This window comes from Mytilus edulis, chromosome 10 (assembly GCF_963676685.1).
Source record: "Mytilus edulis chromosome 10, xbMytEdul2.2, whole genome shotgun sequence".
Taxonomy (NCBI): domain Eukaryota; kingdom Metazoa; phylum Mollusca; class Bivalvia; order Mytilida; family Mytilidae; genus Mytilus; species Mytilus edulis.
In genome coordinates, this window is record NC_092353.1 from 10982003 (window position 1) to 11126181 (window position 144179).

General features: G+C 32.0%; 7 protein-coding genes across 22 annotated transcripts; 3 read left to right on the forward strand and 4 right to left on the reverse strand.

Moving 5' to 3' along the window:
* Positions 1 to 1353: 1353 nt before the first annotated feature.
* On the reverse strand, positions 1354 to 7443 carry LOC139493369 (uncharacterized). Its single transcript, XM_071281723.1, has 5 exons — positions 7329 to 7443; positions 4887 to 4947; positions 3650 to 4057; positions 2719 to 2809; positions 1354 to 1765 (listed from the first exon to the last, which is right to left on the reverse strand). The coding sequence occupies exons 1-5, from the start codon at positions 7362 to 7364 to the stop codon at positions 1627 to 1629; spliced, it is 735 nt and encodes a 244-aa protein (XP_071137824.1). The 5' UTR covers positions 7365 to 7443; the 3' UTR covers positions 1354 to 1626.
* Positions 7444 to 9997: 2554 nt separating this feature from the next.
* Positions 9998 to 43002, reverse strand: LOC139493371 (DENN domain-containing protein 5A-like). 14 transcript variants are annotated; one of them, XM_071281724.1, is made up of 26 exons: positions 42773 to 43002; positions 39829 to 39938; positions 38334 to 38871; positions 36459 to 36479; positions 34693 to 34818; positions 33288 to 33472; positions 32082 to 32856; positions 31415 to 31562; positions 30530 to 30620; positions 29270 to 29299; positions 26610 to 26735; positions 25451 to 25603; positions 23784 to 23880; positions 22998 to 23057; positions 22166 to 22201; positions 20802 to 20937; positions 19376 to 19504; positions 18928 to 19049; positions 18347 to 18492; positions 17646 to 17764; positions 17090 to 17187; positions 16448 to 16525; positions 15972 to 16054; positions 15540 to 15666; positions 14264 to 14426; positions 9998 to 13744 (listed from the first exon to the last, which is right to left on the reverse strand). In XM_071281724.1, exons 1-26 carry the CDS (start codon positions 42864 to 42866, stop codon positions 13561 to 13563), a joined length of 3975 nt encoding a protein of 1324 aa, XP_071137825.1. In that variant the 5' UTR covers positions 42867 to 43002; the 3' UTR covers positions 9998 to 13560. The 14 variants fall into 14 exon arrangements, with proteins under 14 accessions (XP_071137825.1, XP_071137826.1, XP_071137827.1 ...); XM_071281725.1 differs by lacking the exon at positions 36459 to 36479; XM_071281726.1 differs by lacking the exon at positions 29270 to 29299.
* On the forward strand, positions 42980 to 50758 carry LOC139493373 (uncharacterized HIT-like protein Synpcc7942_1390). 2 transcript variants are annotated; one of them, XM_071281739.1, is made up of 6 exons: positions 42980 to 43040; positions 44343 to 44461; positions 45630 to 45767; positions 46658 to 46762; positions 47810 to 47882; positions 50532 to 50758. In XM_071281739.1, exons 2-6 carry the CDS (start codon positions 44351 to 44353, stop codon positions 50621 to 50623), a joined length of 519 nt encoding a protein of 172 aa, XP_071137840.1. In that variant the 5' UTR covers positions 42980 to 43040; positions 44343 to 44350; the 3' UTR covers positions 50624 to 50758. The 2 variants fall into 2 exon arrangements, with proteins under 2 accessions (XP_071137840.1, XP_071137841.1); XM_071281740.1 differs by having other exon boundaries at positions 43011 to 43029.
* A 4667-nt stretch (positions 50759 to 55425) lies between these two features.
* Positions 55426 to 67588, reverse strand: LOC139493375 (V-type proton ATPase subunit E-like). The gene is made up of 9 exons (XM_071281744.1): positions 67445 to 67588; positions 66549 to 66614; positions 65211 to 65320; positions 64560 to 64626; positions 63811 to 63900; positions 58665 to 58733; positions 57848 to 57942; positions 57178 to 57265; positions 55426 to 56365 (listed from the first exon to the last, which is right to left on the reverse strand). The coding sequence occupies exons 1-9, from the start codon at positions 67475 to 67477 to the stop codon at positions 56303 to 56305; spliced, it is 681 nt and encodes a 226-aa protein (XP_071137845.1). The 5' UTR covers positions 67478 to 67588; the 3' UTR covers positions 55426 to 56302.
* Positions 67568 to 80220, forward strand: LOC139493374 (uncharacterized). Of its 2 annotated transcripts, none has more exons than XM_071281741.1 (5): positions 67568 to 67682; positions 72974 to 74159; positions 74753 to 74991; positions 78100 to 78243; positions 79020 to 80220. In XM_071281741.1, exons 2-5 carry the CDS (start codon positions 72995 to 72997, stop codon positions 80010 to 80012), a joined length of 2541 nt encoding a protein of 846 aa, XP_071137842.1. In that variant the 5' UTR covers positions 67568 to 67682; positions 72974 to 72994; the 3' UTR covers positions 80013 to 80220. The 2 variants fall into 2 exon arrangements, with proteins under 2 accessions (XP_071137842.1, XP_071137843.1); XM_071281742.1 differs by having other exon boundaries at positions 67582 to 67706.
* Positions 80221 to 88684: 8464 nt separating this feature from the next.
* Positions 88685 to 102165, reverse strand: LOC139493376 (3-oxoacyl-[acyl-carrier-protein] reductase FabG-like). Its single transcript, XM_071281745.1, has 9 exons — positions 101994 to 102165; positions 99805 to 99938; positions 98893 to 98985; positions 95002 to 95087; positions 93482 to 93572; positions 91548 to 91617; positions 90461 to 90497; positions 90178 to 90241; positions 88685 to 89226 (listed from the first exon to the last, which is right to left on the reverse strand). Exons 1-9 carry the CDS (start codon positions 102037 to 102039, stop codon positions 89065 to 89067), a joined length of 783 nt encoding a protein of 260 aa, XP_071137846.1. The 5' UTR covers positions 102040 to 102165; the 3' UTR covers positions 88685 to 89064.
* Positions 102166 to 113636: 11471 nt separating this feature from the next.
* Positions 113637 to 121789, forward strand: LOC139492340 (ras-related and estrogen-regulated growth inhibitor-like). Its single transcript, XM_071280550.1, has 5 exons — positions 113637 to 113986; positions 118459 to 118515; positions 119091 to 119164; positions 120706 to 120913; positions 121389 to 121789. The coding sequence occupies exons 1-5, from the start codon at positions 113851 to 113853 to the stop codon at positions 121562 to 121564; spliced, it is 651 nt and encodes a 216-aa protein (XP_071136651.1). The 5' UTR covers positions 113637 to 113850; the 3' UTR covers positions 121565 to 121789.
* The last annotated feature ends 22390 nt before the right edge of the window (positions 121790 to 144179 follow it).

The window sequence follows — 144179 nt, forward strand, 5'->3', positions numbered from 1 at the left end:
GTTCTAAAACAGATTCTTGAGTTACACCCGTTTGTTTGGTTTTGTACGTCGGAAAATGTATTTGAAATAGATACCATCTAGTATATGTCAGCCAAATATGATGTAAACCAACATAGCAAAATTTGTATTTGTTTAATATTTTGATAAGCAGTTTATATGATAGAGAAGATCAAAGGCTTTTGCTAGATCCATGGCTATGGATTTTTTTGGAAAAAAAAGTTTGTTTCAGTTTTTGGAGAAAAAAATAATTTCTTTTTGACCCTGAGATAAAAATATGTTTGTTTCAGCCTCAGCTGCATATAGATGTGATGCTTAAATTGAAAGAAAAAAATTGTTTTCGACTTGTCGCCAAAATAATAGATTGTCTTTCGCCGAATGGTTGCTGCCTAATTAAAAACATCCTGTTTTGAACCTGTGTTTTTATAAACTGGTATGACGTTTGCCAATTTAAATGAAGATGAAAAAATACATTTTTTAAAAGTATGACAAAGTGGTAGTGAGTGAAATAGCACGAGAAGACATCTTTAACAACTTTGCACTCATGGTATCAAAACATGTTGCTTTTGATTCATGTAGTACATTTAGTTGTAAAAACACATATAGGTATAGAAAAAAAAACACATTATCTGGTTCATGACACGAAACAAAATCATCAAGTTTGTTACATCAACTATTGTTTGTGCCCAGGACTACTCTATGTGATAACCTTAAGCTTGGCACTATCATAATATATTTTATAACAGAATGTATTATGAATGTGGGGCTATAATATAAAGGAGGTAATATTTTCAAATTTGAAAAAAACAGGGGGAACAGTAATTTATATGGCATTGTGGGTTTATGACTTATGGATAAAAGTATAGTACTCTAGTGTGAAGCTTGTGAAATATGTGAACATCTGTTAATCTTTAGCAGACTGCGATGCTCTCATTCAAATGAATTATGCACTATTATGAGTGTTATGTCAACAGAATAGATATAGTATTCATATGATACCATGGGATAAAACTCTGTTTAAAAATATCAAACTTTTCAAAAGAATGTTATAAATGATGGGATATAAATAATGAAGCTTAAAAAGAAGAAAAAAGTCCGTGTCCTTTTTTTCCTTTTTTAAAATTCTGTTAATATAGGCACCTATTTGCTTTGAAAAACTAAGAGAGAGTGACAAAGATTTTATAAGATTTTCGTAAATCGCTTTTTATACTATATGTGAATAAATTATGAAAACGAAAAGTCAGCATCATTGGTCAAATATCTTATTTGCACAACATAAATAAAACTAGAGGAATCTCAATTTCTGACAAAAAAAGGTAGCGAACATTTTTTTTATTTGTATATTTTGTATCGATACACAAGTCAAAATAATGAAGATTAAGGGTATTTTTACTTGCAATAATAGTTTGCTCCGCTCTCTTCGTCTTTTTTTTTTATTATACAATCTTACGATCTAATCATATGTTTTTTGTTGAAGCGTAATTATTTTCAGGCAGTGGTTATGCAGCAGCTGCTTATCACAAACTATTGCAAAATTAAACTGTAATTGTATGAATATATATATTGATTTTAAAATTAGAAATATTTGAAATAATATGTTAATTACATCTACAAGTATATTGAGTGTTTTCATGTTTTTAAATTGATATCCTCATAGTTTTCGTTGGTAGCTTGAATATCGATGGTGCTGTAGTTTGTAAGTTCTCTCGCTCCACTCAAGTCGGAATAAATGGCATTTAACGCGTTACTTTTCTTTTTAAGCAGTTTTCTGAAATGTAACAACAAAGTATGAATCACTATTACCTCACCACCAGTGAGAATGAATGTTATATTAAACAAGCAATGATAAACAAAACTTAAAGTTATGCAAAATCTTGTGAATAGAAACTTAATTTCGGTGTAAAATAATGTTTTCAATAATTATTTAATTTTACGACCATAAATTTATCGGACGCCATCACGAGTTGGTTGACCGTTATGGAATAACCGTTTCACAAATGATATCGGATATGTTCCTTACGTCGTAACTACAATTTCATTCCCTTTCATGAATGTGACCTACCGAATTAGACTATTTACCGGATTAAAATTTTGTAATCACATAAGCAACACGACGGGTGCCACATCTGGAGCAGCATCTGCTTACCCTTCCGGAGCACCTGAGATCACCCCTGGTTTTTGGTGGGGTTCGTTGTGTTTATTCTTTAGTTTTCTATGTTGTGTCATGTTTACTTTTGTTTTTCTGTTTGTCTTTTTCATTTTTAGCCATGGCGTTGTCAGTTTGTTTTAGATTTATGAGTTTGACTTTCCCTTTGGTATCTTTCGTCCCTCTTTTATCCCCAAAAAATGACCGTGTTAATGATGTGATTGATTTTTTGGGTGTTTTAATGCAACTTTAAAGAACCGCATTTAGGCTATGGGGGGCGGCCAATTTTTACTGGTGGAGGAAGCCGCACTGCCCGGAGAAAACACCGACCTTCGATAGGAATACTGACAATCCTAGTCAATTAAGATTGGAATCGAGTGCACCAGCACGAGCGCGGTTCGAACTCACAACCTCAGTGTTGACTGGCCAGTGATTACAGTAGTAACTACTAAGTCCACTCAGCCCCCGATGCTCCTTGTACATGTGTTAGTGATGTGTAAGGCTATCCTATACTATGTTAAAACTATCATCTGAGCCGAAACGAAAACCAGTCTTTTCCACGGTGGACAAAATACCTTTTGTAAAATACAGTTGTAGCAGCTAATACGACGGCTAGGGTCCATCCGATAACAGCAAAAACCAATGGTACCAATTGAGTACATGTCTCTGACAAAAATGTATGAAATAAAAAGAACAATTAGGCCAAATTTACATAAAAAATGTTACCTGATGAGAGCGTTTCTTTGTTTACATTGAAAACGACGTAATGACAAAAATGACGTCACATCTCAAATTCCTAACACGACCAACATCGGAAACGTTACAGTATTTCCCTTTTCTTTTTAACATAAAATTATGTTAGAATTAAAAATAAAATTGATACGGACTTCGACCTCTTTCACAGGTTACGCCTGCCTAATATTAAAATTGACAAAAACGATCAATTCTGCCAAGATATGACATGAACATTACATTCCATAAAAACACCCATATATGAAAAATTACAAACACAGCGAGGTAACTGACTCTTTGTTGACTGAACTATATCATCAAAACATGGCAAAGACTCAACAAGAGAATGAATTATCAACACTATAATATCAAAAATCATCGTTTTAGCCATTTCCAATTGAACTCAAAGTTTGTTCTTACATTGTGCTGATATACCACTGTCCTGTAGATTAGGGGTGGATTGAGCGCTCACATACACGTTAAACCTACTATAATTTTTATGTGGTCGTCCCAACTCAGGAACCTGTAAAGCAGTTGTCGTTGTTGATTGCTGTTTGAAATATTTGTTTTTTGTTTATTGTTTTGTCATTAATCATGCCGTCTGAATTTGTTTTCTCAATTTCTTCATGTTTGGTACCACTGTTTTTTTTTTCTAATTATTGAAGGCCATTCGCTGGACTAAAATGTCCTAAAGGGACCCTATAGGATAATTACCTCATTGCATGTCAATCATACCAAAATTCCCTTATTTTTTAAAGACATGTCTCTTTATACCTGAATCAATAGTTGTTTGCAGTTTCAATACTGTTGTCGATATTGTCTTCCGATCGGATAAATGTGTGTGTACTTCTTCAGAACCACTTGATTCTACTGTTGTCGATATTGTCTTCCGATCTGATAAATGTGTGTGTACTTCTTCAGAACCACTTGATTCTACTGTTGTTGATATTTTCTTCCTATCTAATAAATTTATGTGTACTTCTTCAGAACCATTTGATTCTATTGTTGTTGATATGAATTTCCAATCTGAGAAGTCTGTTTGTACTTCTCCCGAACCATCTGATTCTACTGTTTTTGATATTATCTTCCTATCTGCTAAATCATTTTGTCCTTCTCCAGAACCATCTAATTCTACATCTTCATCGTCACTGACAGTATTGGTGGTAATAGATAATTTAGCACCTACAGGGAAAGCAGTCGGAGTTGATAATGAGCGGTTGAGTAGAGAGTAGTATTTTTTTGGTTTAAATGAATGTAAATGCCGCTATAACTTGATACTGTTATCTAGACTTGTCCTAATTTATTAAAGGCACATGTGTTATACCCAGTGGATTTGATAGTCTACTTTAATTCATATTACAGGCTTGTCAATTCTTCAGTACACACTTCTAACAGCAACTGTCGTAAAATATTTGACACTCCAAATATGTATGCATCGTCTCGTTTAACAAATAACTATTGTTTTTTTTTACAAAAATAGGAATCGTTCAGATCCGCGATGATTCCAACAACATATGCATCCAAGACGTTATCGGTATACTTGCGTTATCTATAATTTTACAAGCACAGTTACGTTTTTACTAAAGTGACAATTCTCCCTGTGAGCTACTTCATTTTCCTCTTGCAACCCGTTTGTTTATCAAACATCTTTTATGCAGACAACTATTCGAGGTGCTTGCTTTGCTGTATTCGTACATTATTGCCTGATAATTTTATCTAGATGTGTCCCATGGTATTTGATTTAATTATATTGCAGTATTTTGCTGTGGCAATGTCGGTCATTTTATTTACAGACGTTTTTATACTTATGTGATGATGATGTTCTGTTTTAAAATACGTGTATACACGATGGAGTATATTTACTACTTTTATATGTTTAAACTAAACTTTTCATCATGTCTAGGGAAAAATTACTTATTCACAGTTCGTACCAAGCAAGCTTGCTTAATTTCAAAATCAAACAGCCCCTTTGGTATACAAATATATGCTTCCTTATTCTATAATACCTCACCTCGGTTCCAGGAAGTTTGTGTTGTAACGGTACTCTTACTCAAGATACCCGATATATAAAACTGAAAAACAAAATTTACAGCTATATTAAATTTATGAAGCATCAAGGCAGTTAAATGTTCTTAAAAGAATTGGAAAACATCTATCTAAATTGGGAAGGTTAACTATTTATCATTCATATATTATGTCTAATTTCAATTATTGTCCTGTGGTTTGGCATTTTTGTGGGGAGGGACCAGGGTAATACTAAAAAGATGGAAAAAATACAAGAACGTGCCTTGAGGTTCATATATGAAGATTTTGATAGTGATTATGAAACTCTGTTGTTAAAATCTGGTTTACCTTCTTTAAAAATAAGACGCCTAAGAATGATGGCAATAGAAACTTTTAAAATATTACATAAAGAATCACCGGTGTATCTCCATGATATCATTAATTTTAAAAATGTATCTTATACTTTTAGAAAACAACAAACTGTTGAAATTCCACAGGTGAGAACCACACATTTTGGCCTTCATTCATTAAGATATGCCGGAGCTACACTATGGAATGAGTTGCCTGACACGATCCGTGCACAGACAAACCTAAACCAGTTTAAAAGTATGATCAACAACTGGAATGGCAACTCATGCAGGTGTGGCTCCTGCAGATCTTAATACCTTTATTTTATTTTGTGTTAAATGTTTGTTCCATGTAGCTTATAGAAATTAGTTTGCTTTATTTATTTCATTCTGCTTTGCATGTGCTTATGTTTCAGTTTTAGTGCTTTGCTTGCATGTGCTATGCTTTTTATTTATGAACTTTTTACTTGCAATATAGCTATCATAATTTGTATGTCTCATATGTGTGTTTTATGTATCTTAATATGTGTGTTGTTATTGTTATTAATGTCGGCAAAAAGCTCTACAGAGCTTATGTTTGTATTTAATGTAACCCGACTTGAAATAAAATTTCTTATCTTATCTTATCTTATCTTATCTCACATTGAGAATAATGATATCCCTAAAAATTAATTACATCTGAATCAAGATCTGTATAATACATACAAGGTATTATTAACAATGTTTTAATGTGTAACAGGTTTACTGTTATACTGAGCTATATGAATTGTATGCTATAAATAATTTGATGAAATCTGTTTTATCAGCAATCAAAACTGGGCTTCGTAGTTACCGATTATTTTTATTTATTACCTCCATTATACTCAAGATTTACATTTTTAAACACAATTATATACAAGAAAAGAGCAACATATAATTACAAACTACAATTAAAGCACAAAAAACCCACACATTTTACATAAAATATGTATATCAAATATTTTAGTGTTTAAAATTAAATCCATGCTGAAATATTCACCTTTAAACTTTCCATACAGATGAAATATATATTCGATCTGCCAAACAGCACATCATATTTCTCTGGTTGTCAGAATTCACAGATTTTATAACATTTCTAATACCATCGCCATCATCTGGCAGATTCTGAACTGAAACTACATATGTCAAGGGCGATTTAGCGGCGGAACCGTCGCTTTTATGGTCATTGAAAGAGAACAAAAGATACCAATGGAATAACCGAAGTCATCAGCCGAAGACAAAAGGATATACCATGACCAGAAACGATAAATGATTGTCGTATGTGATATGTTTTAGTTTAAAACAAATCTTGTTAACTATTTTTTTAACTATTGAGCTGCATGGTGAAATACTATGTAAAGACTTTAAAATAAAAAAAAATGTAATAAACATATGGCAGTGGTAATTTGTCGACTCTGATTAAAATATCTTAATTCAAACCGGTAAAATAGCCTTTTTTCTATTGAAATTGCTTTTTGCCGGCACCAGTAAAATAGTGAATGTGTTGCCATAACTGGAAAATAGAAAGTATGTTATTTTGTTGGCGGCTCTAGGTAAACAGAAGCCATGCTGAAAATTATTTTGTTTTAACAGATACAATTTAAAGAATTATCATTTCAAAAGCAAAAAAGTTAAAAATAATGTTATTTTTATGCATACATGTAGCATTAGACTGACTGATTTTAGAAATTATTCGAACTACATGTTTTGGTATGATAATACTGCTACAAATTAATGCTCGATATTTTTGTTCTTGTTATAAATTCTTATTTACACTTTGACTCATAAATGTTTTAAAACGATTATAGGTATCTCAGATAGGTAAGCTGTTTTCTTATTTAACTACTGGTATATCTGTAATTATTTGATTCTTTTATGTTGACAGTGCACATTTTCAAATTACTTTTCAAAAGTAAATATTAAATTTCACTCCTCACAAAGAACCGGCTAGATAACAAATTCACTATATAGCTGGTACCGGTAGAATATACGTTTTCAAAAGAAATGTGCGATTTTGCCGGCTTGAATTAAGATATTTTGATCAGAGCCGGCAATATAGCCACAGCCTAAACATATATACTTACACATAAGCAATATAGTCCGATGAAATATTTCAACATTTTTAATTAAAAACCTACTATAAGATATTGGTAATTTAGTTCAAATGTATCATTTAAATATGAATATACAACATCAAAAGTGAACAAGGAAGAATTACAGAAGAGCAGGAGCTAATTTAGAAAAACTCGATTGTATTTAAGTGATGGGTTTCCTATATGATAATGTAGTACCAGGAACATATATATATATTTATACTGTTCCTAGGAATTATTAAGCCCTCTTATACGATTTAAAATGTATTCCTGTAAACGTTTCCGTTTTATAAAAAGTAATTTGATTTTTTCATTAGAAATAACCTTGTTAGATATACTATCCTAGTGATGGGTTTTTGAAACTTTACATTTTAGACCCTTTTAACAAACTTCCCATTTATGGAACCTCAAGTATTAAGATGATACATAATCTCATAAAAAAAAATGTCCAGTTATGAGTAACAACCCCAAAAAACGAATCTTTTTTAGTTTTAAAAGATTTACAGTAGTCCTAAAAAGAAACAGTAATTCAAAAAACTCTAATCGCAGGGATATGTCTCGCCTTTTTGTAATTTTGATTATGCAAATGTTGAAATCAAAAACAGCACTATTTTAACATGTTACATAAGTTTTGCAAATATTAAAAGTCAATGAACCATGACTGAGGTACATGGTTAAACAAAAGATGTGCCAATGCTAATACAACTGCACACCACATATGCCATTAACTTATTATAAAAATCTAAACACAAACATTAATTTTTTAACTATGTAAAAGTTTCAAGGTAAATAAACCATGAAGGTTGCAGTCTTGTAATTGACTGCTCAATAGGTTTACATGCAAAACAGCTGATTTTTGAAAATAAAAAAATGCTACGTAGAATTTTTTGTTCATGTTCATATTATGTATGTACTAAATGTGAATTGTGATTTAATCGGAAAAAAAGTGGGTCATACCACGAAGAATAAAAAGTTATGTAACCCTTAAGTCAAACCTTTTTTTTCCTACTTTCTGTTTGCTGTTTTTATTAAGCCGCACCACTTCCAATAAACACGATATCCTTCCCCTTTCCTGAATATATATCCCCAAAAAGATGCAAGATTTTTTTTCAATTTATATATATGTTTCAATTCAGCATAAACCTATAATCAAACAGAAAAAATTGAGTCCAGAAAAAAAAATCAGAAAAAATAGACTATTTTGTTTCCCTTCATGTTTTGACCCAAAACTGAAGTTGTAATAAAAGACTGGTACCTGAAAAGGGGGTGGGGCTACATCAATCACCATTTAAACAGTACTCGCAAGTGCCAATAAATTTTCATACCAGATACTGATCTAATCACAAACTAATACATTTAAATTAAGCAAAAGTGTCAAAGTCTATTGACCATGACTGAGGGGACTGGGCCAAATATTCTTCATGGAAACGAGATGTACTAATGTTTATACAAAAGAATGCCAATAAACATTGGCCTACCACTAATGGTTCCCATCACAAACTAATACATGTTAACTCAGCAAAATGTTTAGTCAATAGACCATGACTAAGGAGGTAGAGTCCAATAATCTTCATAGAAACCGAGACATATATGTGTATATATGTCTCTGATGGAAATGAGATATGAGGATGCTTATACAACTGCTCATCAAATATCATTTACCTATCACAAGCGGTTCCCCATAAACTGATCTAATCACAAACTAATACACGTTAAAATCAGCAAAGTTTCTAAGTCAATAGATCATGACTGAGGGGCAGGGCCAAACAATCTCCATGGATATGAGATGTGCGAATACTAAAACAACTGCATACCTAATATCTTTAACTTACCACTAGTGGTTCACCTTAAACTTGACCTTATCACAAACAACTACTAGTTACCAAACATTAACACTCTTTCATGATCCATCCCTAGTAAAAAGTCCAACAAATGACTGTCACAAGAATATTACTATAATTAGTACATATGTATCATCTATGTATTACTATGCCAAAAACAGTATTATATCAACACTTTCATTTTTATAAATTTCTTTGTCCTTGTACCATGGTATATCTGGTAAACCTCTTATGATGAAGGGTTATACAACAGTAAGTCTAAAACCTTTTTATGTGTTGCACAAAAGTGTTCAGTGAAAGAGTATAAAATGATCCATTAGTGGATGCTTAAACACAAACTAGAGGATTGTGATGAGGGCCCCACAGCATGTAAATAAGGAAATTGTGTTTCAATCAGGGTTATTCACGTACATGTATATACACACACTTAGTTTTATCCATGAACTAACAAAGTAAGAGATCAAAAATGATTTGTAATGGACAGACAATTACTATAGACCAACCACTTATTAATTGGCAGGGCCCTTATGATAGGATGAAAGTGTATACATTGTATATTATGTAAAGTAACGTACCACAGAACTGCAAAATCAGCATCATATACAGACGTATTATTTTGATTGTACAAGATGACAAGTCTATATATGGTCCTGCTAAACAAATCAGTGAGCTTGATAGAGAAGTATCAAATACTAGTTTTAAAGTCTTTAATCTTACTCAGGTGAGGATAAAACCATCAATTTTCAACACTTAAAGCGACATATTACAATAAGACCATTGAGATTATATCAAGATTAGTAGATAAACAAAACAAAGATATTGGTATCTACATTTTTATTTTAAATGTTCTAAGAACTAAGGAGATCAAAATAAACAAATTTTGATTTTAAATCAACCAGGAAGGTATACATTGTCATTCATGTGTGTCCTGTAAACAAATCCAACAAATTGTAGAATTGAAAGCAAAGATACCTAGATTTCAAGAAACTGTATCATAGGGTCTTATTGTTATTTTACTTTAAACAACCTCATTTCTTTAAAATAATAAGCAAAAACATTTCTAGGGATTTATTGATCAATTACCGTCTAAAAAAGATGTAAAAATATTGCATCTGTGTGGATGTGCATATTTTAAAGCAAAGCCAATTAAATTATGGGATGTTTTTAAATTGTTTGCTTACAGGCATTATGGTTTAACAAAACTGAACAATTATAACTAGAATATGAAAATCTAAATAATCTGTTTATAAAATACAACAAAAGTATAAACAAACAATCAACAAAATTGAGCAGTTATGAAAATGTCATGTAAAAGAACAAAATAAAGTAAAATATTCAGGAAATATATTCTTGGAAAAAAGAACTGTTATCCTCGTATCAGTATGAATTTCCTTCCTTTTGTCCATACAACTACAAGTGAATTTTTACTACAGATTTTACTACATTGATGAAGGATTGATTTTATTTCTGGGTAAAGGAGGATAGGTTACACAGTTATAGGAGTTTAGTTTCCTCTTACAAATGCAAATATTTGACAGTACATAAGTATAAACGCCATAACATAAAAAATCTTGTATAGTTAATTTATATTTCTTGAACTAATGCAATTCAGTACATTATATCCAAATTTGAAAAGTTCTCAACATCTTCATTTTCTTGGACCAAAACCAGATCTTTTGAAAATACCCCCTAATACATTAATAATTCACAGTAATTTGGTTAAGTTCCAGTAACTGTTAGTGTCATAATACAGAAAGTGTCTTTTTTTCCTAACTGTTGTGGAAATGTAGTTATATACCATTATATCATTGTATATATTTATGGACATAAAAAATGAAGTACAATATTAAAATTAACAATGTCAAATTTGGCACAAACAATTTTCTATACTGATAAAAATAACAATAACATCATTGACAGGAAAAATGTGATATTCTCATACACAAATGTTTAAATTAATACTTAATTAAACAAAAAATGATGCATATACTTTTAAGCGTTCATTCACAACTATGAAGATGTTACTATATGTGAAGACTTTATATTCCATTTGGGGTTAAATTAAATTTACCATAATATATTCAAACTGAATCTGTCAATTTTTATTTTATTCATTCTGCATCATTTTTTTTATTGAAATGTTCATGTAGTGTATTGGATTAACTTTTGTTATTAATCTATTTTACTTTGTGTGAATAAAACATCACTCATTTAACATGCCATTAAAAGATAACTACATTGAGATTTAAATTTGTCACATTCATACACACTGATAATATATATGTGAATTATTTTGAAATTTTTATGTAAGAGTATAGTAACAATTTTAATAAAGATGGTCAGTTCTACTTTTGAAGACAGCAAATCTACATTGTTTTCTTCAGCAGAATATGAGTGGAAATTATTGCACTTAAAGAACACAATAAAGTATAGTACTAATTGAACTTCGAATATTAACAGATAAACTTTCAGACAACTGACAATGTATTATACAAGTTTTAAACATCTTCAATCATATCATAAAATTGACAAAATGTATTGCAATAAAAATATGTGCTAACTTGTCAAAAAATGTTTTTAAAAAAGTTGGAAATTATCCGTACCAGAACTAGAAGAAAAAGATAAAAAAAAAAGTCAGTAGAACTTGCAAATTCAAACCTCCTTTTTTCCCAGTTGAACACACACAATTGAGTTTATATTTTACTAAGAGGAAACCCCAAAATTGATCAGAATAAAATTAAAAATGGAAATGTTAAAAAGCCATAACTATGTAGGGAATATTTTCTAAAAGGTTTATTTAAACCAGTTACTTGTTTTGTGAGAATTGTGGATATATATTGACCATCAACACTTCGTATGTACAAATGACAAAAAGTTATATATAGTATGAAATTTCAGTATGAAACTTTAGTACAAAGGGTAAAAGTTGACAGGCACTCAGGCTGTCTTAAAATTCATTGAAATTCAATCCATGATATTGAAAGATTTGCTCGTATAAATGACTGACAGATAAAGGAATGAACAAATTGATCATAATACTTGTTCCTTCGTTACTCAGTGGGGGATGCAATATTGTAGAAATGTTACAACGGAAAATCAAATCCAACAAACTAATATTGCTTATGTTAAAAAAAATCAATTAAATAAAAAAAGAAAGCTGAATACATACCAAGCTAAATTGGCTAAAATTATATAAAGCATTGGCATGAAGCAAAAGTATGGTAAAGCTAATGTAATTGAATTTCAAGGTTCATTGAAAGGTGACATTAAGCTAGAAAATGAATGGCACAATTACTAACAAAGAAGCACTCCATCTTAATTTTTTATGTGCAAGTGACAGACTCAAAATTAATATATTTCATTAAAGCTTGAAGACTCTGCAACATAAATTTGTGGTGAGAAAAATAATACGAGTCTAAAGATAAATTATGTCTTAAAACAACTTGTGATAAGAGCTATCGTATATGACTAAAATATCAACTAATTCATATTAGCTTCGACCAGACTCAACAACAATTTTGAAACAGTGGGATGTTGATAAGCACAACATATTAAACTGCTACATGGAAACAATATTAAAACAGTTTGATAATTATCAAGCACAATATTTTCACTATGCACCAAAACTAAAGTCACAACACATAAAAAATATACATAACATACATACATTGAATATACTCATCTTTAATTTCTACCCTGTGTTAATAACTCACAATTTAATACTTTTAAAAACTTTTTGTGATCAATTTTTTATTTTGTCTTTATCTCATATGTAGTAATACAACCAAAAAGATAACATTTTAACATTTGCAGTGTAGAAAGATTATCCACAGCACTAATTATCATTAAATAATAACTCCACCAAGATGGGCTATAATTAACTGGTGGTATCACCCAATATACTCATTTACTCTAAAAACATTGGAAGACCTAGAAGAGTTATCATACCGTAACATACAACCAATCAGATTACTTATCAACCAGGATCTCATTTATCCAAATATTATGCATTAATCACACACTTTGGCCTTTAGATGACAAAGGTATATCATAAAACCAACATGTCCAGCACATTGTAGCATATCTTTTAAAAAAACATAAGTTATCACAGTACTATAAATAAAATTTAAGAATTGTAAAATATCTAGTTTTTCTTGTTTAAAAGGGCATTGAAGGTAAAAATGAAAATCAGTCTTGATTATGCGATACTTTATCTCCAATGGCAAGCAATAAGTATCCAGGTGTTCAATAAACACCTAGAATCATTTGAATATATTAAGTATTTTACATAAAAAAGTCACAAATATTTGATTTTTAGATATTTACATTCACAAACACAATTCTTATCACAACATTTTTAACAAATTAACAATGTTTTAATATCAGATATTTATCCCTCGCAGTAATGAGGATTCTAAAGTGATTGTAAACTCGTCCAATGTGCTGAGTATATGGACTAGATAGTTTATATGACTAGAACTACGTAGGAATGATGACTCCTCGTACAACTGTGCCGTGATTGGAGTGTTGGCAATAATTGGCATCAGTTTCTGTAATGTATGGTCTCTGAAAAAGATTTTTTTATTGAATTAGTACTACAAAAATGTAATTTCTTTCAAATTTACAGTGTCAATCTAAACCAACTATTCCAAACAAATGCCCTATTGTCATTTAGTTTTCTATAACTACAAATTAAAAAAAAAGATCAATGTATAACGAGTCCTTAATAAAATATTAAAACTAATTATGATAACAAAAATTTGATGCAATGCTATTTGGTATTTGAAAAAATCATGAAACTCAGTGTTTTAAGATTTACAAAAAATATCCTTATGACATCAACCTTTAAGTATCCATGTCCTATCTGCAGTTCTGTATCTATTTTTTATTTGTTTGGTCGATAGCTGTCTCATTCTTTTGTTTCATGTGTATCAGATAACATTATTTTTTGAAACTCTTGATGGAATTGTACAATCCTAGAGTATAAATTACACTAAAATTGAATTATCATGCAACTTTTTTTCTTGAAATTTTCTTCCAAGGCAATGATTGTCATGTGTAAATACTGCATACTATAATACATACCTTATCCCTACACATACAAACACTTGAAACTTTCCATCCTTCCCGATAGTCTCTGCGGAGGCATTGATTGTATCAATTAGATCACAGAATTTAAATAAATTGTTGTTAGCCACCTTCCTCACTTGTCCAGACATTACACATTCTACATGAGATTTCACTTTCTCTAAAATCAAATAATTTACAATGATAATAATAAATGAGTAGTGTGTTCAAGTGCAGTTATCATGAAAACTGTCTAGTACTATTCCAACTTTCAACACATGCCCTTCTTTGTCCTTAAAAATGTAAGTTTTCATTATGAGTCAGATACTGTTTATTCATTTATTTTGGTAGGTACATGCTATAATTTATTTTGGTAGGTACATGCTATAATTTATTTTGGTAGGTACATGCTATAATTTATTTTGGTAGGTACATGCTATAATTTATTTTGGTAGGTACATGCTATAATTTATTTTGGTAGGTACATGCTATAATTTTCCTGGATTGTGTTAAACATGTATTCTAATGGATACTTGATTTTATGGGGTTAAATACAGAAATTTGTATTTAGTTAAATGCTTAAATTCAATGGTGAACCTTTTCACATGAAATCTACAAAAAAATAATCCGAACCGAATGAAGTATAATAAATCTGTAGTATATGCCACTTTAAAGTTCTGTGATGCATGAGAACTTTAATTAATGTTGATTCATTAACTTTCATGGATTGTTGAAAACTTGTATATTTGAAGATATTTGATTTCTTGGTTGTGCCAATCTTTATATACAAAACCAATTGAAAATATGATATTCGTCCAACATTTAAATTCATGGTTCACCTGTAACAGACGAAACCAACGAAAACTGTTATCAACGAATAATAATGAATCCACAGTATTTCCAGTATAAAATTGCAACTTCTCCTCAACAATAAAACATATATTGATGAAAGTTTACATATTTTTAGAACATTTCCTGAGGATGTGTCCTTCTGAAGTTCCTCCACATTTCTAGTTTTAAACCAAGTCACAAACAATTTCATTCAATGTACAATGCATATACATCTAATCGTCTTCTTATATATTACATAAATAACAGTGTTTGTCACAACTTTTTGAAATTTTGGATCCTCAATGCTCTTTAACTTTTTACTTATATTATAAATATTTTGATATGAGCGTCACTGATGAGTCTTATGTCTTATGTCGTATGCGTCTGGCGTACTAAATAATAATCCTGGTACCTTTGATAACTATTTGAAGGTTACTTTTTATTTGCAAAACAATATACTTACCAAGGAAATCCCAGACAAACATTTTATTACGGAACAACCTTGATGACCTAAAGCCGTAATTAAATACAAGTTCTAAACAGTTAACCAGTCCACGTTCTCCACACAGCAAAAATGTCAAACTTCCTCTCTGCAAAACACATGGATAATCTTATCATGAGTGCATAGGGATATACAAAAACATTACAATTCTGTGAAAATGAGGTAATTTTGAGATGACCCATGTCAACAGCAAGGATCCAGACTTTTTTTTATATAATTCGGTCATTTTGAGATGACTTGAAAGTTTTGGTCCCACAAAATATTAGAAGACATCTATAGAAGTCAACATCAGGTCTTCAATATAATATTATCAATGCAGTATATATGTCATAATAAAAAATTTTGAAGTCTACAAGTTTTAGTTTAACAAGATTATAAAGTTTGTGCACTAACCTCCTTTTCTGGTTTATAATAATGTTTAACAAGATTATTAACTGCATGGCCCAGTGCCTCTTGAATTTGTGGAATTTTCAAACCTTGAATGGAAAAGACAACTTTTAAATCATTATAATGCTGAAGTTATGTGTATCTGGCAAGTTGGTATATTTTATTATTCATTTAAAATTTTATTTTTTTTAATTAACTAGCACTCAATTTATTTTATTTTTCAGCTTTCTTGTGGATATTAAATACTCTTGAAATCTGTGTGGATTTAATTAAATAAAAGGTTTCCTTAATTCTATTTTGAAAACACAAATACTGTATCTGTTTGTCAAAAGCAAATTTTTCTGAAGTGAGGTAAATTTAAGTAAAGAACAAATTGGAAAAGTAATTACAGCAAATCTTTCCTTTACATTATTACAACTTTAGGAATGCTCTTATTTAAATTTAAATATGTTTCATATGCAATGTACATATAAAAACTTTACTTTGTTCTGTGTTCCTCTTTGGTGACTTTGGTGAACCCAATCTAGGTGGCGATGAGTAATGCACAGCCAGATCTAAATCTAAAATAAATATTGATAGAAATAAATGTGTAAGATACAACAGTTTGACAACTTACAATATAATATAAATCTAAAACAGAGTTTTATCTATTTCTGAATCACAACCCCTGAACAAATATTTCTTCACACCTCAATTAATCAAAATATATTTAATAAATGTTTTATCATTAATGAAATATCCTAATATAGCCTAATTATGACTTCATATGTTATTTTTCATAAGGACATTTTAATCACTTTACATGCACACATGAAAAAGTGTGTAACCACCATTTCATTTTGTGCCTGTACCATATTGGGATATCTGATCCATGTGTTGTATGTTGTTGTTTGTATATTTATTTCCTCAGAGGAGTAAGGTGTTGATCGTTGTAGTCTATGGAAATGTCTAATGTTTTGGTAACTCATGCTATCCTTCTATGAATTATTTAATGAAACATTTTATCTTACTGTTTTATAAAGAGTTGTTAATATATTCATGGGTAAATTATATTTAAACTCAGACCAATACTTCACCAGACTATCACATCACATGCTCTTATGTTCTCATACTACAATACCTACCATATATATCCATATTCCGTGACAATAACTCAGCCACCAGTAATCTTTCTGTACTTCCATCGTCTACCCCTTTACCTAACCATCTACCACAGTTAAACCTGCAATCAACATATCAAATATTAATGTACTGACTACATCAGGTATATACATGTAATTGAAAGCATATATTTGTGAAGAGATTTATTTGTCTTAAACCTAAAACATAGAATTCTAATAAAAATAAAGTTAATTCTTTGTATTTCAACGGAGACCACATTTGATCTAGCAATAACTTATAAATCATGGAAACTGTAAAAAACTAAAAGTTTGATGTAATTCAGATTTATACTATTTGTTAAGTACTCTTAAAGCTGACTTAGTATCAAAGGCATATACTATCTTTAATCTACAACCATGTAAAACATGCAAACATTAAAAGTCAATTAACCAAAATTGTGAGGTAAATATTGATTAACAATAACCCCCCTCCACTTTCCTTTGGTAACACCCCCTTGAATATTACATGTAAATCCACCCTATATCCCTGACTATATGTTGACTTGAATATAGCACTAACCTGTATGTATGACCCGTCAGTTCATTCCTTACAAGAACATATTCTACTAGCCATCTTGGTGTAATCCCACTGTTGTCATGGCCTATCCTTAGTGTTGTTAATACACCCAAGTTTTTATGCTGAAATATATATAATCAAATTATTAATTTCTTTTCTATATATTATCAATTGCATAACTTCCTGTGACAAATATTTCATGCATATTCAGGATATTTTGTTTTTAAATAGACAGAGAGGAAATCTTTAGAATATAAAATAGTTGTAGAATAATTCCTGTGGAGAAGAACAAAGAATTAAAAGTACTTTGATAATTGCCTTCTTAATTTTACCTAGGCAAACTATTGAACAAGTGGTTCTGTATTGCACTCTTGGTATCCATATTGATTTTTCTTTATATAAAAAGTCACAGAAGTTCATTAGCAGTTGGACCAATATGGGATTTTTAATACTATTTGCAGAAATTTGTACCTTAACATTTGCAGTGGTTGAAAAGCATTCTCAAAAGTCAAATTAATTTATTAAGTGGAGACCTCTTCATGTCAATGCTAACAAAATCTGGTTCATGTAATCCCATTTATAATAGGAAATACTTAATAGGATGACAGACACAAACACTACATGATAGCAATAACTCATGATGTCTCTTTGGCCCAGTAGATATCTAGAAATCATATAAATACTTTTCTCTTTACAATTCTCACCTCCACATTAAACTCTAGAAATCCTTTAGGCGTCTCTATTGGTCCAGTCTCTCCTAACTGTCCAGCTATACACACCCAGGGATTAGCACTTGTTGTAGAACAACCAAACTTTGGACTAGGATAAATCATTACTTTATATGGTACAACTGCAATATAACAGGAGATGCATATCAATGACTTCTGTATAATAGGCTAAAACTTATTTTTTACTTTGAGGAAACAACAGCCTCATTTTCAATAAAAAAAATATCATCATTCCAACTATTTTTTAAGCTTATCTATTGATCTATAGTTCAATAATATATGAATGAATCAAATTTTTACCTTTGAAAATTATAAAAAGAATTCTAATGTCACTAATTTTAGGATAAGACTAGTTTATCCATGTTATTTATTTTAGGATAAAACTTACATACTAAATTTACCAGTTTTAATTAGTAAGAATTGGTATAACAGTTATTTTTACCAGTTTTAAGTAAGAATTGGTATAACAGTTATTTTTACCAGTTTTAGGATAAGAATTGGTATAACAGTTATTTTTACCAGTTTTAAATAAGAATTGGTATAACAGTTATTTTTACCAGTTTTAGGATAAGAATTGGTATAACAGAAATAGTCTACAGCATTCAATGATAGAAGATGGTATATAAACTGTTCTCTTTCATCTTCACATCTCAGGAAGGCATATCTCTTGTATAAAGTTCTGTAAAATAATAATAAGTATACAATAAGCAGTAAAAGCCGAAGTCACAATCTTAATTATCATCTGCAATTATACAGGGGAAATTAATACTTATTTTCTGTTTGTTTCGGAGATAAATATTTGTAGATTTATTTCACTTAGTAGAAATGTGTAAAGTGCTTTCCAGTCGATTTCCTTTTGATGATCTCTAGTTTTATTTCAGAAACAGGGGTAATTGTCTTGTTTACTCCCTCAATTACTAAAACCCAACATATGTTTTAATAATTAATTCTGAGTTAGACTATTACAAAACACTTAATATATTAATTGCACAACATTTTCCATACCTGAGTAGGTCAGCATCAGACAGTAGAGTCTTTAAATGAGTAGCTAGGACCTTCTTCTCTAGAGACAGTCGTACAAAAGCTCTGGCTTGTCCTACATCTGTACGAATATCTGACATCTGGATTACCTTCCTGCAAAATAGTTATACTCATATAGAATTAGGATAAAATCTTTTTTCAAGTATAAATAATTACATTAGATGTATGTTTCATTATAATACGTTATTCTGATTGGCAAACTGCACAGCACGTGCTATTCCTGAAACAATTGTATTAGACAATAACATTTATCATTCATGATGACACGAGGTCCCACAATAAAGTGCACAGGTAAATTAAATGAAAACTTGATAAAAATCGTATTTTCATGATTCTAGCTAAAAAAATGTAATTATAAGTATTGAATGCTTCTTTTTGTAACTTTATAGGGTTGTAAAAGCGTTGACCGTGCGCACATTTTAAGTATGAAGCGCTTCTGCGCTTCATACAAAATGTACTTCGGTCAACGCTTTTACACCCCAATAAATTTACAAAAAGCAGCATTCAATTCTTAAGAAGAATAACCTTTGATTTACTTGCAACTTTTTGCTTAAAAAAAAAAAAAGATCATTTCTTGGATTTGTGTGGAGGGTAAATCTTTGCATTGGTACTCTATGTTTTTTTTTTTACATAAGTTTCCTAGGCAAATGACAACTTTAAAATTTAGAGCCATCATTTGTCTGAATTTGCTCCAAATGACCCCAGATCTGATTAGAATAACCTTCTAATGTCCAGGCCATTCATTAGGAGGCGGTACCCGGTACTTTTACCCTCCTATGCTATTGACAAGTACCGCCTAAATGTAGGAATTTTTATACAAGATATTCATGGAATAAATTGAAAAGTACCACCTAGAAACGGGGAAAGTACCAGTCAACATGAAAGATAATGAAACCCCTGAATGTCATGCAGCAATCACTCAAAAAAGTCAAGTTTTTGTGTTTAATAACATTTCATTATGAATTATATAAGTAGGAAGTGATCAAAGGGTAGGTAACTCTATAATGCCAGAACTTTCTTTCTTGGAGTGTAGAGCCAAGTTCACTTGGACCTCCTGAGTTAACTTTACTTACTCGGGTTCCAACAATCAGAGTTTTCTTGAACCCCTCTTACCCTGATTCCAACCCTCATCGAGCCAGGGTTATACTCTTGAAACTCTTAAGTCAACTCTAGAGTTTCAAGTGAACTTTGCCAAGATGTACTAACCTTAAATCATGTTTTATAGAAGTAGGAAGAGGTGAAAGGGTAGGTAACTCTATCCTGCCAGAACTTCCGTTCTTAGAGTGTATATTACAAACCTTAAGTCATGAGTAATGGAAGTAGGTAGTGGCGTAAGGGTAGGTAACTCTATTCTGCCAGAACTTCCTTTCTTAGAGTCTATATTACAAACCTTAAGTCATGAGTAATGGAAGTAGGTAGTGGTGTAAGGGTAGGTAACTCTATTCTGCCAGAACTGCCTTTTCTTTTATGACCTTTCTTTTCAGTTGGTTTAAGATGAAAATCATCCAAGGCCAAATTTGCTACATCTGAAAAGATCAGAACTTTTTATTGTGTTACAGCATTCTTCCTTAAGACAGACATTTATTTTTATTAAATCAATTTACTAGCATGCAAAAAATTAGATGATTCAATATCTCAAAATGATTATCTGTTAATTCTGATTATATAACTTGTAAGTAATTGTTATTCTTGAAACAATCTGATTGAAAGAAAAATTATGTGTCCATGCTTTGCTTTCATGGATCTGACAACAGTTTGCTCTACTTTCGGTATTAGCAATTCTGACACCAGACATCAAATTCTTAAAGATGTGTATCACTACAACCAAACCAGAGGATCTCGAAAAAGTTTTTAAAACAGAAAGTAGAACAGATAGTTGTCAGAACCTTGCAAGCAAAGCATGGATACAGGATCTGTATTTAAAACAAACTGTTTTCACAGCAACAAAATGTTAACTTTGTGTTATCAAAGGCAAAGTTCATATTATCTATGTATTCTATAAAATTAGAAAAAAAGTTTCATTTGTATATTCACTATATTGCTTTAACAACCCATTACAAAAAATAATAAAAGTTTACACCTGTACTGTGTATATTCAAGCATGGGAGAATAATATCCACATTCAAGTTGGAATAAGCTTAAAATACATGTAAAGCTTAAGAAAGACCATCAATAAAAATCCTTAAAAAATAAAAAATGAAATTCCCAAAAGTATTATTCAGTCATATACGAAACCAAGTATACACCGATAAGGAAAATTAAAACTTCAGACCATTATTCAAAAATATAATAAAAGACACCTTTGAACATGCAAGTAGCTTTACAAAAATCCCCAACAAAGTATTTTTGTTTAAGGAAATAATTCTGTATGTACCAACATGCATACAGATATGACCATGCCATTATTCTCACTCATACAAACTCACACTTGCTAAGGGATAAAATTTACTATTCAAAATGTGAGAATCATTTTCTCTACATGTTAATTTGATATTTTCAAGAGAGTTGGTCCTTAAAATGCTATGTCAAACAGAAAGTTTCAAATCTGAAATAAGTGTAATATACATTGTTTATGGAAATATTTAAGTAATTTTTTATATCATTACACATCAAACCAAACTTTTTTCACATAATCCAAACAGAAAATTCTAATTTTGGCTTTTAATTAATTTTGTTCCCTAGCTGTGTAAGTTTGTATAAATGAGACCCTAATACTACATATGACAATTGTAAGCATGGACAAGGAAGACATACTCTCGTTCTGTTTTCTCAGTACACACCAAGCCATAGCTAATAATAAAATAGCAGAAATAGAAGCATAAATATCTTGTCAATTACTGTTAGTCAACTATGTTACACTGTTAATACAGACATACTTCTCAATTATAAAATAAAATTCTATGTTAAATCTCAGTACTTATCATTGGAATAATGTTTTTCTTTTTCAAATGTAAAAGAAGGAATACAGTGTATTATTTCATGACAAAATTCCCTACATTCATTTAACAAAACCAAAAGCAAGGGACCATCAACTATTGTAGTTTCGAATCTTTGAACAATATGTTGAACTGCTATGTTATCTAAAGCATATTTGAGGATCAAGGTAAAGGGGGATAATAAATCACTTAATTAAGACATTTCCCTCTGAACTAATGTAAAAAAAAAATTAGCTTTTTAAGAACAGACTGTATCTTGTATTTAAATTGTCCCCTTGGAATTTTCTGCCTCTTTTGTATTGAGTGTATTATAATCTAATTCAACCAATTCTATAAAGTGGTTAAGGAATACACCAAATTCTTACATTAAATACTTAAAGTATTAAAAAGTAAGTCAAAATTGAACTGCTATTCTGACAAACTTCAAAGTTTAACTGTACTGTCATACATTTTACATTTAATTAGAAATTTTCAACTTATATACCAATTTGTAAGTTGTTGATTCTCAATGAACTCAATAATGTTTTATACTCCACTAAATGTGGCCATCATATATGTAACTATAATAATATAGATATAGGATACAGAACTATGAAATATTTGCATACTGTAATAAAAATAAATACATGGCACATGCATATACTACTTACTACAAATTGACATATATAAATCCATGACAGAGGTCGATAGGTCATTCTTAGGTTTTATCTCTGTTATAAATAATCATACACATACACAATACATATACGTTGACTAGTTTACATATCAAAACTGCTTAGGGAGTCTTTATTTCTAAGAGTAAGTGCATGAGATTTTCCAAAATGAAAAAAATAATTGACTCAAAATAAGTTTTTGGATAAATACTTTTGGGAAACAATTAACAGAAGAGTCTTTTTATCATTTTGATTAAACATACATGTATATAAATCTACTTCAACATAATTTTGTTTGAAAAAGTCATGCTTCATCAAAAATAAAGAATAATGGTTTTATGGTACAATTCTTATATAAAAGTGAGATAACAGCTACTATGAAAGATAAGAAATATGATATTGCTTAAGAATTGCCCCTGAAGCATAAATATCAAATACAGTCCTTTACATTGTGAAACTTCTCAAAAACAGTCAAATAGATGCCTAATACTCATCTAGATTGCAAGAAATATTCCAAAAGTGTATAGATCAATAGATAGAAAGAATAACAGGCATGCCTTTATTTTTAGAAGGATGGATAAAGTTTACTATAAACAAGGCATATTCAAAATCCGAAGGATCACAGATACAGTAAGATTAACTTTCATGTTATACCATTTTCGTCAGAATTTTTGTTTAATAGAGTCTACCATATTCAACCCTCGTACCTTTTCTCAATATAGTCTAAAATTTCCATTCCACTATTTTATAGCTTATCTTTATAGTTTGTACTAGCTAACTTACCAGGAGACAATAAATTAGGATCCAAGTATCTATTGCCTTGTTTACATTCTTCTAATTCTAGGAAACTTGTTAGATGGGACCATAAAGCGGACTTCCCCTGAAACAAAATTATAGTACAATTGCAATACTAAATTTAGACATAGAAAATTTATGTTATCTCATCCATACCTTTTTTACATTTATTTGTGATTCAATATTACACATTACAATAGTTGAAGAACCATTTTTGGTTGGTTAATCAATATCAGTAGTTCAAGCAAATCCCAAATCCCTTTATAAATTTATCTCATGATCTGCTGTCAACAAATTCTCTTACCCACCAAAGCATAGAGAGATTTTATAAATGTCTCTCTTGATTGTCACATCAAAAATCAGTTTGGCATATATAAAAGTGTCTAGAATGTGTATATATTTAATAAACCTTCACACTATACAAACTGTAACAAGAGTGCACACACTGAAATGTCTCGCCTTCTTTACTAATCATTGATATTATGTTGATAGTCCTAAGTATAAAGCTTAATTACAACTGTCACATAAACTTAACATTAACCAAGATAGCTAAACAAAGACCAATGAACCATGAAAATGAGGTCAAGGTCAGATGAACCATGCCAGGCAGACATGTACAGCTAACAAAGCTTCCATACAACAAATATAGTTGACCTACTACTTAGTTTAAGAAAAATAGACCAAAACACAAAAACTTAACACTGTTCAATGAACCGTGCAATTGAGGTCATGGTCATATAAAACTTGCGGGACTGACATATAGATCATAATATATTTCCATACACCAAATATAGTTGACCTTTGGCATATAATATTAGATAAAAAGACCAAAACTTAAAAACTTAATTTTGACCACTGAACCATGAAAATGAGGTCAAGGTCAGATGACATCTGCCCCCTAGACATGTACACCTTACAATCATTTCATACAACAAATATAGTAGACCTATTGCATAAAGTATGAGAAAAACAGACCAAAACACAAAAACTTAACTATAACCACTGAACCATGAAAATGAGGTCAAGGTCAGATGACACCTGCCAGTTGGACATGTACACCTTCCAGTCCTTCCATACACCAACTATACTAGCCCTATTGCTTATAGTATCTGAGATATGGACTTGACCACCAAAACTTGACCTTGTTCACTGATCCATGAAATGAGGTTGAGGTCAAGTGAAAACTGTCTGACAGGCATGAGGACCTTGCAAGGTACGCACATACCAAATATAGTTATCCTTTTACTTATAATAAGAGAGAATTCAACATTACAAAAATTCTGAACTTTTTTTTCAAGTGGTCACTGAACCATGAAAATGAGGTCAAGGACATTGGACATGTGACTGACGGAAACTTCGTAACATGAGGCATCTATATACAAAGTATGAAGCATCCAGGTCTTTCACCTTCTAAAATATAAACCTTTAAGTAGTAAGCTAACGCCTCCGCCGGATCACTATCCCTATGTCGAGCTTTCTGGAACAAAAGTTGCAGGCTCGACAATAAAACTAGAATTTAAATCATTCCTTAATTAACAAGCCAGCAAGGAATAATGTTATTTGTATGATTGTTTCATTTTTTGGTAGCATATCTATCATGTCTATAAATAGTGAAATAACACTTTTGTCTACGATTTACATTTCAAAATTTTCACCTTTTTAGACTGTAATCCATGTGACCAGATTCTCTCTAACATATCACATAGACTGGCTATCAGTGTGTTTTCCTCCACACCAGTGATGTTGACCTCTCCATGACCTAATTCTATAGCTTCATGTCCCATCTTATCTACCAACATTCTCTTTGTCTGAAATAATTAAACATTGTCAGTGAATAGTGATATAATGGAGGTCACAGTGACCTAATTCTATAGCTTCATGGCCCATCTTATCTACCAACATTCTCTTTGTCTGAAATAATTAAACATTGTCAGTGAATAGTGATATAATGGAGGTCACAGTGACCTAATTCTATAGCTTCATATCCCATCTTATCTACCAACATTCTCTGTATGAATAAGTAAACATTGTCAGTGAATAGTGACCTAATGGAAGTCACAGTGACCTAATTTTATAGCTTCATGTCCCATCTTATCTACCAACATTCTCTGTATGAAATAATTAAACATTGTCAGTGAAAAGTGATATAATGGAGGTCACAGTGACCTAATTCTATAGCTTCATGTCCATTTTATCTAACATTCTTTTTGTATAAAATAAATGAATATTTTTAGTGTATAAAGAGTGATAAGATGGAGATCATAGTGACCTAGTTCTAAAACTTCATGTAAAATATTATCTACCAGCATTTTCTAAGTCTGGAATAGTTGAATATTATCACAGTGAATTGTGATCTGATATAGGTTACAGTGACCTAATTTTATAGTTTTATGTTTACTTACTTTCTCTTGACCTAAAAATGACTAGTGTATCATCACTGAACATACCATGATATTGCACCTTATTTCAATCACTTTGAATCAAATCATGTAAAAACAATATGAGGTTTATTGTTGTTTTTAATGTGAAGGGAAAATATTTCATGTATATTCAGGACTACCATGGAATATTTGAATAATTTCCACATGACAGTGAATAATTTTGATATCATTCATTGATACCTTATTAACTTATTTTACACAAAATTATGTTTATTTTTTTGCCAATTATAAACCTTTGCTAATCTTGATGTTAAGGTAAACAGAACGTCTCATCATTAAGATAAATCAAAAATGGGATTATGGGACATCCTCCTTTTATGGCTTTTGTGTCTGGATTTTCCAAATGATTAATTGAATAAACACTTGTATGTACCTTAGTTTTCCCCTCTTGCAGTAAAGTTTCTACAAATTTCCAGTTGGTCTGTATCATTGCTGAAGCTGACATATCAGATAACTTTGGTTGTCTCATGCTTTTACTTCGTGCTTCCTGGAGATATTTCTATAAATAGATAACAAGTGTTTAAATAAGAGCTTTACTAGAATCTATAGTCTTTAATATATATCAAATAAAACAATCTCTAAAAATCTACATCTGCACATATAAGTTGGGACAGACATTTGGCCCCAAATTAAAGTATGGTGCAGTCCGATTTATCCACACACCTAAGACTTATGACTTCACTTCATTCAACTGATAAAACCAATAATGGGATAATGTTGTGTGAAGACATTCATAACATATTTTTTATTTCATAAAATATTATGTTTGTATAGTTTCACGCTCAAGATTTTGTGAAATGTGAGTCCAAAATTGGGAAATAAACCTGTTTTGAGAGTTCCTCTAACGTACGGTGATTTCGCGTATGCCTTCCGAAAATAGCTTATTATGAATAAGGGAAAGATTTTATACAACGGAATATAGTTAAATTTAAACCAAACACACTGCCAAGGACGCAAAGCAAAATTTATTTCTATCTGATAAAATTTTGACCTAAATAAAACAAATTTATCTGATGATGTATTTTTTTTTTAATGGAAATTGGCTAAATATGGTAAATCAAAGGATTGAAGGCTTAAACAATTATAAGAAAGATTTTATTTGTGTTACTGTGTGGATATGACAAAATCAGCTGATGCATGACATCACTTGCAGTGTGGACACTGTGACTCCACTGTAACCATAAATGATCTAGTCCTTTACATTATTTTGGTTCATATATTTCCCTATATTATGAACAAATAAGAAGTAATTTTCAAAAACTCCATTTACTTGGGTCAAAAATGGACGTCAATGCACCTTATCCTTTCACCCTACATTCAAAGTGTGTAAGTATGGTTTCTGGGTTAATTCAGCCACCAAATTAATGGATTTGAGTGTTATTCATCCGTTTTTATTTCAAATCACAAAAATTTTAACATAATTAACTACAGAACATGTTTTCGACCACAAAGTAACATACTTTTTTGTTTGCTTTCCAACATTATTTTTGAGAATATGAAATATGTCACAAATAACTATGGAGTATGGATATGCTATCTATTTCCATCTTACAAAACATATGGTTGAAACATATAGTTCAATCAATTTGAAAAAAGAAGGAAAGTAAGAAAGTTTTAAAGAAACAACGTCATTGAATTTTCATAATCCATTAATGTTATTATGTAAGCCAAGCAAGTCAATACTTATATATATATCTTCTCATGCATAGCAACTGTTCTTTATGTAGTAGGCAGTAAAGCATTACACCATTTTTTTATGATGTCTTTTTTGGGAATAAGTCTAAGGTTTCCATTAACCATTTCACATGATTAAAAATCCTGTCTTTACTGAATAATGAATCAATATCAGAATACACAGCAACTTTACATGAACACAATTCTTATATTGAAACAACATAATCATTCCTGAAACATGAAAAATAATTGCTAATACAGCATTTATACAACAGAGTTCCTTTCCTCATCTCTATAGAATAAAAGGGAAATATTTACACACTGAGACAACAGTATTCTATATCTAACAATGATACAAATAGTGAACTTACCGATGATATATAAAATGGTGAAATGATTGGGAAAAGATAAGAAAGAAATAATTCAAAGAGGAAAAGAGTGGAAAATATAACATTATGTTCATGAAGATCCCTGTTTTATGGTTGAATGTGTTTGCATATTCATACATGTATAATGATTACTTAAAATTATAGGAATGTGTGTTACGTCCAGTCTTCCAGAGAGCTGATGATATATTGGGTAAGGTTTGACCAGCTATTAGACTTTACACTGTAATATAATGTATCTTTTGAATAAAATAAAATGATTTGATTTTGTTAAGTTATGTTTTCTTCTTTTTACAGTCCATCTTTGTCAACATCATAAGCAGTGCTGAAAGTAAAAAAGCTGGTTTTACCTGAAGACCCAAGACCTGACTCAGAGGCTTTTTACATGATATAACAGATAGGACTCAAACATGATTATCTCTCCTCCAGAATCATATGAGAAAAATTGGACAATGATCATAAATAACCTCGCCAATCAGCTGTGCGTTTTTGAATGTTTCTTTTGAAGTGAGTATATATGGCTTGAGATAGGAAGCATAGTTGATCACAAAGAAATTTGCTCTGCCTAAGATGAATGAATTCAGTACATTGTGCATATCAAAGATGTAAGCACATGACATCAAGTAAAAGTGTTGATGAAACTCCAGATTGGTTCTTCTATTGTGCAATTTAAAAAAAAAAGTGATTTAAAGTAAATGATAAGAAATAAGTATCAAAGCTGTTTCCCTAATGTTTTAAAATAAGCAATAATAAATACAAAATGTAAAAGTGTGCCTTTAGAGAATTTATAAAGAGATAAGTGAATATCATCACATACTTGAAAATTTCATGAAAATTCTATGTACCGGTACTTCAAGTTTAAAATGAGAGTAAATGATGTAAGAAACATAAAGGACATTCCTTTACCAAATCCTGTGTTTGTAAGAAAGACTAGATGAACCATTCTGGAGTTAAATAATCAAAATCTACTTACTAGCCAGAGCTTAGCATGTTTTTCAACAACCTATGGTGGATATTTGTAGATGTTTGACACATTTAAAATAAATATATGACTTTTACATTTTTAAAATATGAAAATATTAGACAAAGGGTATATAACTACAAAACACATTTACATGTATTTCTTACGCATACCTTCACAATATTTTTATATAGCTTCATATACATGGTACCAAAACAATGCTAAAATTCAGTTTAACATTTTTCTCAAATTAGAATTCACTTAATAATTTGATTCAATTATTTAAATTTTATGATTTATTTAAATTTATAGTTTTTGTGGATCTTTCAAACATAAGAAAAGAATTTCGAAGCACTTCGAAAATAGCTTAAGTTAAGAAATCAGCATTATGGTTAATTTAAAGCTGGTGTAATTAAGAAACAATTTACCACAAGTGAAACAAATCTTTTCAATATAATCTGCACATAAAAACCTAAAATGTTTTTTTTAAATATTAGCTAGGTACCCTTTATACAAGCAAAATCATGTATAATCATCATCAAATTTGTTTTGAAGAAATGTATGATACTATCTTTTTTTAAATCGGCCTGCATTTCTTTTCTTTTTATTATTGGTGTCGGTTAATATGAGGCAGGCATTACCTGTGAATGGGGACGAAGTTTGTTTAAATTATTTTTTTTGTATTTTAAATATTTGTTAAAAAAAGATACGGAAATACCGTAAAGTTTCCGATTTTGGTTCTGTTGTTAGGGATTTTACTTGTGACGTTATTTAAGTTATGACGTCATGTTCAATGTAAACAAAGAAACGCAATGCATCAGGTAGGCCTAACGTTTATTCATACCAAAGACAAAGAATGATTAAAAATGAAATATTGGTATTGTGTTCCTTGAGTTCCTATATTTTACTAGACTAATCAAAGTCTCACGACAACAAGACCGGAAGAAGGAAGTAGAGTTATGTGTTCTGCGCAGATCCGGAAACTAAAAAACATGACCAAAAAAAAATTGAACTATTTTGAGTTCATTAGTACAATGAAAAATTCTGGAAATTTTCCTGATTTTTTTTTTTTTTTTTTATTGAATTTTCTACTGTAATAGGGGACTTCGTCATTAATTTTGAAAATTTTCATGTCATCACAATCCTTGAGTGGGCAATATCTTTTGCTTTTCAAAGTTGGGAAAACCCTGTAAATTTTTTTCCTTGTGAATTTAACAATGTTTAAAGTACTGTTTCTTCTTTATTCTTACAGCAAAAATGTATTTTGATTACCTCTCTCTGTTCAGGATTCATTTTAAGATGTTCAGAGTGTTGAAGTTGTCTGTCCCTCTTTCTCCATTTTGCACCCTCTCTAGATTTGGTCCTACATAGAATAAAACACCCATCTCAGTAAAAACAAAAATAGAAGCTAAAGATTTAATCACTGAATATCACAAGACACTAATGTTATGTTGTTTTAGAATGCTTAATACATTGTATATCAACATTTTAAGGTCAGTTAAAAAATCAAGTATGATAAGTTAATACTACTGCCAACATTAAACAGTGTAAGGGAATGTATACTAATATTGTTAGTCTTGTATTATTTTAATTTTAGTTTCTTGTGTACAATTTGGAAATTAGTATGGCGTTCATTATCACTGGACTAGTATATATTTGTTTAGGGGCCAGCTGAAGGACGCCTCCGGGTGCGGGAATTTCTCGCTACATTGAATACCTGTTGGTGACCCTCTGCTGTTGTTTTTTATTTGGTCGGGTTGTTGTCTCTTTGACACATTCCCCATTTTCATTCTCAATTTTATAAATTAAACATGGAGTATTATAATATAAATAAAGATAAATTTTCTTACACATATTAAATAAATTGGTGTGTGTTTAAATTTTTAAAACAGATTTGAGCTTAAGGAATTTTCCAGGCAAACCTGTATCATCATTAGACTCTGATTTTGTACTGAGGCCTTGGCTTTGCTGTTTGATATGGACTTTATGTTATACGAAAATGAAATGTATTTTTTTTATCTTTACTTCAAATCAGGAGAAATGTCATCATATGTGAACCACACTATAAAGTTGTCAACCATATTGAAGTGAAATAAAAAAAAATCCCCATTGAACAAGCTTAAGATGAGCATATATACATGATATAATAATTCTTACTTGAAAACTGGTTCTGTGTTGAGAACTTTTTCATTTAACTGTGGAAAATTTCCCGGTTCTATAGTTGTAGATACAGTTAATCCCTCCAGAGTGTGAGGTTTGGGGGAAACATGATCAACATAGATCACTCTCTTCTTCAAAAGATTCTCTGAAATAAAAACATCATTTGAATTATTGTAAAGAACAGTGGATGTCGTTTGTTTGCTGTGTTATGTTCATTTTTTTAACACAAATCAGGCTATTTGTTTTTCTGTTGGAATTGTTTTACATTTTACAGCTGATTATGTGGTATGTGTTTGTCTCATTGTAGATCTAGAAAGTCGTACTATGACCAACAGTTGTTAATTTCTATATTGTTTGGTCTCTTGTGAAGAGTTGCCTCCTTGGCAATAAAACCACATCTTCTCTTTTAAAGATAACATTGCCTGTAGAATATATATATATCATTTAGTAAGGATTCCTTGATATTGAATAGGATATATGGAAACTGCTTTCCATTCTTTTTTTCAGTAAGTTCTGCTACATCGAAGGAACATAATTATTATTATTCACAGCTCACAATTTATGAATGATTTTAATGACTTTAGGATGATACCTTTGTGAATAAATATCCAAGCATTGAATTGTATTTTAGCTATTTCTATAACATTGAATGTTTAATAATTACCTGTATCTTCAATAGTATTACATGGTGCATATGTATGTCTGACATGTTCTCCAACTTGTTCCTTTAACAATTTTAATCTTCCATCAAAGATCCGTAAACAGGGTTCTGGGTCTTCCCATAGTGATAAAATTTTATTGTCAATGAATGTGGCAAACATCTGTGTCTCAGTAAAATATGATAAAAAGGGGAGGTAAGCCTCGGGCTGATCACTTAGAAAAGATGCTTTATCAAAGTTCTGCATGGACTCCCGATTTGTTAACCATGATTCCATGTCCTGATTAGGGGGGATAACAAATGTGTCATATGAACTAAATATGTGTAAGAAATGATTCAGAAAGATTTCTCTAACAGTGTTGTTATAGTTAAGTTGTGTAATTTCTTGTTCACTCATAGAACTTGGATCATTGTCATCATTTTGAGTAGAAACGTCTTTTGTTTTATCAGAGAATTCATCAATAGTGTTCCAGACCCCTGTTTTCTTGGCAATCTCAGAGATTCTATTGAAGGCTTCACTTTGATGTAAAATGTCTAGCTTATTTTGAAGATCTGGACAACTCTGGTTACTTAATCTAGAGTCTTTCAATGAACTGTCAAAATTGTCTAGGGTTGAGAAAGACTTTCGCGTGGTTATGTTTACAGATTTTTCGTTGGCATGGCGGAATTTGTTTTTGACTTTGATAAGTTCACCAATCAATTCCTGTGAGTGTGGGAAGTTTGGTAAATCTTCTGGAACTTCAACTGTCCTAGCATCAATATCAACAAAACACATATTGGCCTGAAACAGAAATAAACAATATCAACAAAAACACATATTGGCCTGAAACAAATTTTAACAATAGTACCAAAATACATTTGGCCATTGAGTTATTGACTTATTTAACTCATTTTTGAAGGAAAGCAGAATATCCTTTTTTTTTTAAATTAACTCAACAGATACCATGCATAAATCAACGAACTTTTTTCAGTGCAATTACACTTGCCAAAATTGAGAGATTTGACCAAAGTCTATTTTCAAATAATATCATGTGATAGCATAAGGCTGGCTGACTAAGGAAAATGTTAATACTGCTAGACATACTTGCACACAATGAATAACCACTTGTATATAATCAAGATGTCTTATTGTTATTTTCATTGTTGGATGGCTGATGCATTGACAGCTACCCCACAACTCCTTTTATTGATCATTATAGTTATATCACTTACTTCACTAGGTAATTGGAGTTCTGATCTGCTCTCTTTACCATGATGTAATCCCATTACAAACGGTACAGGGGCATCTAAGAAATGGGTGAGTGATGCTGGCAGTATAGGTACATAAACATGCTGCCATTGGTATGGGAATATCAAGGTCATCATACATTCTGCTACTAACATTAATTTCTGGTAATCTATGAAGAAAAGAGAAAAAATATATATAAAATATAAATTAACACAATAATCAGTATTATAAAAGAATATCTTTGTTTTAGCAGGATAACCCCTGCAGTAATCAAAAGTAAATCATCAAAAAAATCGTGCATTGTTAAAACTGAATCTTGCCTTATCTTATATGTTATAGCTGTCTTTTATTCTAAATTGTTACATTGAAATCTAAAATTTTACCCACATGTCATTATATTCATGAATCAAAGTGCAGATTCATATAGATAAATGAATAAGGAGTTAAATGATGTATGATTTCTTTACTTGAAAACAGTTCTAAAATGATTTCCAGACTAAAACTTGCTGCTTAAGGGCATACGATACAGTTTTGATCCCGTATTTAAAAATTGATGAAAATTTCCATATAGGCTATTTTTTGCCTGATTAAATCAAATATGTAATAAAAAATACACCTTCATGTGCTACTTTTTGAGTTAAATGAGGACGAAATTTTGTATATTTGCTCAAAATTCAGATTTGTGGTCGTATTTTCCCTTTCAAAGAAAGACACAACTTTTTTTGTTTAAAAAGATAAACACAAATTGTTTTTTTGTTAACTTAATTTGTAATTTCTGTATTTTATAAGTATCCTAAAATTTTATGCATTTTTTATTCAGAAATAACTCATATTTATCAAATGGTCATGAATTGAGAAAAAAACGTCATTTTTTGCTGTATATTTATCAAAATTAAAAAAATTGTACTACATGTATTTACAAAATTTGGTCTACATAATCTCCCTGGAAAATGAAACTAAATGCCATTTTAAAAAATAGGGGTCCATGCATTTCGTTTTCAAATTAAATCAGTTTGAATGATAAAAATACTTTGGAAATGTATCCTTTCCCGATATGTCACAGTTTGAAGTCGCGAAAATAACATTTTATGTTAGCAACGTCATTACCTCCGCTGTAACTGTATCGTATGCCCTTAAAGTCTGGGTCTGCAATATCCATATTTTTCATATGGGCTGATCTCTGAGTTCATAAAAAGGCTGTTAGCGCTCCTCAGATTTGAATTGGTTTGAAGTCTGCTTCTTAAAATTATAGCCTATTTATTAAGAGATCGAGCTATATACACTGTATATGTATTATTATAAAATTTTTGTATATACCCAACTTTCAATAAATGTTATTAGTTTTAATTCAAATCAATATATTTATGAAACATTTCTTTTGTCTCTTACCAGAAGAATACAATAAGACTTGGTGTTCTAACAGTAATGTTGTAAACAGTTGGACAATATCTCTTATGTCAAGGTAATCAAATAACTGTGACAGACAGAAGTCAAACAATGGCAGCTCACTTACACCTGAAATACATATAACATACACTGTAGTTATTAAAATATGCTTGTTAAGCTTAATCTTACAGGAATTCAATAGTAAAGTTATTGTTCATTTATTTGTTTATCATACAGTCAAAATATTGACAGAAAAAAAGTAGAAGCATAAGTGATAGAGAAGTTATATATTACCAAGAGAAGTAATATAAATGAATGATACATATTTAAGTAAAGATTTATCTTCTCATATCTTACTTATACAGTAGACTATAAGAAACATGAGTAATACTTGAACTTCTTTTGCATTTCAACAAGATGTAATAATCATAGAATAACTAATCCAGTAAAATTGAAAAAAAAATATTCAACCAGTCACTGAACAACACATTATTTCCCTAATGTGAGATAATTTAATTTCTTAGGATTTTCTAAGATATTGAGCTAACATGTAAATTAAGAAGATATTACAAGAAAATATATCATTTCTCAACCATCTCCTTTCATTTTGATGCAACTTTGTTGACAACATCTTGACAATACCTAGCATGACATCAAGGGGACTAAAATTATGGGATTTATTTAATGGGAGTTACTTGTTTTATTTGAATGGGAAATTTCTATTACAATAATCATATATTTACATAGTACATGTAGATGATCATCTATATGTAAAACATTAAAATAAATGTAGCAAGATATGTTTTAAGCTTTAGAAGAATTAATCTTTTTATGGGTGCAAAACTGTATCTAAATAAACCTGGTCAACTTGTACATGATCAGTGGATTTAATTCATAGAGAACTATAATTTATCAAAAAAAGAAAACTTGTGAGAGGCATTGCTGCAATGAAAAACCAACACCATTACTAATATGAGGGTCAAGGGTTCATAGCTAGATACCTTTGACATGTTTGAACATATCACTCTCTACAAAGGTTTTTAAAGAGGCTTCATTACCTGCTAACATTTGACAAGTACAGTAATTGTCTTAACATCTGAATCTATTTCCCCTAGATTCCACTCTGTGCTTATTCTTGCCAGAATTGTGGAACATATTTATATAACTAATAAAATATATGTAATATGCACTAACATTTTGTGTTACTATCGTGACTATCTAAGACACATCTGCTTAGTGTTTCTAATCTCAGTCAGATATAAGGGAGATTGAAAACAGCAATAGTAAACATGGGAAATAAAGTCATAAACCAATAAATGTATGCTGTCTCTTCTCAGTTTTACTGCACAGAGATTAGAAGTCTTACTTATTTTTTATTTTTTTTATTTTCATGGGTGAATGAAGTTTAGCTTAAATGCTTAATTAATTTTATCATGTTTGAACAAATGGTGGAGGGGAAATACACATTTTTAAATAGTTCTTTAAAAAAAAAGACAGGACAAAAAAAGAAGTATAAGTATGTTGAGTAACATTAATATTAATGTAATAACTAATTGTACTTTTGACCAGTTTTAATAAAGGTAATAAAAAGTTGTACATAAAAAAAAAGTTGTACACAAAAAAACTCTATCAGAAAACTTATAACTTTTGATTAACTAGCATTAATCTGATTAATTTTTGCCCACTAAATTAAGTATCATTATTTCTATATCTTTTGACAAAGCTTGCAACAACATCCAAAGCACAAACACCCAAGTGTACAAACAAACCTTTAACTTCTCGCCAGTCCACTGTAAACATGCAATGAAATATCTCAATATAAAATCTACTTCATACAGCATTCCAAAGTTTATAATTGTAATTCATAATTAATACTTATATGTACATGCTAGTCTATAGCTTCTGTGAGATTTTTAATATTTAGTCAGCCAACAGGTAAGGCTATATATATGCTCTGATATGTCATCATCTAGTAATGTTCACATATCTTTGTATCCTATGTGACTTGAAAAGTGTTACAGATACATGTAATAAGAAGTGTGCATGTGTGGACATGATATTCTTGTAGCTGCATTAATATTTATGTAATGTCATCCAAAGCAGGGTATTTAATATACAGCCTTTACTGTATTATTTCAATACATCAAAGATGTTGCATATTTATCAATCTTAATAAACAAGAGTGCACACACTGAAATGTCTCGCCTTCTATACTAATCATTGATATTATGTTGATAGTCCTAAGTATAAAGCTGAGCTTTATAACAACTGTACCATAAACTTAACATTAACCAAGATAACTAAACAAAGACCAATGAACCTTGAAAATGAGGTCAAGGTCAGATGAACCATGCCAGGTAGACATGTACAGCTAACAATCCTTCTATACAACACATATAGTTGACCTATTACTTATAGTTTAAGAAAAATTGACCAAAACACAAAAACTTAACACTGTGCAATGAACTGTGAAAATGTTGTCACGGTCAAATAAAACCTGCGCGACTGACATAAAGATCATAAAATATTTCCATACACCAAATATAGTTGACCTGTGGTATTAGATAAAAAGACCAAAACTCAAAAACTTAACTTTGACCACTGAACCATGAAAATGAGGTCAAGGTCACATGACATCTGCCCACTAGACATGTACACCTTACAATCATTCCATACAACAAATATAGTAGACCTATTGCATATAGTATGAGAACAACAGACCAAAACACAAAAATTTAACTATAACCACTGAACCATGAAAATGAGGTCAAGGTCAGATGACACCTGCCAGTTGGACATGTACACCTTACAGTCCTTCCATACACTGAATATACTAGCCCTATTGCTTATAGTATCTGAGATATGGACTTGACCACCAAAACTTAACCTTGTTCACTGATCCATGAAATGAGGTTGAGGTCAAGTGAAAACTGTCTGACAGACATGAGGACCTTGCAAGGTACGCACATATCAAATATAGTTATCCTATTACTTATAATAAGAGAGAATTCAACATTACAAAAAATCTGAACTTTTTTTTCAAGTGGTCACTGAACCATGAAAATGAGGTCAAGGACATTGGACATGTGACTGACGGAAACTTCATAACATTAGGCATCTATATACAAAGTATGAAGCATCCAGGTCTTCCAACTTCTAAAATACAAAGCTTTTAAGAAGTTAGCTAACGCCGCCGCCGTAGCCGCCACCGCCGGATCACTATCCCTATGTCGAGCTTTCTGCAACAAAAGTTGCAGGCTCAACAAAAATGAAAAATAAAACAAATAACTGAACATGAACGCATATTTATTCTTGATATAAATCTTTCCATTCATAAATTTTAGATAAACATGCAAACCATGCACTTTTCCTAGAAATAAACAATGTTATGTATTTATACAACTTATGTACATTACATACATTGAAAAAGATGATATAAAAACAATTTAAGGGCCCAACTTGATTTAATTCTAAGGAACATATATATACATGAAAGTTGTTTGTTTTTTTGTGTGAACATGTACTTGAAAGAAAAATATATTGTACATCCTGATTCCGTATTGTAATGTTATATCATAATTTTTTTTTATCCATATAATGTAAACATAACATTATTTTTGTTTGTATTTTATTTATATACTTACTTGGACGCTGACAAAATATTGGTGACTTTATACCATAAAACCTCATACTGCGCCCTGGAGGAGGTAATGGTACTTCATATAAAACATTATAAATATACGATTCTAATGAGAACTCTATTTCTGTTGGATTTAATACAGCACTATGTAACTGTTGTAAAAACTGCTGAGTTGGTTGAACAAATGGTTGCTGGGTAATTAAACATAAACATTTTGTCACATACAGTCTGTCCTTGTTGGATTTGTAAATTTTCAAATCGTCAATTGTCCTTTTCTTTGTAGTACCAGGACTAAATCTAAGATTTCCTCCTACTTGTTCAATATGTAGAGTGTCTGACACATCTGTTTCAACCTCTGCTAGGAACATGTGTTGTAATGTCTGCATGGCAGCCAAGATTTTGTCATCTGTAACTTCCTCATAATAAATAAATGCAGACCCATATGTTCTGGTGCCATCTTCCCTAGTGATGATAAATGAATGAAAGTCTGGCTGTCTGTCGGCTTTCTGTATACAAAAGGATAAACCTCTTGGAAAACTGAGCTAAAAATTAAACAGACAAAAAATAAACTACCGGTATATTGAACATGTTGAAGCAACTTAATTACTTAAAATGAAACAAAAGTGAATCAAAGGAATTTCAAAAGAATTTATTAAAGAAATCTTCACAAATTTCCTCAAGTCATTTTACATTTTGATGTGTTCTTAGTGTGTGATATCTTTATGAAGATATTTGCTGAGACACACTGTTTGTCTGACTTAGTTAAATGTATTTTGTTTACAGGATTATATTACCATTTTACAGACAAGTTCGTCACCAACGGGTATCTATCCTTTCAAACTATATTTTAAATAAACCTTATAACATGTATAAAAAATTATAATCATACTAAATAACTATTGATGAATCTTTCCCTCTTACTTTACAAGTATGATTAAAAAGATTGCTTATTACATTCAAAGACGACATGTACAAATGCATAATGGCTTAAAATTTCAATTACTGCCCTTCAAATTATTCAAAACTAATTTAAAATAAAAAAGAGATTTTCATTATTGAACATAGACTTGTAGTTTTAAAGATTTTATTTCCAAAGTAATATAATTCCAAGTCAATATAATATGATCAGGAACATATAGATATACAGTTCCCAGATATGATGTTTAATTTAGTTGAATACCAGTACACATTACCAAGTATCTAATTTCAGATGGTAAAGTTACTATATATATATATACATGTATATTGGATTTATGCTGTCTCTTTATGGAGATTATAAAATACCAGCTTGGCAGTTTGTTAAGTAAATATTATGATCACCATGATCACAGGACTGAAGTTTAAATAACACTGGTTTCAGCCAAACCCCTTAGCAATTAAACTACTTTTCTACAAAGCGATAATTTTCAAAAAATTATCTACAAGTAGTATTGCAAACTGTATGATTTAATTTTGTGTCATGAACAGCAGTGTTTAATTGTATATACAAATGTAATTACCATCCCAACAGCTACTTTGTCGAATGCATTCCATGGCACTGATTCAGGATAATGATCCAATACCTTGGACTTAAAAGGACGATCTAAAGGAGGACACTGCAAATGTTCACCTAAAAATATATTAAAACAATTATTTTAAATTCCTTCCTTCATACATGTATATGTCTATATCAAAACAAACCTTGAATGCAATATTCCTTCCTACATATACATGATATATTATCACTCAATAAGTGTAAAATATGACAGTTGTCATTTCCTGGCCTGTATATCAGAGGTTAAGGCAAATGACTGTCAGGGGTACTACATGTACTTGTACAAATATTTCTTCATTTGGATTTGTACTGATTGATAATTTAGTCTTAGATGCATGATTTTTTTTTATTAGTTGTGAACTAGCTGTTAGTAACTGTGAGTACTCTCTGATCAGTACTAAGTGTCTTTTTAATGTTGGGATATAAAAGTACAAGGCCATGTTCACTCTGTGCTTTTGTTAGATGTATTTCTATTTGTATCCATCTGATGCATTAACCCTTTTTCAGTTGTTTTTTTTTAGTAATAGTTTGTTCTTATGTTGTACTGTTATACCACTGTACCAGGTTAGGGGGAAGGTTGGGATCCCGCTTACATGTTTAACCCTGCAACATTCTGTATGTATGTGCCTGTCCCAAGACAGCAGTCTCTAATTCAGCAATTGTCTTTTGTTGATGTGTTACATACATTTGATGTATTTGTTTTTTCATTCGTTTTTTTTGTGCATAAATTAGGCTGTTTAATAGTTTCCTCGTTTGAATTGTTATACATTTGTCATTTCATTTCCTTTTGAAGCTGACTATGCAGTATTGGCTTTGCTCAGTGGCCATACAGTGACCTATAGTTGTAAATTTTTGTGTTATTTGGTCTCTTGTGAATAGTTGTCATTGACAATCATATACCATATCTTTGTTTTTATATATATAGAAGGTTCAAGTTTCATAAATTTAACACATTTCAAGTACTAATAATTTAACTTAACCATAGATCCTTTTATTATATATTGCATAGGCCGATCCAGGGGAGTGACACCACTGCCCTTCCAAATTTGTGGGAAAAATCTAGTTGATTATAAAGGGAATCGCTGAAGCATGACTGAAGCAGGCCCATTCTTATTGCAGTCTGCATACCTGTCAACTGACCCGGATTCTGCGGGTGTGACCCGAGATTTTCACAATTCTGAGTGATCACCCGGATCACCCGCCGGGTCATTGAAATAACCCGGAAATTCCGAAAATGACCCGATTTCACCCGTATTTCTTAGCCTTGAGATTGATTTTCATGACATAAGCAATATTCCTTTGAAATACTGGCAAATTCGTAATTCTTCCATGAACATGCAGTTCATCTAGCTATGTGAACTGTCAAATTAAGTGACCCATTAAGTGCATGGCTTCACTTGACAGCTTTGGTGTCAAACACACTATTGATTAACACCAATTACCTTAGGTTTAGGTCGTAAATAAATTGCCCTGTTGTTTTACAAAGATATTTCAACTAAGAGTTACTTCCCCTTATTTGTCACCATTCAAAATTATTCCTTATATTTACGTTTTATGGGTGAAAAAGATTAAATCATAATAATATAAAATTCAAATACATATTGAAAAATAACTTTTCATTATTTTTATACCTTTATACAATTTTTAAAAAAAATGTGAAAATTATTTTTACATTTATACTTCCTTTAACTGTATTACTATATTTTATCATAGTCTAATTTCCTTATCATATCAGAGAAGGGCTGTATAGCCAGTGAACACCACCACATATTCAGAGATGAATGTTCATTCATGTAATACCTCTACATGGTATGTTTAAAGGCTAGTAGACTCATTTTAAAAATACAATTGAAAAATAAATTTTAGATGATGACAAAAATAAAGGACATAAGACTGTGATACACAAGTTAATAAACATCTTTAAAAGTGTAATGAAATAATAATAAATAAGATTTAAAATGACTTATATATAATAACCAAGTGAACATGCATTGATGTTTTGGTATCTTTGATATACATTATAAGAAAATGTACCATAAATACTGAAATTCAGCTCGAAAAAGTTCGTACGCGTTATGACCTGAGATTTGATTCTTCAATGCAGGTCATGACCTGCATTTTCATCGTCACAGGTTGACAGGTATGCGTCTGGAGAAATTGTACTTGATTTTTATATAACGAAAACATAATCTTCCAAATCACAGTTTAATTAACATAATTAAGGTCTGATGCTGGCATGTCAGTAACTACTAACCATGCTAACAGGCCTTTGTTAATTTCTGTATCTTTGTCAATTTTTTAGTTTCTTTTATTACCTATTCTGACATTAGACTTCTTTTAAACTGAGTTTTACTGTGCATATTGCTATGTGTTTCTTTATTCTACATTGGCTAGAGGTATGGCATGTATACATGGTGGTATAGCATGTATAGGGGAGGGGTTGAGGTCTCACAAAACATGTTCAACCCCGCCACATTTTGGTGCCTGGATCTTCTGGCCTTTGTTTGTCTTGTATGTTTTATAATTTGAGTTCATTTAAAATGTATCATTGTTCATGTTGTTAACTCATATGTTTTGGAGCTTAGTGTGGCATCCATTTTCACTGAACTAGTACACATTTTATTAAGGGACCAACTGAGGACCACCTCTGGGTGTGGTGTTTTCTCACTGCGTTATTAACACCCATTGGTGGACTTCGGCTGTTGTCTGCTCTTTGCCTTAGGCCAGGTTGTTGTCTCTTTGACATATAATTTCCCCATTTCCATTCTCAATTTTAGTGAATGCCTATATCACACTTTAACTGTTACAAGGGACAAAAGTGGGGACCTTAGACTCATTTAGTTTTACTTATTGCTTTTTTTCTTATTTCCCAAAGAAAGTGCTTTTAAAAGTAGACAAAATTATCTAACCAGACAGTTGATCTGGTTCCAAACCAGACTTCACATCCAAGCCACATACGACGAAATAGTCCGCAAATCGGGTTGACTGAGACTGAAATGTCATTGCTTGGCATTATTTCACCCAGATCTCTGTTAAGTAATCGTCATATAATAAATATAGTGTCATATTGCGATGGGTAAGGTTTTAGGACAATGATCTGTGTTGTTGATCTGACCACTTCCGGTGTAAATCTACTTCCGGTAGGTGTCAAATTATCTCCCTTGAGGTAAACAAAGTGTAAGTGGGCCTACAATTAAAACCGTTTGTTATATTCCATGGTTAATTTGGCTATTCTTAAATATGCACACGTAACTATCTTACGCGTTACATCCTTATGTGAATGTTTATTTGGGTTGTCATTGTGCATTATGCTTTAGAAAATTAGGGTTTTTTATCAGCCCTTTCCTCTAGTCCAAATAATTATGACATCTTGAAAGGCTATCATATTTAAAGCAAACATTCAAAATAGCCTTCCAAGACGTCATAATTATTTGAACTACCCTTTCCTCATGCTATGACCTAGTCCAAATAATTATGACGTCCGGTGTCTCAGAAATAAAATAAAATAGCCTTGCCAGATGTCATAATTATTTGTATGAGCTATGACCATAATTATTAATTTCATAAGGACATCAAGTTTGAGTATGTAATTAACCAACCAAAACACAAACAACACAATTTATTAAATCCTTTAGGTAAACTGACCACATACCTAAAACTTTCTAGTTTATCTAAGGACGAAGTCAAGCAGTGTTCCTAGACAACAATTCTGTATTTTGGTAATTCAGTCAGATATCTATTATGCCACAACCACCACAAGTATATATAGGCTATCCATCAAACCTTCATTATTTATTTATGTATAACTTAATGTAAAACAGTGACTGTAGATATGAAAAGTTATGTTTGAGATGTTGTTCAGGGCCGGAATGGAATCTCCTTGGAAGTACAGCAGCTGATATGCAGAATTGTGGAATGCCCTGGTTGGTGCATTTTTCCATAACACTCAATTTCATCCAGGCATACCAAAACCATCTTCTCTCTTTTAATAATTGTTTAATCCCATTTGCACAGCAATTAATTTTCCCTGTATGTTTAAATGCTGCATCACATTTTTTTGGACAATGATTTAATAGGATGTCACTGTTGAAGTTGATCTATATTATAAACCAAAAAAAAACCAAAAACATGGAAATCAGTCATGTCAGTGACAATTAACACTAATATATATATAATATACTTATTACATTTTATATTTTTTTATATTGATAAAACTTACATTGTAGTAAATAAAAAGTAAGATAATCCAATGGTACTGCAAAGTTGTATTATAATTCAAGTACTGTCATTAATATTTATAAAAAACTGTATAGTCTAAACTGGACCAATAAGATGCAGTGTGTGGTTTTTATGTCATAAGTCAAGTTCTCTTCAATTTTCTAGGAAAAATGGAAAACTAAGTTGCATATTTTCAAATCAACTCTTTTATTTAGAATTTAGTGAATTTACATCTTATTTTATGAATAGATATTTTTGTAGAATACAGTATGTTGATGACTGTAACAAGAGCTGCATCTAGAATCAACATAATTCCAGTAGCTATTAAGTACCTACTGACAGCAAGTACAACTTCAAGACTTTTAGTGGCTGGATCACAGGTATCTCTTTTCTTATTTAATTGTACTGTGTATATATTTTTTTAAATATTTTAAACAAGTCTTAATGAAGCCATAGATGTGTCAACTTTTTCTTGTTAGTCAATTCTATTTTTATTTTATTAACATTGAGTCATTTCTTTGCAAGAAGTTGCAAATGTTGAACAGATTTTGAATGTGTAAATTCAATTCCTATCATCCTATTATTACACACTGTTTAAACAAATTACTTCCCTTTGTCAATCGTAGACTGGTTCTATACCGGACAAAATTGGCATTTGCCAATGCAAAGCATGATGAATTGAAAGTGATGTATCTGCGGTTTAACTAATTTTTCATGAAAAACATTTTCTGATATCAAAAGTATTAAGCTAAACAACAAATTAATGTAATTAAAAGATTTTTAAACCTTACAGATTACTTACATTACGCTCAGGTAAATTTACTCTTTTTGCTAGCTCTCGATTGTAAATAAAAATTAATGTCCCTCATAAGGGAGACAACTAAAACAGGGATCTCTAATTACAGGGTCAATTACGGGAATTGGCAAATAGCCTATTGATTTACTGTAGACACAGACAGACACATATTTTTTTCTTCAGTTTAGAAATTGTTAAATATTCTGTAAAGGCTAAGTAAGCATAGTTAGATAGTTTTAATTAAAATTTTATTAAATTTTATATTTATTTCCAATATTTATCTGAATATCAATTTTTTATTTTCACTTTTTGTAAATGTAGCTTAATCAGCTTGATTAAGTGCATGACATTAAATCTCCCTTAAAAAATTTTACTGGTTCAAATTCTGAAAAATCACAAGCAATTTTTAAAAAAGTCATCAAAGGGACAAAAATGTATTTTATAATCTGTCAAGCAATTTATGACAGATTTAGTTATTTTTTTGCCAGATCTAATGATGAATTCATGGTAACACTCAGTAGCTAGCAAAATAAAATACATCTAAACCAGAGCTATAGCTAGATGTCTTGAACTTGCAATGAGGTGTGAGCTTTTGCACCATGATGGGCTTAGCTCTCATTGTGATTTTGAGATGAAGATGAGCTTCAAAAAACACTACCTTTTGCATTTAGTATTTTCAATTGCATATAGTCATTGAGATTTATAAAGTGATACACTACATTCTTTCTTTTTCATTATGTTACTTTTTTCAGAATGTGTGTACAAGTCCTGTCAGTTGTAATGATGAAGTGAAAAAGGCTCAGGCTGCCACTAAATCAAGGGAACCTACAATCTTCAGTAAAATCATAGACAAATCTATTCCTGCTGACATTATTTATGAAGATAATGAGGTATACTTTTTTATAATTTTTTTGTATTGCTAATAGTGTATATCATTGTAGGGTATATCATTTTGATTTGAATTTAAGAATCAAAGGTATAACAAAATGGATTTAAAAAAATCTTGATAAATTATGTTGGTACATAAATCAAAGAGACTGCATTCTTACTTCACAGATGAAAAAACAACAATAAAAACCTAGACAATGTAGAGATAAGCATTCACTTGTGCAAAATTTTAATTGTGAATGGGAAGTATAACTCATGAAACTTTTTATTTTTTTAATTTGAAAATGGGAGATAACTTTGGAAATTTATAATTTTTAATTTGAAAATGGGAGATAACTCTATGAATCTTAGGAAAATACACCACTAATTCATGGTCTCATTGCTTTCTATGTTAAATTTCTCCGTTTCAAGCAGGCACACCTCTTTTGTTTTAAGTTAAAAAAAAGTGTCAATCATTGCATTTCAAAGCAACACTTTATGGTGTTGTACTGAAAAAATCAACATACCTTTAATGGCATATAAGAAAGAACTGGCTCCCGGAACTTCGGATGTACCAAAACAGGTACATCAGATCTGACAAACAGACAAAATGTACCCTCTTTTTAAAATTTGGTGCAGTTTTTTTAATATTCAAAATTAAAAGTCCAAAAGTGTTCTACAATGATCAACAGTCCTTCAGCTTTCATTTGATACCAAAAGTACCTAAATATTCTACATATTTTGAAAGTTACACTCATGCGTAGGAACTAGTTTGTGTTAAATATGTACTGCTTTCTGGTATGTGCTTTCTGGCCGGGCCTGAATAAGTTGTGTTACACCTTAGTTATAATTTATTATTAATGTAACATGTATTAGTCTGAATTTTGATACCAGTTTTCTGATGTCATTACAGTGTTTAGCTTTCAGAGATGTCAGTCCACAAGCACCTGTCCATTTCTTAGTGATTCCTAGGAAACCATTAACTGGTATAGATGATGCTGAAGACAACGATGAGAAGGTATCAATACAATTAGATCAATTACTCACTTTAGAATTACATTTCAACGCAAGCAAATAAATCTCACAAGTAAGAGGAAACCAGAATTCATCCATACATAAAATACAAACTTTATGGCAATTAAGGGAGACAACTGTTGATAAAATTCATCTCACTTTTTATAACTTAATAGCAATTTTTTTTCAATAGCTGCTAAAGTTCAAATAACAGTCAATGGGCTAAGTCATAGAAATTGATAAAATTTTGCTTACAACTCAAAACAAAAGAAAACAAGAGTGTGTCCCAAGTACACGGATGCCCCATCCGCACTATCATTTTCTATGTTCAGTTGACCGTGAAAATGGGATAGAATCTTTAATTTGGCATTAAAATTAGAAAGGTCATATCATAGGGAACATGTTTACTAAGTTTGAAGTTGATCGGACTTCAACTTCATCAAAAACTACCTCGATCAAAAACTTTAACCAAAACTTTAACCTGAAACAGGACGGACAGATGAACGAACAGACGAATTAAAGAACGGATGCACAGACCAGAAAACATAATGCCCATAAATGGGGCATAATAAAATGCATTTAGATTTAAGTAATTTGATCCAAGCATACTTGAGTTACAGTGTATAATATTTGAAAGATTGCCTTAAATCTGTAAATGGATTTTTTTTAAAAGTGCTTCCTTGACAAATAAAAAACAGGCCACCACAATATAGCAGTGTTAAACACCAACAATCAGTTAATCAATCTATGTTAAATATACAGTAAAGAATTACAAACAATCTTAAAACATCAATCAATCTTAAGTTATACTGAAATGTTCATGACTTTTTTTTGTAAAATGAGTTGCTTCTTTTTTTTTATTTGTACTATAATTTTAAGTAACAATATTTTTGATGCAGTACAAACAATCCGTTTTAGAAAAAGACAGGTGTACAGTAATCGTTGTAGAAATATAAATATTATTGTTGTGTTTTGTTTTGATAAGTGATTGAATACTTTAGATTTGTTTGTTAATTGAATACTTACAAATGATATTAAATGACTTTTACAGCTTTTAGGCCACTTACTTTTGGTAGCAAAGAAAGTTTCAGAACAAGAAAAATTGGAGAAAGGATATAGAATAGGTATAATATCACAAATATTTCTGTGTTTTATCAATTTCTTGAGCAAAGGACATCAAAATGATAAAATTCCTAATGTGTGTATTAAATTTTGAACAATATTTAGATACAGGACGAGGTGTTATGAGTGCAAATGAGACAAATCACCATCCAAGTAACAATTTATACAAGTAAACCATTACAGGTCAAGGTACATCCTTCAACACAGAGCTTTGGCTCACACCAAACAACAAACTATAAAGGGCCCCACAATTTACTAGTGTAAAACCATTCAGACTGGAAAAACAACGGTCTAATCTATATAAAAACGAGAAACACTTATGAACCACATAAACAGATGACAACCACTGAACATCAGATTCATGATGGATTTGGGTTAATCTTATCTACCTTGATTTTGTAATATAAGTGGCCAATTCATATGGATGGATTAATTAAAAATAGTTCAAACAAATTTGACATTATATATGATATCTAACTTAAAGATTATCCAGGTGATACAGGTGTGAGAAATTGATAATTTGTGTTTTATAGCAAAACTAAGAGGCAATAAAAAAAAATTGTAAGGGTTCCACTATCTTTTGATTGTAAGAAGCTTCTGTTCAAGTTTGGTAAAAATCGAGGATAGTTTATGAATCTAATAAATGTTTTAAAAACTTTAAATGCAGTAATGTTAACTGGAAGAAAAACTAATTTCATTTAAAAGTCAAATACAGATACACAGGTACAAAAAAGTTTAAGAAAGTTATTAAAACTTTAAAAACTAACCACAGGGGGAATGTAAAGTTGCCTGACAAAAAGTCCATTTATAAGTATAATTACACCTTATGTAAGAATCCTATGGTTTTGATTGGATGATAGCCAGTGTATTTTTCACCAATTTACTGTTATCAAATGAATATTGTTTATTTTTTAACGCCGCCGGGGTATATGCAAAAAGGATATGCCTTTTTTACCCTCTCTGTTGTGGTATTTGCCAAAAAATACTCTATCCAACTGGATGCTTGTAACGTCACGATCATCAATGCGTTTTTGAACTTTAACATTCGGTGTAATTAAACAGATATAGCATGTTCTTGAGGGGTATTTGCGAAAAATACCAGCCTTGTGAATGAATTTCCCTCGCCTAACGGCTTGCAAAATTTAACATTCTCTCGACTGGTATTTTTCGCAAATAACCCTCCTTTTATTAACATGATATATCTGTTCAAAGTAGCTGTTCAAAATACAGAAAAATGACTTTAATTTTTAACCGGATTTTTGTGACAAAAATGTCGGTTATTGATTTGGGGATGTACGGCGGGCGGGCGGTCGGTCGGTCGGTCGGGCGGGCGGGCAGGAATCAAATGTTGTCAGTGCATTTACTCATGAACCGTTCAACCAAAGCTTTTAAAATTTTAATATGTTGTTACTGACAACTAAATGAAGGTCAAGTTCAATAATGGCTATTTTGACTTTTACCGTTCAGGAGTTATGGTTCTTGAAAGATTGAAAAATGGAGTTTCCAGTCGTGCCCGTGCATTTACGCATGAACTGTTCTACCTAAGCTTCCCAAATTTTTATATGTTGTTACTGATGACAAAATGGTGGTCAAGTTCATTAATGGCGATTTTGACTTTTACCGTTCAGGAGTTATGGTTCTTGAAAGATTGAAAAATGGAGTTTCCAGTCGTGTCCGTGCATTTACGCATGAACTGTTCTACCTAAGCTTCCCAAATTTTTATATATTGTTACTGATGACAAAATGGAGGTCAAGTTCATTAATGGCGATTTTGACTTTTACTGTTCAGGAGTTATGGTTCTTGAAAGATTGAAAAATGGAGTTTCCAGTCGTGTCCGTGCATTTACGCATGAACTGTTCTACCTAAGCTTCCCAAATTTTTATATATTGTTACTGATGACAAAATGGAGGTCAAGTTCATTAATGGCGATTTTGACTTTTACTGTTCAGGAGTTATGGTTCTTGAAAGATTGAAAAATGGAGTTTCCAGTCGTGTCCGTGCATTTACGCATGAACTGTTCTACCTAAGCTTCCCAAATTTTAAGATGTTGTTACTGATGACGAAATGGAGGTCAAGTTCAATAATGACGATTTTGACTTTTACCGTTCAGGAGTTATGGTTCTTGAAAGATTGTGAAATGGTGTTTCTATTCACGTTGTTGCATTTACTCATTAACCATTCAATCTAAGCTTTTCAAATTTTAAGATGTTGATACTGATGACAAAATGGAGGTCAAATTTGATATTGACGATTTTCACTTTCACCATTCATCAGTAATGGTTCTTGTGATATTGCCAGGACACAAATAGATATTAATAAATCCGGTTTGCTGTCGTTGTGACAGCCTCTTGTTACAAAATTAACTTCTGGATACTATCTTATGATCCTAAACAAGCTTCTGCCCAAGTTTGGTAGAAATCCAGTATAGTTTAAGAAAGCTATTAAAATTTCAAAAACTTTAACCACAGAGTGAATATTTGTGGATGCTGCTGCTGCCACCGCTGACAGAATGTAGGATTGCTATGTCTTGCTTTTTTGACTAAAGTCGAAGGCTCGCCAAAAGCTCTTTACTTTTACACAATTCAATAAAACAACAGAGCTTGTATTCTTAATATTATATTGATTTAAGTTGATTTAATTATTTTTTCAGTAATTAACAATGGACCAGATGGCTCTCAGTCAGTTTACCATCTACATCTCCATATAATGGGAGGACGGCAAATGGAATGGCCACCAGGATAATGTTTCCATTGATTGACTATTATATCATTGTGGTGCTAAATATTTAACACTAAAAGTGTTTGTGCTTTTTATATTACATTTACAACAATGTCTTAATACATGAATTTAAACAGATAAAAGTGATATTTTAATATATGTTGTCTTATAGATATCTCCTTTTGAATGAATTAGATATTGTGAGATTCTATCTTGATACAGGATGATTTTTTTTTTTAGCTTTTTAATGAGGAGCTTGTAATGAGCATTAGAGAAAAAGAGTGATAAATACTGGCACTGGTTGGTGTGTGTGCTATTGTTAAGAAGGAAGTTGTGATCATTTTAAGATCTTGGTCCCTCCTCTCTGAAGAATACTGAATCTGTTTGCACTCAAACAAGAATTGCACTAAAGAATTATATCAAGGTTAAATTTATAATACCTTTCAGCACTTGTATTCAAATATATGAAAACACATAACATCTATTCATCTGAGTGATCTGACTTATGTAATTACGGACAAAAGCACTTTTACTTGATCTTTAACTTCTCAAAGAGGTCTGCTTAGTGGAGAGGCAAAAACTCCTTCTTTACAAGTCTTTGGTATTTGTTTTTTTCTGGGATTGAACACACCACATCCCACACTAAAGCCAAGAGACCAACAAGATGGTTGCCAATGCTTTATCTTTCGTTTGTGGAACTGAGGCTACATATAAAAACAAGGAGAATTGGTAGGAATGCTATTGAGACAACAATCCACCAAAGTTCAAGTGAAGTGGATGTAAACAATTAGTCTCTTTACTGGGTGCTGTGAACTATAAAAGGTGGTAATAACCCTTGAAAACTATAGATATCAAGTCATTACCATAAGAGTTATGATCATATTTCTTGCAATCTATACACCAAAGATCCATACCTTACAGCTGGTTATTAGAGACCAAGACATGACAAATATGAAACAATTCAATTGAGAAAATTAAGTCTAATTTGAACAAAACAATAAGACCAAAATGAACCAAAAACCACTGAACTACAGTCTCCTGACTTGTTCAATAGAAATCAACTAAAACAGCAAACGATTAAAGTTTGTTTACATGCATGCAATGTAAAAACCAGGTGCTCCGCAGGGCACAGCTTTATACGACCGCAGAGGTCGAACCCTGAACAGTTGGGGCAAGTATGGACAAAACATTCAAGCGTGATACAGCTCTGAATTTGGATTGTGATCAAATTTTTGACATTACATGTTTTTTTTTACACAAAACAAATGTCAAGATTTTACAAATCAATTAAAGATTTCTTCTTCAAACTTATTTAAATCTAAAATTAAATAGTTGACACAGCATAGGTTTCTGACACAGAATGAATGTGGTCTAATGAACTTAAAAATTTTTTTTTGCCTTTGAGCAATTCACTATGCTGTTGAATATTAATCCTCCCAAAAAAATGTTTGAAGAAATTTTCTTTTTATTTATGAAATCTGAAATGAGAAAAATTTAACCCCCCCCCCCCCCCCCCCCCCCCATTTTTTTTTTCACATCCCCGTTTCCCTTTTTCCAAAACTGATATCATTTCAAATTTCTAATGGAGTTTGCAACAATAACTACTCTTTTAAATACATCATAAAATATTAAAATGTAAAATAAAGTGCTTGTTATCACTGAATGGTAAAGATTGGTTGGTAGTAAAAGTGAATATATATTGTTTATTGTATAAAACAATAAAAAAAAATTCATCAGCAACATTTAATATTGGCAAATTTCAAATGAAGTTATTTACATAAAGTTATTGGCAAATAAAAATAGAAAATGACATCATAGTCATGTCTGGCAAATTTCCAACATATATTATCAACTACTATTCTATACAAAGAAAGATAACTGCAATTGAAAATTAATTGCTATTGCACAATATTGTGCAATTAGATATTTCTTGCTATTGTGCAATACTGTGCAATTGAAAATTTCTTGCTATTGAACAATACTTGATATGGAATCCTGATTTGGACCAACTTGAAAACTGGGCCCATAATCAAAAATCAAAGTACATGTTTAGATAAAGCATATCAAATAAGCCCAAGAATTTAATTTTTGTTAAAATCAAACTTAGTTTAATTTTGGACCCTTTGGACCTTAATGTAGACCAATTTGAAAAGTGGACCAAAAATTAAGAATCTACATACACAGTTAGATTTGGCATATCAAAGAACCCATTTATTCAATGTTTGATGAAATCAAACAAAGTTTAATTTTGGACCCCCATTTGGACCAACTTGAAAACTAGGCCAATAATTAAAAATCTAAGTACATTTTTAAATTCAGCATATCAAAGAACCCCAAAGATTCAATTTTTGTTAAATCAAACTAAGTTTAATTTTGGACCCTTTGGACCTTAATGTAGACCAATTTGAAAACGGGACCAAAAATTAAGAATATACATACATAGTTAGATTCGGCATATCAAAGAACCCCAATTATTCAATTTTTGATGAAATCACACAAAGTTCAATTTTGGACCCCTTATTCCTAAACTGTTGGGACCAAAACTCCCAAAATCAATCCCAACCTTCCTTTTATGGTCATAAACCTTGTGTCAAAATTTCATAGATTTCTATTCACTTAAACTAAAGTTATAGTGCGAAAACCAAGAAAATGCTTATTTGGGCCCCTTTTTGGACCCTAATTCATAAACTGTTGTGACCTCAACTCCAAAAATCAATCCCAACCTTCCTTTTGTGGTCATAAACCTTGTGTTTAAATTTCATTGATTTCTATTTACTTATACTAAAGTTATTGTGCGAAAACCAAGAATAATGCTTATTTGGGCCCTTTTTTGGCCCTTAATTCCTAAACTGTTAGAACCAAAACTCCCAAAATCAATCCCAACCGTCCTTTTGTGGTCATTAACCTTGTGTCAAAATTTCATAGATTTCTATTCACTTAAACTAAAGTTATAGTGCGAAAACCAAGAAAATGCTTATTTGGGCCCTTTTTGGCCCCTAATTCCTAAAATATTGGGACAAAAACTCCCAAAATCAATCCCAACCTTCCTTTTGTGGTCATAAACCTTGTGTTAAAATTTCATTGATTTCTATTCACTTTTGCTAAAGTTAGAGTGCGAAAACTAAAAGTATTGGGACGACGACGACGACGCCAACGTGATAGCAATATACGACCAAAAAATTAAAATTTTTGCGGTCGTATAAAAACTGAAAAAAAACAGTGTACTTGCGCTTGAAAAGAATTTCATGACCAGTTTAATACTAGCAATGTTCTTTGAATTAGCCTTCAGTAACTTTTGAGTACTCTTTACTGTTAGGCTGGTACTTGGAAGAACTAAACTGACAAGTCTAGTTGTATCATATTTAAATTTAAAGTTTGTTCTATTGTTGGTACATTACACCACCTTTAATGGTTAGGAGAAGGTGGAGTGCTCACAAACATGTTAAACATGGCCACGTTCTATATGTACCTGTTCCAAGTCAAAAGCCTGTAGGCTAGCAGTTGTCAAACTCTTGTGGTCTGTCCCAATTGTTTTTTTCCAATAATTCATTGTTTAAAGCAGATTTTCTCTTATGAAATGTTTCTCAATTTATCAATGTGTGGCCTTCTTTTGCTCATTGTATAGAGAGGCTTTTGCTCTTAGTTAAAAGCCTTACTTTGAAGTTCTATATGATGTTTGAACTGTATTGTCCACATCCTTGTCTTTGGGTCCTTTGCAGATAATATTCTCTTGGAAAATTTATCAAATCTATTTTTTCTACACAAACTTCTTACACATACTAAATGTGCATGTTTTCCTGTCCTGTGTAATATCATAGGAACAATCACAAATCTTTAAACTGAACTTCGATCCTCAAGTGTGAAAGTGAGGTTAAGGCCATGTAATTGTCACATACTGTCTAAAAAAGGTCTAAACATGAAAAATAAATTTTTTTTTACCTACAGGAAAGAGAGAATAAGATATGAAGGTAACATTTTTTTGTTTGTGCCATTGCTAGAAAAGTAATACTCGTACCTCCTCTGTAACTTTATCAAATGAAACACAAAAACTGAAATAGATGCACCACTTGATTTCTAGAAGAATAGGATACTTCTGTTAATCATGAATAAGTTAATTTAATGACAATGTATAATAAAATTGAGAATGGAAATGGAGAATGTGTCAAACAGACAACAACCCAACCAAAGAGCAGAACACAGCCAAAGGCCACCAATGGGTCTTCAATTCAGGAAGAAACTCTCGCACCCAGAGGCATGCTTCAGCTGGCCCCTAAACAAATGTATATGTTGTGTACAAGTTGTAATGTTGTACAAATTTGTTTTGTACAAGTTATCAGTGTTTTATGAACTGCTGAACACAAATGGATGATGCAAGCACACAGTCTTTTGTTTTGCATATTTCTGTCTTATTTTGACAACTACATGATACAGTCTAATACTGAGCATTGCCGCATTGGTACAAAAAAATTACAAGACCACAAAAAGACTTGATATAGATATGAATATGGTATAAGGAAAAAAATAAAATTAGAATTTAAACCATTCACATATCCTCATTTCCAGTTTGAGGACAAGGAGAATAGCATTAAATGTTAGGTTGAAGTATATAAATTTGAATTTAAAATATTAAACTGGTACATTTTAGAAGATAAAACTGTATCACCTGGTGCAATAAGGTATGTGTCAAAAAACTTATAACTTGTACAAAAACCCTGTACAAATTATAATTTGTACAAACTTACATATTGTACACAAAATATACAAGTTCAGTGATAATGAACGTCATACTAATCCTCATGTGTAATGTTGCAAAAATAATAAGTCTGTTTACTTTTTTATATTTATTTTACATACAGACAATAAACAATTAATTTTTTCTTCCAGAGAAATGATCACATGATTAAAATGAAAATATCTATATAAACTTGATTACATATAACTTAACATACTTCACTATACATCTTAAACAGTGTCTTAAATCATTCAGTCACTACAATTTACCTACTTCATAATTTGAGACTTTATCCATAGGAATAGTTTCATTAAACTTTGTGTGTATTTTATCCATTACATAATAAATGTTCAATTGCCCATCTTTAAAGTTACATTTTCCTGTCATACACAAACTTATTTATTTATTTTACGCAAATGCAAACATGTTACTTTTATAGTGGTTGTATGTTTGTTAAAACTATTACAGATTTTTTAATATCAACAAAATATTACATTCCAATGATATAGAAGTTACTTTAAAGGCTCTAATCCTACGTTTCTATTGCAATTTGACTAGAATAATGATTGCAATGACAATAAATTCTGAATAAAATGTTTTGAGTAATTGACATTAGATTTCTTTTAAACCTCTACACAATTTTGTCTTGCACTCTTGTTACAACATACCTACCAACATTTAAACTTGTAATATGTTTTTCATTTGTACTCAATGTTATGTGTAATAGATTTCAGGAGACATAATTTAACGTCCCATCAATTACCAGACAACAACTTAGATATTATCTATTAGGTTTCAAGAAAAACACAATTAAGTTAAAGACAGTAACTACTATAAATACAAGTTAATAAGTTTCAGTATATTAACCTAATTGTACAATGGAAATTTACTGTAGAAGTGTTCATACTAATATTCATTACTCAATCTAGCCTAAGATAACAGTCATGGAATGTTGAATAAGATCTGCATCCTTAATCCATAAATCTCCTGTTGGGATTCTTTCCAAAGAGAATGTTCCTTAATTCTGGTACCATCTGAAAATACAAACACAGATTAGAAACATTTATTCATTAAACTCAAAGGTCAATGAAAACGTCAGTAGAAACCTAATAAGGATTTGATCTCCAGCATTCGTAATGTGAATTTGCACAAGTTTTGAACATTGTTATAAAAGAGCAGAGTCAAATTATTCCCTGCAGTGTACATATTTTATATGAGAATTATACACATTAGAGCTCAAACAATGCAATTTTCCATATCATTTATATTTTCTAGGGGCATTACTCTTTAAAGAATACTAATCTGCACTGATTTATGTGCTTGTCCTGAGATATTTCTGATGTAGACCTATGCAATAAGTTTCATAAAAATCTGACATACATTTTCCATATTATTGTTCCAAGGAGCATTACTCTTTTAAAAATAATTGATCAGCACTGACTTTTTAACTTGTCTCGAGACATTGCTGATATTACCTTTGATATTAGCTGCATAAAAAATTGAACATGTGAGAGCGCAAACAATGCAATTTTTTGTATAATTAATACTTACAAGAGACATAACTCTTTAAAAATAATTCATCAGAGCTGATTTTTATACTTTTAAACCTGTGATATAAGTTTCATAAAAATTTGGCAAGAATTGTATGAGTTAGAGTGATAACAAGATTGGACAGACTGACAGTAGCCCAGTATTTCCATGTCCATCTCAACACGTTGAGAAGGGGTCAAAATAGCATATCAATGGATTCGACACAAGACAACATTAAAAAAGTCCTCACCAAATACTAAATCATTTCAAATCAGAAACTTTCACAAGATGAAATTTTAACAGTTTTACTATTTACCTGTTGACTAATTAAATCCAATCTGGTTTCTAATGTATTCTCTACTCTCAATTTGTTGTTAACTGCTAGTAATACAACACCTCCAGATCTGTAAATAGATGGAATTACATTATTGACTGGGAAAAAAAGGAGGAATACACTGTTTATTCAATAACTACAGTAGGTATTGCTACTGTTATAGCAGATGTAAATCTCTTATAGATTGAAGTTAAATATAATTCTAAGAGATTCTAAAATGATAATAAATCAAAGTTTATTCCACAAGTAGTTCTGTGATAGGTCTTTTTAAAACTCTGATGATAGACAAAGTGGCTATATAGTTGTAATGATTTTAAAGGATGTGTCCTATGCTTAAAAATTTATTATTTCTGGTAAATTCATTCTTATGTTTTGTTGGTGTATTTGTGGTCCTCAATAAAATCATGTACGGTACAATTAATAAATTTGAGCTGCAGGTGACAATTACATGCAACATGCAAATTTGATATTGTCAAAGCAACCAATAAACTTGATCATTGAACTTTGTGCACAGCATGGTGTTGTTTATTCTTATGGCTGTAATTTACATACAGAAACAACATGTCCCTCTGTCTGTTTTCTTCTATTCTCACCAACAAATTCTGAATACATGTTTTTAATGATGGAACATTTGTCCGTCAATGATACTTACATATCTGGCCCTAGTCTATTTTCCTGGTCAATTGTTACTATAACATTTTTCTTTGTAGCATCTTTGTATTTCTTAATTACTGATGGCAGTAATTCCTACAAGATAGTAATTTTAACAATTACATATGTGGCATAAATCAAAATTACACGAATTGTTTATGTTAATTACAGATATTTGTACCTGGCTTGCTTATACCTATATAGTGTAGAATCATTAATTTTAGTTGGGTTAAAATTTCATGGTTTTGTCTCCATACAAGATTTCATGTGGATTTAATTACATGGTTGCCAGTAAATGGAAGTGATAATATATGAAGGTTTAATTTTCATGCCGGTTTTAATTTCGTGGATATATATTTTCCACTAACACTGTTTAATAGACAAAATTAAATCCTGCACGAACAGAAAGTAAGTTCAAGCATTTAAATAGTTAGTATTGTTACATGATTTGTTTAAATAAAATAATCAATAAAAGACTTCAGTATAAATCATCTCACTGTTGTCAGTAAATGAATTCATAATTCATCTTCTGATGAACCTAATCTGACAAAATCCATCTGTATGAGACCACTTTGATTGAATAAGGTATGTATTTGAGACTTTACAGTGGAAAATGTTACATAAGAATGATTAAAAGTTTTAAGCAATGCTAAGAATATCCTCACAGCCAATATACTAAGATTCAGTTTCCTGTTGCATTGACAAAAATACTTCTCTCATCATATATATGTTTAAATAAATTTTTAAGTAATTGGAGGATCAATAAATCTAAATAAAAACAGCAAGTTATCACAAAATCTATGGTTGAGATGACAAACCTGTACAGCACTGGTATCTTCTGGTTTACACATAACTTGTACTTTTCCCTCTAACAGCTGGAAAAGACCCTGGAAAAATAACAATAAATCCTGAATATACAGTTTGATATAGATATACCAGATGCACCGCATGGTGCAGCTTTATACGACGACAGAGTTCGAACCCTGAACAGCTGGGGCAAGTATGGACACAACATTCAAGCTTGATACAGCTCTGAATTTGGATTGTGATTAAATAGTTGACACAACATAGGTTTCTAACACAGAATGAATGTGGTCTTAACACTTTCACTACTGATTTTATTTTTTCCGCGGGTTTCTGTGGCCGAGGCAAATTTGCACGCTCAGATTCCCCAGCCTGAATTAATTTCGTGACCGGTGCTTCAAGAAAAGTTACAAATTGAAAAACGTGCTGTAACTCGAGAACGCAGTCTCAAATCGCCTAAACAACTGATACAGAAGTTCAAAAGGTTGCTCTGTAAAAGATTTTCCTAGTGAATTAAAATTAAAACAAAAAATAATGTCTTTACAATGCTTGAAAGATCGAATTTTGTTACCTTTTTAGCTCAATGTTGCCGACATTCGGATGTACTTTTTTACGTTAAAAATGTGTTTAAACGGATATAATTCAGCAAATCATTATAACCGAGTCTTCTTATTTATCTTATCACTCGTGTTTGTCATTTAAACATCGTTTATAGCAAAACCGAAGCTTTTTATCTCTCCTAAATAAACCGTTTGACTTTTCGTTTCCGACCGCCATTTGTATTGATGAAAAGAAATGAAAAGACAACTCTGTTAATCGACGAACGACTACTCGTTTTCAAAGTGATAGATCATGATATGATCATATACTCATATACGGATACGTTGTTGATATTGTAAACACTGGTATTAAAGAGTTTTATTAAACAAACAAGATATGTTTGTTGTTTCATTTTCCCTGGTAAACATAACAATACTTTATAAAAAAATAAAAAAAAATCTGCTAAAAAAAAATATTTTTGATTCAATCAGACATATATATATATACGTCTCTGGTTCAATTAGTCTGTGCTGCCTATTTTAGAAGAATAAAAAAGCAGAATATAGTTGGTCATGATTATCTTTTATAAGTAGATAAACAAAATGGATTAATTATTTACCAGGGTCAACCATTATATATATAAAATATACAAGTATTTTTGTAGTTGGTCTTTTTTTCAAAGGTTTGGTGTTTTTTCAACTTCCTCTATTACCATGATTACCAATATGCAACAGCTTTGTTCTAGATTTTCTGATTATGTAATTTGAAAAACTTTTAATCACTGAGTATATAAAATATATTAAATTACTATTTTAATTATGATAGATACTTTAGTTATCATATATATGCATGTACATTGTAATCATGTGAAGAATAATCACTTACACAATGAATTTCTACTCTCATTACATATGTACACATATCTGTCATATTTTTCATCCTTTCTTGATAATTCAGTGCAGTTTCATTTTTCCCATATCAAGTCACAAAACTTTAGATTTTGATAAAAAATTAAGCAATATTTTCCCATTTATATAATCAGTATTACAATTAACTAAGAGAATTTGATAACTAAATTATGAACTTTCAACAATAAAATTTTAAAGAACAAATTGAATACAGAAAACTTGACTTCTCTCTTTATTGTTCCAGTTTGAAGGCATGTGTGTGAACTTATGTCTAGTAATGGCCTTACCCTGCTTACCCCAGCACAAAATATTTATTTATCAATCCTTTTTACCAGCAAACAAGAAAACTGAAGAAATTTTAGGTTGGATGAATGGTAAATAATATGTAGGCATTACAAATTTAACTATCCCAAGTAAAATGAAATATACTTTTTTGAGCCATTGCAAGGTTTTTTGATAATATCAATAATACTAGATGTATTGGTCAGCCACCCCTGTTTGAAGGGTAGTCAACAATGGCAAAGGGGTAGTTTAACCTCTTATCTTGCTAACTGGCCAACATTTATTACACATTTAACTTGACCAATATATATATATTATATTAACAAGATTGAGACATTTGTTTTGTTCTTCAGAGTTTCAACTAATGAAACAACAGGTTTAATATTACAGAAAGGATCAACATTTTGTTCACGTAATCAAGTTTCATTTACTATGATGGTCAGAGAAATGAAGGTACCATAAAATATGGGTATACCTGTCCCTAATCATTGTACAAGAAAATATTGAGGTGACCATTATTGGATCTGTTAACCAATACAACTTAGTAAATGGTATGCAAGACCAAGAAATGCTTTCATTTCTGATTTGTAGCTCCAAGGCATTTTGTTGTCATTTGGCCTTTGCCTTTGTAGTGAATATGAAAATAGGGAGATGAGGTATGATTGCCAATAAGACCACTATCCACCAAAGTTCAAATACAGTGGATGTAAGCAATTATAGGCAACCATATGGCCTTCATCAATGAGAAAATCCCATAATGTAAAGTCAGCTATAAAAGGCCCACCAGACATGAGAAATATTAAACAATTCGACTGAGAAAACTAACTGTCTATATATATAGCTACATGTACTTGATTACAAAACAATTAATCTAAAATGAAAATGACAGACATGAACCAACAACAACCAGTGAACTACATGTTCCTGACTTGGGACAGGCACATAATGAGTGTGGCAGGGTTAAACATGTTTGTGAGCGCTCAACCTTTCCCCCTTATCTGGGATAGTGACATAACAGCACCTTTAAAAATCAGTGGAAAGCTTAAAGTTATCAGTTTTGTTGATTTAGAATGCATTCAAGAAAAGGATTGTCCATATAAAGTTGCCCTAAATCTGACACCTCCTTTCCAGTACCCATGATATGACCTAGCCCAGTATTCCCACAAGGGGCAAATATATGTGTAGACTTTTTCAACACTACTAATCTCATTGTTTGTGCCACCAATCACCACCATCTCCTCACCAATTAATATTAACCTCCTGTTCCCCTTTGGCTTCCTCATTATTTGACTCATTATAGCCCTCACTGTCATCTTTCCCCTGCCCATTCTGACCAATTCTTAACCTTTCCTCATTAAGTAAGACCTCTTTTCCGGCATCAGTTTCACTGAACCTGCAAATTCTACATCAGTTTCGTCTGACAACATTTTCACACTGAAATACTAGCAGACAAAGTTGCACTTCCTAAACTGCTTTCAATTTCGTGCATTGTTCTCCCGTACATTCACAGACCTATCCACTTATTTCACCCGATAATCAATCAAAGTATATGTGTCACCCGAGTACCAGCTTTTCAAAGCCATGTCTCTGTTCCCTCGAAATCGAGAATTGTTTTTGTAGCAAAGCCATGAACGCGAAAAAAAACTTACTTGTCTAGTTCCGATTTGTGGGGGGAATAAAAAGATCGCTATCATATTTATTTAAGATATATTGAACCATTTATTTTTATTATATAGTTAAAACTACCTAAGAATAATAAAGGGCTTCATCAAAACACAGAAAACAGCTGTACTTCCACTCCTCGTTATCGAGAGGAGCCATTATGACCTCAAAACATGTTTCCGGTTCTAATTTTAGAAAATAAAATTTTCCGATTTGATTTATTTACCTTTCAAGATGTTTTAAATGCTGTTGAAGAACTGAAATAATACCCTCAGATATCGTAGATTTTAATTGAAACATTGATTTCAACTGTTAAGAACGGCAAATAGCGTAAAATTGCGGCTTTTATTGGGACAATATTTATGTATCCTGAAGGATACACTCGCCCTGCGCATCGTGTCTCCTCAAGGATACATCCGCCCTGCGCATTGTGTATCCTCAAGGATACACTCGCCGCGAAAGGGTTAAACTTAAAAACTTAAAAATTTTAAATTGGACATTTACCTATTATGGTCCAATATCCAAAATCTAAATACATGGTTAGATTCAGCATATCAATGAACCCAAAGAATTCAATTTTTGATGAAATCAAATAAAGTTCAATTTTGGACCCTTTAGACCTCAATGTGAACCAATTTGATAACCGGGCCCAAATATTAAAAATCTAAATACATGGTAAGACTCAGCATATTGAAGAACCCCATATATTCAATTTTTGTTGAAATCAAACAAAGTTTAATTTTGGACCTCGATTTGGACCAACTTGAAAACTGGGCCCATAATCAAAAATCTAAGTACATGTTCAGATTAAGCATATCAAAGAACCCCAAGAATTCAATTTTTGTTAAAATCAAACTAAGTTTAATTTTGGACCCTTTGGACCTTAATGTAGAAAACAGGACCAAAAATTAAGAACCTAAATACACGGTTAGATTTGGCATATCAAAGACCCCCAATAATTCAATTTTTGTTAAAATCAAACAAAGTTTAATATTGGACCCTTTTGGCCCTAATTCCTAAACTGTTGGGACCAAAACTCCCCAAATCAATCCCAACCTTCCTATTGTGGTCATAAACCTTGTGTTTAAATTTCATAGATTTCTATTTACTTATACTAAAGTTATGGTGCAAAATCCAAGAAAAATGCTTATTTGGGCCCCTTTTTGGCCCCTAATTCCTAAACTGTTAGGACCAAAACTCCCAAAATCAATCCCAACCTTCCTTTTGTGGTCATAAACCTTGTGTTTAAATTTCTTGAATTTCTATTTACCTAAACTAAAGTTATAGTGTGAAAACCAATGTGTCTTCGGACGACAACGCCAACGTCATACCAATATAAAAAAAATCTTTTTGCGGATGTATAAAAAGCAAGATATACATGCCATGCTAAAAATAATGTTGCTATACTATAAATTTTAGACATTTCTGTAAATTTATTATTAGAAAATTGTAAGAAATGTTGTCACAAATAAAATATATAAATAGTGATTTCCTGAAATGGCAATGACTATCTTACATTTTTATCCATTGTGTATTATGTACAATGACAATAACCGATGAACTAACAATTTCTGTAACCAAATCAGTAAAATGGATATTAGTAACCTTCAAATCCAAAACTGATGGTGGAAACTTTTCAAATAAAGAACTGTTATTCCTTTAATCATGTTAATAATGCAGTAATCATAAAATATTCAAAATTTAGCATTTTAAAATGTTCATCCCTTTATACAATAAAGTCTTAAACTCTTTGCATATGTAAATTTACCTGAGTGATCAGACCTTCCAATAATTTCCTGTATCTAGCTTTATCCTTTGTGATATTGTGTAGTTTAGTTCTGGCTTCTTCTAAAAGTTCCTGAAAGAGAATTAGAGAATATCATGTTATTGTTCTATGCCTGTAACATTCTGTTGTTAATTGAATATTATAGTCCTTCAAGAAATTTACGAGTTAACATGATTTATGAGTTTAACTACCCAATATACGTAAACCTACAATTTGAAAGAATATGCAGATAAGCAAATGCATTTAAGAATGAAACGAAAAGGACAAGATGCACAGTATAAGTCAATGACATGAAATTACTACATGCACTAGTCCACAAGCAAAGCACTTGTTCCTTTGTTTTCTTTTCTTGAATAGTTGTAATGAGGTGTTAAAACTCTGAGCAAAATCCCAAATCTTACTGCAAATTCAGGTTGACTATTTATGTATGCAGTTATGTAATTATGATTAATACAATGTGCTTCTTCAGTTACTAAAAAAGAGAAGTTGTATAAAGTCTAAGCAATTTGTTATTACTCATTTGTATCATGAACATGTTGAAAACCAAATTATGCAGTATTTACATTTTACAGATTATCATCCAGAGTAATGCTGGTCAAATAGAACCAAAGACACTGCACAATCTTCTTCTACATGCATGTTTTAAGGAGTTAAGAACTTTTAAAAATATTTCATGCCACATATGATTTTCCAAATAATTTGAGATTAATACAGGTTCACTGAATATTTACCTTTAATTGATCTTCTCTTGCCTTCAGAATCTTTAATCTTGACTGATTCAGCATGTTGGAGTTTTGGCTGAAAATAAACCATTGTACAATTCTATACTGATATTTTTTTGTTATCTAATCATTTCTCTGGGTAAAAAAACGAATTCTGCAGCATTCTGTTTCCTATAAATAAAGTCACATGTACATGCAATCCATAAATACAAGGTGATTTATATTTGTATTTTTTATATAAGTTTCAGTCTGAATTTTGCTAGTATTTTCATTTCTTTAATGATGCTCTACATGTAAGTAATTTTAATATTAAGTTTAAAGCCAAATTATGATGTGGTAAGCTTGCTCAATCATCAATGATGTTCATGTGTAGATGTTAGTTAGTATACTTATAATTGTTTGTGCATATGTTTACACTCACATCAAATTTGTATAGTAGCTTACATCTATATCATGTTCATTGTATGTTTGTTTATACATATATACAATTCATTCCCTAATGTTTGGTGTGATCCAAGACTCTGTATGAAGGCCATACTTTGATCTATAATGGTTTAGTTTTATAAATTGTGACTTGGATGGAGAGTTGTCTCATTGGCACTCATACTAAATCTTCTTATATCTAATTAAAGGATGATCTGTTGTCAAAAGTCCACCTACATTTTCTTTTGTAGTTCTACTTGTTTTTCTTTCTTTTCATAATATTCCATGATCTTTACTCTGTGTTGCTGTACAAGTCTTCCCTTTTCTATATTAAATTCTTCCTCGGCCTGTAAATACATCATAAAATTAAAGTTATTGGGTACAACTCTTTTTTAGCAACTTTCTACTTTTTGTGAATCTAAGTTAAAATGTAATGTTAAGCTTGTGTGTAATTTGGTCATCTTTGTCAAAAGAAATCATAACTGTCACTTAATCTTTGATAACAACCATGTATTCATTTTTATTCAAGGATTTGCTAGGTATAGTACAGTGTACACCAGGAATTGAAATCATTAACAAAGTAAAGGTTTTATACAGGCTAGCATGCATATATGGGGTAGTATACAAACTTTAACAAAACCACAAATTTAAATCAAATATCATGAATATTCATCATGGATTACGATTTCCCCCATTGAACCAAAATTGGTACTTTTTAAAATGAATGAATCCACAGTATACATGGTATTATCTTAATTTGCCTGAATATATATGAGGCCAAAACAAATATTTGTCTGTTTAAGGTTACATACTTTAAAAAAACAGGGTAAGTAGGTCTGTATTTCCATTTTAATTTATTCTTTCATTTTATTTTTTGTGACATGATTTTGAGTCATGCCATTACGTCTTGTTGTGGTCCTAGTTGATCATGGACCAAGTTTACCCGTATTTTTAATGATTGGATTATTTCCTTTTGTTCATGGTTGTAAAAAAATGGCGGCAAAGTGTTTATTTCATCACATGAGTCGTGAATTTCCATAAAACAGCTATCATATTCAAGATTGTGAGCATTTGGATGTATCAGGCAATTGATTTATATTATTGGCAACACTAACTTCAATTTTGACACAAGTTCAGTTTATTTTTCACTTTACGACGGAATTAAATGACTTGGAGACAGCGCTCAAAAGTAAGGTCGGTCAGGTAACCGTAAACAGACATACATGACATATATATTTTTTTGGGGCCCGACGTGTATGAATTAAATCAAACCAGTGACTATTTTTATCAAATGTCTTACGATCAAAATCAACTTAAGTTCAACAGAAAAATTCATGACTTTTTTGGGGGGTGAAAAAGTGTCAACCTGTTGACTATCAAAGTTCAAAGTTGAACTATCAATTATGATCATGATGAAACAAAGGTACAATGTACATGTATATAATAGGCATTTTAGGTCTAACAAAGGATGGTTGTACATAATGTACATGTGTATGTCTCTTATTCATCTTAAATTACATTGTGCATAGATAGTATGGATGAATGACAGTAATCATGATTAAGAGAACACTTTACCTTGGCATCAATTTCTTCAGCTTTTTCATTTGCTTCTTGTTCTATAAAAGCAACCATGTGCTTTATCTGAAATTAACATAAAAGATAGAAAATGAACAAATAGCATTTCATGGTAATGATTCAGGTATCCTAGAACTAGTCTTTTTTAATAACTACTACATTTAAAGGGGCATTAGCTGTCAAATAGGACTCTTCACCGTTAGGTCAGCCATGTTGGACAGGGGGCAGATTTTCATAATGGAGGTAAAAATGGTGTGAAAAATATGGGAAAACATCATTACAATAGAGCAGTTGCTTGGAAACAGGCATAGGATTTCCCACACCTTGATACTATTTTCACCTCTTTCAAAAAAGTCTGCCCCTATCAAATATGTCTGAACCAGAGTTCCGTCTGAGTTCGTGAAATCTTTTATTCCCTGGTGGTCCTTGAAGAAAATCTACTGGTCCTCACTATTATTTCTTTTGAAAAATGCTAAATTTGTGTCAGTCCTTTGCAAAATTTTGGTGGTAAAATCCTGAGGACTAACTGTGAAGAGCCCTATTACATGTATTACAATTAGTCTGAAATAAACAGTAAACAATGCATGTAATTGATAAAATAAATCAGAATTTTAAGTCTAGACACCATCCAAATAACTATCTAGATGACCACAGAAGACTGCCGGCAGTCACATAACTTGATATATACATGTAGTAAACTACATAGTAAATTCAAAATACTAGTATATTCAATGATTGTCTCACAATATTGTTTTATCCAGGCAGGGTTTGAAAACAATTTAATAAAATTATGATTTTTAGCAGTACCCCTTTTCGCTTATCAAACTTAATAATCGAGGTCGACGACAAATAGAAACGAACACTTGAAATTAACTCAACAAAGTAACAGTACATACCTGTTTCTGGACGTCTGCATCACTGAGAGCCATTTTACCAGCGATAAACCAAGAAATTCAGTTCCTTTTCGGTTAATGTGTCGTCTAAAATCTCGTGATTGCAGTCGACCTCAAAAACTATGACGTATTTCACATTTTGGAACTTCCGCTTTAGAACAGACGAAAGTTTTTGTCGAAAGAGAAGTATTCTGCTTGAAATGACGATGAGAATGGAGACTGTTACAAACTAAAATCACCGGTAAAGACAATAAATCAAATACCGGTTGATTTTTTACCGCAAATTTGCACATTAAAAAAAAGTTTCTAAATGGGTAGCACACACTGTTGATACTGCTTGGAATCAACCCAGTAACACTATATAAATTTTGCTGGTAAAACTTGTTTCCGGTTGACAAACATACATGATTATAACTTTATAGTATCTAGAAGATTATAAGATATATTGGTGGTATAAAAATATTAAAAACAAAATGTGTGGTTATTTTGATAATGTGTAAATTAAACTTCTGATACTTTTAGTTTTAAAAAGAAATAATTCATCTTATCTATTTGTCCGCCAATACACCTTATCGCTAATCCCGGCTGAACAAGCCGCTTGAACTTTTGATGCATACAACAATCATTTTTCCATTGTGGCGTCAGATGTTTTGTTTTGTGACGTCAAAATTTTATATATATATATATGTAACACTCCCAAACGTGTCCTTCCCACCAAACGTGTCCGATTCTCCCAAACGTGTCTTTTCTCCCTAAACGTGTCCGAAATGTACACTATTTCCCAAACGTGTCCGATTTCATAACCCCCAAACGTGTCCGATAATTGTTGTTCGCCAAAACGTGTCCAATATTTAACGCCAAAACGTTACACGTCTTTTAGCGCTTTTACATGTATCTCTTAAATAAAATCGCTGATAATGTTTACGACAATTCTATGATGGGTGACACACGTGATGAAGATGTCATTTATCAGATTAAGTTAGTTTGATGTAGGTTTTTAATGATTATAATAATTGCAAAATTAATCTGTTATTATTAAGTAACTTTGACTGCAGTTTTTTATTGTCCAGTTGCAAGTATTTCATATTTGTTTAGAGCGAACATACACATAGTTTTGGAGTTGAATTAATCGTTAACTTTGTTAATTATTTTGTACTTATAAACTCCGATGATGCCTTTTATATTTATCCGAATATTGCATGGCAGGGTTTTAACAGTATTTTTTTAACTTTTGTCAATAGTTTGTGTGTATTTCAAAAGCCCATCAAATTATAAACTTGTTATCCGGGTTTTTAATAAATTTTAGGTTTCCACCATCACTAAAGGCACACGATAAGAAACATAACGTCCAGTGCCAAATATTTCATGCATAAGTTTTATAGATTCTTTTTTTATGAATATTACTGTTATGTGATCAACGCCGGTTTTAAATGCAAATTTATTTTGTAGTGTATAAATAAACTTTAGAATGTTGATAACGTATTGTCCAGTTGCAAGTACTTTATGCATATTTAGAGCGCACAATAATTTTGCAAGTTTTAATGTTTTTACAGTTGTACTGTACACATTAACTTTAAACTAAACTTTAAACTGATGATCGTGTATTGTCCAGTTGCAAGTATGTCATGCATATTTAGAGAGAACATACAAGTTTTAATGTTTTTGCAGTTCTATTTAGAGAGAACATAGGCTACCTGTTTTTTTTTTTTTTTTACATTTCAACATACATGTTTTAATGTTTTTACTGTTCTTTTGTTAAGATTAACTCTAGACAGTTGTCAGTATTTCATGCATAATTAGAGAGAACATTAAAGTTTAAAGCGCAGAGAAAGGGACACTTTGACCCGTTAACTGTACTGTTTAACTCAACATGTTTGCTTACAATTTACAAACGAAATAGCCGAAATGACGCCCCCACTTTAAGCCAGTTTAATTCTTCCGTTTTGAAAAAGTACATTTGCTTTTTCAACCTGCCCACCGTGGGCAGCCCACCCGTGCACACTCTAGCTATAATCTCTTTTTGTGTAGAAATAGTGATTACAAATGCTTTTCTGCTTATTTCAAGTGATTGTAGTCATTGGACTTGCAAGTCTTTAGATTAAACAAAAGAAATTGCATGCCCACTCCTATGGGTTAGCAGATTGGACAAGGTAGAAATTTTGCCCACCCGGTGCCCACTCCCATGTCGGGCCGGTGGACAAAGCAAAATCCACCCGAGCTGTAGTGTACTAACGTGCTTATGTATATTTTTAATGAAATGGTAAAATTAGTATACGTTAATGAAATTGCAATAACCAAATAACGCTTGATATGGACACGTTTTGGGGATTGGACACGTTTGGGGGTTAGTTGAGAAATGGACACGTTTGGGCGTTTATACAAATGACACGCTTTGGCGCAGTTTTCAACTAGACATGTTTGGGGGAATCAGACACGTTTCTGAGTGTTACATATATATATGTGCTGTCTGTCTATGTTTGTGTTGTATGTGGAATTATAGTTATCCCGTACCATTGTAAACTCCTACCAACGTCAACTCGGACCACTAAAAAAAAACCTCGTATCAATGCAAACTAGTACCAACTTATTTAAATGCATTTGATTGGTGTTTAATGATGAATGTATACTGTTATTTCACTCAATACAATGTACCTCTTAAGGCCAACTAAAATTAATAAGTAGATTTTCATCCAAATTTTTGAAAAAAATGGGGCGGGTGGGAGGATTTTATTTATTAAATTTTATTTCATATGAAACCCTCGTCATGAGTTTTTCAGACCGCGGGGTATATGCTAGTGGGAAACAAGCTTGTATAATGTATATACATGCTGTATAAGGAATCCTACACTATTTTTCAAACACTTGAATAAAAATCCCTGATTGGCAACCACTGTTATACATGCAATTGCCGCTTTAGAAACCTATTTATAGTAGACATCAAAAAGAAGAGAAATGCTCTCTTCAGTCTTCAGTAAGACTACTAGTATACCTACACCACATTTATTTTGCTTGATTTATAAGCAATGGTTTGTAGTTGTCATAAAATCAATTAAATGTTTTGGTACAATCGTATGCAACACAAGTATTACGAGTACAGAATAAAATGTAAACTCAGTGTTGAAAGAAATTATGATGTAAAACATGAACTTAACCAAAAAATTAGTTGTGGCTTAATGACTAAATTGATGGTAGGGACAGTGACAGAGGGTGTTTGCTGTTTGTCAACAAAAACAAAAGCCATGGGTGAATAGAAGGGCTTGTTTAATTAAAATGCGTGTTTGTCGACATTTTTTTTCCAATATATGGTCGTTCAAACAAGTTCGTGCTTGTATCAATTTCTTTAATGCCTTCTTTAATCCAGTCATGTTTTTGTACCAATTAGTTCTACGATTCTTGCGCTTTGGATATCATTCACAGTCCAAATTTCCTGACACAAAGTCATTGTAAAAAATGAAGAAAAAAACATGATTTTCGATTCACTTGTGACTACCGGTGACTACCACAATTTGCGTTCAAGGACAAGGCGTTTTACTCGTAACTCGAATATTTCATGCCCTTCTCGTTATCAATCTCTATTCTTGGTAGATGATGTTGTCATCATAGAATGCATAGAGCAGCAGAATATTTCGACTTAATCATTTTCGATGGGATTACTCCGGCGAAGAAATACAAAAAAGAAATTTGAAACAGGAAGTTTTGAATGAAACGAAATTATTGATGGTTCCTGGTAATGGACATGACCAAAATCCGGAAATCGTATTTTTGTTAAATAAAAAAAATCGGGGCGGGACGATTTGAGAGGGGCGGGCGGGGATGAAAATCTAGCAATTAATTTTAATTGGCCTAAGTCTGTAAAATGTATATATAATTTGAAAGTACAATGACCAATTTGTAGCTAATGTTCCTTGCGTATTGGATAATTAAGAAATTACATTTATATTAGTGTCTATGTTATAAAATACAACATATTTTTGTCTAAGTTTTCATTAAAATCCAGTATAAATTCAAGTAATTCAACTTTTTTTTTACTAAAGTTTACAAAGAAAAAACACCATTAAATAAACATTCGTATTTTTATGCCCCACCTACGATAGTAGAGGGGCATTATGTTTTCTGGTCTGTGCGTCCATTCGTCCGTCTGTCAGTCCGTCCGTTCGTTCGTTCGTTCGTCCGTCTGTCCCGCTTCAGGTTAAAGTTTTTGGTCAAGGTAGTTTTTGATGAAGTTGAAGTCCAATCAACTTGAAACTTAGTATACATGTTCCCTTTGATAAGATTATTCTAATTTTAATGCCAAATTAGAGAATTTATTCCAATTTCACGGTCCACTAAACAGAAAATGATAGTGCGAGTGGGGAATCCGTGTACTGTGGACACATTCTTGTTTAATATATTTTTAATGGTACGAGTCGACTTCCCAGGGTACGACTTTACGTTTGTAAGAGTTAACTTTTTTGGTACGAGTTAACATGGTACGAGTTTTCGGTGGTACGAGTTAACTTGCTTCCTTGTATGTGTATCTGATGTTATTACATGTATGTTTTGTTTATTTTCTGTTCCTGCAGACAGTGTAAAAATAAACTAATTTACAATACAAGGTTTATGCATTAGGGCTTGAAATTATATTGAATTTACCACGATTTGGCTGTTAATAGTTATGCTTTATATTTTGTCCTGAACAATATAGCTATTGGTTTTCGTTTAGTATCAGCTTTTTGAAAAATACCATAGTCCTATTTTATTCAGTATCATAGTATTTGGGAATCGTTGAAACTTCAAGTCTTGAATTATTGACGTCATATATAACAATCTCTTTTCCTTTGTGGCGTCACACATTCTCTATCATGTCTATTGCAACATTTAAATTATTAGGTATTGTAACCTTTGTAATGTCCACTAATTAAACAATCAAATAGTGATAAGGTTGCCTTCAACAATAGACATTATCACTATTTGGAAATCTGCTATGGTTGACCGAGAATGTGCACCTCTTGAACTATTGATGTCATACAGTGGTGGTGTCAGATGTTTTTGATTGTCAAAATTTTAGGGAAATCTTTATCATTGTTTATGATGTCCAGTAATGGCGAACAAATAGCAATAAGGTGTATTAGAAAAGGCGTAAGTTAATTAAAGCCAGCTTTTTAAGGCCCTGACATTAAAAATGTGAGGCAGTTCCAAACAAGAAAACCATGAAAACAAATGATTTGATATATAGCAATTCAATTTAAGAAAATAAGTATGACAGACATGAACCAAAGACAACCAGGACAACCACTCAATTACAGGTTGCAATATATATATAATTGCTTTTGGGGTACAAAATAGCATATTTTTCAGGATCTAGATAAAAGATTAATGGCCCTTTAGCATTTCAAAAGATAATTGATCCATCATGGAAAAAAATCATGAGATTAGCAATGATGAATGTTATTAAAGGCCCATCTTCATGATCTTAGTAACGTTACCAAAATACATTTTTTTTTATCATGTTTATACAAATGGTTTTCAATATATGTATGTCTATTTTTACAGGATTAGAATGATGATAAGACCATGGCATGCAAGGAACTACATCATTCCAACAAATCATTCAGTCCATCAACTGATACCTCCAGTCCTTCACCTGAAAGTTTTGCATTTGAAACCAAATTTATTGTCCTGAATTTTATTGGTCAGAATCCACACGAAAGGCATCCTGGCTGTGTTTATTCATCTACCACATCAAGTGCTGCATCAGACTCCAATCCATTTCCTTTTCATTCTAAGAATGGTCATCAGTCCTTTCCAACATCACCACGGAAACTAGTTAAAACACATAAACTAGGTCATTTAGATTCATCATTTCATGCCTCAGAGGACAATGTAAACTATAAATATAAGAAGGAACACAAGAAGTTAAATGAGCCATCCGTAGAACCATTTGAAGGACATTTAGGTGACAGCCAACCTACCAAATCATCATCTGCTGATAAAATTCATGATAAAAGACATTTTAAATCTGTCTCCCTTGATCATGGTCTAAACCAGGGCCGATATTTTCAGGAATCTGATAGCTCCCCAGTTACTGATGTTGATAAGCCATTTGTTTCTGGAAGTACTCCCTTCTTGAACTACAGACGATCTAGAGTAGAGAGCGAGTTGAGTAGTGAAGTAGGTAATCTGAGTTACACTAGTGATGCTGATGATGAGTATGAGTCTACTACATCCAGTTTATTTAGCAGTTTTACTGAGCCAGGTGGGCGTGGGAGCAGAGATCAAAGGTTGTCTATTGTGAAGAGTGAGAGTGAATTGGAAACAGATGTTAGCACAGTGGCTGGTGACATTTCTACTGATGGAGTTGGTCTGGAAGATGATATCTTTCAGGAAGAACAACCTATGTTTAGACAAGAACAATATTGCATAGCACAGATTGGAAATGAGGGAAAATTATCTACGCATTCCAATGATCAAGCACCAGAAAATTTACAGTCACCTACAGAAAATCTTCCATCAAGTAGTGAAAAGTTAGGAGTAACTGAATCAGAGAGTGTATCCTTAGGTATTGGTAGCAGTAGTGGTACCACAGATCGATCAGCTGATCGTAGCAAGTTACGTTTAATTATCAGAGACCAGCAGGAATGGGAAGAAGAACAGAGAACAGAGATTCGTCAAGTCCTTTCCACTGTACAAGATGAAGTCAATACACAGATGCTATTTTTGGAATCAGAAGTAGATGAGGGTAAATAGTCTAAGCAAACCCTTTATTTTAAGTTTATGATGATATAAGATAAAACTTGATGAATAAAATTGAGAATGGAAATGGGGAATGTGTCAAAGAGACAACAACCCAACCATAGAACAGACAACAGCAGAAGGTCACCAACAGGTCTTCAATGCAGCCAGAAATTCCTGCACCCAGAGGTGGCCCCTACAGAATACAGGATACACAAAAATATATTCACCAATATATCATTTGTATATGTTCCAGTCCAAATTGAGAATGAATTTTTCAATTCATCGAAATAAGATTAAACAAGATAAAATAGATCTTAAAAGCATGTATTTCTATTTATTTTTCATTTCTTAATTTCTTCAGGAAATAAAACTAGTTTTATATCACTATTGACTGTTGAAATTAAACTTTGATCAACAATTTGTACATAACATGGCATAATATTTTGACTAGAAATGATATCATACATGACTTTATTTAATTGGTATGAATTCCAAATATGATTGAATTATTAAACAATGACCAGTTATTTTTTGTCATACTTAACTCTTTCACTGTTTCTCTCTGATATTTAACCAACCATAACTGATATTTTTCAGCTATCAGAAGACATTTAATTACCCCTGGAGAATCCCCTTTTATTGCCCCATTGTCTCCTCATACTGAAGCAGCCCTGACCTTAGCCAGAATTGGTGATGAGATTAAGGATTTCTATGGTGACCGTTTGACTACAGCAGTGGCAGGGCTGTGTACAGAAGAACAAACTGTTGTCTCGTATGAAAATTTCAGATGTGTAGCTTGTTCTGTGATTGACCAAGAAGTTCCAGGCTGGAGACAAGTATGTATAACTATGTCAAACAACAACACAAACACTATCAATAGAAATTTCTGTATACTATAAGCATGCATGTAAAAAGTAAAATAACAAAAATACTGAACTCTGAGGAAAATTAAAAACAGAAAGTCCCTAATCAAATATTAATGGCAAAATCAAATGATAAAACACATCAAACGAATGGACAACAACTGACATATTCCTGACTTGGTACAGGCATTCTCAAATGTAGGAAATGGTGGACCTGAACCTGGTTTTATAGCACTGAACCTCTCACTTGTATGACAGTTGCATCAAATTCTATTATGCTTGGACAAAACAGACATAATAGGTAAAATTGTCAAAATAGGGATACAGCCATCATCACAGTGTCGCAATCTCAATAGAACAAAAACAAACAAATACATAACAAAGAAGCACAAAGAAGGAAATATAAAATTCAACAACTACATGCATTGCTACTAATAGATGTATTCAAAATCAACCCAAATTACTGCATGGCCAGGTTCACATCAACTGGAGTAGAGAGTTGCGTGTTTGACGTTACTGAACGTTACATCACACAGGAAGAGATACAAAAATAATTTTTGTCATTCAAAGTATTTTCAATATTATAATAGAACAATAACATAATGTCATTATTATAGAACAATATTCAATAACATATCTTGTGGGATGTTAAAAGTACAAAACTACGTCATATGTACCAAAGAAACACAAAAAGTGGCACATACAAAGCCCACCAGCAAAAATGATAGATATTACAAACAACACATTGATATAAAATAATTTTGTAGTTCAAAGTATTTTAAAAATCATAATAGAACATTAAGATAATGACATTTTAATAGAACAAAAACATACTGACGGGATGTTTAAAAGTACAGAGCCACATCATATGTACAAAACACATTGATGGGATGTATAAGTAGCGAGCCACATCAAATGGGTATTACCGAAATATAGACCAAACAGTAAAAGTAATATTAATAACAGTCTTCATGCTTAACCATAAGTCCTAAGGCCCAGGCTTGTAAAATTGCTTTCGGGCTTGTAAAATTGCTTTAAGGCTTGTAAAATTGCGTACAGCATGTAAAATTCTTCTTTACAAGCCAACAGAATCGAACTAAAATTTTCAAAAAATTGAGCTTAGGGCTTGTGGACTCAAAAGATAATCGTGAAGGCTGTAATAATAGAACAAAGACAAATAAAAGAACAGTAACACATTATTAAGATGATAAACAACATCAGTACACAGAATCTATACACCTAGACCATCATGTATTATTTGAGAAGTTGATGCGGAATATATATCAGCAAGGTCTTGGTACCTTCTGATGAACTTTTTTTTTGACGTTCTTTAACATAACCCTGGTTCATCAACTTTCTGCTCAGACACTGGTGTGTAAACACATTGTTAGTTAGTCTCTTCAAAGTTTTGGTAGTTTAAGTATCTTATATACAGGTATAGTAGTTTGTTTAATTTACTTTAAAGGGGCACTAGCTACGATATATATAAAAAAATAAAGTATGATTTTTTTTAGATCAATCATTAATCAAATTGGAATAATGGAATAATAATTTGCTTTTAGCAATCAATTTCCTTTAATTTTGTTGAAATAAGCGATTAAACATAATTTTTGACTGATTCACTTGCAAGTGAAAACGTCATCATCATTCTAACCGGTATTCATGTGAACTTCAAGTTAACCCCTAGCTAGAGATTGACAACGCATGCATTGTACGTGTACTGGTTATTTAAAGAAAAAGAATGTCAACAATGAAAGTGAAACTACGGTAAATCATTTGATTACTAATTCGATGAACATAAAATCATTCTTATATGGTTAAAAACAATGAGAAACATCTATTTTTAATCTATAAAATAAAATCAAACAGACCTATAAAAATGCAATTGCACGTGTTGGTTTAATCTATTCGTATCTTTATTTTTGTTTACATCGCTTATATGGTCATCTGAGGTCAAATCGATAGTTAATTAGATGGCGTCTGGACTAAAATACACACGAAACGAACCTATATATTATCTACCCCATGCTCTGTAAACTGTCTATTTTAGACTTTTGATAGTTTGGATAAATCTTTTACATTGTTATAAACCAAATATGAGAATTTGAGTCTAACCGGTTACAATGAATTTGACAGCTAGTGCCCCTTTAATATTCAAAAGCTTGTCCATTGTTTCACTCAATTTTTTTACCCGTTCGCCTTTTCTCTCATTTATTTAGTTTTACTTGATATTTAATTTAAAGTCCTATGTCAGAAGAAAAAATTAGTTTGAAATAACAAATAAAGAAAAAGTTGGCGCAGATTAAGTAATTACAATCATGACAATAGGGACTGCATATATATATGCCTTCCAAATAAATAGTATTTTTAAAAGAAATCAAACAATGTTTTTATTTTATATTTAATTAAAATTGCTTTATATTTAAAAAGGTCAGATATATGAATAGCTATAGTTATATTGTGACATCTGTCTTGCAGCAAAATTTTATTGAGAAGTTGTCTTTTTGGCTTTGTTGGATGTTGAACTATGTTTCTAATAAATAAGTACTTGCCAATTAAGTTTATTTTTACAACAGGTAGAAATAGCATGTTTACTGTCAACAATTTCCACTTAGTTATTAAAAACCTAGAGGACTAACATGACTAACTGCAATTGCTGGAATGGTTTTTATGCCTCGTGTAGGTATGGTACAATGCTCTCGACACATAGAACATCCCTTTCAAAATATATAAACAACCCATATTGCATATATGGCCTGTTCCATGTCAGATTTGATGCCACTAACCAACATATCCTCTCATTCTACCTGTTGCATCGCTGTTTCCCTGCCCTGCACCTCTGTTTGCCCATTTTGCAAAACCTTCCTATTGAATTTATTATTTGTACACGTATGTTCTCTTAAACACTAAATAACTCATGTAAAGCAGACATACAGCAATTACATAATAACTTTTTGAAATTATTAATATATTCATGATAATGGACAAAGACATTTGTAAAGAATTGAATGTTTATTGTTCAACTGACACACAAAAATGCCTGTTTTGTCCTTATAACAATACAAACTTTTTCATTTTTAGGTAGCTTTATTGTTGGTGTATGGACAAAGTATAGCCTGGAGAGTAGCAGAGTTTGGGTACACAGAGTTTGGACACCTGGTAAACAACACAGTCCGATTGATCTCAGAGTTATACTCAGACTTTATCACATCACAAGGAGGATGGGTAAGTGGGAATAACTATCCTTGCCCTTAGGGATTTCAGATTTTTTTGCATGGAGTATGAAATATGAATTTATGAAAAACAAATTTAGCAGACATGGGAAAATATCAAATACAACCACTGAATTACATGTTCATGTTCCTGACTTGGAAGAAACTGGCAGGGTTAAACATGTTTGTGAGTACTCAACCCTCCCCATGACCTGGGACAATAGTATTAAAGCACAACATAAGAACAAACTATACAAGTCAGTAAAAAAAGTGCTTAACTCAACAGATCGATACAAATCAGAAAAACATCTAACAACAACACAGACCACATGGACCAGACGTGGGAGGGTATTTATACATCCCCAAAAAATCAAACAGTACTGCCAGTTAGTTTATAGCCTGTGACAAGTAAAACAATCCTGTTTCTAAGATTAATACATCAATCTGAACACATCCAACATCCATGGATTTGATGTAGAGATTTCATTGACAATCAGTGAAAAACATGACGGGCAATGCCAAAATACAGGTATCAACATATTGTAGTGGCATAGCAGTGCATGTGTAAACAATAATATTTAGCATTGTTTTAATTTATTGGTAATAAAATCAATATTTATACCAATAAAAACAATATTTAAATATCTAATTACAGTATTGAATTCAAAACCTTTTAGAATGTTTATTCAAGGGATTTACATGTTTACCTGGATCATTCATATGTCAATGTACATGTATGTTATGAGAATTCTAGATGGTACGATGATTTTAATGCTTAATCTTCTTCAGGGAGCTGTAATGCAGTATGATTCCAGCCTGTCATCCTCTCTCAGTCCACATAATAGTTCTTCAGAAAACACTTCACCTCGGGAAGAGCCTGATCAAACGACAGAAGAGGTTAAACTTGTTATTTTTGGAAAAGACAAAGTGTCTGTAAATCAAAAGATTTCTGTGCAGGATAAATCTTCTGGAGATCATATGACTTTTGTTCCGCCACCAGATGAGTCTGCATGTGATCAAATCATTAATGAAAATCATCATTCTCACGATGAGCACAAAACAATATCATTGGCCGATATACTTATGACCTTTTCATCTTCTGATCATATAGAAAATAATCAAATAACTGGTGAAACATCAGATAGATCAGCTGACTGTCATGCGACCTTTAAACCACCCATGGACGAGTGTGCTCAATTCAGAATCACTGATGATACAGAAAACAATAATTCATTAAAACCATTAGTAGACAAAGATAATCATACAGTTTCTAGTCCTGATGTAAGCCAAGGGAACAAATCAGACCACAATATTAATCAAAGTACTTGTTTACCTCCAAAAAATGATCAATGTTTGTCTCAGCATCATGGCAATTGTTCTTCTAGTGATCTCCCGTCCAGCAGCAATCATAATGATGCCAGTAACATTAATAGTATTTCTGACAATGATTCTCATATTTATGATGCATCAGAGAGAGAAGACTCTGATAGTACTGTCTTATTTGTTCAAAGAAATAGTTCTTCTAACAATAACACATCTCACCAGGAGACTGTAGAAAGTCAAACTCAGCATGGGGATATACCTCCAGAACAGATGATAGAATATGATGAAACTTCAGACATATCACTCAATGGTGACCATCATGCACACTATCATTATGAGACACAGTCTAGTGATGAGAGTTCTGACATGTTTGCAAGATTTTTTAGCATCAGAACTCTTGCTACTTTAGGAGTGTGTGCTGTTGGTATCATTGTTACTATTGCTACTTCTCGAAGATAGCTATTATACATTCCATATTTAAATTTGTTCAAAAGTTTGATTATTTTTTCAAATATATTTGAAAGTAAAACTTTCTGCATATTAAATGAGGTTTAAATCTATATCAAATCCCCAATAATTTTACGCATGAAAAAATTAATGATATTTATTTATCATTTTGCACTAAATTGATAAATAAATCAGCATTTCAACTTTTGATGACAAAAAAGTATCATTTGTCCATGTACAGTCTAAACTGGGTTTTTCTATATTTCAATATTTTTTAGGCTTACCATATCAGTTATGTAAAAGTTATGCCTGATTTTGTTATCAATGCACAGTTTATTTGGGTTTTAAGCAATACATAGCTTTTCTATGCAAAAAAACAATTGTTTGCATAATTGATATTTTGAAATATTTGATCTTTTTCATTTAACATCTATATGGATGCGGCAACAAATAGTGTTTTTTTGGGGCAGACAACATAGCTTAATATAAAAACTGCATCAATGCTATCCCAATTCAGTATCTTGTCTCAAATCAAAATTAAAGTTTTCTACCTTTATATAATAAAATTCTTATTGTACTTAAAATGATCACTGAATATTTTGTTTGTTCATTACCTTAATTATTTTTGTTACATAACTTATGGACAAGGTTGTTATCAGCTTTTAAAAGCTTTAGAACTTAAAAAGAATAAATGAAGATTATGATCTTGATAAAGAAAGTCGATGATCTTTTAGCCAGAAAAAGATATTAAATAATTTAAATTTCATTTTGTCATATATTAATTGGATGTAGTTTAGTAACTTCACTTTGAGCTTTGGAGTTTGATGATGCTAGTTGCTTTAAATGTGCATTTGACTGATGTTTTCTGCTTTGCTATGTGAACAGTTTAGTAATTTGTTAACTTTTCTCATATTCTTGACATTTACATATTTGATATGTGAGCATTCCAAATGAGCATTAACTGTTTTTACTCTGTTGCGTATTTAACAATGTTATTTTGTTATATTTGTTATATACATATATGTATTATGTATATAACAAATTGGTAAAAACCTAATTCGTGTAAATTTAGTAAGTTTAAGTTTTGAGATGTACAAAGGTGAGGTTTTGTAATTTGTCAGATGTTTGGACTCCTTACTTAGCTTTTCCCTACCATACAAGGTAAAATATTTTGCCCCATAAACCCCATTTATATTTTCATATACATGATATAAGACTATTTTCATATAAGACTTGATGGCTCATAAAAGGTAATTTACCAAAATTTAAGCAGATTCCTGATTTCTCTTCTTTTGATTTGAGACCCAAATAAGACCAATTTTGCAAATATAAGGTAAAAGTTAGGGTCAGTCTTTTCCTGCCATATTTAAAAAATCAAATATCTTGAAAAGGAGCTCCATGACCTATCAATATTTTTAGCTTGTTTTGTTCCTTAACTGATGCTCTTCCAGCTTATAGCATCAATATCAAATCTTTTTTTTTTTAAATTTCACCTAAGTACATCCTTAAATCTGCTAAAGTTTTGCATTCTTTAGTTAGTTAGTAAAAATTAAATGTTTGAATTCATTCCATATTTTTGGTACATTGTCTCGGTTTTTTTTGGGTAAAGTTTGCACTAAGTGCAATAAAATCCCCATAATCACTGAAGGGTAACATACTGCACCTGTCTCCAAACAGAAATTAACTGTATAAAACATTGGGAAATATACTATATTTGTACACATATTTCGATATTAATCAGTAAACCAGAAGAGTTAACAGCCAATTCATTCAAGTAGTAAGGGAATAAAAAGAAAAAGCAAAATCTCCTTCCTTGTGCAATATGTCAAGAGTGTTGCATGATCATATCCAGACATTTTCATAAAAATCTGATATATATGTTTTTGGTTTGTATAATTTTAGCAATTTTTGCAAGTACTCACAGCATGGTACTGAGGTGTATATGCTTAGTGTAAAGATTGTTGCCAATCTTTAATTTAAAACAATATCTTTGGTTTCTGGATATTAATAATGACTAAACAACTTTTAAAAGTATCAGAGATTATTATTGTCAATAATAATAAATACAAGTAAATGAAATACAATATGTTAAAACCTTTGAATGTGTTTTTCGTGTGCGTTATTACCTCTTGGATTCTTTCAAGCTCGGTTCAAAATCGTTTTGTTATAAGAAAAGTCCGGTTTTTATAGTTCTTAGCACGCCTTATCCTTGCGTGTAAGAGTATAGTCCGTTGCCGGTCAAAGTTTATCATGTAATTAGCTGTCAGTGCATAAATAAATATGAATTATAAAGAAAGCAAGCACGATGTCATAAGTCTTGATACCGATTCAACAATATAAAGCATGTAAATACAAGTAACTAAAGAAATGTAGGATTCATAACAAGCTAGAAAACAAAGATGTTATTCGAACGCCACATGTTGGCGGAATTTCGTAACATTAAATCGGCAACTGTCAAATTTGCCGGGAACGACGTTACGTTTACAAAAAGGTACTGCCGCGATACTTAACGTTCACAACACTTAGGATGATATACTTATCCCAATATCAGGCAAGTTATTACAAATTATAGATATATCACAAATATGTGTTTAAAAATAATACAATGCAATATTTATTTCACAGTGCAGAATCAAAGTAATCTTTACCACCATTAGTGTTAATAAGCACTTTAAATGATTTTATTAACCGGATTTTTGTGACAAAAATGTCGGTTATTGATTTGGGGATGTACGGCGGGCGGGCGGGCGGGCGGTCGGGCAGTCGGGCGGGCGGGCGGGCGGGCGGGCGGCAATCAAATGTTGTCCGTGCATTAACTCATGAACCGTTCAACCAAGGCTTTTAAAATTTTAATATGTTGTTACTGACAACTAAATGAAGGTCAAGTTCAATAATGGCGATTTTGACTTTTACCGTTCAGGAGTTATGGTTCTTGAAAGATTGAAAAATGGAGTTGTCCGTGCATTTACGCATGAACTGTTCTACCAAAGCTTCCCAAATTTTAATATGTTGTTACTAATGAAAGAATGGAGGTCAAGTTCAATAATGACGAATTTGACTTTTACCGTTCAGGAGTTATGGTTCTTGAAAGATTGAAAAATGGAGTTTCCAGTCGTGTCCGTGCATTTATGCATGAACTGTTCTACCAAAGCTTCCGAAATTTTAATATGCTGTTACTGATGACAAAATGGAGGTCAAGTTCAATAATGACGATTTTGACTTTTACCGTTCAGGAGTTATGGTTCTTGAAAGATTGAAAAATGGTTTTTCCCGTCGTGTCCGTGCATTTTCTCATGAACCATTCAACCAAAGCTTTTGAAATTTTAATATGTTGTTACTGATGACAAAATAGAGGTCAAGTTCAATAATGACGATTTTGACTTTTACCGTTCAGGAGTTATGGTTCTTGAAAGATCGTAAAATGGCGTTTCCATTCAGGTTGTTGCATTTACTCATGAACCATTCAATCTAAGCTTTTCAAATTTTAATATGTTGATACTGATGACAAAATGGAGGTCAAATTTGATATTGACGATTTTCACTTTCACCATTCATCAGTAATGGTTCCTGTGATATTGCCAGGACACAAATAAATGTTAATAAATCCGGTTTGCTGTCGTTGTGACAGCCTCTTGTTGTATATATGGCCTGTATCATGAATTGTTTTATATTCTTATCTTGAGTAAACTGGTATAAATGGAAACAAATCTATTTATAGTTTCAAAATTGTAGTTTTTCATAGCATATGATTATACTTAGAAAATTAAAACTGCAGATATCTTTCATTTTTGGTTAACAATGAATTAATTTGGATTAATGTGTATACAAACATGATATATGCAATGAAAATGTTCACATATATGTGTTGTTTAATTTTTCTGGTCTGAAAAAAAAGTATTTATCTCTAATTATATTATGATCTGAAGCCAAAGTCTATTTAATTGATGAATTGCTAATTTAAAACATCTCAAATATATATGTTTTTTATAGGATTAATCATTAATTTCCTGACATGAACTATATTCTTTCTCATGATCAAAATCTCTATTTTTATGATAATATTAGCCATCCAATGGACAATTTATACCAAGTTAAAACCAAAGTTTATATTTTATTTCTGTGTTTTATATATTAATTTGTTATGTTTACATGTTGCTCAACTGATTTATTACTGGTTCAATAAAATATGTGTTAATTTATTTATATTTTTTTAATATCAGGCATTTTATAGCCTACCACAAAAGGAGGATGTTTTACTATTATTACCAATGGTCCACAAAGGCAATGTTAAATGTACAATGTAGACCGTTGGTTTTCCCGTTTGAATGGTTTAACACTAGTAATTTTGGGGCCCTTTATACCTCTTTTTTCGGTGTGAGCCCTGTCTCCGTGTTGAAGGCCTTACATTGACCTATAATGGTTTACTTTTATAAATTGTTATTTGAATGGAGAGTTGTCTCATTGGCACTCACACCACATCTTCTATATCTAAATGTATAAATTGACTTTTGTGGCAACATCAATGAGGCAGCAAACAGATTACACAATAGTCAGAAATGATGTTTAGAGGCTAACAACAAACAAGAGTATACATTATTTGCAAAAATAAAAATTGCCCAAATCCAGACAAGAGAAGAATAAAGTTTACAGATACTACCTAGTATCACCCATCAACACTAAATATCTTTTAAAAAAATCTTAAAAATAAAAAATTGTATGTTGAACTGCAATCTGGAGATACCAGAACATACGAAAAGACAATTCACAAACAACAAAACATCATATTGAGAAAATATTGTTCCACCAGAATTTGACAGTTATTTCAGGTTCTCTGGAAAAGTTATGTCTACTAGTCGTTACTGGTAAAGGTAAGGTTCCTCAAAATAGGAAAATTTTAGTATGGGTCTTATTCATTGATGCATTATTAAAATTGAAAGGAGGACAAGCTCATGGCCACAAAATATTTCACAACTTGGTTGTCAGTGACAAAGATGTGAAGTAAAGGTCACCCTAGTCTTGAAATTCAAATGTTCCTAAAACCTTGGATGTCATATATAAAGGACAACTTATTAAAAAATGACATAGAATAACCTTTCCACACAACCTTTATTAAAATTATTGACTTCTTTTTAGCTCACCTGTCCCGAAGGGACAAGTGAGCTTATGCCATCACTTGGCGTCCGTCGTCGTCCGTCGTCTGTCGTCGTAAACTATTTCAAGAATCTTCTCCTCTGAAACTACTGGGCCAAATACTTTCAAACTTTAACTGAATGTTCCTTAGGGTATCTAATTTATAAATTGTATCCGAAGTTTTGATCTATCAACAAACATGGTCGCCATTGCTAAAAATAGAACATAGGGGTCAAATGCAGTTTTTGGCTTATAACTCAAAAACCAAAGCATTTAGAGCAAATCTGACAGGGGTAATAATGTTTATCAGGTCAAGATCTATCTGCCCTGAAATTTTCAGATGAATCAGACAACCCGTTGTTGGGTTGCTGCCCCTGAATTGGTAATTTTAAGGAAATTTTGCTGTTTTTGGTTATTATCTTGAATATTATTATAGATAGAGATAAACTGTAAACAGGAATAATGTTCAGCAAAGTAAGATTTACAAATAAGTCAGCATGACGGAAATGGTCAGTTGACCCCTTTAGGAGTTATTGCCCTTTATAGTCAATTTTTAACCATTTTTCGTAAATCTTAGTAATCTTTTACAAAAATCTTCTCCTCTGAAACTACTGGGCCAAATACTTCCAAACTTTAATTGAATGTTCCTTAGGGTATCTAGTTTGTAAATTGTATCCGAAGTTATGATCTATCAACAAACATGGTCGCCATTGCTAAAAATAGAACATAAGGGTCAAATGCAGTTTTTGGCTTATAACTCAAAAACCAAAGCATTTAGAGCAAATCTGACGTTGGGTAATATTGTTTATCAGGTCAAGATCTATCTGCCCTGAAATTTTCAGATGAATCAGACAACCTGTTGTTGGGTTGCTGCCCCTGAATTGGTAATTTTAAGGAAATTTTGCTGTTTTTGGTTATTATCTTGAATATTATTATAGATAGAGATAAACTGTAAACAGGAATAATGTTCAGCAAAGTAAGATTTACAAATAAGTCAGCATGACGGAAATGGTCAGTTGACCCCTTTAGGAGTTATTGCCCTTTATAGTCAATTTTTAACCATTTTTCGTAAATCTTAGTAATCTTTTACAAAAATCTTCTCCTCTGAAACTACTGGGCCAAATACTTCCAAACTTTAACTGAATGTTTCTTAGGGTATCTAGTTTGTAAATTGTATCCGAAGTTATGATCTATCAACAAACATGGTCGCCATTGCTGAAAATAGAACATAGGGGTCAAATGCAGTTTTTGGCTTATAACTCAAAAACCAAAGCATTTAGAGCAAATCTGACGTTGGGTAATATTGTTTATCAGGTCAAGATCTATCTGCCCTGAAATTTTCAGATGAATCAGACAACCTGTTGTTGGGTTGCTGCCCCTGAATTGATAATTTTAAGGAAATTTTGCTGTTTTTGTTTATTATCTTGAATATATTTATAGATAGAAATAAACTGTAAACAGCAATAATGTTCAGCAAAGTAAGATCTTCAATTAAGTTAATTTGACCAAAATTGTCAATTGACCCCTTAAGGAGTTATTGCCCTTTAAAGACTTTTTTCACAATTTGTTCATCATGTTGACTTACTTTAAAAAATCTTCTCCTTTGAAACTGCTGTATCAATTTCAGCCAAACTTAGGCTAAATGAGTTTCAGAGTATCTAGTATAAATTTTATATTTTATTTCCTTGTATGTCAAGAAACATAGCTCCTATGGCTGAAATAGAACATAGGAGAAAATGATTATTTTTTTTGGCTTTTGAAGAAAATAGGACGATCCAAAAAACATTTAAATAAATTGAAAAGCCAAAATAATCATTGATGAGAGATTTAACCAAAAGAATTAAGGTGAGCGATTCAGGCTCTTGAGAGCCTCTTGTTTATCATCCCATATAAAAGATGGCAATGTGAATCTGATATAGATACACCAAAATACCGAAGATCTGTTAAGTTTTAAAACATGTTACAATTGTATAAAAAAAACATCGAATTTCCTCAAAGAGGTAGTAAACAGAAAGACAGATTGAAAGAATTCGTCATCTTATTTCAAAATAAAAAGTTCTAACATGGTACCTTGTTTTAGGAACGAAAAATCTTTACCTGAAAAAGTAAAATCACAAAAGAACTGAAATCCCAGGAAAGTCCTTAATCAAATGACAAAATCAAAAGCTCAAATACATCAAACGAATGAATAACAACTGTAATATTCCTAACTTTGTACAGGCATTTTCTTAGATAGAAAATGGTGGATTAAACCTGGTTTTAAAGCAAGCCAAACCTCTCACTTGTATGACAGTCTGATCCAATTCCATTTCATTGACAGCGATGTTTGAACAAAACAAACAGACATAATAGGTAAAAATGTCAAAAATAGGGGTCCAGCAGTCAACATTGTGTTATAATCTTAATCACTGAAAGCGAACTTATTCTACAAAAGTCTCCTCTGAAACTGAAAGCTGAAAATATTTCATTGTCAACATATTTATAAACTGTTAGACAGGGTTTTTATACAGACTTTTGACATTCCTGCGAGAACAACATGTGCTCCTATTTTTTACGACTTTGTAAGTGTTCTATATTTGGATGAAACATAGGTCATAATGGGACTCGCTTCCTAGTAGAACACAAGAAAATGTAGTATCCTATAACTTTCTGTTCTGCTATATGAATGACGAATTTAAAGATCAATCACTATGATTGCAACCGTCAAATTGAACTTTAAATAAAGGATACTACAGAGATATACACCGAAGTTACTCTTGCCGTCAGACTGAAGGAAGACCTACCACCTTAGCCAGACAGAAACATAATATTATGCTTATGTGCCAACCAGTTTTGATTAATAACTAATGCTTGTTGAGAAGAAGTAACAATACTATCAATTGTGTACTCTTTCGTTAATCCCACAGGAGATTGAACACACTGGCTCCCATATTCGAGGCTAGCTCGATTCCATGCCCTCAGTCTCATGTTGTTGAAACCTTTGTATGCATATAATTACAAAAATTATAAAATAAACAGTTACAGCCTAGTTTGTACACAATTTGAACAGAAAGTAAAGGTACACTGATTAATTTTGATACATCTTCATATAGGGGTGATCTAGGGTTTCATAATATCCAATGCTTTAAGTTTTCCTAAATATCGCAAATAAAGTTGTTTTGGATTTTTTGGGCCTAAAACAAAATATGACTCCCATCTATTATTATATGTGTTGCTGAATTTTTAGTTTTCGAATTTAATTTAGTAGTTTGTCGCATGTCTTTTTGGCATTTATTTTAATATTTTTTGCAATGATGTGGTCAGTTGGTCTTCGACTTATGGGTATGTCTATAATGACTATAATGTTTTACACTAGTAATTTTGGGGCCCTTTATAGCTTGTTGTTCGATGTGAGCCAAGGCTCCGTGTTGAAGGCCGTACTTTAACCTATAATGGTTTACTTTTTAAATTGTTATTTGTATGGAGAGTTGTCTCATTGGCACTCACACCACATCTTTCTATATCTATATAATGTGCTTATTAATCCATCATCTTTGAGAGAAAAGAAAAGAAAACAGATAAATACAAACATATATTTTATAAACTCTGTTATAACATTTCCTCTAATGAATAGCATATACAGACCATAAGGTTATTCATTATATTAGTCCCATTAGTTCCTTTTTTGAGACTCAACAATCAAAACAAAAACCATACCATACGTATCTTTGAAAGTAAAACAGCTGTTTTGTTAAAATCTTCTTTGTTTTATTTTTATTCGTTTACTTTTGATGTGCTGAAAAGTAAATGAAAGGACACTACACCCGTTTTTGTTAAATGTATTTAACCCTATACAATAACAAGCTGAGTCATATCATGTTTCGTAACACACAAATGTGACTAAAGCCTGCATAAAGTCTAGCTTATACACTGTAAAAAATGATAGTCCAAGTTTTTATGACGCTGTAATAATATTTGCTCCACCATCAATAGGAATGATTGCTCCGGTAATAAAAGATGAATTATCTGAAGCCAAGAAAGCTATTAAATCTGCCACTTCATTGACCTGTCCTGGTCTTCCTAAGGCATTTATACTATGACAGCGACCAAGTACTTGCTGAAAATAATTTTGAAACTTCAGTTTATCATCATTTTACCTAAAAAATGATAGCTGATCTTAATAAATGCAATTTTATTCCTGGTATCTATAATGAGCTATTTTACCACCCCAAGATCATTTTTGTAAATACTAAGAATTTTCTTCCCAAGCACATATTAAGCTGCTATATTTGGCAAAACCTATCGATATTTTGGATACTCATTGATCTTCGGCTTCGTACTTTATTTTGCCTTTTTTTTTTTAAAACTTTTTAATCAAACTAATTGATCTTTTTTTTTAAGACAACACGCGCAATGAACACAGGTTTAATTGTTGTATCTATGATGAGTTTATTTTATGTAGTATTACTGAATATACAAAATAATAAATTCATATTTTGACCATTGATGATTAATGCTTTACAATTTATGTACTGTAGTTGTCCTTTGCAACAAACAGTTTTTACTCGAGCGCCAATGTTGATTCCTATGTAGAACAAACGCGTACATAACTATAAGCGTTTTTACAACCACTGGGTCGATGTCACTGCTGGTTGACGTTTCTTTATCGAGGGTTTCAACAGCCCATGCAGTAGTCACCGTTTTGGTATTGACAAGAAATATCATTGATGCGTTCAATTTGTGTAAACTTCCTTTACACAACATGTTGAATTACTAAATTAGTTTCTCGTAATCTTTCTTAAAATGTACTTATAACTATTTAAAAAAAAATTGAATGTCAAAATTTAATTGGGACAGTGCCAAATAAAACCAATTAAACGTGCTAATATCGTTTGATGTTAATGAGCTTTCATTATGCCATTTGAAATAGGATTTTCCCTTATGATTTTTTTCTTGGAGTTTATGCTATTTTACTATTGGCTAACTATCTAAATTTCTTCTATAAATAGAATTTCAAATCCCAGAAAGAATGTTATCAAATATACAGCACTTAATGAAGAAAACATACATTTTGATAGGTATCTTCATCCATTCCCATTCGTCTATGGACTTCTGTTACGATTACACCTGGGCTGAAATGTTATGAAATGTTTTATAAAGTAGATGTTTAATAACATTGAATCAATCAGTTTAAAGTTTTAGAACTACATTCAATATCACCATTCATGGTTGAATCACAAAACTCAAAAATAAAAACCAAATGTGAGTTTTAAAATATAAGAGCTTTTCATACTGCAAGAATCAAAACCACTAAATAATTAAGTATTTAATCTATACATTTGTTCACTTACTTTACACTATTGACTCTGATCTTTCTCGGTGCAAGTTCTGAAATAAAAAGTATAATAACAAAAAATACCGAATTCCGAGGAACATTTTAAACGAAAAGTCCCTATTGAAGCAAACGGCAACATCAAAAGCTCAAACACATCAAACGAATGGATAACAACTATTCCTGACTTCGTGTAGAAAATGGTGAGTGAAACCTGTTTTATTGCTAGCTAAACCTCCTATTTGTACGACAGTCGCATAAAATTCCAATATATTGACAACGATGTGTAAAAAAAACCAAACGTAAATATGTCAAAAATAGGGATACTGTCAACATTGTACTATACTTGTTATCACAATAAAACAAACAAATATGTCAACAAAGAAAAACACAAAGGCATATAGATTAAGCACATTAGCAAAAACGAAAGACAAGAACGAAACAAAAAAAATGACCGTACCAGTCAGGAATATGACAGTTGTTATCCATTTCTTTAATTGATCGAGCATTTGATTTTGCCATTTGCTTTAATATTGACTTTTTGTTTATAATTTCCCTAGGAGTTCGGTATTTTTGCTATTTTACTTAATTTAATGTAAATACATCCAAAATCTATCGATAACCCTTGTCACAATACATAGTTCTGCTGGTCCGGATATAGCCGGTAAACAAGTAACAACTAAGAGATTTGTTAGACACAGACCTGAATATTGTAATATATATATATAGCCCATTACTAGAATCACAAGAGAACAAGGAATTCATTAGTTATGTATTTTCAAAAAAGCTCGTTAAGTTGACAAATATATATTTGCTGTAATCTACTATTTCTGCCTTTACGAACTGAATTGTTGCACAGATCAGTAAAATTTTTATTGTCATAATCCAACAAAAGTAATTTATTAAAAAGATTTGGCTTTGTTTGGAAACAAGTGACTTAAGTTCACTTTATGGTTTAATGTTTGTTGTAGTAGTTTTATATCCCCTTTTTGATGATTCGTTACAAGATAGTTAGTTTTACTAATTGCCATAAATCTGGGGAAAAAAACTTGATTTTTATTAAAATTAGTAATCAATGTAAAGACCACTACGTTTGTATAACTTACCTACAGCAACATTTTTTGTCAAATAATCTAATGCACATTTGGACATGCCGTATGCTAATAATGAAGGAACCTAAAACAGACATTAGATAAACACAGATATAAAACTTTGCAGTTTGTAAATTTATAAAACATCTGTCAGGTGAACTGATGTTGTATCATAATTATGTATACTAGTATTTTCTTTAACTGATTAGTATTAATGTTACTGCATTAGAGTTTTAGTATACCACAATCTTTACATCAAGAATAAGACGTCATACAATTCATGAATATAGACTCGCCAAAATTTTAAAGACCACTTAAATAAAGGCAACATTAGTGTATCGCTGTTCAAAGACGTTGGCATATATAAATAATGGCAACAGTAGTATACCGCTGTTTAAACTCATAAATCCATGGACAAAAAACAAAATCGGGGTAACAAACTAAAACTGAGGGAAACGCATAAATATAAGAGGAGAACAACGACACAACACTACAATGTAACTAACACACAGAGAAACGGACCAAGCATCAGACAAAATCCCAAGAGAATAACAAATATAACATCAAAACCAAATACATGAATTTGGGATAGACAAGTACCGTGACACGTCCTATCGCAATGTCAATTTACACTCAAAAATAAGAGAAAACAAACGACGCAACGTTAAGAGTCTTTTACAATTTACAAATTTTCTGTTAGCTCATGGTTGGAAGAAACATTTTCTTAAGAAAACACCCTTCTCCGTAAAAGAAAACCGCATTGATTTAAACCAAAAAATATCCAAAACTGGAATCGTTAAAATGCTTGATATTTGTTGTTTGAAATCTTATTTGTAACGTTTGGAGGACATTATATATCAAAAACAATTTACGAAAGCTAGCATTATCCTTTAACTTCACTGTCCGCTTCAAAGATGAATTCAAGTACTTAAAATTCAACGTTTGAACGCCCCTATCTCATCAAATAGAGTAGACTCGGTTAACTTTGCCTCGTATATAGAAAATAACAATGATGGTTGGTGGTGTACCAAAAGGCAGCACCTGAGAATATGTATCAGAGAGGATACGAAATTCTATAGCTTGTGATTCCTTTCATTATTTCCTATATAGCTATATATTTATTATTTTCTATCTGTTGTAATTGTCGTTGCCACAATAACCTCTTTTCCACGATTGAGACATCGATAACCATGTGCTTGTAATGTACTTGTCATGAGCAACACGACAATTGCCACACATAAAACAGAATCAGCTTAAACTTCCCGAGTTCAATCTATCACCTCAGGATTATTGATGGGGATTACATTGTCTTTAGTTTTCTCTCAGGATTATTGATGGGGATTACATTGTCTTTAGTTTTCTCTCAGGATTATTGATGGGGATTACATTGGCTTTAGTTTTCTCTCAGGATTATTGATGGGGATTACATTGTCTTTAGTTTTCTCTCAGGATTATTGATGGGGATTACATTGTCTTTAGTTTTCTGTGTATTGTTTTGAGAATTGTTTGATATGTCGCTTTTCTTCAGCTTTAGTTTTTGGTAATTGTATTGTCGGCTTTCCTTTGGTTTATGAATCTCAATGTAATGGTCGGTTTCGTGCCTACTGCGTCTTTTTTTTAACAAAATCTTCCAAAAAATAAATCCTTTTCAGGTATTGATCTAATTAACCATGATATACGTCAGTTCTTTTAATATAAAACGGTTCCCCTTAATATAAAGAATAAATGAATATTTGCAGCTACTTATCATTTGCTTATCAATCTGATAACGTTTTTGTAAACTGGTAAACGATATGGAAATCATCTTTTGTGTTTTTGATTTGCACTACTCAGTTCACCGAACAATCGTCAGCTGTAATGTTGAAACAAAAGGTCTGATAAGGGATACAACTGCAAACAGTTTAACTCTTGGAAGCAAGAACGGCGAACATTTATAAATGGTTACTTACCGGACCAATCGTAACATTGGTAGATACGTTAATGATACTGCCATTCTGATTCATATGTGGAATAGCTTGCTTTGTTATAAGGAAAATTGATCTGAAATCATAAATAAGATCATTTAAACTTCTAGAGCACCATAGATCAACCCGGATTTTTTTTCGTGTCACTCAGCCTTTATGCATTTAAAAAAGTGATGTTTGTATTTTTGGTCTCTTTCGGTTTTTGCCATGGCGTCGTCAGGTTTCTTTTTCTTTTGAGTTTAAAGGTAGGTTTGGTATCTTTTGCCTCTCTTTTAATTACAAAAAATAATCTACGAAACCTAAAATACTAAGTGTATACAGTTATTCAACAATCATTACATTATTAAGTACATTTTCATTTTGAAAAAAAGAACAAATATTCCCCAAGAAAGGCAGTTTTTTTATCTGACTAAAAAGCAACGCTTTTCATTCTACAATAAGAACAGGCAAAAGATGAATTCTACAAGTAAGTTAAGATTAGATTTAACATTTACGATACTAGTTTTACTGCACTCGTTTGTCTTAAACAGGAAGATATCGTATTTAGAGAAGTAAATATTGATTGCAGTTTTGATATTCACGAATGTAAATGAGTTAACTACTAAGTATTCATAGCTTAGCTTGGTACGAAATCATAATCTAATTTATATTCTATATTTCATAAAACATTAAAATGGCAGTGGTTATCTTCTATAGTTCTTTACTATGTGTGTTGCATTGTTGTGTTTTTTTTTGTTGCACTTCAGTGCTTCTGTTGTTTCTCTTATAGTTGATGTTTTCCCACAGTTTCAGTTTGTAACCTGGATTTGTTTTCTCTAAATCGATTTATGACTTTCGAACAGCGGTATGTTACTGTTGCCTTTATTCATCATCATGTGTTCAAAAAATATCTTTGTCATTTTGTTTAACCCTATACCTGTTTGTTAAAGGGGCACTAGCTGTCAAATTCATGTTCACCGATTCTAATCGAATTCTCATATTTGAATTATAACAATGCTAAACATTTATCCAAACTATTAAAAGTCAAAATAAAACAATAAACAAGGCACATGTATGAACAAACGTAGCTTCGTTTCGTGTGTATTTGAGTCTTATCTAATTATTTATCGAGTTGACCTCTATAGTCATCCGATGACCATATAAGCGATGTAAACATAAACATAGATATATCAAATAGTTTACCTTTGTTTCACCCTCAATGTTGACATTCTCTTCCTTTAAATAACTTTACACATACAATTCACGTGTTATCCATCTCAAGCTAAGGGGTTAAATTAAAATTCACATGAATACGGATTCAATGAGGTCCAGTTATTCACTTGCCAGTGAACAATTCATAATCAATGTTTTTTTTTTTAACCTTATTGGCTACTTAAAAGGAATTATTTTTTCACTAATTGTATTTCATTACTGATTGAGCACAAAAAAAATATATTAGTTTTTCATATATCTCGTAGCTAGTGCCCCTTTAATAAAGATGCAATTAATCTAATTTAATGCAATACCTTGTATTTATATTCATCACTTCGTCATACTGTTGAGGGGTCAATGTCTCAATCCCTCCCATCATACCAATACCGGCATTATTAACCTAAATACAGAAACAACATACTGTTGAGGGGTCAATGTCTCTATCCCTCCCATCATACCAATGCCGACATTATTAACCTAAATACAGAAACAACATACTGTTGAGGGGTCAATGTCTCTATCCCTCCCATCATACCAATGCCGGTATTATTAACCTAAATACAGAAACAACATACTGTTGAGGGGCCAATGTCTCTATCCCTCCCATCATACCAATGCCGGCATTATTAACCTAAATACAGAAACAACATACTGTTGAGGGGTCAATGTCTCTATCCCTCCCATCATACCAATACCGGCATTATTAACCTAAATACAGAAACAACATACTGTTGAGGGGTCAATGTCTCTATCCCTCCCATCATACCAATGCCGGTATTATTAACCTAAATACAGAAACAACATACTGTTGAGGGGTCAATGTCTCTATCCCTCCCATCATACCTATATCGGCATTATTAACCTAAATACAGAAACAACATACTGTTGAGGGGTCAATGTCTCTATCCCTCCCATCATACCAATGCCGGTATTATTAACCTAAATACAGAAACAACATACTGTTGAGGGGCCAATGTCTCTATCCCTCCCATCATACCAATGCCGGCATTATTAACCTAAATACAGAAACAACATACTGTTGAGGGGCCAATGTCTCTATCCCTCCCATCATACCAATGCCGGCATTATTAACCTAAATACAGAAACAACATACTGTTGAGGGGTCAATGTCTCTATCCCTCCATTCATACCAATGCCGGCATTATTAACCTCAATACAGAAACAACATACTGTTGAGGGGTCAATGTCTCTATCCCTCCCATCATACCAATGCCGGTATTATTAACCTAAATACAGAAACAACATACTGTTGAGGGGTCAATGTCTCTATCCCTCCCATCATACCAATGCCGGTATTATTAACCTAAATACAGAAACAACATACTGTTGAGGGGTCAATGTCTCTATCCCTCCCATCATACCAATGCCGGTATTATTAACCTAAATACAGAAACAACATACTGTTGAGGGGTCAATGTCTCTATCCCTCCCATCATACCAATGCCGGCATTATTAACCTAAATACAGACAAACATACTATTGAGGGGTCAATGCTCTATCCCTCCCATCATACCAATGCCGGTATTATTAACCTAAATACAGAAACAACATACTGTTGAGGGGTCAATGTCTCTATCCCTCCCATCATACCAATGCCGGCATTATTAACCTAAATACAGAAACAACATACTGTTGAGGGGTCAATGTCTCTATCCCTCCCATCATACCAATGCCGGTATTATTAACCTAAATACAGAAACAACATACTGTTGAGGGTCAATGTCTCTATCCCTCCCATCATACCAATGCCGGCATTATTAACCTAAATACAGAAACAACATACTGTTGAGGGGCCAATGTCTCTATCCCTCCCATCATACCAATGCCGGCATTATTAACCTAAATACAGAAACAACATACTGTTGAGGGGTCAATGTCTCTATCCCTCCCATCATACCAATGCCGGCATTATTAACCTCAATACAGAAACAACATACTGTTGAGGGGTCAATGTCTCTATCCCTCCCATCATACCAATGCCGGTATTATTAACCTAAATACAGAAACAACATACTGTTGAGGGGTCAATGTCTCTATCCCTCCCATCATACCAATGCCGGTATTATTAACCTAAATACAGAAACAACATACTGTTGAGGGGTCAATGTCTCTATCCCTCCCATCATACCAATGCCGGTATTATTAACCTAAATACAGAAACAACATACTGTTGAGGGGTCAATGTCTCTATCCCTCCCATCATACCAATGCCGGCATTATTAACCTAAATACAGACAAACATACTATTGAGGGGTCAATGCTCTATCCCTCCCATCATACCAATGCCGGTATTATTAACCTAAATACAGAAACAACATACTGTTGAGGGGTCAATGTCTCTATCCCTCCCATCATACCAATGCCGGCATTATTAACCTAAATACAGAAACAACATACTGTTGAGGGGTCAATGTCTCTATCCCTCCCATCATACCAATGCCGGTATTATTAACCTAAATACAGAAACAACATACTGTTGAGGGTCAATGTCTCTATCCCTCCCATCATACCAATGCCGGTATTATTAACCTAAATACAGAAACAACATACTGTTGAGGGGTCAATGTCTCTATCCCTCCCATCATACCAATGTCGGCATTATTAACCTAAATACAGACAAACATACTATTGAGGGGTCAATGTCTCTATCCCTCCCATCATATCAATGCCGGCATTATAAACCCAAATACAGACAAACATACTGTTGAGGGGTCAATGTCTCTATCCCTCCCATCATACCAATGCCGGCATTATTAACCTAAATACAAACATACTGTTGAGGGGTCAATGTCTCTAACCCGCCCATCATACCAATGCCGGCATTATTAACCTAAATACAGACAAACATACTGTTGAGGGGACAATGTCTCTATCCCTCCCATCATACCAATGCCGGCATTGTTAACCTAACTACAAAAACAACATACTGTTGAGGGGTCAATGTCTCTATCCCTCCCATCATACCAATGCCGGCATTATTAACCTAAATACAGAAACAACATACTGTTGAGGGGTCAATGTCTCTATCCCTTCCATCATACCAATGCCGGTATTATTAACCTAAATACAAAAACAACATACTGTTGAGGGGTCAATGTCTCTATCCCTCCCATCATACCAATGCCGGTATTATTAACCTAAATACAGACAAACATACTGTTGAGGGGTCAATGTTTCTATCCCTGCCATCATACCAATGCCGGCATTATTAACCTAAATACAGACAAACATACTGTTGAGGGGTCAATGTCTCTATCCCTCCCATCATACCAATGCCGGCATTATTAACCTAAATACAGACAAACATACTGTTGAGGGGACAATGTCTCTATCCCTCCCATCATATCAATGCCGGCATTGTTAACCTAACTACAAAAACAACATACTGTTGAGGGGTCAATGTCTCTAACCCGCCCATCATACCAATGCCGGTATTATTAACCAAAATACAGACAAACATACTGTTGAGGGGTCAATGTCTCAATCCCTCCCATCATACCAATGCCGGCATTATTAACCTAAATACAGACAATCATACTGTTGAGGGGTCAATGTCTCTATCCCTCCCATCATACCAATGCCGGCATTATTAACCTAAATACAGACAAACATACTGTTGAGGGGACAATGTCTCAATCCCGCCCATCATACCAATACCGGCATTATTAACCTAAATACAAAAACAACATACTGCTGATTTGATCAAGGATTCAAACCCTTTCATTCATATCATTAACTGGAAAATATATCTTAAAACAAAAACTAATACATTCTTAAGGCTTCAACGCCCTAAACCCTTCCTATCATACCAATATGATTTTAAATTGTTTACAAATATAAAGAAGCTAAAATTTACTTTTATTTTCATATAAAAAGGGATCAGGGGACAAATTAGGGAAAAAAAATGTCCAGCGCTTGTCACTTATTTCTGATCGGATAAAGTTTTTAAATAGTTTGTTCGACTGATTTTTTAAATTCAAATTGAAATAGATTGTTTCAAAGTTCAACTAACCATTGTGTGTCACTAATCGCCCTATTGTATTCGATTTCCTTATTGATATTTTCTCCATCTTATTTATTTGATTTCAGACAGATAACAATTTTTTTTTATAATGCAATTTCAAATTGTATACAACACTTCTATTGACAAAATAAGGTTTCTTTATTTACTAGTTACAACTTACTAAAATATCAATATTTCCGTAGCCTTTGATGGTTTCGTCTATAACTTTTTGTATTTCACTTTCCTTGGCAAGATCTGCTACTATCATCAGTGGCTTCAATTCAAAATAAATCGAATACAGAAATATACATATTCGATCAAAAGAGCGATGTATATTCAAGAGAAACTAGATTTGACATACTTTGAATCAAGACTTTATTTCAAAAGCTTCTGATAACTTTTTTGTAGGTTAAAACTAAGAAGCTTTTAAATAAAACAGAATTTGATGAGACTGTGAGAGGGTTAGCGCTATAAAACCAGGTTTAATCCACCATTTACTACATTTGAAAATGCCTGTACCAAGTCAGGAATATGACAGTTCTTGTCCATTCGTTTTTTATGCGTTTTGTTATTTGGTTTTGCCATGTGATTATGGACTTTCCGAATTGATTTTCCTCTAAGTTCAGTATTTTTGTGATTTTACTTTTTGTTTTACAAAAAACTTAAATAACAAAAATACCTAACTCCGAGGGAAGTTCAAAACGGAATTTCGGTTGCACGCTTGTGATGTTGCATTTTGAAGATTTTTTTATATCTTTGGTAACCTCAAATTCAAAATAAGTAATATTATTCATTTTTTCTTCTGTTTTTGAAAAGATGTCAACATTTCTTAAAAGTTTTGCCATACATTGTACCCACAATGAATCGTTCTTCTCTTGATTTAGATACATTTTTTTTTATTATTGTCACACCTAAACACCTAAAGATGGCAGTAATATATCCAGGTTTTGGGCTGGATTCCTAAATATATATAAGTTCCAAGTAGTGATTAACATTGAATGTATATACTTCCACACGTCGTATGCTACTTTTCCAGATAAAATATAATCAACATTCACAAGACGACAAATTTGTTTTTAATGCTATCACTTACCTTCTGCCCACATTGTTTTTCACATTCATCAGCTGTTTTCCGCAAATTTTCATCATTTCTACCTGTGATTGCAAGTTTTGCGCCAAGTTTTGCAAACAAGATCGCAGTTCCTTGGCCAATTCCAGAACTGGCACCTATTTATTAAACAAATAACTTAAGATATGTCAATTCTGTAATGTACGCAACCGTATCAAACGGTCCTTATAATTTTGCTCAAAAAGATTTTAACATTCTATGAACATTAAACTTACAGAAACAATAACGTATGAATGATATTTCTTATCAATATATTTCGGGATATGTAAATACAATATAGACATTCAGCATAATTGTTTCGTGGTACGATACGAAAGACGGTGTTTAAGATTCTTCAGACAACTTTTTAACACAACACTAATCAAAGAGAAGTCTAATGATTTTTAAAATGTATTAAGGAACACATCTGAAAAGGTTGGTTCCGTTTACATTAAAAAAATCCAGTTTGGTATGAAACAGTCATTTTGATATGAACAGCTCGAAAAAGTTGGTCTCACAAAACAACTTACGACTAATATTTATAGTAAGTATAATGAATTGTTCATGACTTACGATCAATCATAATCGTAAGTGTTTTTTGTGAAACCGACTCTAGAACAATGAAAACTAAATCATTTTCAGTCTTGCACTAAATTTTCAATCTGCTGTCCAGTAAATTCGTGTTCAGTGAATTTCCAGACCATTCAGTTGTATCTGTTTACCTGTACACATTATTAGACACTGAAATGTAAACAGATATACTGCAGTTCTTAAAAACTACAATCTAAATGTCTGAACAGTACTGAATTTACCGCGGTGGGTAAATCTGAAAAGAAGAAGGTCCGGTAAGAGCCGATTTTGGCCTCAAATTTCAATTTTATCTGACGAAAAATTTTGGACACTTGTTTAACACTTAAATGTCTATTAGTTTATGTGAAATATTTTAACTGATTTACTAATTAAAAACGCTGCGATTCTAGCTTAAATATGAAAAGTCTATCAAATATGCCAAAAAATGTCACTTTTCAGATGGTTTTTGTCAAAAATTAAAGTGGCCGCATCCGTGTTCATCCTCAACCTTTATATATGTTATGTATTGTCATCAAATATAACTTACATTTCATTATTAAGTATGAACACAAATGCGGCCACCGTCATTTAAGACGGAAACCGTCTCAAATTTAACTAAAATGCTAAAATTGTGAAGATTTTAGTAATTGAGCATGACCTTATGATGCTAGTACCCGATATATATGAGTTGTATTGTCAAAAACAGCCCATATTTATGTAGCAGAAGCATTATACTTTCCAATAGTCTATTTGCCAATTCCCGTAATTGACCCATTATTAGAGATCCCTTTTTTAGTTGTCTCCATTATGAGGGATATACATTTTTATTTACAAAGGAGAGCTAGCAGAAAGAGAAAATTTACCTGTGCGTAATGTGAATAATCTTTAAGGTTTTTAAAATCTTTTAAATACATTGATTTGTTGTTAGGCTAAATACTTTTGACATCATTATTTTCCCTGAAAAATAAGTTAAACCGCCGATACATCACTTTCAATTCATCATGGTTTGCATTGACATAAACCAATTTTGTCCGGTATAGAACCAGATTGACAAAGGGAAGTAAATTTGTTTAAAAAGTGTATAATAACAGAATCAAATCGGTAATTTGCAAATAGACTATTAACAACTAAAAGTTTACATTTTAACAATTTTGTAAAACTGCTATATTTTGGGGCCAAAAAGGGGTCTTATTGGACCTACTCCTTTGTTGAAATGCTGAAATGTTAACATTTTTTTCTCTCAGACTTTCCAGATGACTTCAAGACCAAAATGACCGTTTAAAACTAATATGTTCATTTACTAGTTACTGTTTAAACTGGTCAATTAATTATCACCCTGATATTATAAAAATTAAAACAATTTTATAAATAACTTTGGCCTTAAAATACGATAAATTACGACAAGTACATTTGTACATTAATCAATATTTGTTATGACGGGTGTGACCAACACATTAGAGTGACCAAACAAATAAATTCATCATAAGACAGAAGAACCGCCTTACATTTAAGTTCGATCTATCGATGCCTAAAATCGACGCATGCATAATCAGACATGAAATGATGCCTTATCAAATATAAAGCGCAAAGTAATCTCTTCTTACCAGTGATCAGTGCAATTTTGCCCTCAAGTTTGCACAGTCCAGCCATTATATTTTCTGCAAAATTACTAGGTCAAGCCACTTCAACGTTATTTTGATGCATATATTATTTGCATGAACAGGAAGTCGATACATATTTGTTTAGAACACTACGCATCAAGGAAGAAAGGTTCCGGAAGTATTTGTTATATAAATTATCATATATCTTTACGTAACATACATCACTGTTAAAAGTAGTATGACACACTTAGCTATCTCATTGTATCTGTGAAATGTTATATAATAATGTTTTAGTTAAAATATAGCATAGATTGACCGACCTTAACATTAGTGATCAAATGTAATACGTCAATGACACGAAACAGATAATGTGATGAAATTTGCAAACTTGATGATAAAGTATTGGAAAATGAATGTTCACATATTTTTGACAAATAGACAATATTCAAAGTCAATAGACAATCTTTATTAAAACTAACATATTCACAATAAATAGTTATGGCCACATAGTTATTACATTACAATATACAAAATGAAAGATACGTCTTATTGAAAATATAATGATGTAAAGTAGTTTTTGCTTCTGTTTAAGTGGTGCATTGTTAGGCTTCCGGTACAATAACTTTTGAGTCTATTTTGAGCTGTTATTGCTGAACTAAAGGAGTAGGTCCGGTAAGGCCCCTTTTTGGCCCAAAAATATAACAGCTTTACAAAATTGTTAAAATGTAAAGTTTTAGTTATTTATTGGACAGTTGAATGCTTCTGCTACATAAATATGGGCTGTTTTTGACAATACAATGCACACATATCGGGTTGTAGCACCATTAAGTCGTGCTAAATTACTGAAATCTTCAAAATTCTATCATTTTAGTTAAATTTTAGACGGTTTCCGTGTAAAACGAAAGTGGCCGCATTCGTGTTCATCCTTAATATTGAAACATAAGTTGTATTTTATGATAATACATAACATACATAAAGGTTGTGGATGAACACGTATGCGGCCACTTTCATTTTTGACAAAAACAATCTGAAAAGTGACGTTTTTTGGCATATTTGAGAGATTTTTCATATTTGAGCTTCAATCGGATCGTTTTTAATGACTTAATCAGTTAAAATCTTTCACATAAACTAATTGAATCAAGTGACAGAGGCGGATTTAGAGGGGGGGCCCAGGGGGCCCGGGCCCCCCCTTTTTGGGAAAAAATTTGGTTGCTTATATAGGGAATCATTGAAGCGTGACTGGAACGGGTCCCCTCTTAGGTCAGTCAGTTGGCCCCCACTTATGAAAATTTCTGGATCCGCTACTGAGTGAAATAGACACTTAAGTGTTTAAAAAGTGGTCAAAATCTTTCGTCAGATGAAACTGAAATTTGAGGCCAAAATGAGTCCTTACCGGACCTACTCCTTTGATATAAATGATGCAGTGTTAATAAATGACCCGTGTATTTCACTTATTTCTGCTATTTTTGTTTGGTATTATTTTGTTTGGATCTAAATTAAAATTCTCAGTAAATGTAACTCATCTTCAGTGAACCTGTCTTGCAATATCTCTACATATATGTGTCAATAAATCATTTGAGTTAAGCACCGACAGGAGAGTAAGTACCAATATTTATTATCGCGATTCTAGTTATGGTCTATCCTTTTTTACTCCTTTGACATAAATAGACTATTATAAACAAAGTTTTCCACTAAAATTAAATAATTGCCAAAGCCGTACCAAAAATGTAATCTTTGTATTGGATATTCTTCAGTATTCTTTGATTCTGATCGTAAGTTTAAAGACATACATAATTATGATGATCGAGGAAGGCACATGTTTAGTAAATATATGAATGATGCAATTGATATATATATTTTGATCTTCGAATTCAAGACAATGCAACTGGTTTTTGGTGGGGCTCGTTTTTTTTGTTGCCATGGCATTGACTTTATGCTTTTGACCTTTGATTTTGGCTATCCTTCGCCTCTCTTTTGTCATAAAATTTACCTTTACAATTTATTCTACTTCATTTATTGTACGTTTAGATAAGAATTGTAAGGTAAGTTTCACAAAGGTGTCAGTATTCACCTCAAAAACTAACAAAACCTTTGAATAGACTTATTAAGAAGGGATATAGTTACGATACTGTTGTCAGGTCATTAAAGATTGCATATTTTGGCGTTAATATTGATTCACTTATAAGGTCTTTGCATCGGAACTAAACACATTTATTCAAAAACCAGTTGTTGGCATGACACGGGTTATGTTTTTCTCATATATGTTATGATGGTATGATACTAAACCCCTAACGAGAAGGATTGTGCCTGATGTTCATATGATGAAATCATAATCTTTCAGTCAGTTTAATTGAAGTCTGGAGCTGACATGTCAGTTAACTGCTAGTAGTCTGTTGTTATTTATGTATTATTGTCATTTTGTTTATTTTCTTTGGTTACATCTTCTGACATCAGACTCGGACTTCTCTTGAACTGAGTTTTAATGTGCGTATTGTTATGCATTTACTTTTCTACATTGGCTAGAGGTATAGGGGGAGGGTTGAGATCTCATAAACATGTTTAACCCCCCCGCATTTTTGCGCCTGTCCCAAGTCAGGAACCTCTTGTATTATTTTAATTTAAGTTTCGTTTCTTGTGTACAATTTGGAAATTAGTATGGCGTTCATTATCACTGAACTAGTATATATTTGTTTAGGGGCCAGCTGAAGGACGCCTCCGGGTGCGGGAATTTTTCGCTACATTGAAGACCTGTAGGTGACCTTCTGCTGTTTTTTTTTCTATAGTTGGGTTGTAGTATCTTTGGCACATTCCCCATTTCCATTCTCAATTTTATTTCCCTTACGTTTTTTTCTTTTTTCACTGATGATGTAAAACAGAAAATGATAAGAAAAAATTTGGGTCGCTATCATGTACTTTTAAATAAAATATTGGTTTATAGTCACTTAGCCTAAATTCTCAAATTTCGTTGATCACACAAGTCGGTGAATCAGCCTGACATTGATATGACATGTTCTTTGCATTGAAACTGGGTTTTTCTTTTACGGCTGCACATCAGGAAAAGTGAACTATGTGGACACATGGAGTCCTACTGCAATTTTGGAGTTCCATCAATTGGACGTCATTCGAAGTGTAGTATCATAATCTAATGTTTTTGGATGTCAGGTAATTCAATTCATAAATATTAGAACAACATTTTCGTAAACTTTTATCAAGGAATTTGTATGGTTATTATCTTTTAGCTACCGTGAAAAGTACTTACGCTAAACAATATAAACTGTTAGATTGACGGCAGCAGTAGATAAGAAAAACTATCAAATGTTGAAAACACCTCGATTTCAAAGGCAAATGCATTTGTCTGTAATTGTTTTCAGACTAAAATAAAGATATATATTTTTATTTAGTTAAATTTGATATGCAGGTGAACTTTTAAAATTTCTCACATTCATAAAATCTCTTCACCGCATTTCTTATCTATGTTTCTGAATGAAACACTTCACATTTACGTCTATTTGAACATGTTGTATCACAGCTTTGAATCAGAATATGCAAGAAACTATTGCAAAATTTCAACTTCGTACTTTATTTGGCCTTTTAATTTTTTTTGGATTGGAGCGTCACTCATGAGTGTTTTGTAGACGAATCGCGCGTCTGGCGTGAATGCAAATTGTAATCCTGGTATCTATGTTTAGTTTATTTACAACCACTCGGTCGATGCCACTGCTGGAGGAGTTTTAATACCCCGACGGTATCACCAGCCCAGCAGTAATCAGCACTTCTGTATCGGCATGAATTATCATTGATATGGTCATATTTATAATTTAACTGTTTACATTTTTTTTGAATTTTTGAAACACTAAGGCTTTTCTACCTCAGGAATAAATTACCTTAGGTGTATTTGGCAAAACGTTTAGGAATTTTGGTCCTCATTGCTCTTCGACATCTTTCTTTTTTTGGCCTTTTTAACTTTTTTGGATTCGAGCGTCACTGATGAGTCTTTTGTAGACGAAACACACGTCTGGCGTAAATACAAAATTTAATCCTGTTATCTGTGATGAGTTTATTTACAACCACTGGATCGATGCCACTGCTGGTGGAGTTTTAATTCCCCGAGGGTATCACCAGCACAGTAATCAGCAATTATGTGCTGACATACATTATCATTGATAAGGTCATACTTATAAATTAACTATTTACAACACTTTTGAACGTTTAAAATACTAAGGCTTTTCTACGCCAGGAATAGATTACCTTAGGTGTATTTGGCAAAACTTATAGTATTTTTTGTCCTCAATGCTTTTCAACTTCGTACTTTTTTGTTGTCATTTTTAAATTCTTTGGATTCGAGCGTCACTGATGGGTCTTTTGTAGACGAAACGCTTAGAATTGACTGTAAATCATCACGAATCACAGACATCGACAGTGATAATAACGACGTCTATTTTTGAAAATTTCTTTTCACTGCGAATGCTAAAATTGTTTTTAGTCGGTCGAGTTGCGAGTGACGCGCGTTTTGTCTATTCAAGACCCAACGGTGACGCTAGAATAGTGGGAGATATTAGCAGGCAAAATCGAGGGAATTGTGCAAATGATGATACAAGCATGAAAATTACCACAAAGCATCATTATTATATACTTTTTAAGAAACAACTATTGGCCATTAAAAAAAACCATTTGTTCAAGATGGCCACGACCTTTTTCTAAAATGGCTGTTTTTACAGTTTGAAAATACAAATTTTTTCTGGAAAACTTTTCTTTGACCTTCTTTTAGTGAAAAACAGCTATCAAGTTTGGTAGATACCTTCCTTACATGTGAAAAATTGACTAGAAATGAATATTTGAAATATCCAGGGTTTGCGCATGAGCGAAAATGTATCAAAATTCATTCAAAAATATTTGAACTATTTACCATAAAATTAGTGTTTTGGGATTTTCAATGATCTTATGCTTTGGTTTGATAACAATTTTCAAGGTTATCGAACACATGATTTAACAATTTTGCGCATGCGCAAACTATTTATAGACATAAAGAGCGATTTGTATGCACTACCAGGGCACACTGGTATAAATCGTAGTTCATCTTATTACTCTAAAAATCGATGCCCTTGTAGAGCTGTTCAAGTAAGTGTTACAAAACCAAAAAATCTACCCCTCCGTTTTTTGTCTCAGGATGTCACTTTAAACAGTGGTATTAAATCGGTGCAAATGGGTATACTTGATGTGACATAAAAAAGCAAGGTTTTTGTGCTAAACGGAAATGTGTTTGTTCTAGTAGAACACCAGGGGACTGGAGTAGTTTTCTCTGTGAAGATGACAACGAAGCGAAATTATTTCAAGTTTTTTACCGACAGAATTAATTGCTTCTTTAGAGACTAATAAGGATACTTTCCAACTACCCCTTGTAATCATGGAGAAGCAGATACACGAATGTTTGTCCATGTTCGGCTTGCTTCCTGTACGTGACATATCAAATGCGTTTGGTCCTCCTGTAGCTACTCTTCCTTTCGTTCATGCATTCAGTGGATGTGATACTTTATTGGATTTTCGTGGGAATGGAAATAGGTCAGTTTGGATGACATGGGAAGTATTTCCAGATGTAAGTTTTTCTTTTCTGAAGTATAAAGACACATACATAGAAGCAATTGTTTGCATCATGTATGACAGAACAACATCAACATTTGCTGTTAACGAGGCGCGATGTGAATTGTTACCCAGGAAGCAGCGGCATTGTGATGCAGTTCCGCCTACAAGAGTTTTTTCTCGGAGCACATTCAAAGAAAAGCATATCAAGGAAGACAAGTTTGGGCTCAGCCTGATTTGTGTATTCGACAGGTACATATACCAAGTCATGCAAACTTGGGTTGGATGAAAGAAAAAAAATCGATGACAGTTGGAAACCAAAAAGGACTTCTTTGGCTGCCGTTAATTCATCCTGACAGGAACTTATGAAATGCAAAGGCAAAAAATCCAGCTGTGTTGCCAACTGTAAATGCTACCGTTCTGTCCTTCTTTGTACGGGTTTTTGTATTGGCTACTGTCAGATAATTATATGTTAACCAACCTGTCTATCTAACAAAACTAGGCATGTTAACTTAACAAAGAATGTGATATCATTTGTTAGGTTGATGGAAATTATAAAAAAAATACATTTTCAAAAGTTTTGTCGTCATTTTGGAACCGGAAATCACTTTGTTTTTGTCAATTATGTGTTGTTTTGTCGTAGTTTCGGAACTTTAATTGACGTTTTATCAAAACTTACATTGGTTTATACCTATAACACAACTTTCAATGATTTTCGAAATGTAGCCAATTAGATATGACGCCATTTGCAAAATGATCGGTGGCCATCTTGAAAAAATGGAATTTTTTTATGGCCAGCACCTGATATTTTTTTAGTTATCATTTAATCAACTTTTTTGACAAATTTCATGCTTGTATCACGATTTGCACAATTATGTCCATACTATCTCCCACTAGAATAAAGAATATAAATAAGCATACGAAGTGGTAACTTTGTCTTTCGCAGAGGCTTAGGGTGATATAGGCACATTTGGACATTAAAAAATATCCCATGAATTAGTCAGAAAAGCGATATGCTATGTGCTATATGTGATAAATAAAAAAAAAATCTTTTTCAACTTTGTGATTTAACCCCAAGCGGAGAGTGCATATATATAGCCCAGGTGGTTGTGTGGTCTAGCGGAACGGCTGCAGTGCAGGCGATTTGGTGTCACGATATCACAGTAGCATGGATTCGAATCCCGGCGAGGGAAGAACCAAAAATTGGCGAAAGCAAATTTACAGATCTAACATTGTTGGGTTGATGTTTAGACGAGTTGTATATACATTATGTACACAGCCATGTATCACCATCATTGATGGCGATCCGATGGATACATCTGTTGTAAAGTTGTCACTGACTCAGACGTACTTATATATATACATATATACAACTCGTCTAAACATCAACCCAACAATGTTAGATCTGTAAATTTGCTTTCGCAAATTTTTGGTTCTTCCCTCGCCGGGATTCGAACCCATGCTACTGTGATATCGTGACACCAAATCGCCTGCACTGCAGCCGTCCCGCTAGACCACACGACCACCTGGGCTCTCTAAAAAGAGCTTTCGGTGGGCATGTGTTACCTTTCCACGTCAGTTTTAATCTAGCGGCGTACTACAGTACATGATATATAAGGCATGAAGATGTTATTGTTACAGATCAGCTAAATTATCTATAGCAAAGGATCCTACAAATTAATGTAAGATACAGTCACAGAAAATAATTATATTCATAAGTACGTCTGAGTCAGTGACAACCCTACAACAGATGTATCCATCGGATCGCCATCAATGATGGTGATACATGGCTGTGTACATAATGTATATACAACTCGTCTAAACATCAACCCAACAATGTTAGATCTGTAAATTTGCTTTCGCAAATTTTTGGTTCTTCCCTCGCCGGTATTCGAACCCATGCTACTGTGATATCGTGACACCAAATCGCCTGCACTGCAGCCGTCCCGCTAGACCACACGACCACCTGGGCTCTCTAAAAAGAGCTTTCGGTGGGCATGTGTTACCTTTCCACGTCAGTTTTAATCTAGCGGCGTACTACAGTACATGATATATAAGGCATGAAGTTGTTATTGTTACAGATCAGCTAAATTATCTATAGCAAAGGATCCTACAAATTAATGTAAGATACAGTCACAGAAAATAATTATATTCATAAGTACGTCTGAGTCAGTGACAACCCTACAACAGATGTATCCATCGGATCGCCATCAATGATGGTGATACATGGCTGTGTACATAATGTATACATACAACTCGTCTAAACATCAACCCAACAATGTTAGATCTGTAAATTTGCTTTCGCAAATTTTTGGTTCTTCCCTCGCCGGGATTCGAACCCATGCTACTGTGATATCGTGACCCAAATCGCCTGCACTGCAGCCGTCCCGCTAGACCACACGACCACCTGGGCTCTCTAAAAAGAGCTTTCGGTGGGCATGTGTTACCTTTCCACGTCAGTTTTAATCTAGCGGCGTACTACAGTACATGATATATAAGGCATGAAGATGTTATTGTTACAGATCAGCTAAATTATCTATAGCAAAGGATCCTACAAATTAATGTAAGATACAGTCACAGAAAATAATTATATTCATAAGTACGTCTGAGTCAGTGACAACCCTACAACAGATGTATCCATCGGATCGCCATCAATGATGGTGATACATGGCTGTGTACATAATGTATATACAACTCGTCTAAACATCAACCCAACAATGTTAGATCTGTAAATTTGCTTTCGCAAATTTTTGGTTCTTCCCTCGCCGGGATTCGAACCCATGCTACTGTGATATCGTGACACCAAATCGTCTGCACTGCAGCGATGAGAGCCCAGGTGGTCGTGTGGTCCAGCGGGACGGCTGCAGTGCAGGCGATTTGGTGTCACGATATCACAGTAGCATGGGTTCGAATCTCGGCGAGGGAAGAACCAAAAATTTGCGAAAGCAAATTTACAGATCTAACATTGTTGGGTTGATGTTTAGACGAGTTGTATATATATATATATAATATATAACTATAAAGTGCGATGTTCACGCTAAAGTACGAAGGTATCCGCTAAAGTGCGATGGTGTCAGACGCTAAAGTGCGATGTTTTTTTTTAAAGTGAGATGAGACATGACGCGCTAAAGTGCGATGGTGTAACGGGAATGTGTTTCAGGCAATGGTTTTCTTTTATTACTGAGTTCCTTCTATTTCATTTCCGGTTATTGTTTTATCTATATAACAAGCCTGAAGTTTTTCTCTTTAAACTTGTTTAACACTAGTCATTATATATAACCCTTTATAGTTTGTTGATATGCGAAATTGGACATAACGTTGACGGCCGTATGATTATTAGTTACGTACATGCACGTCATTTAGGGTAAGATGGATAGTTCATACTATATCTTTAAAGATTACGATAGGTGACAAAAAAGTCTAATGGTTATATTGCAGTATAGTTAGAAGTGGAAGTCGTTTTTTGGGTATATTTCATTTTTTTTTGTTTTTGTTTGTTTGTTTGTTTGTTTTTTTTTTTTATTAAAACAGGTTGCTATTTGTCTCTTTTAAATTGTTTCACACCTAGTTTTTTTTTAGGTCTTTGATCTGTTCGTTAGATTGCTGTCTAGTATATTCATTATTTGACAGAAATAACAAACCATATAGTATTATTTATTGAATAAAAACAACGTAAAAAAGAAGACTTTTTTGGCACTCCAGCTGTTTTGATAAAACTTCTTTTTACAATTGTTCAAATTAAGTTAACCTGTTCCAGCAACGACCAAAAGTGTTCCTAATTTTGATCATTTGTTTCTCTCTTCTTTCTTCTTGTGTAAAACAATCTTAATCTGGACGAACGTTACTCATCATAATGCTATCTCACGTTGCTAAAGTCACTTTAGCGTATCAAACCATCGCACTTTATATTAGGCCATCACACTTTAGCGTGACCATCGCATTTAAGCGTCCCCATTGCACTTTAGAGTCCTACATATATACCAAATAGTTTATAATCGAGTTGTTCAATGTATGTATATCTGAGTACTACAACGCAAAAATAGGCATGCTATAGAAGAGGGACGAAAGATACCATGCAGAGGAAGAGTCAAACTCATAGATAGAAAATAAACTGACAACGCCATGGCTAAAAATGAAAAAACAAACAGACAAATAATGGTTCGAAAGACACAACATAAAAAACTAAAGACTAAGCAACACGAACCCAACCAAAAACTTGGGGTGATCTCAGGTGCTCCGGAAGGGTAAGCAGACCCTGCTCCACATGTGGCACCCGTCGTGTTGCTTATGTTATTAAAAATCCGGTAAATAGGCTTATTCGGTAAGTCACGTTCGTGAAAAGGGAAAGGGTATTGTAGTTACGACATAAGGAACATATCCGATATCATCTGTGAAACGGTTATTACAATTAACAACGCAAAATAATAATCTTAGATAATCACAAAATGGGTTGTTCCAATCTCAACATTCCTTTTTGTTCGAAGTTCGTTTAATATTAATATTAACTAATCATTGAACTTTTACTAGTACAAAAGCTTGCCGCTGTAAATAAAGGAACAGTTTTTGGGAATTTAATGGCATGTTTTTTTTTTAACGATATATATGAGTTCGAAAGCCTTGTCTCAAGACGTTGAAAGGTTATATTTGTCAGCATGATATTCCTAAATTAACTTGATTGATTTGGCTATGATTTACCCTTTTTTTTTTAACGAAGTTACATATTGCAAAACTGCGTCTTTTAGCTCTTTTACAAAGTATCTTTGACAGCTACAAGTATAGAATAAAGAATGGAAAAGGAAAATGTGTCAAAGAATAACATCCCGACCAAAATATACAAGTCAAACCAAGGCCACCAATGGGTCGTCAACACAGCAAGAAATCCGAAAAGAGGCAGCCCCGAGCATGCCCAGAAACACAATGTATCGATCAAGAAAATGAACGCCATTCTATGTTCCGAAACGCATAGAAAAAACAAAAAAGACCAACAAAATCTAGAGGTTCCTGACTTAGGACAGACGTAAAAATGCTCACTCAACCTTTCACCTCTAGCCAATTTAAGCACATATAACTTAGACGTCCACACTTTAGTGTCACTGCCAAATAATACATATTGGGGTCCCTAACATATATTGCCTCTACAGCTACCCCAAAGAGCCAACTCATAACGAAATCTGCAGAAAGGAGTCTTTTACGTATATGTTCTAATGTTTAGTTGCTATCTCCCTTTACGTTTGATATGACGGTGCTAGCTATGAAATTTAATAATAATTAAACTAAAAGTCATCCACGGTATTTCAAAAGCCGACCTGTTTCTTCCGAAAATAACCATTACGTAGTGATTATGTTTAAGCAATCCATCCATTTTTTACACGAAACTCAGATGAAGTCAAAACAACAAAAAGAATGAATATAACTGTTTAACCTTGTTTAAGTAATCATCATTCAAAAATGTTAAAGAGGTACACCAAAAAAAATAAAATAGTTTTCCCCATTTTCACGCAAAATTTTTGTAACTCGCAAATCGACGTTCGTAACACGCAACTCGCAACTAGATGTTCGTAGCTCGCAACACGAATAACTCGCAACTGCATACTCGACAACAAGTGAATCTCAAACATAAAAACTACAAATCTTTGACATATTCCTCATTTCCATTCTCAATTTCATTTACATATCGTTGCCTTAGTTTTGCATGGATTGAGTTTTCTAATGACAGACAAACTCGAACTGCATATATACTTTAGCATGTTTAGAGAGAAAAAAGTTTAACGTTCATCAAAATTACGGAGAAGCATATCTGCAGAAATACATATGTATAAAATTATATCTTTTGGAAACACGGCAAAAACCACACTTTATGTGATAAAACTTCTCTTTGAATATTATTTACAAGTATGTGTTCTGTGCTGTGTTACTGCAATCAAATCTTCAATAAATTATTATCGGCAGCAGCATGAATGTAACCAATTACCATTATCATACAGAGAACCGGTATATCATAGCAATTGGAATATACATAAACAATTGATAACGATCCGGCAGAGAAAGAGAAAGTAAGAAATTACTTAATTATTATTTTTATTCATTAAACTGTATAGATGGAAATAATTAATTGGATCTGAAAACAACATAAATAATACACTGATCGACATGATCTATATATAAATAAGATAATTGTCTAAGAAGTGTATTCAATATGTTCAATGAATGTACATTAAGGAATTACTACGTACAAGTTCTGTTTTGTGTCAGGTGATGATGTAAACACCGGATTTAACGCGTAATGACTTCGGGAGGGGGACTTAGTGACCCCTCAACAGGAGGAAGTTCTACTCTTAGACCTTACATAAAAAGGAAGAAGTCATCGTTTGGAGACACCAAAATCGCAGTCCTAGGACAACATGGAGTGGGGAAGAGTGGTGAGTGGATACAAATATATTTCTTATAAATAGAATTACTAGCAACTCCAATTTGAAAAAAAGGAAAAGAAAAAGTTAGAATTTATCAACTTAAGCAGAGAAAAGTTCATTTAATAATTCGAAATGTCCAACTGGACGACCTCTAAGTGAAGGACAAAAGGACAACCAAACTAAAGTCTCTCACTAGCTTTTTGTTTTATCTATAAAAAAATAACAAAATCAAGTGGTAGTTGCCTTACTGATTCTTTCCAATGACTAAGATTTTTTATTTCGTTTTGATTCTAAATTCATAACTCAGAATATAATAAATGATATTAGAAATTGCAATGAAATTTTCAATTTCATTTAACTGGAAATCAGAACGTTTGAATATGAGTTTAAGTTGATGGATATAGTCTATGTGTTGTTTAGTTTTGTAGTTCATTAAAGAAAAAATGTAAAATCAAGTTGATTTTGCATAATTCTTTAAGATGACACACTTAATCTATTTATTTTTAATTTGATATAAAATACTCGAAGTATAGTTATCATTATATTCCCGTCAGAGTTTATAAATGGTAAACTAGAAATTAGGGAGTTAGTCAACACGAAATTCTTATTAACATAAATCAAATTTATAAATGAAGGTTTATGTGGTGTCTAGTTTGAAGTTTTCCGTTTAAGAATTCAACACTTTATTGAATACAAATGAACATTGAAGTTATGCAGCAAACTTGAAATAAGAAAATATAAAAACATTTTCCCCTATTTTGTTACGTTTCAAGCAATATGTTTTGAATACATGTTTTTATAAAACAAATGGTATCCACCAATATTCCATTTAAAAAAACCTACCGACTTTGATTTCAAGTTAGAATTTTTAGTAAATAGTTAATGTCTTAATGAAAGTAATACTATATTCTGTGATCGTATAAACCTTATCATAATGCTTATGGAAAGAATATAGTTTGATGTACGTAAACTGTTTAAAATTTTCCGTAGCCACTTTTTTCCCCGATTCTCCTTTAAATTTAATGTGTGTTGCACATACGTCCTTTCAAAGTTACTGCCAGAGAGCATGCAATAAAGCTATTTCATTCCAATAAGCCACCATACATAAGTTAGAGATTTACGTGAAACAAAAATTATCAAATTAACATTCTATTTTGTCCACAAATATACACATATTAATTAGCTGTTAACATCTTTGTCATCTGTTGTCTCATTGACAGTCCACGTCCACTTGTATCTGATGAGTTGATATAAAAAAGAAGATGTGGTATGATAGCCAATGAGACAACACTCCACAAGAAACCAAAATGACACAGAAATTAACAACAATAGTTCACTGTACGGCCTTCAACAATGAGCAAAGCCCATACAGCATAGTCAGGTATAAAAGGCCTCCAAAAGACAATGTAAAACAATTCAAACGAGAAAACTAACGGCCTTATTCATATAAAAAAATGAACGAAAAACGAATATGAAACACAAAAACAAACGACATCTTCTTTTTTATATATACCCCATCTTCTTTTTTTTTAATATCATATAAACACTTTTAGAAAAATGAACCGTTTCCTCTGTCAGATCGTAGCTTGGTTCCTCAAAATGCAAGTGAGAGTTTTGACATTTTCTGACAATACTCTGTCCGTATGTCGACTGTTTCGCCAAGACTGCATCTCTACAAAAATATCTTTTTACCTTCTTACTCTGATACGTGTGATCTTTTTGTCGATTTATTTGTGTTAATTAGTATTGAATTACATGACATGTTAGCGGTAATGTTGCGTTGAATGACAGACAGACTCTTGAGATCAATATCCGTTAGTGAAGCACGCATCTAAATAGATAAGGCATCTGTAAAATATAACTTATTCTCCTCTCCTTCGCTGCTCTTCTATGTTTATTTTGACATCTGTAGACTTTTATTCGCCAAGGAAAGACAATGTACAACGTACGTAATACAAAACCATTATGTTTTTTATTTGTCCAATTCATTCATCACAGGTGTTGTAGAAAAAATAGGAACGTTAGATCTAAAGCTAGAAATCATCAGAATGGTATTACTTACAATAAGTTTCTATGTATTATACGATGTATTATACGATGTATTATACGATGCATTACTTGTACAACCATCACGGTTCTATACCCTAGGGTAAATTGTTTTACCAGTTTTAGTTGCACCTACTTACAAACATTGAGCGATAGGTTTGTTTTGTTTTTTTATTAAGTTTTTTAAACTATTTTCGAAGAATAACCTGATTTTCAATGAGATTTTTTGTCATAAATAGTATGATCTGTAGATATTCTATACAGTCAAATAAAAGTTTAGAATAATGTGTATGCTGATAACATATAGGTAAATTGATAAACCCGTTTCACTAGTGATGACTATTAAAACCATTCTTATCTTTAATAAGAACTGATTGCTTCTTTTTTCATAATTTTATTGGGTTGTAAAAGCGTTAACCGAAACACATTTTGTATTTCTGTGCTTCTTATTAAGGACATGTAATCGATCTTCAGATAAGAGAACTGTAAGTGTAAAACTTGTTAATGGTAAAGCAAATAACAAGATTATTGCCGTTTCAAACTTTTAAATCATACTTTTTAAAGACAAGTCGGACTTACGTTATCGACCCAGAAACACAACACAAAAAGGCATCAAGATGTCATACAGTCTTCAAATTAACATTTGTTGCTTGGTTCAGTGGAAGTGAAAGAATAAAGTGCATTTATTCATAACACAGCATCCATACTTGTACACGATAAAACAGCAAAATGAACTACGCTTATATTGATGATCTTCATCTGAAAGTCCTATACTAGTATATCCTTTAACATGAAACCGAAGCTTACACTCATTTGTTTTGTTATTCCATTGTCATAATAGTGAATATTATGAAATAAATTTCTGCTAGTTATAATAACAAGTGGAATGTATAGTTGAATGGTAAATTGACGATTCTTGTATATGATTTCAATGATTATAATAGTTGTTTTAAAAGTTTGCAACGGGTGTCACTAGATGTGCAGGATCCAAATGACGTTTTATTTGTACCTATGAGTTCCCCTAGGAAACAGACTGAGCATTTGTTGGCAAGTCTGGTGTTTTCCTTTTTTATGAACACGTATTAGTCTTCTTGTGCTGTATTGACCTTTCTGCTGTTTTGTTTTGTCTCATAGTGTTGTTTCGACCATACCTTTGTGTTGTTTTAATTAACTATTGTGTTGTTCTGTCTCATCGTGTTGTTTTTTTACCATACTGTTGTGTTGTGTTTTGTTTTTTATAGTGTTGTTTTACCATACTGTTGTTTTGATCATATGTTGTTTTGTTTCCACGTTTTTGTTTATATTGTTTGGTTGTCTATCTTTCTTCGACTGCATTGGTTTTGATTGCCCCATTGATGTCTTTCTCCTTTTTTGAAATTAAAAAGTAGGAAAGTTTGGGAGGATTTAACGCCTACAGACATTTTAAATCCCGCCAATTCGTTTTGTCCATGTTCCAAGCCATGAACCATAAATTCAGTTGCTGTAGTTTGTTGCAGTCTGTCATATTTGTTTTTCTTTTACTGTTTATTTTTCAACATAAATCAAGGGATTTGTTTTCCATTTAGAATAGCTTCACATTTGTGGTCACATTGTCCTTTGATCCAGGGAAAGCTACCTCATATGTATTCAACCACATCTTCTTATTTTTATATTAGTCTCATGATTTGAAAAAAAAGTTAAAATGAGTTCAAATGTTGATACATGTGAATTTTTTTGTTCGGTTATATTTTTACAAAAAATAATAAAGAAAGTATTTTTCTGAAAGTTAAGAAGCAATTTGAGAGAATGACAAAAAATAAAGCAGCCGTAAGCAGCTGTTAAAAATCCAATGTTTTATTGGATAAATGTGTAATAGTTCGGACACTATAACCTGCAGTTGTTTAAACAGAAATAAAAATTTGCATAAACCTTCTTACACAGAGTAGAAAATGTTCCGTTCTAATTATATAGCTGGCAGCTATATGAAAATGGCATACAAGACAGTCTGAGGTTATGAACCAGACATATAGATTTGTTTAAACAGGTGCTCTATGTTATGATGAAATTAGTAAAAATTATGCACACAGTGTTAAGAAACGTTCCGATGTCCATAATGTATATTCTATTATCTTGTCTACAAACGTGAATTATTATTTCGGTTAAAGTTTTATGCATTGGAACTAAACGAATTGGCAGCAATGAATGTGCGTAACTAAGTAAATCATTGAAATAAACATACCTTCGACAGGAGGAATCCACTTCATTGAAACATTTTCATCTTTAATGATCGTTATAAATCTTGCCAATTAAAAACCCTTCAAAGCACCTGTCCGATAATGTCGAGTAATTTCATTGTCTTTGAAGTACAAAGGAAAAGCGCTGATGTAATGGTAGTTTATGTTTTGTTTAAATGTAAATGTTTGAATGATTGTTACATGGTTTCGTTTCTATTTCAGCACTGTCTGTTAGATTTTTGACAAAGCGGTTTATCGGGGAGTATGATCAAACAATAGGTAAGACGATACGATTTATCGGGGAGTATGGTCAAACAATAGGTAAGACGATACGATTTATCGGGGAGCATGGTCAAACAATACGTAAGACGATACGATTTATCGGGGAGTATGATCAAACAGTAAGTAAGACGATACGATTTATCGGGGAGTATGATCAAACAATAGACAAGACGATTCGATATATCGAGGAGTATGATCAAACAATAGGTAAGACGATACGATTTATCGGGGAGTATGGTCAAACATTAGGTAAGACGATACGATTTATCGGGGAAACTGGTCAAACAATAGGTAAGACGATACGATTTATCAGGGAGTTCGGTCAAACATTAGGTAAGAGGATACGATTTATCAGGGACTAAGTTCAAACAATTTCGACAGAATTTAAAATATGTCTCTGTATACGTAGAACACTTTAATCTTTTTTTCACAATGAATATTCATTTGAACACGATTTGTTTTACACAAACCTAAGCTTCTTTCTAAATAATTTCCATTGGACAACACGCAAGCATCTCTCTATCAATCAATCTTTTTAATGTTGATATTCTTCTTGTGATAATACATTGTAGAATCAAAATACAAGTACAGTGCTGTAATAGACGGAGAAACAGTGACGATAGAAGTCTTAGATACCATAAGTGATGTAAGAAGAAACTTGTTGATACACTAGAACGTGTGTATGTCCTCGTTTTCATTATACATTGTTATAAGGAGATGTGATATGATTGTTAGTGAGACGACTATCAGGCAAGGATGTTAACAACTATCAGTCACTGAACGGCTTTTAGTTATGAGAAAAGCCAATACCGTACAGTAAGCTATGAAAGACAGTGAAATGAAAAAAAATAATTAGAAAACGAACAACCTGATTTAAGCTGAAAACAAAATAAAACGTAAACCTAGTTTTCTGCCACGGAACATGCACATACAGAATGTGACGAGGTAAAATGTTTGTGTGAGCTCAACCCTATCTCTACCCCTTTCCAAGGACAGTTTTGCAACAGCAAAATATACAAAAAAATTGTAAAAATCAGTTGAAAAGCTAGTTATCCTATTGAAAAAATTATATAATTTTCGTCCCACGTGTAAATAACATAACGTAGTCTACACGTCCTCGTAAAAAACATCAGAGATAAGCAAGAACGTATAATCCAAGAACGTTCATATAATACAACAGCAATCTCCTTTTTTTCAAATTTTTTTCTTAATTTTTATAAATTAAGATAGTTATATGCAATACAATTAGAACTGTGATGCTGCATTTCGTCAGCGACCATAAAACTGACATTTGGACCTTACATTTAAAATATTTCACAACAGTATACAATTAAACCAAATAAAAAAAAAAACATGAATAAAATTGAGAATGGAAATGGGGAATGTGCCAAAGAGACAACAACCCGACCATAGAAGAAAAACAACAGCAGAAGGTCACCAACAGGTCTTCGATGTAGCGGGAAATTCCCCCACCCGGAGGCGTCCTTCAACTGGCCACTAAACAAATATATACTAGTTCAGTGATAATGAACGCCATACTAATTTCCAAATTGTACACAAGAAACTAAAATTAAAATAATACAAGACTAACAAAGACCAGAGGCTCCTGACTTGGGACAGGCGCAAAAATTCGGCGGGGTTAAACATGTTTGTGAGATCTCAACCCTCCCCCTATACCTCTAGCCAATGTAGAAAAGTAAACGCATAAAAATACGCACATTAAAATGAATGCATATTTTATTTAATGGCATTTAAATAAGAATTAAACAGTAATGAATAATGTTTATCGTTATGACAAGAAAGAAGAAATGAAAGCGAACTCCACTTTTTAACTGTTTAATTAATGACAACTATTTTGCGCAAATTAAACCTAACGATGTTTTACTTTTTTTTGCATTTTTGTTTTCTCGATTTCTTCTTTATGCTTTTCATCTATGGGAATTTAGAAAATATAGCCAGATGTTGTTTTTGTCTTTCAATTGTTTTATGATTTTTAAAATTGAAAAAAAATGCATCGTTACATTTAGCCGTGATAAACAACAAAACTGAATATTTAAAGTCTGTCTTTATAAAAACGGTAGGTCGTTAATTTAAAATAAAAATACAGAAAATGTTAGAATACCAAATTTTGGTAATTATATGTATGTGTAATAAACTGTATTTCCAGAGGACTTGTGTATATTTCAGAAGGATGATTGTGGTGGACGGGATGATGTTTTAAAATGGGCGGATGGATATATGCTGGTCTACACTGTTGTTAGCCGGAAGTCATTTGATTCGTTATATGAATTAAAAAGGAAGATAGACGACATAAAGAAAGGATCTACAGTTCCAATAATTGTCGTAGGGAATAAATGTGATTTAGCCCATATGCGTCAAGTTACACGAGAAGAAGGTTAATATCTTTTATTTTTACATTGATAATATGTTTTTGCACATTTATGGTTGCATTTATATATTTCCACACGCTTCATTTGAACTTTGGTGGATAGTTGTATCATTAGCAATAATACCTCATCTCCATATTTTTATATAGTAGGGGATTTGAAATTAAACATGCATACACGGATAAATACATAATTGATATGAAAAGTAAAACTAGAAAAATAAAAAATAAAGTTTAATTTAAATCATTTTTTTTTTAAATTTTGTTCAGTGTCATATATTGCTTATGACTATCCAAAATGTAAGTGAATACATGGGACATAGCATAATTTATATGGAAAGGAACACTGGCAACCAAAGGAAAAACAAACAAACATAAAAGTGACAGCTTTTATTAATTCAAATCACGGCTTAAAATTAAATTAAATATATAATAACTCTTAAGAAGTCTAATAATATATTTTGATAAACAATGTGTTTTACAGGACAACAAATGGCGGAAGAATTTGGATGTTCTCTTGTTGAAACATCGGCGTCAGAAGATTTAAAGGATGTTACTGATGCATTTTTCCAGTTATGCAGGGAGGTTATAGACTTTAAAAGAAAATCCAGATCTTTTTTCGACCGAGTGATAGGTGCATTTGGATTAGAAAAATCTTGATGAAAACGGAGATGTTAGTTTTATGGAAGGGTACATTTGTACGTAATAGGTCTTTGTTTATATATATTGGTATATTGTGTTTGAAATAAAAACGAGTATCACAACTATATTTGTGTGCATAAATAAAATCATTTGTTTAACCTCGAAGAAACCATATGTGTAACACGTAATATTTTGAACAAAACATATTCGTTGCATTCAAATGGCAGCATGTGTTCCAAACTATCAATTGCTTTGACTTTATTTTCATCACATTTTATAGCTGTAAATTGGACAGCTAAAGTCTGTTGATGAATAAAAGAATGAAACAAATCATAAAAAATAATAATAGAAGGTGTAACACATTTACAAGGCAAAAGAAACAAAGACCGTCCCCCCTCAACAAAAAAACAACCGAAAAACAACAAAACAAAACAAAACAAAACACAACGAAAACGTATATGACATAAACGACCAAACCCCCAAAAAACAACAAAACTTTATTTTTTTCTAATTTACAAGCTGCACATTCATTTTCGTTAGTGTGAAAATGTACTTTCTGTAAAACTCTGCTACCAATTCAACATTGTTCGGTACGTTCTTAACTCACATGACATTCGTTATCAATTGTGATTAAAGTTCGAATGCACATGTCACGTGTCATTGATACAGTGGATGAACTCTATGACCTCTCGGTCACCAATACTCCCATTTTAGATAATGTAACTGTTATACGATAGATTTTTTCTTTCTTTCTTTCTTTCTTTTTTTCTTTCCTTATTTATATCAAAATTATACCTACTGGGTAGAACAAATGATATATCAATTATGCCTGTTATTTTGAGTTATGTCCCTTCAACTATGTACAAACTAAAATGACAGAAGTAATCAGAAATCAATTATGTATACATTAAAGAACAAAAGTAGTTCATTGATTTTTCGAACTTAAAATTCGTGTTAAATAGATACACATCAGGGTAACATTGGTAAGGAACAAAAACTGAGAGAATCGTTTGAACCCCACAAAAAGAACGAGATCAGGTGCTTCCACAGGGTACGCGTCTACTGCTATGCACACGCAGTCAAACTGATACAACTGGTAATATAAAACTATCAGTCTTTCAAAATCAGGCGAATATTAATTAAATCAGGGGTGCTCAGGTGTGTGAGTAGAGTAAGTATACCACGCTCTACATTTGGCACTCGTTGTTTTCCTTGTGGTACGTACAGAGTCGGCGAGAAGTTATCCGGTGATGTTACAATAATAGAAAAGCAGGGATGTGGCTCTATACGATGATCAGACTTGGGGTCAATTACATTGGAATGTAATTAATTAAATTACACGTTACATTGCAAAAATGATCAATTACACTAATTACACATTACACAGTTTTTGAAATGTAATTAATTAAATTACAATTACTTAACTAATGTAATTAATTAAATTACACATTACATTTATCATAATATTTTTTAACAATATTATACATGTATATATAATGCATGTGTAAAATATTCATGTAAGCATAGTTTAAGCGTTGCATATGATAATCATTAGTAATTTTAATGTTTTGTCATTTAGTCTGCATCTCTCTGATCTGAACACTTTGACATCAATTCTAAATAGCCTTTCGTCAGGAGCTAATGTGGCAGATATTGCTTGATCAGAAAATCGAAGTTCCATGATCAGAAGATGTGTTGATAGGAGAGGGAATGTGTTCCTATTAACTTGTCAATACATTAGGGGTATTTTGACATCTCAGAAATGAAGTCATTTAAATTAAACATAATATAAATACAGAAATTATAAATTAATTAAAATTCTTTTTAATTTACTTTATAAATATTAGAAAGTGTTTCTCATAATATTGAAAATAATTTTTAGTACAAACAATGTATTTAATGTCTAAATATGATTTTACAATTTATATTATTAAACACAAATCCTTATCATTACCACCATAACAGTATATGTAATTGAAATGTAATTCGAAAGTAATTGAGAATTACATGCTTTTTTCAATGTTATTAATTAAATTACCATTACATGTAATTAAAAAAATGCTCAATTACACATTACACTCAATTACATGGAAAATTGTAATGCATTACACTTAATTACCATTACATTTTCAATTACCCCATCCCTGACGATGATAATAACTTTATAAAAGAGACGAATTTAGTTTCACAATTGTAAACCTTTTCATGTCCATGTAGCAACATCCCAGCTGCACCTGCATCTTGAGTTTAGATCTCCGATTTGGGACAATGTTCCAGAGGATGCATTTCCCATCATCATTTTTTTGATAGAGAAATGCTGCATACGATGAAGCTCTTGAACTAAAAGTTCAAAGTGGTGAAAATGAAAAAAAAATTACATACGCCATCTCGAGTTGGTCGAACGTTATGGAAGATCTATTTCGCAGATGACGACTTATATGTTTCAATTGTAATCACAATAACGTCCTCTTTTCCCCTATTGTGACCTACCGAATAGTAAAATGAAAAAAAAAAAAAAAAAAAAAAAACTCTTGAGGAAAATTCAAAACGGAAAGACCCTAATCAAATGGTTAAATCAAAACCTCAAACACATCAAAGGAATGGATAACAAATGTCATCGTCCTGACTTGGTACAGAAACTTCATCATGAAGAAAATGGTGCATTAAGAAAGCCTTGTTATATAGTTCGCTTACACTTGTATGACAATCGCACACGATTCCATTATATTGATAACAATGTGTGAACAGAACAAACAGACATAACAGGTTAAAATTTAAAAAAACCAGTGGTACAGCAGTCAACATTATATATAAAAACAAACACACATGAAAATTAAAAAGGCATATAGACAAATCACATTAACAAAAACGAAAGACAAGAGTACCAAAATATGTCACAGCACCATAACACAATGTCGGGATCTATAAGAATCGCAAATGGATATTTCCAAAATTACGAAAATTAGCCCCGGTATTCAGTGGTTGTCGTTTGTTTATGTGTTACATATTTTTTTCGATCATTATCTTTTATATCAATAAGACTGTTAGTTTTCTCATTTGAATTGTTTTTGAATTGGTGGATCCATACGATGTGTGTTTAACCAAACTAACTAAGGACATTTTAACCACATGGTAGATTGTGGTTTGTCATTATGTCGTCTAATCTTTTAATTACCAAACGTGACTTATTCCCGATTGTGACTGTTTTGCTGAGTGTGAATTCGCATTACTATAAGACGTGTTACGGTACTTGTCTATCCCAAATTCATGTATTTAGTTTAAATGTTTAATGTTATATTTGTCGGATTTTGTCAAATGTGTTGACGTCTTTTCTATTATATTTATGTGTTATGGAAACAAAAATTAATCACCGCCGTCATTTATTAGATTTAATTTTGGTCAACATAATCTGTACGATAATTTACGTTTGAAGTTGGATTCATAACAAACTGCACATATACATATTATAGTTAATTGCTATTAATAAGTATTGCAATATGCATTGTGTTTAAATGCAATATCAGTATTTAGTTCTATTTTAATCTTTAATCAATCCTAATTCTATCTTACTTTTGAGATATAGTTTTTCATATGTTCAAATGTGACGTAATTTTTAATGCCTTTTCACCATCGTATGTGACGTAATTTTTAATGCCTTTTCACCATGGCATGTGACGTCATTTTCATAATTTACTGCCTTGAGGCCTGGACTGAATCGGGTGTGTCTATTCTGTGTTGGTCATTCATTATGTATTCGTGTTTGTTTTATGTAATGAGTTAATACTTCAGTTTCATTATGTATATCTGTTATATTCATTTGATAAAATTTACTGTTGAAAACATTTACACTTTTGATTCCGATAACAAGCAATAGCAACGGTATTATAAACACTATAGTATTTTCCATTAATGAGACAGAAGATTTCTCTGTATAATCCCTAATACTTTTTTTGTGATAATCTGACTACTGAAAGACCTAAACTCAATATATCACATTTTATAATTTGGATAACACAAAGTCATGTGAATAGAATAAAACACACAAACTTCATTTTACGATTAAACATCATGAATGGTTCAATTGATGAATCTTTGCAATTTAGTACTTATATGAAATATTTACTAATTTGATCATGTTGATACGTATATATCATAAACAGAACAAAAAGCAAACGAGCCTGAAATATTGAGAAATAGTCAAGTGAGTAATGAGAAAATTAAACAAAAGCGAATGTGTATTACAATATGTTTTTCATACATTGTATATTCAATATATATATTGCGTTATTAACACTGGTATTAAAGAGATAATAGTAATGGCAATTACGATTATCCCAATATGGCGACGGTAGATATAGGTAAAATCTTTACACTCGTTTTTCTTAAATGTAGCATGTTTTTGTCAATAGTTACTCAGCTGCAAGGTTTATCTATACCATTACATCATATTTGAATCGTAACGGTGCACTGGAATTGTCAAAGAGCTGTGAAAATGGCCGTTGAAAAATTCGGGATGATAATCGTAACTCTATGGTATTTTTCTTCTTTGATAATCGTAATTTTCTTTATATGATAATAGTAACTGAAACATAATAAATGTGTCTTTCAGCATTTCAATTGTATTTTGTGTGTTAAAAATGTAAATGCCCAGTTAAACGATGACATTAACGCATATAAAAAAAAATGAAGAAACTTACAGGTTAATATCTAGGATAAATTTACCTATATATCTCTAATTGATGAGAAAAAGGATGGATAAGCTATATCCCATATTCCAAAAGTGCAATCCTTTCAATGCATTGCTCAAAATGAAAGTCACGTATACCACATTTTCATATGTCAAAAAAGATATATGCCTGTTTCATTGATTTCAGGAAGGCATTTGATACTTTTAATAGAGATGCCCTCTTTTACAAATTGTCTTATTACAACATAGATGGTCCTTTTTTTTAGTATAATGAAAGATATGTATAAAGAGGTTTTGTACTTGGTAAAGATCTCGGAAGGTATCACTGATTTTTTTAATTCCTCAGTTGGGGTAAAACAAGGGTGTATTTTAAGCCCTACATTATTTTCTTTATATATTAATGATTTACCATCTATTTTTGACTCAACATGTGAACCACCCAAGTTAAATGATAATGATATATCATATCTGTTATACGCTGATGATTTAGTTCTTATCAATAAATTCAGCCGTCCATATTTTTCCTTTGGATTCACTTTTTTCTATTTTATACTGATATATGATTTTAAAAATTAAATTCAAATGTTTTGATCAAATTCCCATGTATTTTAGGACGTTTCTTTAAACAGTGTGGATGGTAAAGGATCTAGAATAGTTACCAGTTTATTGTTACTATTGTTTATTGTCACTTTTGTTTTTTGTTACTTTTGTTTATTGTTACTTTTGTTTATTGTTACTTTTATTTTTTGTTTTTATTAGCCTTACCTATAGTCTTACGAAGCATTTGACAGACGAAAAAAAAACACAAATATGTATATTGATAAATTACATCAAAGGGCCAAACATGTAGATTATCACAGTCGGAACTGGTTTAATTACAAAGATTTTTATAGATTTTAAAACAAATATTTTGTGCTTCAGAAAAATGCATGAAAATTAGGAAAGGCTAATTTCATTTAATAGAAAAGTACCAATTATATGGCAAGTATTCAAATACAAAAATGTTCCTTGTTTAGTACCTTCAATATTTTTCTCTACAATATCTTCCATGCATATGTATGCAGCATACTTTTCATATACCGAGTATTTATGAATTTTTAATAAGTTTGTTTCTAATTTTGCGGAATATGCGTTATTTTATTCTCATCTTTGCAGTCATTCTTTGAATAAGTATTTCTTGTAAGAAAATTTAAAGCTACATCAATTTTATTTTTTGATTTTCGGGCTTTTGGCCAAACTATAAAAGAACACAAATCCATGTTTGTCAATGAACTCCACGTTACTTAATTTCATAATACACAAAGAATCCCATTTAGGGCCAAACATTCTCTAGTCTTATATAGCATTAAATGTTTTAAGGATGTCATATTATCATAATTCAAAATTGAATTTGTGTTGTTTATAGTTTATATCTGAGATACTGAAATTTCAGTGACAGTCATGAAGTAGCTAATATGAATAAGAAGATGTGGTATGTTTGCCAATGAGACAACTTTCCACAAGAGACCAACATGACTCAGAAATTAACAAATATAGGTCACCGTACGGTCTTCAACAATGAACAAAGCCCATACCGCATAGTCAGCTATAAAAGAAATGACACTGTAAAACACTTTTCAAAGTTATCCCTTGTTCATCATAACTTTTAAGTTGTGATATCATCCATGAAAAATGATCGAAGTGACATGAAAACTGTAGCCACTAATTTCTCGTCAAACGGTTTTTGACGAATACTAAATGTCTTTCCTACTTCGTTATGGCATAATAGGGTATGTTCTAGAATTAAATCAGCAGTGGCTTCCCGGGGGCAGAAATAGCACATATAACCACCTACAATAAAATAATTTAAACAATATTAACTATATTTAGTATTTACTTCAGGATAAATTATTTGTTGTTTACTGTCTTAATCAGAAATCTGATGTAAGGTGACACATGCGTGTCGCCTGACAATTATTATCATGTATCATAATTTCCATCGCTCATTCACATATTTTGTGGCATACCTAGTTCAATAAATTTCTGTATATTAACAAAGTTCGTGTTTTCCCATTTCCAAATTTCTTGAAGCTTGTTCACCCTTCCAATTTTATAATATACTAGTATGTAGCTGTTTTCATAAGAACAATTAATTATATATGCATAAAAAGAAATGTCATAAGATGTTGGGACGTTTCGTAAATAATTCATCGCCATAATTTCATAATATGCTATCAGATATACGTTTTTAGTGTCAATATCAATAAAACAATTTACAGTTACGATTATCTTTTTTATTTTTAAATACCATAATTACGATTATCTTTTTTCCGAGTTACGATTATCATCCCGAATTTTTCAACGGCTATTTTCAAAGCGCTTAGACAATTCCAGTGCACCGTTACGATTCAAATATGATGAAATGGTATAGATAAACCTTGCAGCTGAGTAACTATTGACAAAAACATGCTACATTTAAAAAAAATGAGTGTAAAGATTTTACCTATATCTACCGTCGCCATATTGGGATAATCGTAATTGCAGTTACGATTATCTCTTTAATACCAGTGATTAATATATACCTTATTAGGAAAGTATCAACGATTAATACGTAAAATGGTTTCAATTCAATACCATCTGTCCTTTTGCAATGAGATGTTCACATTTATTGATAAATATATACAATCCAAGTTCATTCAACAGGCGAACATCGAATTTGACGACAGATAACTGTTTATAAATCGTCATAGATTTTATTGTCAAGCAGATATGAAAATAATATTTAATTTATTTTCTCCAACCCGCACGATGTCATAAACGTCAGTGTAATTAATTTTGTATGCTAATGTTAAATTTCTAATTGTTTACCCAGAACTATATTTTTCATTGAAGTACTCATACAGTTTAATATTAATGTTCAATAATATCACGTATGTGTGCAACAAAAAAACATAATTCACCGGATATAAAAGACCAAAAACAACTTGTTAAAAAAGTAAAATAACAAAAATACCGAACCCCACGGAAAATTCAAAACGGAGAATTCTTTATCAAATGGCAAACATCAGGGGCTCAATCACGTCAAACAATTTGAAAACAACAGTCATACTCTAACTTTGTACAAGTACTTCTTGATGTAGAAAATGGCGGATTTTACCTGGTTTATAGCTAGCAAAACCTTTTAATTGTATGACAGTCGCATAGATTTTCACCATATTGACAGCAATATATGAGCAAAACAAACGGAAAGCTGAATACTAAAATTTATGATAAAAGGGATGATTTTTCATTTCCTATCGTTAATTATCCGTTTTTAGATGGTGACGTTCCCTTGTCACCATCTTACGGTGTTTATATATCTCAACTTGTACGATTCGCTCGTGTATGTAACAATGTTTTAGATTTTAACGAGAGAAATTTATGTATTACTGAAAAATTATTACACCAGGGTTTTCGATATCACAAACTAGTCAAAACATTTACTAAATTTTATCATCGGTACAAAGACATCATTCGTAAATATAGCTCAACATGCAGACTTCTAATACGTTCAGGTATTTCACATCCAATTTTGTATGGTAATATTCTTTATAAAGCACAAAGGTGTCAGTATTCACCTCAGAAACTTACAAAACCTTTGAATAGACTTATTAAGAAGGGATATAATTACGATACTGTTGTCAAGTCATTAAATATTGCATATTTTGGCGTTAATATTGAGTCACTGATAAGGTCTTTGCATCGGAACTAAACACATTATTTTTTTTTTAAAAACAGTTGTTGGCATGACACGGGTTATGTTCTTCTCAGATATGTTATAATGGTATGATACTAAACCCCTAACGGGAAGGATTGTGCCTGATGTTCATATGATGAAATCATAATCTTTCAGTCAGTTTAATTGAAGTCTGGAGCTGGCATGTCAGTTAACTGCTAGTAGTCTGTTGTTATTTATGTATTATTGTCATTTTGTTTATTTTCTTTGGTTACATCTTCTGACATCAGACTCGGATTTTTCTTGAACTGAATTTTAATGTACGTATTGTTATGCGTTTACTTTACTACATTGGTTAGAGGTATAGGGGGAGGGTTGAGATCTCACAAACATGTTTAACCCCGCCGCATTTTTTCGCCTGTCCCAAGTCAGGAGCCTCTGGCCTTTGTTAGTCTTGTATTATTTTAATTTTAGCTTCTTATGTACAATTTGGAAATTAGTATGGCGTTCATTATCACTGGACTAGTATATATTTGTTTAGTGGCCAGCTGAAGGACGCCTCCGGGTGCGGGAATTTCTCGCTACATTGAAGACCTGTTGGTGACCCTCTGCTGTTGTTTTTTATTTGGTCGGGTTGTTTTCTCTTTGACACATTCCCCATTTCCATTCTAAATTTTAGGATATAATAGGAAAGTGTCCACTATAGGGATACAGCAGACAACATTGTGTTAAAATCTTTAATCGCTATTTAACTATTTATACCTAAACATAACAAGAGAAACAAGTCGAAGTCTACAATTTAATATAAAATAGCCTGTGTTAATATTGCTATTCATTGAGTAAATCCATTTAATTTCAATTGATATTTTAAAGTGTGTCTTTCTATCTTGTGATGTAACACTATTGTTTCAGATAAGGGTGAATGTTGGTACCCATTAAAACGTTTAAACCAGCTCCATTTGTTTGCAACTGTCCTAAGTCAGGAACCTGATGTTCAGTAGTTGTTGTTTATTGATGTGATTCATAAGTGTTTCTCTTTTTCGTTTTTTATATAGATTTGATCATTGATTTTCAAGTTTGAATGGTTTTACGCTAGTCATTTTTTGGGGCTCTTTATAGCTTGATGTTCGATGTGATCCATGGTTCCGTGTTAAAGACCGTACTTTGACATATAATGGTTTACTTTTACAAGTTGGGACTTGAATGGAGAGTTGTCTTCTTATATCTATTGAATTATAAGGCTGGTTTGCTATCTTAGGTTGAGGGGAGAGTTGGGTGCCCACTAACATGTTTAACCCCAGCAAATTGAAAATGTGCCTGTCCCAAATAAGGAGCCTGTAATTGAGTGGTTGCTGTAGTTTTCTATACTATGTTTTTTTGTATTATTGTTTATGTCTGTTTGTCTTTTTTTTTATCCATGGTATTGTCAGTTTATTTTCGTTTATGAGTTTCAATGTCCCTCTGGTATCTTTCGCCCCTCTTTTACTAGTTTCTTCAACAGTTGATCTCGACATTGTTCAAGAAAATCACAACCGATACCAGACAATCTTAACCTGACATAATCATAATATATTCATCCTCATAAAATTAAATTCGTATGAAATAGAAAAGAAAACTATATTGATACACAAGAGCACTTATATACTGATATATAAGTTTCGTATTGATGAACTCAATCCTTTTTGTCAAATAATTCACTGAGCTGGCCGCACTTATCTGCGGGAGAAAAGTTATTACGATGTCATATTAATCTTTATTGTCCGAGTAACGAAAGAGACAAGCACTTTTCAGTAATCTATGGCATGACATTCTCCATTTCAACACAATATTTAAAAAGTGTCAATAAATTGACGAAACGGCCTTCCCTATCTATATATTTGATACTTTGTACCAGAAAATTTCAACAGGAAGTGGCAGTTCACTTTTTTTCACGCTAAACTATTTGGTTGAGATTTGATAGTTTACTAGGCGTGTTTATCCTACTGTTTGTTACACATCATGTTTTTTTTTTTTTTTTTTTCATTTTTCATATTCTGTACCAAGTCAGTAATATGGCAGTTGTTATCCATTCGTCCATGCTTTTGGTATTGCCGTTTGATTAGGAACTTTCCGTTTTGTATTTACCTCGGAGTTCAGTATTTTTGTGATTTTACTTTTTGTTACAGGAAAAACACACTATTTTGTACCCAGTTATCATTGAAAAGACGTATCTGTATACTTTCAATTATGAAAAGTTATCTACTTTGTTTCCCATGGCGACGGAGATCAATCATGGGATAATCACAGGCCATATGTTGGAAAAGACATGTAAATAAGTATTTCCTTCTGTCATTTTTTCCCCCTTCTTATCATTAATTTTCAGACTTTTGCCGTGACAATACAGTTATTAAATAAGATAACAGTCAGAAAATTGATAGCTAGAAACCCCAGATAAACGGTAGTATTTAATTTTCCCAGCATTAGGTTAGCCTTTTGTGTACCCAAGACAGGGCGTAGGAAGTCAACTTAAGAGCGCTGTGATTGGATGTAAGGGTACAATATATTTTTTGTTTATCTATGAATAACTGCAGTGTGTATATTTACAATATAAATTTTGAAACCTATTGAAATATTTTCTAGAGAATTATTCGAAAAGACTTGCAAAATTTCATAAATTTGGTGCAAAATGACGGTGGGCATGAATAACATAAACAAGCTCCATTGGAAGTTGGTCATGATACTATTTGGCTTTAATTTTTAAAACACAATAATAAAGTACTAACACAACATATAACTGTTTTATCCAGGTTTTTATCTTAAAAAGTGGTAAATTTAGAAAATGTTAATATTGTCGCCTATGGCAGAATAAATAGTACCGTTTTCCCTATACCGAAGATAGCAAGGGAAATCAAAGTCACTCAGACTTCAATTCTTTTATACTATTTTGAAGCTTTTGATTAGTACATTTGATTATTATCACAAAGAATAGAAATTTTTCACTGAGAACAATACTGTGTTGAGAAAAGTGCTGAGTCATCATAATAGGTCAAATTGATTGGTAATGATATAAAACTTTATTCTAGGATGTCAATACTAACTATATTGTGTAAAATGCACCATATTATAGTTCTTTTGTATTTGATTTCACCTTTCGCAATGATTTTTTCAATTGGAAACACCAGAACTCAAGTCGCGACAAATATTTTTTACTGAAATGTTTGCCTTTTTGCTGCGTAATTCCCTAAATGTATCATTTGGGTATTTCTGTAAACATTATCTATTAAAATGGGAAATTGTCTGGTTTAGTTTGTACTGTTTATAGGATTAGGCATTATTTGGTCACATTGGAAGCATTTTCAGTGTTAGAATTGTTCATCTAAGAAAAAGAGAGGCCCACTTGAGGCTAAATTTACATAGAATTTATACTCTCCTGTGTAAAGAATTGTTCACATTCTTGATAATTCATGCAGCAAATATTTCAAAAGTGCTTCATTTTGTAGTTTCTTTCTTTTATTATATCAGACATAAATAATTTTTCATTTCCTACTGTTTGAAAGGACTTTTGTTGGAAATTAATACTCCCAAGGGACATAATTCAGCTTTTTCATTGAATAATACAGGCAACAAAGGCAACTTTACAGCTGAGTATTTTGCATATTTAATGTTTAAAGTGTCTAATATCTTTGTTTTCATCATCTCAAGACAGAATAATAGATTTTATAACAAGCTCTGAAATTTTTAACCACAATATGGCATATACTAAAGCATGGAATGGAGATTAGTATGAAAAATCTTGAATTTGTGCATTTGTTGTAAATTTTTGATGAAATGAATACAAATTGAATGGAACTGTCCATTTTATCTGTTCAAATGAAACTATTTATCATTCTTTTTAAATAAGATAAGATATGGTGGAATACAGGTTGTTTATTAAGGCTTTTCTGAAAGAAGTAGAGAATGAGGTAAACCAGCATGTAGGGGTGGGGACATAAAATGATCTATGTTTCTTTAAGTACTGGGGACATACAAGTATTTATTATAGCCAAGGTTTTCACAGTAACCCAGTATTGCATTAATAATGTCATAAGAATTCTTTATATCTTTATGTCACAGTATAGGGAAAACGGTAGTATTTAATTTTCCCAGCATTAGGTTGGCCTTTTGTGTACCCAAGACAGGGCGTAGGAAGTCAACTTAAGAGCGCTGTGATTGGATGTAAGGGTACAATATATTTTTTGTTTATCTATGAATAACTGCAGTGTGTATATTTACAATGTAAATTTTGAAACCTATTGAAATATTTTCTAGAGAATTATTCGAAAAGACTTGCAAAATTTCATAAATTTGGTGCAAAATGACGGTGGGCATGAATAACATAAACAAGCTCCATTGGAAGTTGGTCATGATACTATTTGGCTTTAATTTTTAAAACACAATAATAAAGTACTAACACAACATATAACTGTTTTAACCAGGTTTTTATCTTAAAAAGTGGTAAATTTAGAAAATGTTAATATTGTCGCCTATGGCAGAATAAATAGTACCGTTTTCCCCCCAGCTGCCATCTGATTGCAACGTTTATGTTTTGTTCAAGATAGTCTTTGTTGCATATATGGTTTAGTCGAAGTAAAACATATGACTTTATTGATTCACATTCACATATAAGTAGTGAGGAGTTAAATATATGTCTTTTCCAACATATGGCCTGTGATTATCCCATGATTGATCTCCGTCGCTATGGGAAACAAAGTAGATAACTTTTCATAATTGAAAGTATACAGTTACGCCTTTTCAATGATAACTGGGTACAAAATAGTGTGTTTTTCCTGTAACAAAAAGTAAAATCACAAAAATACTGAACTCCGAGGTAAGAATGGACAAATGGATAACTAAAGGCAACAGTAGTATACCGCTGTTCAAACTCATAAATCCATGGACAAAAAACAAAATCGGGGTAACAAACTAAAACTGAGGGAAACGCATAAATATAAGAGGAGAACAACGACACAACACTACAATGTAACTAACACACACAGAAACGGACCAAGCATCAGACAAAATCCCACGAGAATAACAAATACAACATCAAAACCAAATACATGAATTTGGGATAGACAAGTACCGTGAAACGTCTTATCGCAATGTAAATTTACACTAAAAAATAAGAGAAAACAAACGACACAACGTTAAATTGTAACACACACATACAACTGCCATATTACTGACTTGGTACAGAATATGAAAAATGAAAAAAAAATAAATAAAACCATGATATAGTGTTTACTGTGTAACAAACAGTAGGATAAACACGCATAGTAAACTATCAAATCTCAAACAAATAGTTTATCGTGAAAAAAGTTTACTGCCACTTCCTGTTGAAATTTTCTGGTACAAAATATCAAATATATAGATAGGGAAGACCGTTTCGTCAATTTATTGACACTCTTTAAATATTGTGTTGAAATGGAGAATGTCATGCCATAGATAACTGAAAAGTGCTTGTCTCGTTCGTTACTCGGACAATAAAGATTAATATGACATCGTAATAACTTTTCTCCCGCAGATAAGTGCGGCCAGCTCAGTGAATTATTTGACAAAAAGGATTGAGTTCATCAATACGAAACTTATATATCAGTATATAAGTGTTCTTGTATATCAATATAGTTTTCTTTTCTATTTCTTACGAATTTAATTTTATGAGGATGAATATATTATGAATTATGTCAGGTTAAGATTGTCTGGTATCGGTTGTGATATTCTTGAACAATGTCGAGATCAACTGTTGAAGAAACTAGTAAAAGAGGGGCGAAAGATACCAGAGGGACATTCAAACTCATAAACGAAAATAAACTGACAACACCATGGATAAAAAAAAGAAAAACAGACACAAACAATAATACAAACAAACACAATATAGAAAACTACAGCAACCACTCAATTACAGGCTCCTTAATTGGGACAGGCATATCTTCAATTTGCTGAGGTTAAACATGTTAGTGGGCACCCAACTCTCCCCTCAACATAAGATAGCACCCAGACCTCTAATTTAGATAATATAACTGTTATACGATAGATTTGATTTCAGATGCATATTTTAAACATTCTCCTGCTGTACATCACGTAATATTTAACAGGACATTTATTTTTACACCAACAATGATATTTTTTCCTCCAATCATAGACCAGATAGTCTACAATTGGAAAGCTGTCAACATAATTTACAATCTTTGATGTCAATTGGTATCAAATCGAAATCATACATTCTGAGTAAAAAAAATCAGACATGCCTGTGATTTAACGATTTGTCCCTTCAACTATGTATACACTTAAATGACTGTAGTGATCCGAAATCAAATACGTATATATTTAGTAGATGATCATTTTTTTTAATTTAATAATCGATTAAAAAGATGCATATCAGGTAGGGAACTTAAACTAAGGGAATCGTATGAACTCAAAAAGGATCAAGATCGGGTTCTTCACCTAGGGTAAGTGTCTCTTGCATCATAAACTCAGTAAAATCGTAAAAACTGGGAAAAGAAAACAATCAATAATTCAAAATCGGGCGACTATTCATAAAAAAAATACCAGAGGTTGCTCTCATTTCCTGTTAAAAGAAAACATTCTCCTGCTGTACATCACGTAATATTTAACAGGACATTTATTTTTACACCAACAATGATATTTTTTTCCTCCAATCATAGACCAGATAGTCTACAATTGGAAAGCTGTCAACATAATTTACAATCTTTGATGTCAATTGGTATCAAATCGAAATCATACATTCTGAGTAAAAAAAATCAGACATGCCTGTGATTTAACGCTTTGTCCCTTCAACTATGTATACACTTAAATGACTGTAGTGATCCGAAATCAAATACGTATATATTTAGTAGATGATCATTTTTTTTAATTTAATAATCGATTAAAAAGATGCATATCAGGTAGGGAACTTAAACTAAGGGAATCGTATGAACTCAAAAAGGATCAAGATCGGGTTCTTCACCTAGGGTAAGTGTCTCTTGCATCATAAACTCAGTAAAATCGTAAAAACTGGGAAAAGAAAACAATCAATAATTCAAAATCGGGCGACTATTCATAAAAAAAATACCAGAGGTTGCTCTCATTTCCTGTTAAAAGAAGACATTCTCCTGCTGTACATCACGTAATATTTAACAGGACATTTATTTTTACACCAACAATGATATTTTTTTCCTCCAGTCATAGACCAGATAGTCTACAATTGGAAAGCTGTCAACATAATTTACAATCTTTGATGTCAATTGGTATCAAATCAAAATCATACATTCTGAGTAAAACAAGAGGCTCTCAAGAGCCTGAATCGTTCACCTGGTAAACAATGCCTTATTGAACATATTGAACCATGCCAGGCAAACATGTACAGCTAACAATTCTTCAATATTACAAATATATATGACTTACTGTTTATAAATAAAGAAAATGAGACCAAAACACAAACACTTAAAACTTAGCAATGGACTGTGAAAATGAGGTCAAGTCCAAATAAAACCTGCTAAAAACTATTGTTACATTATTAAATTGTTATTCTTTCGAATTTCTTCATTCATGATTTGGATTTATTCCACTGCTGAGAAGGGGCAAGGGGCTCCAATAACAGCAAAACAGTTAAATGATTTCATTAATAACAGTTAGGCATGGACCATTTAACTTGTAGGGGGACATGGTTTTTTTACTGGTCAGAATATTTTCTATTTTTTGGAAGTAGCACAACAAATTATTTTTTTTGCAAATCGCAAATTGAAAATTTCAGGACAGGTAGACCTTGACCTAATAAATATTTTAACTTCAGTCTTATTTGCTCTAAATGCTGGAGTTTTTTAGATATAAGCCAAAAACTGCATTTTACCTTGTGTTCTATTTTTAGCCATGACGGCCATGTTTTTAGACAAAATAGAAAAAAAAACACAAACTTTATTTTATACACCCTACTGATCATTCAGTTGAAGTTTGGTTGAATTTGGTTGAGTAGTTTTAGAGGAGAAGATTTTTTAAAGTTAGCAAATATGATGAACAAATTGTGAAAAAATTGTCATTAAAGGACAATAATCCCTTAAGGGGTCAATTGACAATTTTGGTCATATTTAACTTATTTGTAGATCTTACTTTGCTGATCATTTTTGCTGTTTACAGTTTATCTTTATCTATAATAATATTCAAGATAATGACCAAAAACTGCAAAATTTCCTTAAAATTACCAATTAAGTGGCAGCAACCCTACAATGGTTTGTTTGATTCGTCTGAAAATTTCAGGGCTGATAGATCTTGACCTAATGAACATTTTTACCCCATGTCAGATTTGCTCTAAATGCTTTAGTTTTTGAGATATAAGCCAAAAACTGCATTTGACCCCTATGTTCTATTTAAAGTAAGGGCGGCCATGTTTTTAGACGGATCAAAAATCGAAGCACACACTTTGTGCAGGATAATCTAAGGAACTATCATGCTAAGTTTCATCCAAATCCATTCAGTAGTTTCAGAGGAGAAGATTTTTTAAAGTTAGCAAATATGATGAACAAATTGTGAAAAAATGTCATTAAAGGACATTTACCCCTTAAGGGGTCAATTGACTATTTTGGTCATATTAACCTATTTGTAGATCTTACTTTGCTGATCATTTTTGCTGTTTACAGTTTATCTTTATCTATAATGATATTCAAGATAATGACCAAAAACTGCAAAATTTCCTTAAAATTACCAATTAAGTGGCAGCAACCCAACAATGGTTTGTTTGATTCGTCTGAAAATTTCAGGGCTGATAGATCTTGACCTAATGAACATTTTTACCCCATGTCAGATTTGCTCTAAATGCTTTAGTTTTTGAGATATAAGCCAAAAACTGCATTTGACCCCTATGTTCTATTTAAAGTAAGGGCGGCCATGTTTTTAGACGGATCAAAAATCGAAGCACACACTTTGTGCAGGATAATCTAAGGAACTATTATGCTAAGTTTCATTCAAATCCATTCAGTAGTTTCAGAGGAGAAGATTTTTTAAAGTTAGCAAATATGATGAACAAATTGTGAAAAAATGTCATTAAAGGACATTTACCCCTTAAGGGGTCAATTGACAATTTTGGTCATATTAACCTATTTGTAGATCTTACTTTGCTGATCATTTTTGCTGTTTACAGTTTATCTTTATCTATAATGATATTCAAGATAATGACCAAAAACTGCAAAATTTCCTTAAAATTACCAATTAAGTGGCAGCAACCCAACAATGGTTTGTTTGATTCGTCTGAACATTTCAGGGCTGATAGATCTTGACCTAATGAACATTTTTACCCCATGTCAGATTTGCTCTAAATGCTTTCGTTTTTGAGATATAAGCCAAAAACTGCATTTGACCCCTATGTTCTATTTAAAGTAAGGGCGGCCATGTTTTTTGACGGATCAAAAATCGAAGCACACACTTTGTGCAGGATAATCTAAGGAACTATCATGCTAAGTTTCATCTAAATCCATTCAGTAGTGTCAGAGGAGAAGATTTTTTAAAGTTAGCAAATATGATGAACAAATTGTGAAAAATTGTCATTAAAGGACATTTACCCCTTAAGGGGTCAATTGACAATTTTGGTCATATTAAAATTGAGAAAGGAAATGGTGAATATGTCAAAGCGACAACCACCCGACCATAGAGCAAACAACAGCCGAAGGCAACCAATGGGTCTTCAATGTAGCGAGAATTCCCGCACCCGTAGGTGTCCTTCAGCTGGCCCCTAAAATATGCATAATAGTACAGTGATAATGGACGTCATACTAAACTCCGAATTATACACAAGAAACTAAAATTTAAAATCATACAAGACTAACAAAGGCCAGAGGCTCCTGACTTGGGACAGGCGCAAAATTGCGGCGGGGTTAAACATGTTTATGAGATCTCAACCCTCCCCCTATACCTCTAGCCAATGTAGAAAAGTAAAAGAATAACAATACGCACATTAAAATTCAGTTCAAGAGAAGTCCGAGTCTGATGTCAAAAGATGTAACAAAAGAAAATAAATAAAATGACAATAATACATAAATAACAACAGACTACTAGCAGTTAACTGACATGCCAGCTCCAGACCTCAATTAAACTGATTGAAAGATTATGTCTTCATCATATGAATATCAGGTACAATCCCTCCCGTTAGGGGTTTAGTATCATACTATCATAAAATATATGAGAAGAACATAACCCGTGTCATGCCAACAACTGTTTTTTTTAGAAATAAATGTGTTTAGTTCCGATGCAAAGACCCTATCAGTGAATCAATGTTAAAGCCAAAATATGCAATCTTTAATGACCTGACAACAGTATCGTAACTATATCCCCTTTTGATAAGTCTATTTAAAGGTTTTGTTAGTTTCTGAGGAGAATACTGACATTTTTGTGCTTTATAAAGAATATTTCCATAAAATTTTGGATGTGAAATACCTGAACGTATAAGATGTCTGCATGTTGAGTTATATTTACGAATTATTTCCTTATACCGGTGATAAAATTTAGTAAATGTTTTGACCAGTTTGTGATATCGAAAACCCTGGTGTAATAATTTTTCAGTAATACATAAATTTCTCTCGCTAAAATCTGATACATTGTTACATACACGAGCGAATCGTACAAGTTGAGATATATAAACACCATAAGATGGTGACAAGGGAACGTCACCATCTAAAAATGGATAATTAACAATAGGAAATGAAAACCTATTTGTAGATCTTACTTTGCTGATCATTTTTGCTGTTTACAGTTTATCTTCATCTATAATAATATTCAAGATAATGACCAAAAACTGCAAAATTTCCTTAAAATTACCAATTAAGTGGCAGCAACCCAACAATGGTTTGTTTGATTCATCTGAAAATTTCTGGGCTGATAGATCTTGACCTAATGAACATTTTTACCCATGTCAGATTTGCTCTAAATGCTTCCGTTTTTGAGATATAAGCCAAAAACTGCATTTGACCCCTATGTTCTATTTTAAGTAACGGCGGCCATGTTTTTTGACGGATCAAAAATCGAAGCACACACTTTGTGCAGGATAATCTAAGGAACAATCATTTTAAGTTTCATTCAAATCCATTCAGTAGTTTCAGAGGAGAAGATGTTTGAAAAATTGTTAACGACGACAGACGACGACGACGACGACGACGACGGACGCCAAGTGATGAGAAAAGCTCACATGGCCTTTTAGGCCAGGTGAGCTAAAAAATCAGACATGCCTGTGATTTAACGATTTGTCCCTTTAACTATGTATACACTTAAATGACTGTAGTGATCCGAAATCAAATACGTATATATTTAGTAGATGATCATTTTTTTTAATTTAATAATCGATTAAAAAGATGCATATCAGGTAGGGAACTTAAACTAAGGGAATCGTATGAACTCAAAAAGGATCAAGATCAGGTTCTTCACCTAGGGTAAGTGTCTCTTGCATCATAAACTCAGTAAAATCGTAAAAACTGGGAAAAGAAAACAATCAATAATTCAAAATCGGGCGACTATTCATAAAAAAAATACCAGAGGTTGCTCTCATTTCCTGTTAAAAGAAGGGTACGCATATCCGTTCTACATGTGGCACTCGTTGCTCTTGGTACGTACACACTTGGTGATAGAAAAAATGATTGGATTGTGACTAAATACAACAATAAAAAGGGATGAGAATAGCTTCCAAATTGTGAACTTTCCATGTCCATGTAGCAACATTCAAGCAGCACCTGCTTATGGAGTATATATCTCCGAGTTGAGACAATATTCCAGAACTTGCATTTCCCATCATGATTTCCTTGATAAAGTATTGCTGCATACAATGAATCATTTGAACTAAGAGTTCAAAGTACTGAAATTGAAATCATTTCTTCTAAATATTTGCAGACGCCATCAACAGTTGGTTAAATGTTATGAAATATTTGTTTCACAAATGACGACGGACGTTGTTTCAATTGTTGTAACCACAACCACGTTCCCTGTCCCCCTACTTAAAAGTAAAATAACAAAGACACCAAACTCCGAGGAAAACTCAAAACCGAAAGTTCCTAATCAAATTGCAAAATCAAGAGCTCAAACACATCAAACGAACGGATTACATCTTTCATAATCATGACTTGGTACATGCATTTTCTTATGAAGATTTCACCTGGTTATATAGCTAGCTTAACCTCTTACCTATATGACAGTCGCATAAAATTCCAATAAATTGACAACACTGAGTGAACAAAACAAACAGACATAAAACGTAAAAATGTCAAAAATAGGAGTACCGCAGTCCAAATTGTGTTATGATCAAAACATTAGGTCCTATTGATAAAGCACTTTAGGACAAACGAAAGACAAGAATACAAAAATGAACCATAGCACAATAACACAATGACGGAATGCATAAGTACCGGGAGCCACGTCAATTTGATATTACCAACAATTTACAAACACAAATAAAACAAAACTATAACACATGATTAGAATTACCACTAGTTTGGTTCTTACATTATCAAAACAACGGTACCATATGGAACTGTTTGTCTTATATAAGTTTCATCGAAATCTTGTTAACATCAAGCTTTTGTTTTTTCTTCAAATGCGGTTGAGTAGCGTTAGGTTAATTTATGTAAGTGTAGTTTTATTTATATATTATTTCATCAGATATATTATGTCAAACATAAATTTACCTGTAAAAAATTTAATATACAACCGTCTAGATTTCCATCTGTATACAGCATTAATGTGCATTCATGTAGATAATTCTTTAATCGGAAGGACAAATCTTATAGAATACAATACCCGAATTTCAATTTTGACGACACATCTGTCATTCAAAAGATATTTGTTCTTTTTCTTTTTTATTTGAGAAATGTCACTGTAATTTATAGACAATGCTATTAGCTATTTGACTGCTTTTTAAAATTTCATGAATACATTAACATATGGCTACAATAAAACATTGTTAGCAGTGGAGGAAAATAATGAGAGACATTGTCGGTGATGTTTTTGGACAAACATACTTTATTGTCAAAGATATAGATCTTTACATTTTTTATTTATTTTTATCAAAAGTTGTCTGTGAGTGGGAAAAAACTTTTACCGCCACTCATGGAATAAATACAAAACAAACTAATACGCACATTGTGTTTATTTATAAGGATAATAATAACCTATTACACACTCATGTTTTGAAACTGTCGAAAAGGCATCGAAATTAGGTTTTATTGAAACTGTTTGTCACATTGGTTCTTATTGATAGATAGATATGGATATTGTTCCCACATTGCAGATTCAAGACTTGTAATTGTGTACACCAGTTGCGTGTTCCTCAATTGTTGGTCCTCAATGATCTTCAACTTCGTACTTTATTTGTCCTTTTTGACATTTTTCGATTCGAGTGTCACTGATGAGTATTTTGTAGACGTAACGCGCGTCTGACGTAAATATAAAATTTCAATCCTGGTATCTATAATGAGTTTATTCTATTTACAAAATACTCCGGTAAGAGTTTTTAAAACTGAAAGTAATAGTTCACACAAATTCATTGTTTGGTATGTTATTGTCTTAGTTTGCTGGATTTAATTGTCATATTTGCACATGCACTGTATAATGCTTAAACGTTAACAGATATGTATTTCATTAGAATCAATATTTTCTATTTGGGTAAAGTAGATTTCTGTTATTAGCGAGAAAACACCACAACTAGTCACAAGCTTCAATGCTTTCGAACGTGAGTACATTTGCATTTATGATTCCGATAACAAGCAATAGCAATGGTATTATAAACACTATAATATTTTCCATTAATGAGACAGAAAATTTCTCTGTAAAATCCCCAATACTTTTTTGTGATAATCTGATTTCTTAAAGAACTAAATTCCATATCACATTTTACAATTTGAATAACACTTGTAAAAAGAATGAAACACATTAGATTCATTTTATGATTTAACATCGTGAATGGATCAAGCGTCAAAATGAATCTTTGCGGTTCAGTATTTATATGAAGTATTTACTTACTTGATACGTCTGTATCAATACAAAGAATGTGCAATTTGTCTAGCTCAGAATTCATATTATTGGTTATAACAATGTGCTAATAATTATTTTTACCTGTATAAGAATTAGTATTTGTAGATCGATTCAGTCAGCCAAATGGTTTACCCTTGTTTCACTTTTATCTTTATAGTTGAACATGTCTTATGCATATATAACCAATCTTTAACTAAGCGGTACAATTAAAGCTCACATGAATGCGGATTGAA

Bases quoted from the DNA above. Each gene is read 5' to 3' on its own strand.
- LOC139493371 (XM_071281724.1), bottom strand. From the start codon at position 42,866: ATGACATTTCAGTCTCAGTCAACCCGATTTGCGGACTATTTCGTCGTA. The intron at 39,939-42,772 runs GTTAGATAATTT...ATATATTTTTAG, and splicing joins GGAACCAGATCAACTGTCTG to GTGAACATTTGCAGTGTCCT. The intron at 29,300-30,529 runs GTAATCAAAATA...TATCCACCATAG, and splicing joins TGAATCCTGAACAGAGAGAG to GTTGTTGAAAAACATGCTAA.
- LOC139493369 (XM_071281723.1), bottom strand. From the start codon at position 7,364: ATGTTGAAATATTTCATCGGACTATATTGCTTATGT. The intron at 4,058-4,886 runs GTGAGGTATTAT...CTTTCCCTGTAG, and splicing joins ACAAACTTCCTGGAACCGAG to GTGCTAAATTATCTATTACC. The intron at 1,766-2,718 runs GTATTTTGTCCA...GTTACATTTCAG, and splicing joins ACAACTGTATTTTACAAAAG to AAAACTGCTTAAAAAGAAAA.
- LOC139493375 (XM_071281744.1), bottom strand. From the start codon at position 67,477: ATGGCTCTCAGTGATGCAGACGTCCAGAAACAG. The intron at 57,943-58,664 runs GTTTGTCATCTC...ACTATCTTGTAG, and splicing joins AAGATACCAGTGCTGTACAG to GAATTACTGCCATCAGTAAT. The intron at 57,266-57,847 runs GTAAGTATCATT...ATCTATTTACAG, and splicing joins AATAGACTAGGGCCAGATAT to ATCTGGAGGTGTTGTATTAC.
- LOC139493374 (XM_071281741.1), top strand. From the start codon at position 72,995: ATGGCATGCAAGGAACTACATCATTCCAACAAATCATTCAGTCCATCA. The intron at 74,992-78,099 runs GTATGTATAACT...TTTCATTTTTAG, and splicing joins AAGTTCCAGGCTGGAGACAA to GTAGCTTTATTGTTGGTGTA. The intron at 78,244-79,019 runs GTAAGTGGGAAT...AATCTTCTTCAG, and splicing joins TCACATCACAAGGAGGATGG to GGAGCTGTAATGCAGTATGA.
- LOC139493376 (XM_071281745.1), bottom strand. From the start codon at position 102,039: ATGGCTGGACTGTGCAAACTTGAGGGCAAAATTGCACTGATCACTG. The intron at 91,618-93,481 runs GTAAGTAACCAT...TGTCTGTTTTAG, and splicing joins CCAATGTTACGATTGGTCCG to GTTCCTTCATTATTAGCATA. The intron at 90,498-91,547 runs GTAAGTTATACA...TTTTTATTTCAG, and splicing joins GACAAAAAATGTTGCTGTAG to AACTTGCACCGAGAAAGATC.
- LOC139493373 (XM_071281739.1), top strand. From the start codon at position 44,351: ATGTTGATGACTGTAACAAGAGCTGCATCTAGAATCAACATAATTCCA. The intron at 46,763-47,809 runs GTATCAATACAA...TGACTTTTACAG, and splicing joins CTGAAGACAACGATGAGAAG to CTTTTAGGCCACTTACTTTT. The intron at 47,883-50,531 runs GTATAATATCAC...TTATTTTTTCAG, and splicing joins GGAGAAAGGATATAGAATAG to TAATTAACAATGGACCAGAT.
- LOC139492340 (XM_071280550.1), top strand. From the start codon at position 113,851: ATGACTTCGGGAGGGGGACTTAGTGACCCCTCAACAGGAGGAAGTTCT. The intron at 119,165-120,705 runs GTAAGAAGAAAC...TGTATATTTCAG, and splicing joins TCTTAGATACCATAAGTGAT to AAGGATGATTGTGGTGGACG. The intron at 120,914-121,388 runs GTTAATATCTTT...TGTGTTTTACAG, and splicing joins TCAAGTTACACGAGAAGAAG to GACAACAAATGGCGGAAGAA.